General features: G+C 44.8%; 1 protein-coding gene across 1 annotated transcript; it reads right to left on the minus strand.

The window, feature by feature from the left end:
- Nucleotides 1-19,407: 19,407 nt before the first annotated feature.
- Nucleotides 19,408-96,069, minus strand: LOC134934208 (uncharacterized). The gene is made up of 5 exons (XM_063929696.1): nt 96,055-96,069; nt 79,318-79,369; nt 77,465-77,860; nt 59,855-60,187; nt 19,408-19,811 (listed from the first exon to the last, which is right to left on the minus strand). Exons 1-5 carry the CDS (start codon nt 96,067-96,069, stop codon nt 19,408-19,410), a joined length of 1,200 nt encoding a protein of 399 aa, XP_063785766.1.
- Between the last annotated feature and the right edge of the window lie 34,983 nt (nt 96,070-131,052).

The following is a 131,052-nucleotide window of genomic DNA, read 5'->3' on the forward strand; positions in this document are numbered from 1 at the left end:
CGCATGAAATATAGGGGAGGGTTCCCTAAGAGAAATACAAGGTTACTACACTATATGGCGATGATCTTTGTCTCCTAACATATAGGTGGGGAACAGCCACCAAGAATAGAGAGAGACAGACAGGCCTGATCTCAAGAATCCATCCGGTACTTACATTTTATATACGTGTATATAATACTCCGATTTATCTAAAATACTACACCATATGGCGCTTGTTCTTCTCCCCTGCCTCTACATATATATATATATATATATATATATATATATAAAAAGAACACAGCAAAAAATGGATTTGGAGACAAATCCTCTGTATACCACATTCATGCACTCAACCTGAGAACTTGATGACGCTCAGCCACAATACCCCTCATTGAATAACACATTTCAATATACTTCCACGCCCAGGACTCAAACCTGCAACCTGCTACATTGCAGCCAAACACCCCACCCACCGAACCACTTGATCCCACATAAAAATTATGAGATTTCTAACTGTGTGAGGCTACCTGTACCCTTAAAAATATAACCAACAACATAGTTGAGCAGATCCATGCAGTGTGCAGCCACAACTCCAATCCCTTGCAGCCGTACACTACATAGATCTGCCCATCCGTAACACTGATCACCCCTTCACAAAGTACAAGGTGAGCTTCAAATAGTTATAACGCTCCAGCTTGGAATTCTCCAGCTTTCTATGCGAGGGCAGACACAGTAGCTCAATGAATAGATAGTCCGACTGCAATGCCACTGGCAATGGGTTAGAATCCTGAGCATATCAGCAAACCGAAATGTAATATTTGACAGTGCGACTGAATAACAAAGAGCTATCAAGTCAAGTTAATGAATGCTGTATAGGTATTAGCGACAAAAGGGGTGGGGGTAGGAGACCGGGGCGGTCAGGAGATGCTGGGCTTCAAAAAGGGGAGATTCTGCAAGTGAAAGTAATTAGATAATTGATAAATGCTGCCAACAGCGCCCCCTACACTGCAGCATAATGGGGGTTATTCAGAGATGAACGCAGCCAGGTCTCTATGCAATTAAGATTTGTTATATATATTAAGCTTTTTCTGCCCCCGGTGACTTATTGTGTTGGGATTACTATTTGTTGAGAACTCCTGTTCATAATTATTCTTTTTGTTTGTTTGAATCACCACCCCTGGGTTCTGTTGCTGCAGATCAGGTCTCCCTCTTATGACATAGGTTATTATACTCCTACAGTACATATTGATTTTTACATGAATAAACTAATCACTTCCTTGGTAACAAGCAGCTTTCAATATCAAGAATAATTTCACTTCTGAATAATGTGAGAATGAAATCGCTAATTAAATGTTGTGACCGGCCTCATCCAGTGTAGCACAATCTCCGGGACACAGACGGAAGATCCTGCCTGTCAGCTTAGGCTGACTCTGTAGTGTTGGAGGTAATAGGTAAAAGAAAAGAAAATTCCACACATGGGTGAATCAAAGGGGGTACATTTACTAAGGTGTGAGGTTTTTTTAGAACTGGTGATGTTGCCCATAGCAAGCAATCATATTGTATCTATTATTTTCTAGAAGCAGCTAGATACATGTTAAGAATAATATGATTGGTTGCTATGAGCAACATCACCAGATCTAAAATACTCCAATCTTAGTAAATTCACAGCAAGGTCTCCCCCGGTTGTATTAAATAAATAAGGGTCACAGAATTTAATGTGATCATTAAAAAATGCCTTGTTGGGATGTGAAGATTTAAAAAAATATATATTGTCCTTTTCCTGCAATAATGATTTATATATTGATGTTGGAATGTGATGGACACAAAGGAAAAATTGTCTCAGCACAGTGTTGAGGAAACCCTCTGTAGTGAAGGGGTTAATGGAATGTTAGTGAGAATATGATTTCTAGAAAGACGGGCACAAAGTTGGTATCTGATACTTAAAACTCAAAGGTTCTACTGAAACAGATATAAAAACATTCAGCCAGGTAGACGTCACCTCACCTGTTCCCGTTATGTAGATAACCATCACACATATGACGATCAGTTTGAGAGAAGCAGAGACGGACACAGCGATCACCAGATTATATCCTTTCCCAGGTGATTTGTGAGAAGATTCTGCTGAACAGATAAAATACAATGAATAATCTGTGATCACCCCACTAAGGCAAGATACAGAAATACTGCACAGAAACATCACATAACTGTGAGGGCAAAAATATATTGGGGTATATTTACTAAGCTCCCGATTTTGACCGATTTGGTGTATTTTCTTCAAAGTGTCATCTCGGGAATTTACTAAACGCCAATTTTCGGGAGTGATGAGGGCATTCAGATTTTTTGCCAGCCCAAGTTCAGAAATACGAATGAATACGGTCAAACACGGCTGTTTAAATATAGAACTCGGTCCTTTACTATTCATTCTTATTTGTAATTTCCACCGTGAAAGTGCATTTGCAGTCATAAAAATATACAATTCGTAAAAATTCACGAAAAAAAGTAGACCTGCTTTTGAGAAGCGTGTTTACATGTGTTCCAACTTCATCATTAATCACACCTGCATTTTTAGCCCTTTAAAAGGTGAGCCAGCACATTTGTCAAATCAATCACTCTGAAATGGCTGCTGCCGTGTGTAGCAGTGAATTTGGTTTTGCTGTGGGATTCCTGAGACTGCTCCATGAGTCTACAAGAAACCAGGGCCAGGAAACTGAACATGGTCAGCAGGTTGTACAGGTGCCGTGGAGGCTGCACAGGCCTCGTTTTTTTAGGGGGCGTTTAAATGTAAACGCATTGGCCGATGACCAGGTCATACAGATGTTCCGGCTAAATAGGAACAACATTTTCCAACTGTATGACCTAGTCAAACTGGACCTAGACCCTGAGACAGCACGCTCTTGCTCTGTCTCAGGCCTGCACAAACTCCTGGCTGTGTTGCACTTTATGGCTACTGGCAGCTTTCAGGCTGTGACAGGTGATGTAATAGGAATCTCACAGCCCACCTTTTCAAAATATTTAAATCAGGTGAGGCAAACCATACATACTCCTCTATGCCCCATTTTTGTATTGTGTAATGTGAATTTACACAGTATATTTGAACAAAGTGCTTAAGACACTCACCTTATATTTTGGAATGTTCACTCAGGTTTTGGATGCATTGGAACCCCACATAGATGCCTCTATCTGATTCCCTACTCAGGAGTCTCAGTGGCATGGAGTCAGGGTAGCTTTCTATGAGCTTGCTGGCATGCCAAATGTGCTGGGTGCCATAGATTGCACACACGTTGAGCTGAGACCACCTAGGGGCAGGCAATATATTTATATAAATAGACATTTTGGCCAATCCACTAATGTCCAGGTGGTTTGTGATGCTAATCTCAAAATTATGAGTGTTGTTGCGTGTTACCCTGGCGGCTGCCATGACTCCTTCATCCTCAGTCAGTCATTCCTCTTTGAGAAATTTGAGGCTGGAGAAATGCCGGATGGCTGGCTGCTGGGTATGTACCTTTTATTTTAAATAAATGTTGTGTTTACCTCAACCTGCCCATTATGTTAGCACTGTGTTTGTGCCTCAATATTTTTCAATGTTGCCAATCTCTGTTTTTCAGGTGATGGGGGCTGCTACTCTTGGCTTCTGACTCCATTGTCCGTCCCTGATTCCCCTGCTGAACACAATTACAATCATGCACATAAATCTACGCGGAATGTGATAGAACGATGTTTTGGTGTACTGAAATCAAGGTTTCGGTGTCTGGATAAGTCTGCCGGGCTTTTGTTGTATAGTCCCTTAAAGGTGACTATGATTGTGTTCTGCTGCTGTTTTCTTCATAACATGTGTTTGCAGCAACATCTGCCACATGATGATGATGAAGAAAACAGTCAGCAAGCAGAGGAGTTAGAAACATCTGGCGACACTGTGAGTACAGATATAGGGAGGCAGGTAAGGCAAGAACTGATTTTGGCACATTTTAGCGGTAAGTAAATGTGCCTGTGTGCTTTGTATATGATCATTTTAGGCACACCAATGTAATTTCTGTAGTAATGTGGCTCTTGCTCACTCTAGATCTACTCAGCTGAGTGTTAATTATTAGCTTTACATGTTTATGTTTATGTCTAACTGTTGGGTATCAGTTACTTAGCTATTTGTATATAGAGTAATGTTAGTAATTATGTGTTTGTATTTAAAATCTTTGTTTTTCCATTTCTAAGGTAATGTTTGCCACAATACTACATAATAAATTAGTATGCCCTAACAAGCATTATTTTTTGATGGCTATTGTTTGTGTTAGTTTTGTGTATAGTTTATTCTGAAGTTGTGTTTTAAATATGTTACCTCATTACCACAACATAGTGGACATTGAGTAATGCGTGCCAATTAGCCTAACAAACATTGCCTTACAACAACCTTACAAATTTGTTTGTACATAATTATGCCTGTGATGTTGTAAACCTTCATGTTAGTAATGATGCTAGAATAGTGCCAACACATGTGTGTGATAACTCAATGAATTATCCTGTTACACTGACAGTTATTTTCACATAACACATTGCACATCAATCATTTATCACATTTATTACTGTACAACATGTGTTTTATTTTTTAAAAAGTGCTATTTTGAGGGCCTAGGATTGTGAACAATGTGTCTCCAGCAGCAGGGTGGGGTATTTCTTAGGCTGTTCTTTGGTGGCTGACGTGGGTTTGGTTTGGATATTGGAGTGGCTTCGGCTTGATCTTCGAACTGGTGATGAAATTGGGGTCTGGGTAGGTGTGTTGGTCCCTGAGCTGGAACCTTGTTGGTGTTGTGCCAACAAATTAATATTTAACTGAGGTTGGCCAGGGTTGCGGTAAGTTGTGTTGTGGCTGTTGTGTTATTGTCTATGATGCAGGACATGGTTTCTGCTATAATTTGATATTTTGATCCAACTGAATGAGGGCTTGTTGATTGCGGTGTTGCTCATCCATTATGCACTGAAATTAACAATAAGTTGGCTGTTATCTGCTCTCATCTGCTCCATACTGTTTACGACTCTGCATAGCTGGATATTGAGCCTGTTTGTGTTTCTACACACTTTTGGTACATGATGGGGCAGACTGGCTAGGTATTGAGAGTGTGTGCATAGGCAATCAAGATTCTGTGCCTGTTGTTGGTTCCATTTTCCCAAAAATGATGGGTCAGGCTGTGTCTGGGGGGGGGGGGGGGTTGTTTGGCTCAATTGTGGGTGTGGTGACATTTGGGTGGCGGGTAACTTTCCTGAAGCGTGGTAGGTTGGTTAACATCTATTGCTTGCAGGTGGAGGGTGTATGTTTCCTGATTTTCAGATTCCTGCTGGGCTTCCGGAGGCATGATGTCTGGTTCTGTACGGGGTTTAAGGGGACAACATTTGAGGATCTTTTTTACTTATGTTGGTTTGATTATTTACTTAAACTTTCTAGACTTGTTTGTCAAACATTTTTCATTTGTAAATTAGGATGTTCACCAAGACTCATATACACAATCAAAATAGACAATTATGTATGTTTGTATGAAGTCAAAATTTACATACAAACAAAAGTGGACACATGTTTGACAAAGCCCATACTCACGAAACAAACACACAGAGGTACAAAGTTTACCCCATTGAAAAAAGTGATTTAGAATTCATTAGAATATAAAACAGTAAATGACAATATGAATTCTATCACCATTGTGAAAGGGTGTGAATATACCTGAAGCACAGTTTATGCCTATTCAAAAAAAATATTTCAAACACAATACTACTGTAAGGTGCAAGAGACCACTCTAAATTTGCACAACTTGTATAGGGGAGATTGGGTCATTTTTATTTTGCAAGCCATGTGCTTGCTGCTGTTGATAAGTACTAGGATCATATTTTATTTTTGCTGATGTGTATTTTTTGTGCAAAAGCAGTGTGTAAGTATGTTATTTGTAATTTCTGTTTTGTGTTTACTCACCAGACAGCTGAGGGGAATGTGGTTCCGGTGATTGCGGACTCTCCAAAATGTGTTCTGGTGGCTGAGGCAAAACAGTGGAAATACGACATTGGGGTGGGCTTAGTTCTGGTGTTGGCGCGACATCAGGACGATGTCTCTTGGTAGGCCTGCTCGTGTGGCTGCCAGACCCTTGCGAAGGACGTCTTTGTGGACTGTAATGCCATGTTGAAGTTCCTATGGATTAATGCAAACATTAGATTTTTGTCAAATTTTGTGGTGGGCAGATTAAGTGGTGTCATTTTTGCCTTACCTGTATCGCCAGCATCCACAGCTCTTGACAGTGTTGCTTGTGATCTGGAAGTGGTGGCTTGCTTTCATACAGTGTGCACTTTTGTAAGCAGCAACATTTAGTGATGTGGCCATATGATTATCATTATGAGTACACTTTCTAGCAATAAATGTTCAAAAAATGGTTTGCTTAATTGTTTGTGAAAAGGCTAATGAGGTTCCATTTGCAAATTCAAAAACATGCCAAGTAGTGTAATTTTCCATGGCCAACAGCTGAAAATACACCCATGTATTACCATATATTTTTCAGTATTACAAGAATATGAAAATCAGATGTGTCAACTTACATCTTTGTTTTTTTACCAATTTGGCACAACATACAAAACACGGCTAAGCTGTTTTTCACAAGTAGCGAGTGGATGAATTTTAAATCTTTTGTTTGCCACAATAGAATATGTATAAAGTAACATATTAAAGAAGCAAATTAAGAAAAATCACAAGGCATGGCTAAATCTCTGAGTCTATAGCATGCAAAACCGTGCCATATATGGCGGGATATAGCAAAGATGTATGTGGACACGAACTATATGACATTTAAATTTCTAATAAAATACAAAATTTGAAATGTGAATATAAAAAAAAACATACAATACTTAGCCATCTACACTAACATATTGCCCACAAAGACAAGTAAAATACAACATACATTAAACAAAGAAAAAATAAAGCACCAAAAATTACATTCTAAACAACACGTGACTCACACATAACTAATGACCCTTTAAAAATAAAGCCATCAATGCAAGAATTTCCAACTTACAAAATGGAACAAGCCAAAAAATACTATACACAAAACCATAACAACCTAACACCTCACTATACAAACACAAAATCATTGCAAAACAAATAGATATTACATTTGAAACATAAATATATTAACATTACAATAACATTTTAAAAATACTAATTAGGCCCAAACACGTATGCAAATCTAAAAATGAAAAAAAAAAACACTCACCATCATGCCTCGGACGATCCGAATCCTGCACATTAGTCGCACCAACCACTTCATGCGGAATAAGGGTCTGCACAGGTTCCTCCCACTCACGATCAGATGCTATAAAGTGATGGCCAACCCGTTTGCCTGGCTGACTTAACCTCCTTTGCCATCTTTGACTTGACATGGCGCTTGATGTCGTAGAATCTCTTCCGACACGTGTCCTCGGTCCTCTTCACCACACCCTCACTGTTTGCTGCCGCTACTACCTTCCCCCACAGAACAGTTTTCCTGCGCGAAGGCACCTTGGCCGCATCAAGCCTAAACAGCTGGCGATGATGGCGCATCAACTCATGCACCAAAGCCATATTTTCCGCATAGCTAAATTTCACATTTCGGCCCGTCTTGGTAGTGGTGCGTGGCTGCGGAGCAACACCACCATCACTGTCACTATCACTCGAGGCCACAGCAGCAACCTCACCATCCTCCACCTCACTAACCTCCTCCCCCTCACTCACCTCCTCCACCTAACTCACCTTCTCTCTCTCACTCACCTCCTCCCTCTCACTCACCTCTGACTGGGACATAATAATGACAAACAACAAATAACACTAAGAAAATAAAAGAAAAACTCCTCCACTACCACTACACACAACACACCAACCAAACACACACACACACACACACACACACACACACACACTCACACAAACAAATAATGACAATAAACTGTAAATAAAATAAACAAACACTAAAAATGACACAAACTTTAAAGAGACTACACAACAATTAACACAAGACTACTTACACACACAATACAGCACTCAACAATCGCAAAAAACTCAAAAACTGACCAACAAATCACCAACTCCAAAACACCAACTTCCTCTCACCTCTCCACTAGCTAAACCCACGAGGTGCTGCTGGTTGGGGACGTTTTTATACTAATGAGCACAGACACTCCTCCATGAGAAACACAACCAATCATGGGTGAGTGACGAAAACAAAAGTTAGAAAATAACGCGGCCGGGAATGGACAAAAACACTGCCGTGAAAAATCTAAATTACAAATTTCGGAAAATACCACCAAAATACGACCGCAAATACAAGATTCGGCCGCATTCACATTAAAAAATATACGAATGACATCGACATCGAGAAATACGAAAACACAAATACGAAAGCTTAGTAAATGAGTCGGAAAAAAAAAGTTGCACGTTAACACAACCGATGTCAGTCGTGTTTAAACTTCAAACAAATTCAGAACATTACGAATCTTAGTAAATATACCCCATTGTGTGTCCTGTATTCTCAAAATGTAAAAAGCCAACAACAATGGTTTAGAGAAAGAATCAAAAAACAGTAGCAGACACAGGGGTCTATGTACTAAGCCTTGGAGAGAGGTAAATTACCAGCCAATCAGCTCCTGTCATTTTCAAACACAATAAAAGAAAAGGAGAAAAACTGTTGCACTGGAGTTGTTGTGTCTATCTTGTGTACATATCTATAGATCAGTATTGAGAGAAATACCCCAAATCTTAATACTGTATCAATTAATCGTACAGTTTATGGGGGTGCTACCACAGATCATGTAAGAGTACATTTAGGATAGGGGAGGAAAAAAAGAGAGAGGATCTGTTTCTGGTGCACTAACTTTGAATTTAGGTAAAAATTTACTTTTAATTCATTTCTTAAATATATATTTCATGTCTTCTGGAATTTGGTTACAGAGTAATCATTCGTGTCCTGCAGCTAATGTTACACAAATGCATGCCATGTATTTCTACAGTGGGAGGTAATCTATATATATAGATCCTCATTCTCTGATTCCGTTCAATTTAATGAATAGGAGACAAGCAAGCCTTATGATGAGTTAGCTTATATACTTATAAGGGAAAGGGTTATTCGTATCCTCTTAAATAATAAATATAATTGTGTATAATCTGAGACACTGTTCACATGCAGAATCCAGTTATGGAGTGGAAGTACTTAATTATTATAGTATATATTAAATCAGTGGGTCACCTCTCACATATAGTGCCAGGTGTCCTTCACATATATCTCCACAGTATGGATACGTGGATCATCTCTCACTTATTGTGTCAGATGTACCAAATATTAATTAGGTCAGCAAGTCACCTCTCGCATATAGTGTCAGGTGTCATTCACATGTAACTCTATAATATGTGGGTACCCTGATAAAACAAATGCGAAACGTACGTAGGACTTGAGCATCCTACGTATCTGTTTCTTGTGTCCGATTATATTGTATACCCCTATCTATCAAACGTATATATAGCATAGACTGTGCAGCCTTCCATTTACTATATTAAAATCTGGTGGTACAGCGGCATCCAGAGTGATAGGGGTGATTGCGGTCAGCACAGGGGTGACCCTGCACAGTTTGTATCAATTAAGATCTAAGACTGTATACACATGCCTGGATAGCAGACTTATGATTATAAATCAGGGACTTGTTTCACTGTCACTTTTTAAGAGCCGGCACGAATATTTACATAAGTGTCACTAGACATAACGGGAGTTAGACTAATACATTGTGTCCGTGCAGAATGTGCTGTTTACTACAAGAATAGACACGAGGTCCAGACTATACTATATATATGTCATGTGCACAGTTGGACGGCAGCCCACTTAAATAGATGTGTATACCACACACACATATACAATAATTGGGCAACATTTAAACTATATTTCTACCTTATATCTACAGCATATCTAATAATCACATACTCCTCATAGGTTACACTAACAGGGATACGTTTGGACCACGAGTAGGTGCTTAGTAGCATGTCATTTTAAAAGGAGAGATTTCATAGAATTATAATAACACAGAGATATACACACCCCTGAATTATAAAGGTGATTATACTGTGCAAAACACGAATAGGATGAACTCCAAGATACGTTAAACAATTTTCTAATCTGGAATCATATGTGCTTACAATTGTATACACATATAATTATTGTTAACTAATTACTGCCTAGACGAAAGGTCTCAATAGGGAGGTTTAATCATATATAACACACTTTCCGAGTGAATAGGATATAAACAAGGTGAAAGGGAAGATTATATAGTCATCTCCTCTGTTTATTATAATATTGTAAAGTCTGACACTGATGAGTGAGAGACCCAGAGGAATTAAACCTAATACATAATGGAAATATTAGTTGCAGAATCTTTTAAAATTATTTGATGTTAGCCAAGGAACAAAATAATTGGTGACATTATTATTTATTATTTATCCTATGTCAAATTACTCACCAATTTGCAATACCTGACACTATATGTGAGAGGTAGAAGCACTGTGCATCTGACACTATATGTGAGAGGTAGAAGTACTGTGCATCTGACACTATATGTGAGAGGTAGAAGTACTGTGCATATGACACTATATGTGAGAGGTAGAAGTACTGTCCATCTGACACTATAGGTGAGAGGTAGAATTACTGTGCATCTGACACTATATGTGAGAGGTAGAAGTACTGTGCATCTGACACTATATGTGAGAGGTATAAGTACTGTGCATCTGACACTATAGGTGAGAGATGATTAACTGACACGTATTGTGGAATTACATGTGAATGACACCTGACACTATATGCGAGAGGTGACTTGCTGACCTAATTAATATTTGGTACATCTGACACTATACGTGAGAGATGATCCACGTATCCATACTGTGGAGATATATGTGAAGGACACCTGGCACTATATGTGCGAGGTGACCCGCTGATTTAATATATACTATAATAATTAAGTACTTCCACTCCATAACTGGATTCTGCATGTGAACAGTGTCTCAGATTATACACAATTATATTTATTATTTTAGAGGATACGAATAACCCTTTCCCTTATCAGTATATAAGCTAACTCATCATAAGGCTTGCTGGTCTCCTATTCATTAGATTGAACGGAATCAGAGAATAAGGATTTATATATATATAGATTACCTCCCACTGTAGAAATACATGGCATGTATTTGCGTAACATTAGCTGTAGGACACGAATGATTACTCTGTAACCAAATTCCATTTAAGCAGTGTGTCTGGGCAGTGAGCCAAGGACCAAAGAAATCAACAACAAGAGATAGTGTTACAAATTTATGACTGTATCATTCACAGTTGTATCCAGTCTTTCTGCCAGATAATTGATTACAAATCTCTAAAGGAATATACTCAAATAAATGAGTCCTATGAATACCTAGAAAATTCAAAAGAAGTAGATAAGAGGCATAGATGGAGTGTACATAGACATCTCATTTGGAGAACACATACAAAAGAGACGCTCATTAGGTTAAAAAAAATTGTTTATTGCTTTGTATAATTCACAGTATTGTTATGTTGACACAATAAATGTATATGCTTTTAGAATATTTCGCAGAAGTTATCTCAGAAGACATGAAATAGAACATGTCATCATATATTTTTAAGAAATTAATTAAAAGTTAATTTTAACCTAAATTCAAAGTTAGTGCACCAGAAACAGATCCTTTCTCTTTTTTCCTCCCCCATTTTCAAACTCAGCCTGTGACATGTCAGGAGCTGATTGGCTGGTACTTTATCTAGTTCTCCACTTCATCCCTCTCCAAGGCTTACTAAAATAGACCCCATAATACCTACTATAAATATGATATAAAATACTTGTCCATCACATTTTAGGGGGATATCCCCTCTAGTGCAGGGTGGGCACATTGGAAGGTTTAGGTTTTTAGCAACCTGTTCCATAAAGAGAGACACGTTACCCTTAGGTAGAAACACCAGATCACAATGTCAAAATAACATGGCCTGAGGCCTGAGTACATATTATGGGGTCAAAACACCTGTATGAAGTGTCCTAGAACCACAGTGAGGATAATCTATGAGACTTGTGAGAAGTCACCACCTTCCAATCATACACAGACTCTATTGGGTGAATTTATTAAGCTCCCGTGCTTCAGCCGAATGCAACCAAGATCAATATTTGCTGACATCATGTCTAATTTTCATCAAACATACCCGGTAATTTACTAAACTACCGTTTTTCTCTCATTCGTGTTTTCCCATGTTGATGTCATTTGTAATTCTTAACCATGTCTTCTGGCTGCACTTGTTAAAGACTGCCGCACATGGCTGGATTTTACTCAGGTTCATATTTTGTTGGTGCCGGTCACGTATTTACTTAAAAACACTTGTTGAAAGTGTCATAAGTGGGAGGGAGATGTCATAGGCTTATAAATCTGTTCCTTCTGGGTTTAGTTAGAGGAGTGGTGAGAGCTTGTGGTTTCTGGAGTTGGTGAGTTGGTCTGTATTATTTGCGGGGGCCCCTACCGAAAAAATTACATTGTATAATGGCTAATGCTGTATACGGATGTTGCTACGCTCATCGTGGCTACATCTGCACCCTAGCGTGCCAGGGTGAACGAGGGCACATCTTCATCTGTGGCACACACATTATTAATATTTATTTATTAACAGTTGCTTATATAGGGCAACATATTCCGTTGCACTTTAATCATACACGCACATCATAGACGTGCACATGCCCAATTCACATGAATGGGAGCATCTCTGGACGATACCTTGGCACTGCTAGGTGCCGGATCACCGAGCCGTAGCAGCAGTGCACATTTGCAATGTAGCCATGCTCGATGAACGTGGCTACATCTGTATACTTACCACTAAAGTGCTCCTCAATGACTTGCTGCCTTACCTGCATCTCTAATTCTGTACTCAAACTGTCGCCAGATGGTACTAACTCCACTACTTGCTGACTATCTTCTTCATTGTCGTGTGGCAGATGTTGTTGTAAACACATGTTGTGAAGAAAACAGCAGCTGAACACAATTTTAGCCACCTTTAAGGGACTATACAGCAAAAGGCCAGCAGACTTATCCAGACACCAAAACCGAGAATTCAGCAGGATAAAACATCTTTTTATCACAGACCAACTTACTTTATGTGCATGATTGTATTTGTGTTCAGCAGGGGAGTTAGGGACAATGGAGTCAAAAGCCAGGAGAAACAACCATACCCCACATCACCCGAACGACATTGATAAAGCAGAATGATAAAGCAGTTCTGTTTGAACATTTTATTTGTGTTCAAATTCCATTCTTTTGCAGCTGGATTTGAGTAATTTGTGGCCTTCAAATCATATACAAATCCTTGGTAAATCCCCATGTTCTATAAGGTGTATAAGAAAAACCAACTGTGTTTGGCCGATGGCCTCTTTATTCGAACATGTCAGGGCGGCCATGATTTTCAATACGAATTAGTCAAACTCTGCCATGTTTTGTGTTTAGTAAATGCATTTTTGGCCGAATATGGAATCTTGAGTGGATTCTGGTGCTTAGTAAATTTACCCCTAAATTGCCAGTAATCTGCAATTCAAGTTTACCTGCACTCCTGTGCCATTTTTATAGCCCCCAAAAAGCATCATTTGTATTAACTACTACATTCTGTGACTTGTGATTCTGCTATGCTCCAGGGAGTTTCATAACAGTAGTAGGTTGACATGAAAAATGTGCTCTTCTCTGCCTTCTACCCAGCTGGTGGCTGCTATAGTTCAATGGCCCACTGCTTCTATGACCGTGTGAAGTTCCTGTTACTGTGCAAACAGATTACTCTCCTGGGTAGGAACTAGGGAGGGCAATCACAGGATCAGAGTTGGCAGAATATAAGGATTTTGGCTCAAAAATGCCGGGATTTGAATAACGGAATTGGAGCCTTCAATCCTGGGATTTCTGGGATTATGGCGCACATGAGCAGATTTGTTTTCAGCCAGTAAGCACTGAGCACTTGGCTCAGATGCTGCCCCATCCCAGGTTGGCTGTGCAGCTGTGAGTGACTTCAGAGGTCACACTGTGCATCCCCACACCAGCCTTCTCCTTCAAGAGCCACATTTGCATGCTTAAGCAGAGATTTGTATGTCAAGTGAGAGCCACAACCACATGGTGACATTGAGAGACACTTGTGATGATATGGATACCAGCCCACACAGCTCTCTTCACCATGAATTGTCACCACTGATGGCACCGCGTGGTTGCACTTCAGAAATCCAGTTACTGCTCTCTAGCCCTTAACTGTAGATATCCACAGTCAAGCTCACTCTTCCTTTTCAAAGTGTCACATACTGTAATCACACTCCCACAGTGGTAGGCTATACCTGCCTTCTGGGGCTGTTTAAGGTGTGGTGCTCTTTGCTTATTAGAGTTGCATAAATAGTGGTTGGAGATTGAAGACAGGAAGGCCAAGTTCAGTGCAGGTTGCAACCTGCTGATGCCCTGTCTACACATAAACCAGTTTTAATCCTGCACCAGACAAGAAAAAAAAATATTATTTTTTTTTGTACATGAATATAATCTACACATGTCTAGGAGGGGTGTGATACGTGAAACCGGCGTTTGGGATGCCGGCGGTCAAAAGACCGAGACTGGCATCGCAATGCTGATAATCCTTACAGGGGTTTTGTAAGTATACTTACCCTTCACCCTACCACCATAACCCCCCTTCCCGCACCCTATCTTCCCCTCCCCACAGCCTAACCATAACCTTCCCTTCCCCGCAGCCTAATTCTCCCTTCTCCACAGCCTACCCCTAACCCTCCCTTCCCCACAGCCTAACACTAACCCTCCCTTCCCCACAGCTGAACCCTAACGTCCCCAGTAGTGCCTAAACCTAACCTCCCCTCACGGCCTAACCCTAGTATCCCCGGCATACTTATGGTCAGAATGCAAGCTGACAAGCACCAGTATCCTGACCCCATCCCAACTAGGAGACAACAATAGATGTTAAGGAAGTTTCTACAAATCTCAGATTGTGTCCAGTCTCTACCAGAATTACCCCCTTTCATGCCTTTGTGATAGGCAAGGAGTGTCAGCTGCTATTTGTCTGTGAAATCCTCTTTTTTGCAATCATTCCTGGAAACAAATGCACACATTGAACACAGTAAAACCAAATAAATTACATATTTAAAATATAACGGATACAACATAACTATACCATATATAATAATAATAATAATAATAATAATAATACATACCTCCCAAATTTGTGAATGATTGAAGCAGGTATCAGGCGCAGGACGTAAAAAGGGGATGTGACCACATTGAAGGGGGCTTGGTTTAGCGGTAATGCCTCAATCGTGAGCCGCGCCACTATTCTGCCCCCAGTCTATTTCCGGTCCCTGAGAATTGACCTGTGCGCATGCGCACAGCGTCTGTTCACCACTGCTATGCTAAGCAGAGCAGTGAAGGAGAGGAGCCTCCCAACTACCCCCCATCCTCCACTGCGGGACACTGCAGCCCGCAGGTGGGACAGCGGTACAGTCCCTCCTAAAACTGGACTGCTCCGCAAAAAATCGGGACAGTTGGGAGGTATGATAATAACACAATCCAATACAGAATTGTGCAGCTTATACTGTAACTAATATCATCAATTAGTGGAGACCATGGGCAGGACCAGGGCTAGGAAAGTAACTGCATGTCTTTTAACACTGTGACATGAGGTGCAGGCTGAGCAGCGCAAAAGACCTACTTGTGTCATCACATTAACTGTCGCCGTGTCACACTGTCTGAGCAGCGCAGCCAAAGTGGGACTGTTCCTGCTCCCAGTGCTCTGTGAGTGACTTAAGTACTGGGCTGTCCCTGCCTGCACTCCTGCTCCGAGTGCCAAACTGTGTTGTGCTGACTGCTGGGTGGACTGTCAGTGACTGAAGCTACCTGAGGAGGCCTGTGTGTGCTGCAGCAAGGGGAAAGTGCTGTTCTTCAGTACTGCTGGAGTGGATTCTGGCCTGATTCAGGTTGAGTCGTAGAGGTGCGGAAATTGCTATTCGGTGATTTTCACACTTCCGTGCATGCGCGAGGACTTAGATTGTGATCGCAATTTAAATCCCAGTGGGGGGACGGCGTTGCAGCAATTTGGAGGCAGTGATGCAGCGTTTGGTGGGCACGGTCCGGACAACGGAAGCATATCTGGACTGTTTGTGGGTTGGCCCACGGCGGCTGTTTGACATTACACTCAGCCGCTGCGTTCAAAAACAAAGTGGCCTTCGCAGCCGAGCTACGGGCAACATCACAAGTTATAAAAAAACTCCCCCCTTAGTAAATGCCTCCTTTTGGTGTGAAAGATCAAACTACTGCCCAAGTGTCATAATGCTTTTTCTCACACTCCTGGACCTCCTCTGAGTGTCATGTCACCAGAGAACCTACAGTATTAGTCTCACCCTATTATATGCAGTAGTTGTGCAACAGATGAAACTACATTTGGTGTTTGTGCTTTTGTTGCTCCCAGACTTCCTTGAGACTTTCCAAACTGACCCTAGGTTGTCTTCCCTACAAAAGCTCAGACGAAACCCTGTTGCGGCTTGTGGCACTTTCCATACTGTGAACATAAGGAAAGGAAGGAGAGTATCCCAGTCTTTTCTTTTTTGGGGCCTCCACCTGTCTAATCCTTTCAAGTATGGTTAATGTGCTCCACCAGCCCATCCATTTGTGTCTGGTAGACCAAGGTGTGAAGAGACTCTATACCAAGTCATTGACTAAACTCTCTCATCAATGGTGACATGATAGGAGAGCCCTGGACAGTTTAAATTAATTTCATAATCCCCAACTTTATACTGTATAAAGAAATAGTTACTCCTTAGCTAAAGTACTTGACTTGATATTATGCAATGGTATACTGTAGCTTCTGGATAGTGCGCAGCGTAATCAAATATTACCAGAATGCATTTGTGCCCCAAGCTGATTTTTCCAATGGACAAACCAGGTCTATGTCTACTCGCTCAAAGAGAACTTGAGCCAATGGAATAGGAATTAAGGGGACCCTGTAATCAAGTTTTGGAGACAATTTCTGACATATTGGGCAGGACAGACATTAAATGTTTACTGCTATACATGTTCCTGGCCAGTAGAACCTTAGTAACATGCTTTCTAGGGTCTTATTTTCACCCAAATGTCCCCCACAAAGATGTGTTTGTGTAGCTTTTTTAATGTAAATGTATGTGTACATGTAGTACTAACAGTTGATCAACTTTTTTCCCTTGAACAACCCCCGCTCTATACAATAAATCTCCATTAACAAAAAAACAGAAATCAGCTGTGTTCCCATCCATTCTGTACAGGTGACAAATCTGTGTCACCTGTTTGTGTTTCACGCAGCCCTGGAGGCTTTCCACACCCGCCTGTGACGGGACAGAGGGGTAACCCCTGTCAGCTTGTACATGGGTGAGTGGCCGAGAGGTTTTCCCTCTTGGCACGGAATCCCCTGCTTTGCGGGGGATACTCCAGTGGCTGTATGGACACCAGTAATGGGTGATGGACGCTGCTCGTTTCCTTTTTCTTAGCCTTTTCTCTATTCCTATGGTCAGCTAATTATTTGAGAGCATACGGTTTTGTATATGGGGTCGCTTAGCAACTACAAGACTTCCTATTACATCCCCGCTTCATTGGTTCAGCACTTTATGTATAGCCAATTATCTGAGAGTTCATGGTTCATACATCCCCGTCTCATTGGTTAAGCACCCCTGGTCCCGCTCACGTGACCCGGCTGGGTCACGTGAATGCGTTCCACGGAGTCCTCTCTGCAGGCCATGGCCGCCCGATGTGAGATGTACCTTCCACATCGTTCTAATACGGAATGATATACCTCTGTGCCCCGTACCTCTGGCGCACTGCTACACCGTGTTACGTCAGGGGGGGTGGGATTGGTAACACAGGTGATGGATTGGAAAGTCATTCATTACTCCTAGGTGAGTCACGATTGAATTGAACTATGACCCCATATGCTCTCCGTTTTATTTGAATAATCATAATATAAATAAAATGCAATTGCTTGTCATTTTCAATGCAGGTTTGCCTCCTGAGTGTTTTTAAGGGTATGTTTACTACACACAGTGGTTTACTGTATTGTTTTAGTGGATGGACAATTTAATTGATTGCACCATACCTGACGGGCATCAGGTTGTTAAAGGGGTTTAAATAGATCCCTCATGCAGACTGAGCTTTACTTCTGATGAAGCTAGGTGACCGTGCCTAGAGAAACGCGTTAAGTGTTACAAGCTGCCATCACATTGCTCCATCTGAATGAGGATCCAGATATGGACTTTTGACCTTTATACCTTGCCATTGGAATATTCCTTGTGGGTCTGCACCATCTTACAGCATTGATTGGAAGGACCAAGTCACCTCACAAACATCACAGCTTGCTTGCTAAGACTATCTAACCACTTGGAGGTTCCATCACCACGGGTAACACCAGGGAACTTTATTTATTTCAGTCCGGGATCCCATGTGGACATTATCTAGCAGCTACATCATAATTCCACTTCTCAGTTTTTTTTATATGCCCAATTTGCATGTTGTTTTAGTAATAAGTATATGTGGTACATTTGTTTTTTACTAAATAAATTTATAGATGTTTAATTATCCATCCACGTTTATTATTGGAGAAACTCTAATTAGCGCCAGTTTTCTTCTTTTTTACAGGTGTTTGTGTTGCCCACTACTGTCGCTTAGCTTAGTCATCCAGCTACCTCGGTGCAGCCTATTGGCCTAAAAACAATATTGTGAGGTGTTCAGAATAGACTGGAAATTAGTGTAAATGAATTCTATTGAGGTTAATAATACTGTAGGAACAAAAACACCCCCAAATTCTGTTATTTTAGCTGTGTTGATGATTTAAAAAAAACAATTCAGATCCAAAACATGAGGGAGATCTAGATCCAAAACCAAAACCCCCCAAAAATAGGCAGTTGCACACCCTTAGTTAAAAAGTGTTACATTAGTAAAAAGCAGTGCTAAAAATTGTTAGAATAAGTGTTACAATAATGACGACTTGAAGCAGCCCAGCTACACCAACCCAAGGGGACCCATGCCCCGAACTCATCCCCAATACTGACTATATATATAAATATAAGTTGGTGCCTCTTCAAATTCCCCTGAATGCCAGATATAGCGTGTACAGTCTACATTCCTGCTCCTGCTCGGTGCACTATTCACGTCCCTGTATACCTTTATATTTTAGGTATTGTTTTACTGAAAAACTGTTTGAAATAAACAGACAGTCTGCCGATCATGTTTGTATCACCATAATGTAAAATGATGCACGTTCTGTGGAAATGCAGCCTATCAGATCACAGTGTATGCGTTATTTCTCCAAGTTTACACGCTAGTGTCTAGGAGCAATTTTCATTCTGAAAACAAATATTTTTCAATTATATTTTATCATTCATTTTATTGATACCTTTCACGATCAGACTGGTTCCTTCTCCATGTGCAGCCATGCGTCGTGATGTTTCTGTATTTATACACAGCTTGATCACCAGAAAGCAGTGGTAGGTGGCGCTGTCTTCTACCTGCACCCCCCGTATGTGGAGGTTGGCTAATCCTGTTATCTCTGTTCTTCCCTTATACCTGGGATGGACCATTTCCTGGTGGGGGTGGTAGGCGTGAGGACCACTTGTGCTGTTCACTCTCCAGTAAGCAGTGACCCACAGGATATCGCTATCTCTGTAAATACCGTTATGTCTGTATGAGCAGCTGAGAGTCACAGAACCTCCAGTGTCAGCTGTGATATTATTTGGCTGCTTAGCAGTAAAATGTGAGTAGGACGATGTATCTAGAAAGAGAAAATGTGACATAGGATAATTAGAGCTCAACAATTATATACCTCATCCAATGAAAGTAATTCAGAGTTCACTTTTAGTATACAGTATGAAAGAGGCGACTCTTGATCTTCAACTGGTGAAACATTTTCTGAATACGGCATCAACATTTTTGAGAATCTTTACAGAATAAAAGAAACTATCAGAACATAGTTAATCATACCTTGAGGTACATGTATCACAAGCTGAGACTCATGACCAATCACACAGAGGGGTAACAGGGGTGTATTGGCAATATGCCTCACAGGGCTCTTACCCAGTGGGATGGACAGTTTGGCCTAAATCATCCGCATGGAAGTAGAGAGCAGAAGCGGATGCCATTCATCAGCCTTTGGTAAACAGGTACAGGAACCCAGCTGCCAGCCCTTCCTGCTGCCCCGGCTGCTAGACCCTGCTGCATATTTCACAGTCCATCCACCAGCCACTTCTACAGCACTCACTGCTTTTCTGCCAGCCCTTTCTGCAGCCCCACAGCCCATAAGCCAGTCTGCATTCAACAGTAGCCCGGTGCGCGCATGTGCATGGTCTTAATCTGCGTTCTCCTCAGAGCGCAGTCTTAGACCTGGCGGAGGGGCAGTGACAGGTCGATGATGGCGCAGTTTGTGAGGCACCATTTGGGGGGGTGCGGTCCAGACAACTGAGGAGTGTCCGGACCGTGTGTGGGGTGGGCTGTGGCAGTTGTGTGACATCACACCCAGCTGCTGCGAGCATAAACATTGAGGGTAGCTGTCTGCCTTTGCAGATAGGCTGCAAAAGCAGGGGGCTACCCTTATCATGTGAGAACTTTGCTGCTTAGCAAAGCGCTCGCATGTTTGTGGAGGAGAAGAACCCAGCATATGGGGCAGAATTACCCTGTGATGGGCATCCCCCTGCATGCTAGTGAAGTGAGTTGTACTTGTGCAAACAGTAGTACAACTACAACTCATGCTGAATTAGAACCATGGTTAGGTATGAGTTGCTTGATTCCGTGGTGGAGGACACATTTCATTACCTTGTAGAGTTTCTGCATACTCTGTACTAGAGATGTGCACCGACACTTTTCGTGTTTTGTGTTTTTGTTTTTGGATCTGGATCTCCGTTCATGTTTTGGATCTGGATTGGTTTTGCCAAAACCATCCTTTTCGGGTTTGGTTTTGGTTCTGGATGATTTAAAAAAAAAAATAACATAAAAACACCTAAAATAACAGAATTTGGGGGTAATTTTGATCCTACGGTATTATTGACCTCAATAACATTAATTTCCACTAATTTCCAGTCTATTCTGAGCACCTCACACTATTGTTTTTAGGTCAAAAGGTTGCACCGAGGTCGCTGGATGACTAAGTTAAGTGACACAATGTGTATAAGGGGCCACCTGGCCCAATGTATATAAGATGCTCTACCTGGCGCAATGTGTATAAGGGGCCACCTGGCACAATGGGTATAAGAGGCTCTACCTAGCACAATGTGTGTAAGGGGTTCTAACATTGCATAATTTTTATAAGGGATACTACTATGTGGTGTAATGTGACTGACGAACACTATTGTGCGATGTAATGTGAATTGGTACTATTATGTGGCCACGCTCCTTCCCTGTAAAGCCATGCCTTTTACGAACACCAACACGCACTGTCCCTGTTTTCAGTTGGGGTGCCAAAGGAAATATTTGCCCTGGCGCCACAAGGTCGAGAACTAGCAATGCCCGCAAACCCTCTCCCCTAGGGGGCTTTGTGCCTTATTCTGACTCACATGCTACTGCGACCACATTAGTGTCTTTTGCTATAAGCAAGTCTGAAACTTTATTCTATTCTAAGCCCTTGCCCTGGTTTTCAACTGTGCATCTGAATGTGCAAGGACTGAGGCACCCACTTTGACCAGCTGCAGTTGCAACAATCGGTTGTCCCATCGTAACTTACAACAGCCCCATTGTAGGTGCAAAGTCATGCCTCCAATGTAGCTGAGTTTGCAACCGGTGATGCGACAAGACCAGGGCACTACCATATCATGTCCATTGTGCATCTGAATATCAAACTCCCAGTCACTGCCCAGATGCACCCAATACATTCCAGAGTCTGGTCATCTCAGTAAGTATTTGCACTCTTTGTACATTCCTTGGGATGCATTTACCATGCAACTTTTAAGGGATTGTACATAAGTGAATTAGCATTAGAACGTGACTCAGAATCGGGCCCACACTGTATACAGTGATCTTCTCTCTGACTACCATTGGGCCTTGTTAGCGATATTGGATGCAGTGGAGCAAAGTTTTTCATCTATGCATGCATCTGAGTCACTCCGCGCATGCCTCTGACTCACACTGCACATGCCTCTGAGTCACTCTGTACATGCCTCTGACTTACACTGCATTTGCCTCTGAGTCACACAGCACATGCCTCTGAGTCACTCCGCACATGAATCCCAATTTTATTCATACGGAGACGTAGTGCCATACTTGTCTACCCTCCCGCATTCTGCAGGAGACTCCTTGAAATAGTAGCAATCTCCCTGACTCCCTGAATAGACCAGCAATCTCCCTGATTGCACCTTGGGGGTCATTCTGACCTGACCGCTCGCTGCCATTTATTGTAGCGCAGCGATCAGGTCAGAAGTGCATATGCGCCGGCGCTTAGCGATTGCCTCTGCCTGATTGACAGGCAGAGGTGATAGATTTATGCCTAGCCACCATATTGGGTTATAATAATGCAAATGCTTGCTATATAAGATAGAATTGTGTTCAAGCAAGGTTTGGACATATCCCAGACTTTGGTATATGGAATGATGAAACTATAAGTTAAGAAGCCTACACCCTAGTTCTCAGAGGAAATAGCTAGCATCCTGCGTTCTCTACAGGGACAGAAATACATCTGGATGCAGTTTTCAGAGAAAATTGAGAACAATGAATAGGCTATTGTGAAAGAATGTTAGCAGGGCGTAGTGGAACTAGGAATGTATGACATTATAATGCTATGCATTTACTGGAAATTATGTATTGAATGTTGCAAAATGGAAGAAACATAGCTTATGTTGAACTAATGTTTTAGTCTGTGCCCCATCCTTTGGGGAGGAGATGTGGGCTAGCCAACTATGGCTGGATTTGAAATGTATGTCTATAAAAATGCTTGTTTGGCACAGTAAACCTGTGTGTGTTGTCTTTTTCATTGTGTATTCACCCAATGCATTAGTAAATGACATCCAAAGGTGACCTGATAATTGAAGGACGTTCTTAAGTGACCAGACTACATTACCAAAACTAGCGCTATCATTCATGGGGGCTCGTCCGGGATGACTAACTAAAGGAGTGACATCTAATGGTATTTTCTAATCTGGAAGGGAATGACTCTCAGAGACTCTGATAATTCCCGGGTGAGTAACCACTGATTGTTTTCAATCCTCTTTACTCAGTCAGACTCTTTGAGTTTCATTCTAGTGCTTTATAGAAAAAAACATACATTTATGTCCTCTTTTACCATCATCATAGTAGCCCGATTATCTTGTCACACATCCTAACGGAATTATGTTGTATTGATTAGCCTAAGGCAAATAAGGCATATTGCTTGTTGTTATTTACTTGTTTATATGTTCTATTTGTATGAAAGTTGGACCAGCCATTTACGGGGTCTGTTTGCTAACAGGGATCTGAGGTATTGCTACCCAAGACTGTCGCCTCAGTTGAACAGTTTACTGTCTTGTCTGTGTCAAGTGTCCTGTCTGTTAAAGTTTTTAAGTTTAACCAAATAAGTGTAAAGTGTATAAAGGTTTTTACTCCATAAGATCATCAAAGATGGCCCTTGGCACTTGTTATTAGAGACTTGTCCTGTCGCTTATCAATGGAAGCCCCTGGGTCATCTTGTGAGACAGTATCAACCTAGACTTTACGAATGATCAAGTCATAGTTACATGTTGTACAAGTCTAATGTGGTTGAATGACTTATCCAAGTCCTTGCCTACGCCCTATAGGCACGTGTGCACATTGTACAACCAGTATTGTGTTATGGTATGAAGGAGCACCTAGTTTTGATTATTATCCTATTGCAGGAAGGAGCAGAGTGTGAATCTCTAGATTCAAAAGGAGAGAGAAGAGAGACATATAATATCTCTAGCAATGGTACCCAGAACAACCAGGATGTGAATGACCATGTGGACTGTGGGAATGCAGATAGTGATGAAAATAAGAAACTCAACCACTACCTCATGTCACAGACACAGCTCTTCCATATCCCCAGCACAATCTCTATGTGGATGGATCAAGATACTATGATAATGGAACCCCATATACAGGGTATGTGTTAGGCGCGGCGGCTCGCATCAGCACCCGTCCGATGCTAAGCAATAGTCCTGGCGCGTCACGTCCGCCGCGTCTTCTCCTGATCCCCGCTCAGCACCTGGCAATAGCAGGATGCTGAACGCTCTGAGCCGCCGGGTCCTTGGCAATGGGGACGCCACAGGCGGACTGCGTTCCCCGTTGCCAGATAAGTGATTGCACCTGTTAGTGTGTAGTCGTGCAGCAGGGCAGCTGCATGACATTGTCAATTTAAGGTCTCTGCAGCTATTGGTACAGACTCCTGATATATTCTCCCTCAGGGCTTTACACAGATGCCGTGATAGCTTCCTGTGAGCTGTTCCTGCTCCTGAGAATTCCTTGTTCAGTGTGCTGTTATCTGGTCTACCCTGTTTCAAGTGGTCCTGAGTCCTGGTGTTCAGAAGCAGGTCGTGGGAGTCTTTCCAGCCCTCCAGTCAATTGAAACCTGTGCCTGTCATCTCGGAGTTCTCGTGCACTTGTGGTTACTCTCCCGGTGTTGTGAATAGCGGCTTCTGACGCGTCTTGCGGCCTAGGCCGCAGTATTCTTGGATTATACTTGTTGCTGGTGTTTTTGCAGAGGTTTTCCCATTAGCTATCCTCCCCGGTACATGATGGTGCCGAGTAGGGTGTGGACAGTATTTCTTTTGTTGTCCTTTTCTTTTGGTGGCGTGCCGCACATACGTTTAGTTTTTAGTTCTGTAGTAGCCCCTAGCTTGTTTAGTTAGAGGTCCCCTTGTTATCATTCCATCTCAGTTTACGCCTTGTCTCATATTAAGACCGTGGGGCATCAGAGTTGGGCAGAGTTAATCCGCCCTTCAAACGCGGCTGCCGTCGGCCTAAGAACACATAGTCTCGCAGACATAGACTGACCACGCGGGTGGAACAACGGAGGTAGGGTCCTAGGGGTTACTGCTATACCTTGTCCTTATTGCAGCATCACGTTCCTCATGCTTGGGACTTACCCACTCACTAGCTTATGTTCTAAGCACAGAGAACGTAACATTATCACCGGCCCACAAAAAAAAATAATCTGATTATTTTACCAGGGTGGAATTGAAATTCGGTCCTCATGAATCCGGCAGTGCTAGGACAGAATCCCAACCAGCTTTTGGCCAATCAGATTCAGGAACTCACTCAGGACCCTTCGGGTGAGGTCGCAGGAAGATCTTTACGAGCCTCCCCGGGTATGATTCCTGATCCAAAGATGCACCTTCCTGATCGCTTTTAGGGTAACCAAAAAGATTTCTTTAATTTTAAGGAAGCCTCTAAACTTTATTTTCTTTTAAGGCCCTGGTCCTCAGGTACTGAGTCTCAGCAGGTGGGCATTGTGATGTCTCTGCTTCAAGGCGATCCACAAACCTGGACTTTTGGGTTGAAATCCGATTATGCAGCCTTTTTAACAGTAGATGCCTTCTTTAAGTCATTAGGCCATTTGTATGATGTCCCAGATAGGGAAGTGTCGGCTGAGAGCCACCTGCGTGCACTTAAACAGGGTAAAAATCCCACAGAGGCATATTGTACAGAATTTTTCAGTTTGTCGAGCGACTGTGGCTGGAATGATCCTGCCCTGCGCAGTCAGTTTTGCCTCGGTCTGTCTGAAGTAATCAAGAATAGTCTCCTTCAGTATCCAGCTCCGGAGTCTTTAGATAAGCTCATGGAGCTTGCTATTAAGATTGATTGACATCTTTGAGAGCGGAGGGCTGAAAGAGGAGCTGATTTCAGGTCTAGTACGTGTGTGTATGCTTTCCTTGAGGACGCTGAGGAGTCCATGCAAGTGGGTCTCTCCCGGCTGTCTCCAGAGAAAAGAGCCAGAAGGCTAAATTCAGGGCTCCGCTTATATTGTGGTGGCAGGGGACATGTTTTGCGTAACTGGCCAAATAAACAGGGAAACGCTCTGACCAAGTGAATTGTGAGGGGGTTCTCTTGGGTCTGCAGTTAATCTCCTGAAATGATTCCTTGTTAATTCCTGTAAAAATTTATTTTGGTAATCTCAGTTCATTTGTTTCAGCTTTCATTGACAGCGGAGCTGCCGGGAACTTTATGGATCTTGCTTGGGCTCAGGCTTTGGGAGTTCCGCAGCTTCAGTTAGATAAACCTATCACTATGCACGGACTAGACGGTGGTCCACTCTCTAATGGGGTAAACTCATCGGACCCCTCCAGTACAACTGACAGTGGGGGCCTTACATTCCGAAAAAATTGAGTTGTATCTCACTCATTGTCCGGCTGTGCTTGTCATCTTAGGTCACCCCTGGCTTGCCCTTCATAATCCCACCATAGATTGGCGGTCTTGGGAAATTTCCCGGTGGGATTCCTTCTGTGTTAAAGGATGTATTTCTCGTCCAGTCCGGGTCGCAGCTGCTACTCTGGAACTCTTACCTTCAGTATATCAGGATTTTGCTGATGTTTTCTCTAAGGGTATTGCTGATATCCTACAACCCCAACGGTCATTTGACTGCACCATTGACCTTGTCCCTGGTGCCACTCTGCCAAAAAAGGAAACTCTATGCTTTATCTGGTCCCGAGATTAATAAGGCCATGGATGACTATGGTGGTCATTCCGAGTTGTTCGCTCGTTGACGATTTTCGCTATATTGCGATTAGTAGCTTACTGCGCATGCGCAAGGTTCGCAGAGCACACGCGCTTAGTTATTTTACATAAAAGTTAGGTCTTTTACTCACGGCATAACGAGGATTTTTCATCGTTCTGGTGATCGTACTGTGATTGACAGGAAGTGGGTGTTTCTGGGCAGAAACTGGACGTTTTCTGGGTGTGTGCAGAAAAAACGCTGGCGTTTCTGGGAAAAACGCGGAAGTGTCTGAAGAAACGGGGGAGTGTCTGGGCGAACACTGGGTGTGTTTGTGACGTCAAACCAGGAATGACACTGACTGAACTGATTGCAATGGCAGAGTAAGTCTGGAGCTACTCAGAAACTGCTAAGAAATTTCTATTCGCAATTCTGCTAATCTTTCGTTCGCAATTCTGCTAAGCTAAGATACACTCCCAGAGGGCGGTGGCTTAGCGTGTGCAATGCTGCTAAAAGCAGTTAGCGAGCGAACAACTCGGAATGAGGGCCTATGTACAGGAGAGCATGAAGACGGGGTTTATTAGGCCCTCAAAATCTCCGTTTAGCGCAGGGTTTTGGGTTTTTTTTAGAAAAAAGATGGATCTCTAAGACCGTGCATAGACTATCGGGCCTTGAATAAGATTTCTATTAAAAACACCTACCCCTTGCCGTTGATTTCGGTGTTGTTTGATCAGCTCCGCACTGTGGATATTTTCTCCAAAATCGATCTCAGAGGAGCCTACAACCTCATCCGAATAAGATCTGGGGATGAGTGGAAGACGGCTTTCAGTACTCAGTCCGGACATTATGAATATCTTGTGATGCCATTCGGACTATCTAACGCTCATGCGGTATTTCAGGATATTATTAACGACATCCTCCGCGACTTTTTAGGGAAGTTCGTGGTCGTTTATTTGGACGACATTTTAATTTACTCTGAGTCTCCTGAACAGCATGTTGTCCATGTGCGGCAAGTGCTTCAAATGTTGCGGGAGAACCATTTGTACACGAAATTGGAGAAGTGTGATTTCCACATTACTGAGGTATCCTTTTTAGGTTATATTATTTCTCCAAAGGGGTTTTTTATGGAAATTAAGAAACTCCAGGCTATACTAAACTGAACGCAGCCCACCAACTTGAAGGCTGTCCAGCGATTTTTTGGTTTTGCAAATTGTTATGGGCGTTTTATTCATGCCTTTTCAGATTTAGTTGCTCCTATTGTGGCGTTAACAAGAAAAGGAGCTGATCCTTCAATCTGGTCGCTTCAAGCCGAGTCTGCCTTCTGGGCCCTAAAACAAGCCTTTGTCTCAGCTCCAGTTCTCAGCCATCCCAACCCTGATCTTCCCTTTATTGTCGAGGTGGACGCCTCTAAGGTTGGAGTGGGAACCATTCTTTCTCAGGAAGACCTCAAGTCTCTGGTGTTACACCCTTGTGCCTTCATGTCCAGGAAATTCTCCTCTGATGAATCCAACTATAATGTTGGTAATTGAGAGTTGCTGGCAGTCAAATGGGCTTTTGAGGAATGGAGGCACTGGCTTGAAGGAGCGAAGCATACCATTATGGTGTTCACAGACCACAAGAATCTACAGTATATTGAATCAGCAAAATGGCTAAATGCTCGGTAGGCGTGTTGGGCGCTGTTTTTTACATGGTTCAAGGTCATCCCAACCTACAGGCCTGGTTCTAAGATTACTAAGGCCAATACCCAGTCACGTTGATTTCTTCCTGCTCACAATAACCACTCTTCCGCAACTCCCATTGTCTCAACGTCCGTCATCCGGGCCGGCCTCACACAGGATTTGTTCACACAACTCATTCAGGGTCAGCAGCAGGCTCCCAGTGAAACTCCTGTTGGTTGTCTCTTCGTTCCTGAGTGTTTGAGAGGCAGTGTCCTCTGAGAGTTTCATGATAGTAAGGTTGCTTGTCATCCTGGTACTGCTAAAACCTTGGAGTTAATCTCTCGCTTTGTGTGGTGGCCTAATCTTTCCAAGGATGTTAGGGAATTTTTCCTTTCCTGTCAGGATTGTGCTAAGCACAAAGTGTCCCGATCCTTGCCCGTCGGGCAACTCATGCCTCTTGCAATTCCACTCAAGCCATGGTCATACATTTCAATGGATTTCGTGGTGGATCTTCCTCTTTCATCCGGGTTCCGGGTAATTTGGGTAGATGTGGACCGTTTTAGCAAAATGGCCCACTTCATTCCTATACACCAATTACCCTCCGCTCAAGTTCTTGTAGTTCTGTTCCTCTGCCATGTCTTCAGGCTTCATGGTTTACCTATGGATGTAGTCTCTGACCGGGGACCAGTTTATTGCCCTTTTTTGGAGGCGTTTTTGTACATCGTTAAACATGAAACTGTGTTTAACGTCTGGATACCATCCACAGTCTAACGGGCAGACTGAACATGTGAATCAGTCACTAAAACAATATTTACGTCTTTATTCTGCCAAACTTCAGAACGATTGGTCAGATTTTCTTCCTCTGGCCAAGTTCGCCTACAATAACGCTTGCCATTCATCCACCAAGGAGTCTCCATTCTTTTCGGTCCTGGATTTTCACCCTAGAGCCAATTCCTTTACTCCACATTATCCAGCTTCTTCTTTAACCTTAACCTCCCGTCTCAGAGATATTTGGGGAAAAGTACACCTTGCCCTTAAGAAGGCTGCTGTTCGGGAGAATTTTTTTCTGGATAGGTTCCGACGCCCATGCGCATTTAGGGTAGGGGATAAGGTGTGTTTGTCAACCTGCAACATCAAGCTCCGACAACCCTCAGCTAGATTTGGACCCAGACCGTTCCTTATTGTCAAAAAAGTAAATCCAGTGGCTTTTCGGCTACGGGTGCCAAAGTCACTAAAAATCGGCAACAGTTTCCATTGTTCTCTATTGAAGTCATATGTCCTTTCCAGGAGATTTCCTGGGAAAAAAATTCAGTGTAGACCTCCGGTGGATGTTCATGGTCAACAAGAATTCCTAGTGGAAAAGGTCTTAGATTCTAAATTTTCTCGTGGTCGACTATATTTTTTGGTTCATTGGAGGGGACACGGCCCAGAGGAAAGGTCTTGGGTCCTGGATAAGAATTTGCATGCCCCTAGGCTTAAGAGGTTGTTCTTTCAGGAATTTCCTCATAAACCCGATATTAGGGGTTCTTTGACCCCTCCTCAAGGGGGTTACTGTTAGGCACGGCGGCTCACGCCAGCGCCCGACCGTTGCTAAGCTACGGTCCTGGAGCATCACATCCACCGCACATCCTCCTGCTCCCCGCTCAGCGCCTGGCAATGCTAGTACGCTGAGCACTCTGAGCCTGGCAATGCCAGGACGCTGAACGCTCTGATCCGCCGGGTCCTTGGCAAGAGGGACACCACAGGCGGACTGCGTTCCCCGTTGCCAGATAAGTGATTGCACCTGTTAGTCTGTAGTCGAGCAGCAGGGCAGCTGCACGACATTGTCAATTTAAGGTCTCTGCAGCTATTGGTACAGATTCCTGATATATTCTCCCTCAGGGCCTTACACAGATGCCGGTGATAGCTTCCTGTGAGCTGTTCCTGCTCCTGAGAATTCCTTGTTCAGTGTGCTGTTATCTGGTCTACCCTGTTCCAAGTGGTCCTGAGTCCTGGTGTTCAGAAGCCAGTCGTGGGAGTCTTTCCAGCCCTCCAGTCAATTGAAACCTGTGCCTGTCATCTCGGGGTTCTCGTGCACTTGTGGTTACTCTCCCGGTGTTGTGAGTAGCGGCTTCTGGCGCGTCTTGCTGCATAGGCCGCAGTATTCTTGGATTATACTTGTTGCTGGTGTTTTTGCAGAGGTTTCTGCCTTATCTGTCCTCCCCTGTACACGACGGTGCCGTGTAGGGTGTGTACAGTATTACTTTTGTTGTCCTTTTCCTTTGGCGGCGTGCCACACATACGTTTAGTTTTTAGTTCTGTAGTAGCCCCTAGCTCCGAGTTTTGTTTAGTTAGAGGTCCTCTTGTTATTATCCTTTCTCAGTTTACGCCTTGTCCCATATTAAGACCGGGGGCATCGGGGTTGGGCAGACTTAATCTGCCCTTCAAACGCTGCTGCCATGGGCCTGAGAACACATATTCTCGCAGGCGTAGACTGACCACGTTGGTGGAACAACGGAGGTAGGGTCCTAGGGGTTACTGCTATACCTTGTCCTTATTGCAGCATCACGTTCCTGTGCTTGGGACTTACCCACTCACTAGCTTACATTCTAAGCACAGAGAACATAACAGTATGCTGTTACAACAGAGACTGATATCATCGAATCAGGAAGTTTACCAGTACCGTTATCAGCACAAGCTGCAAAACTAATAGCTCTCACCAAGGCTCTGGAGTATGCAGAAAACACCACAGCTAAAATATACACAGATTCCAGATATGCCTTGGGAATTATGCAAGATTACGGACAGATTTGGAAAAGCAGAGAATTCAAGACATTTACAGGAAAACAGATACAACATGCAGATCTGATAAAAAAAACTATTTGAAGCTCTGAACAAGCCAGCGAAAGTGGCCATCATAAAGATCCAAGCACACCCCAAGAACCAAATTAAAGAGACAAGAGGAAGTAATTTGGCAGATGCGAAAGCAAAGAGGGGAGCCAAGAGCCCTGACAAACCAGGAGAACAAGTAATGCTAGCTGAATTTGAAACCCAGAACCCATCACACATGGCTGATCTACAACAACTCATCTTCTTCCAGAATCAAGCAGGTCCCCTAGAAAAAGCCACATGACAAAGGAAGGGAACCATACAAGAACATTATACAGGACTCTGGAAGACAGAAGATAAGACATGTTTGCCAAGAGTACTATACCCAGCTGTGTGCCAAGTAAGCCATGGAATTACTCATGCAGGAAAAGACCAAATGACAAGACAAGTAAACCAAAGATGGATAGCCCCAGGAGTCCAAGGGGCAGCAGGGAAGCATACACAAGCATGTTGGATATGTGGAATCTCACATCCAGGAATTAGAACCAATACTCCAGCAAGAGCCATTCCAAAAGACAATATGCCATTACAGAGACTACAGATAGACTATATTCAGATGCCAACTCTTGGCCCTTTCCAGTATGTACGGGTTTGTGTCAACATCTTCTCAAAATGGGTGGAGACCTGGCCAGTAGCCAAATCCACAGCAAAGAATATAGCAAAGAAAATATTGACTGAAATAGTATGTAGGTATGGAGTACCAGAAGTGATTGAATCAGATAGAGGAAGTCACTTCACAGGAGCAGTCATGACCCATATTATGGAAGACTTGGGCATACAGCAGGCTTTTCACACAGGTTACAGGCCCGAAGCCAGTAGACTAGTGGAAAGAACTAATTATAGCATGAAGGCAAAGATTAAGAAGGCAATGCAAGACACTGGGAAGGGATGGGTTAAATGTTTACCTTTGGCACTGTTTAGTCTTAGAACTGCATCTAACAAAAAGTCAGGATATTCACGATATGAAATCTTGTTTGGTAGTATACCTAAGATAGGATGTTATTATCCACAAGAATTGCAGCATGAACATGGTGATTTAACTGCTTATGTCAAAAGTCTGACTGAGAGACTAACCCATCTTCATGTTGTAGCACATACTTCTCTTCCAGACTCTATGGCAGATCAGAATCCACATCATCTCCAGCCAGGAGATTGGGTGTACCTAAAAAGACACATAAGAAAGTCCCTGGAGCCCAGATATGATGGTCCATTTCAGGTGTTACTAACTACCACAACATCTGTGAAATTGAAGGACAGAGAGGCTTGGGTGCATGTATCTCATTGCAAACTACTAAAAGTTAAGTTTGGATAAGAAACAAGATTGTATAATCTACTAGGCCCCAAGCCAGATAAAGCACTTTGGAGAATAATATTGGGCACCCCACTGGTAGCAGTAGGCATTATCTTCTCCATATACGTCATAGTTGGGGAAAAAGACTATATGTGTAACGGTAAAATGACATGTCAAAACCACGCATATAAGAAAACTATAAGTAATGAAATAGGATGACACAAAAGAGAGTTACATGACATTTTGGCAAGGAGAAGGGACAATAAAGTAATTTTAACACACCAGAAAAGGGAAGTAGTAAACCCTATCCATGAATGCAAAAATCTGTCACTCATCCAGAGATGTATTTGTGAGTACTGTGGACATCCACCAGAGGAAAACTGTACAGAGTGGTGCAATGCCCCTAGTGGAGCAAACCAAAACATGTTGCTACAATTGCATAATTTAGTAGGGAATGCCCTTGATGCCACCTGCTCTCATGGTCCCACCTCAGCAGGAGGGGGAGAGTGGACATTTGTTCCCATCACATTTGAGGAATGTGCAGAATTTATAGAGGACCACACAGATGACGCATTATTTAAGGCAAGATCAGATCGATACATACACAAGAAACCCCCTAAGTTGCAAGCACACCTACTGTAGTTGCCCCAAATGTATCTTTGTGCATTGAGTTTAGCAAAAGAGAAACGGAAGGTCTGGTCGACCTTGAAAACGTTCAACACTATCCCTCAAACACCTATTTGGGAACATTTTACCCTTGTGCTAAGGCTCCTTTCCGAGTGGGTGATGTAAAGGGGAATGTAAAACCAGGAGAGGCTCCATTCCCCATAGCATTGACAAACGATTATGGGACAATAAGTGAAGGAAGAGCAATGATAAACATTGGAGTATGGCCAGTGCCAGGATTCCCTTGCTAGATGAATGAGACAGGAAGCAGCCCTACTCAGTTTGTAGTAGATGGAACTATAGCCGAAAAAGGGCTGAATAACCTAAGAAAAATGTGGGATAATATACCCCCATTTCTTCCAAAATTTGTTTAATTTTGTGTGGAAAATATGCCTATAAGTGGCTCATCTATGGTGACTATGGGAATTGCACCTTAGGACGCATAGTACCAGCAGCGCGAGCAAAAGATCACAAGGAGGTGAAAGAACTGATCAGGGGCCAAAAAGGCCAAGTGGGAAAATACAGTCCTATGCACAGGGCTAAAAGAGAGGTAAAGCAGGCAGAAAGAAATGCAAAGAAACTAATCTATGCACCCTGGCATTAGAGAATGGGATTTTTGGACCTCTTTGGGTCAAACTCATATTATAGAGTGGAATCTCTTGCAGAACTCTTGGATGACATTACTGAAATTTATGATAATACCTTCAGATATGTAGGAAGAGAAATTTAGGAAATAAAAAAAGAAACAGCTACAACACAGGCTCTTGCTCGACTACTTAACAGCACAAACAGGAGGCTATTGTATGACATTGTATACACAGACAGGTAAATTGTGATGTTCATTTATTACTAATGAAACATGTACAGGAGATAGAAGAAGAAAAACTGACTTATGCCAGCAAACATAACACCTCTGACACTCTGGAGGGTGAATGGGGGTGGCTATCATGGCTGAATCCAGATTCATGGTTCAGTGGCATTAAAGGATGGATTGTAGGAATACTAATGTTTCTTTTAAAGGCTATTGGAATTGCAATTATATTATATCTGTGTTTTAAGATACTGCTTTGTTGTTTTTCAGTCTGCAGAAAGAATAAGGAAAGCTTTTGAATCCTCCAAATATAAATCATTGCAAAAGAATCTGGCAAAGAAAGTCCAACAGCAGTCTGCCCTAATGGATATGAGCCAATGGTCTACCAGCCAAAGCCAAGAGAAAGTTACCAACCCTGTAACAGATAGGGTGTAGCTTCCTACCTGTCGGGAGATAGGTAGCCACGAGCACCTTTGGAGTAGACTGTTATTGCAAAGACTTGTTAGGAAAATACCAGATAAACCTGTAATGTTTGTATTATCATAAAAAGGAGGGAAAATTATAGATTTATGCTTAGCCACCATATTGCATATTGGGTTATAATAATGCAAATGCTTTTTATATAAGAAAGAATTGTGATTAAGCAAGGGTGGACATATTCAATTAGGGTGGTCTTCAGTATGCCGACTGACGGGATCCCGGCACACAGTATACCGGCGCCGGAATCCCGACAGCCGGCATACCGACACTAATTCTTCCTCGTGGGGGTCCACGACCCCATTGAAGGGAGAATAAAATAGTGTGGCATACTTAGCCCACCACCGTGCCCATAGCGTGACGAGCGCAGCCCCCGCAAGGGGCTCATTTTCACTTGCCACACTGTAGGTAAGCCGGCGGTCAGGCTCCCGGCCCCGGTATGCTGGTCGCCGGGAGCCTGACCGCCGGCATACCATACTGAACCCATTCAATTATCTATTGAATGTTACAAAATGGAAGGAACGTAGCTTACGTTGAACCAATGTTTTAGTCTGTACCCCCGCCTTTGGGGAGGAGATGTGGGCTGGCCAACTATGGCTGGATGTGAAATGTATGTCTATAAAAATGCTTGTTTGGCACAGTAAAGGCAGTAAACTTGCAGAAACATAACCTGTGTGTGTTGTCTTATTCATTTTGTATTCTCCCAATGCATTGGTAAATGATATCTAAAGTTGACCTGATAATTGAAGGACGCTCTTAAGTGACCAGATTGCGCTATCGAAACTAGCGCTATCAGAGGTGGTCGTTGGGCGGAAGGGGTGGCATGGCGGCATTTGGCCGCTGTTTTGTGGGAGCGGTCTGGTCAATGCAGGCGTGGCTGGACTGTGTGGGGGGCGGGCCGCAGTGTCTGCGTGACATCACACACAGCCGCTGCGAGGCGGGCAGCGACAAGTAGCTTCCGGCCAGCGCACAGGAGCTGCGCTGGCCGGGAGCTACTCCTGAAGTACAAAAACATCGCCGCTGTGCAATGCTTTTGTACTTAAGCGACGGGGCAGGGACTGACATGCGGGGTGGTCTATCCCTGTGCTGGGCGTCCCCCGCATGCCTGTGTTCCTGATCGCAGCTGTGCTAAATTTAGCACAGCTACGCTCAAGTCAGAATCACCCCCCTTATCCACATTATGTAGCTGTTCCATTCTTAGGGGAAAAAAATAAATCAGGGACTTGTACATTGAAATGGGATCATCAGAGCCATTTCCCTGCATTGGTTATAAGGTACAATGATCCCTATGGCTACATGCATTTTAAATAAGGTTTTTCGTGGCTACTTACTGTGTATGGAACCTCTTCTAAAACACAATACACAAACCAATCCTGAAAAATATCAGTGTATTTTCTTCAACAAGTAGATCTTACTAACCTTGGGGCTCATTTACGTTTGGACATAATTCATTTTTATGACACGCCTCTCAGATGCAGCAGTAACACATCTGCGCTGATAGATGTAACGTTCACAATCTCCCTGAAATGCTTTTCAAACGTAGGCAAGTGTGCGCAGTGCAGATTTGGATGATAAATGAAAGGGACGTCCCTGGATGGTGACAGTCAGGTAACAGGGAGATGGCTAAACATAAATATGGAGATGTCACGAATGTGTCGCTGGAAGCAGTTGCACACAAAGACGCTGAACCGCTCACACAGAAGACCATACTCATAGGGAGATACTGCAGCTGTCATAGGGCTGGTGCAAGTCTGGATGGTGCAACTGTTGGTGGTGTCTAAAGACGTCTGCATCTGGATTAATCTCAGAACCAGGCCCATTCTGCTGGTCACATGTCAGACTAGAGTAGTGGTCCTCAAACTCAGGGTCTAATTCAGACGTGATTGCAGAGGGCTGCGATCAGATAAGTCGCCACTCATAGGGAGTGTAAACCCGCCCCATGCAAGTGTGCAAAAATTCCTCCAGACAGCGGACATTTGCAAATTCGTTCGCACCTCACTCACCATGGAATGATTTTTTCCAGTACGTCTGTGCGTAGCCCAGGGCTTACTCCTACAATGTGATAGAATCGGACTGATCGGGGCCGGAGCTGATGTCACACACCCTCCCTGAAAACGCTTGGGAACGCCTGCATCTTCCCTGACACGCCCATAAAATGGTCAGTCACCTCCCACAAACGTCCACTTCTTCTCAATCACCTTGCGACCACCTTGCAATCAAAATTTTCGCACCATCCTGTCGCTGTTTGGCGTCATTCCTGCACCTTGTGGTGCATACGCATGCGCAATCAATCGATAATCGGCCACTGTGAGAATTCACACAACAGTGATCATGTCTGAATCGGGCCCTCAGTCCTCAGGACCTCAAACAAATCCTGTTTTTCAGGTCACTTGTGACTGTGGGTAACACATCTGTGCCCAGCTGGGTAACATGGAAAATGTTAGCCAATAGGGTCCCTGAGGACTGGAGTTGAGAAACACTAAGGGGGACACACGTTGGACAGCAGCAAAGGGCATCGCTGGTCAACGATGGGATAGTGCGAAAAATCTGTTTGCACGGGCATTTGCAAGGTGATTGACAGGAAGAGGCCATTTGTGGGTGGTAACTGACCGTTTATAGGGGGTGTCCAGAAAAATGCAAGCGTGCCCAAGGATTTTCAGGGAGGGTGTCTGACGTCAGCTCCAGGCCCGATCAGCCTGATGTTATTGCACCGTAGGAGTAGGTCCTGGGCAGCGCACACACTGCGCAATGTGGACTTTAGCAGATATGTGTATGTAATACCCCGTAATTTATAACCAGTTTATTTGGTAATTTTGAGGAAATTCTGAATTAACTAGTAAAATATATATATTTGTATAAACAAGTAAGAAAATAAACTTTAATAGCTGATAGTGTATAAGTGGCCCTCACGGAGGGGAGTTAGAGCCGACTGGACTGACAGCGCCATTAAACACAGTGGGCGCACGGCAGGGACGTTCTCGTGCCAGAAGAAAAAAAATCAACTGCATGATAACGTGCCGCTGGCGGGACACATCCGGGGACCCGGAGAGCCGTTGAGGCGGTGGAAGAGAAAAAAGGGCAGCGAGCTGCGCAGTGGACAACGGCGGCGTGCTGATGCGCGGTGAGGCGAAGGTGACTGGGAGAGAGAGAGTGCCTAACCCGGTTCCAGACAGACTCCAGCGGCTACAGAGGACGGAGTGGGAAGCGCTCCGGGCAGCCGAGTGGAACACCGTCAGTGACAAGGACGGCGCAGGACTCTCCTTCCACCAAGGGTGTGTGGTAAGGCAGTAGCTCACTGCTTGTGACAGCCCTTAACAACGGCCGGAGGTGTGGCCCGGCTGGGAGTGACAGCGGCAGGCGGAGATTCTCCGGGGCTGCAGTACAGAGAGAACAGAGAAGGCGGTCCGGGAGGCGGAACCGGAGCTGCCTAATAAGGGGCACTATTGGAAGTAGCCTGTGTAAGTTCCTTCGGAGCAGGTAAAAGTGGCTGCCACAGCACATCACCACGGTGGTCATTCCAAGTTGTTCGCTCGGTAAATATCATCGCATCGCAGCGATTTTCCGCTTAGTACGCATGCGCAATGTTCGCACTGCGACTGCGCCAAGTAAATTTGCTAAGAAGTTAGGTATTTTACTCACGGCTTTTTCATCGCTCAGGCGATCGTAGTGTGATTGACAGGAAATGGGTGTTACTGGGCGGAAACTGGCCGTTTTATGGTTGTGTGCAGAAAAACGCTTCCGTTTCTGGGAAAAACGCGGGAGTGGCTGGAGAAACGGGGGAGTGTCTGGGCGAACGCTGGGTGTGTTTGTGACGTCAAAGCAGGAACGACAAGCACTGAACTGATCGCAGATGCCGAGTAAGTCTGGAGCTACTCAGAAACTGCTAAGAGAGGTGTAATCGCAATATTGCGAAAAAACGTAGTTGGCAATTTTGAAAAACTAAGATTCACTCCCAGTAGGCGGCGGCTTAGCGTGAGTAAATCTGCTAAAAGCAGCTTGCGAGCGAACAACTCGGAATAAGGGCCCACATACATTAAGAGCAACAGGATGCAGATAATTAAACCTATGAGCTCATGCATGCCATTATAGTGACAGTAGTTCTTTATTGAGTTTCATGGCCTGAGCAGGCTTCCCTCATTTGGACATTGCAGCATAACAGATATATGTCCTGTAGGAGCGCAGAATAGACTGTACTAACCCTCAAGCACTCATACACTCTGTTCTCTCCAGCGTCAGGCAGAAATTGGACATTATTAATAATAAATTAACTTTCTCCGCTTTTTGAGCCGCAGGGACAAGCTATAAACTATAAGAGATGCAGTGTGTAGTGTCATTGGCCCTCATTCCGAGTTGTTCGCTCGCTAGCTACTTTTAGCAGCATCACACATGCTAGGCCGCCACCCTCTGGGAGTGTATCTTCGCTAAGCAGAATTGCGAACGAAAGATTAGCAGAATTGCGAATAGAAAATTCTTAGCGGTTTCAGAGTAGCTCCAGACTTACTCCCACACTGCGATCAGCTCAGCCTGTTTCATTCCTGGTTTGACGTCACAAACACGCCCTGCGTTCGGCCAGCCACTCCCCTGTTTCTCCAGACACTCCCACGTTTTATCCTGGCACGCCTGCGTTTTTCTGCACACTCCGTGAAAACGGTCAGTTTCCGCCCAGAAACACCCACTTCCTGTCAATCACACTCCGATCACTTCAAAGATAAAAACTCTTTGTTCGGACGTGAGTAAATCTACTACGTTTTGTGCTAAAATACTTAGCGCATGTGTGCTGCGTAACATGCGCATGCGCATTTTCGCCTTAATCGTTTGGTGCACCCAAGCTTCAGCTAGGAGGTTAGCATTGCTCAACCACTGCTAGTGAAAGGAGATACTCACCAGCTTATCCGTCAGTTAACGGACAATTATTCTACATTTTACCTCAGGTCAGAGTCCTGCCACTAAGAATCTCAGTTTAGGCTCAGTTCTTTCTGAATCTGGCCAGTACCGGTCAGCATTTGTAAAATCCAGCGTTTGATTTTCTTATATTTTGTAGAGAATTCCCCCGAGGACTTACTCAGGATTATCCTTCTCAGTATACTTAGAGTTTAATGCTGACTGTGTATCACATAAATGAACAGAGACTCCATGTGCACCAACATAATGGCCATTTAAAATAAACAAACTGCGCAGTATAAGTAACTAAGAGAGTTTAACAGTATTTGCTATAGCAAATGGTATCGATGCAATTGTATTTACTTGTAAATTTTGTTTCATGTAATATTGTTTCCAGCCCGCATGCTAAATAGTAACTGTTTCCAGCTGGCCTTATTCAGACCTAAGACTATATACAGCTGGAACTGTAAAGAGGTTTTGTTGGTTATGATGTGGCTTGTATTTAAGTTGCTTACAGTAATTGAATCCATTTGGGCTATTCAATGTTGATACTCGTGTGGCCAATAATTTAAACATTCTTCCTGTCTAGGTTGGAGTTCTGCTGAGATCGTCTTTTGCTGTAAAATAAAACGTACCTGTTATGAGCCACGGCTGTGGCTCATTCCTGTTTTGCATTTCGGTTAGGTATTTTATGTTATACTTCTGTTTATGTTCCCCGTGGGTGTCATGGGGTGCTCGGAGCTCTCCCTTAAGGAGAGGATACTGTTATGAACCACAGGTAGTGGTTCATTCCTATTTTATGTTTATAGTTCTCTTGCAGGCCAGGATTTCCCTTTGCTCTGGTTTAGAAGATTATTGTTTGCTGTCAGTGGTGAGTCTGTGTAATTGCAGCCTGTTTCCATGTAGTTGGCCTCACCTGTCTGCTAATTGCATCTTGTCAGTTTGGAGTCATGCAACAGGGCAGCTGCACGACATAATTAATTAGGCCTCTCTGTTATATGCTGGCTCAGTGCAATTCACAGACGCTGGTGATATTTCTAGGTTTCCAGTCTTCCAGAGTGCTTGAGTTCTGAGCTTGTTCCTGCCAGTTTCTGAGCTCTTGTCTAGCAGTGTCTGTCTAGCTTCCTGTGTCAGTTCCTGTGTCGATTCCTGTGTCAGTTCCTGTGTCTGATCCTGTGTCCTGCCGTGAAGCGTTCCTGTCCAGAAGTCCTGTGGCTTTACCTGTGCCTGGTCGAGTTTCTAGCTTCTTGGTGTCCACCGGTCTGCCGTTTGGGATTCTGCCTGTCCTCCAGTTCTGAGAGTCTGTGTCAGCAGCATTGGGGGTTCCTGTCTATTTGTCAGTATTTGTACCGGTTCCGTGAGTAGCGGCTCTGCCGCGTCCGTCAGCCTAGGCCGCTGTATTCCTTGGTTATATCTGTCACTTGTGTTTTGCAGAGGGTTCTGCTTATGCTGTCACCGCCAGTACACAAAAGTATTGTGTCGGCGTGTGGACAGCATTTCCTTTGTTGTTCTTTTCCTTTGGTGGCAAGCCGCACATACATTTAGTTTTAGGCTAGTCAGTATCCCCTGGCTTTGGTTGTTTCAGTTAGAGGGCCCCTTGTTATTACCCTATCTCAGTTCACAATTTGTCTCTCTTTAAGCCCTGAGGGGGCATCGGAGTTGGGCAGACCTAATCCGCCCTTCAAACGTGGCTGCCATGGGCCCAAGAAACCATAGTCATGCAAGCGTGAATTGACAACACGGGTAAAACAACAGAGGTAGGGTGCCAGGGGCTATTCCCGTTCCATTTCCCCAAATCCAGCAATACGTCCTGGTGCTCTGGACTCACTTCATAACATCTCCCTTGTTCTGAGCACCAGGAACCTAACAGTACCTTTATTTTATTTAAGCAATCATTGCTGTGAGGAAAGCTTTGAATTACTTGATTGTAATATTTATATAGTCTAAGGTAAACTATACTGAATGGTATATTTACACTGTTGTCATAAATAAAGTGAAGAGTATTTTTTTTTCGAACTCCCTTACTCCTGTTGGCAGTATATTTATCAACCTCATCTCACTGTGAAAAGCAGAAAGATCCTACAAAGAGGTACGACTGTGAGAGTATGGAATATGTTTACCACTACACTTCTGCAGCAACGTACACCGTCATCAGAACGAGTGTTACATAATTTTTGTCGTCCGCGAACAGGATAGAATGTCGGAATCACAGGATCCTCAGACTCCTGCATCAACATCAATATCTACATGGAGGAGACTGCCCGCGTCACCTGGTTAATCTCCGACAGGGAAGAGCCAAAGGATAACATCACCCAGTATGATGCCATATTACTTTGGCGCTTCTCAGCTTCCTACCTATTCGGGAGACCAGCGTGCTCCAGGAACTAGCCAGCTTAAAGAGTTTAGGATCAAGATACGTTCCATGTACAGGTTGTACCTGCTGAGTGAAGTACAGAAGGTGGAGCTCCTATTGGGACAATTAATAGGTTTTGCGCTGCGGGAGACAGAGGCATGGGCGGAGGAAGAGAAGGATACCGTGGAAGGCATCTTGGAAAAATTGGGGCACATCTTTGCCTTAAAAACTATTTCCAATTTAAAAAGTTGACTATACGCTAGAAAACGAGTTGGCGAAACACAACGGGACTTTGTGTTGGGATTGCAGGAAGCAATGATGGCAGTACAAGCCTTGGACTTGCGCGAAGTACAGCAGGCTGATGAGACATTAATTAACCTCTTCATCGAAGGAGCACAAGGGGGAGTCCTTCAGGTTCAACTGAGAATGTAGCGGTGTCAACAGCCGAAGTGCTCCTTTTCTGAGTTCAAAGAAGAAATTCTTCAAATTCTTGGACAAAATTCCTGTGAGGATCCTGAGTATGAGGTATCAGCTGAGCAAGCGGAGGGGGAAGAGATCAAGGAAATAAAATTGCGCACAAAAATGGAGGTCGCATTGCCTAAGGCAGTCACCCAACAGGCACAAACTCCATCTAGTCAGGATTCAATCGGGACCTTAAACTCTAAACTTATGGAGCTTACCCTACACCTAGCTAGGATGGATCAAAAACTGGAGTAGTTGAGTCAAGGCCAAATCATCGGCCGACGACAAGAATGGCGGCAAGATCGGGGTGTACAGTAACGTTCTCGATGGGATGTACCAAGGGGAACGGGTAGATGTCCTACAGACAAATTTGACGCTCAACGACAGCCCATATGCAGAGGTTGTGGACAAAGCGGTGACATTGAGAGAAATTGCCCCAATGCAGCTTTAAAAGAGGAGACCCCGAGGCAGGGGACCGACCCTCAGGATGAGATGTCCCAATAGGTCCGATGTCGCAGGAGTGGTGGCCCAGGTATGTTGGTGAGTGTCCTCACCTGAAAATTCGGATCAATGGCGTGGAGATGGCTGCTCTCCTTGATACAGGATCTCAAGTTTCGACCATTCATCTTAATGAATTTCTCCAACATTGGGACGAGCAAACCATAGTCTCCCCACCGACTACCTGGTTACATCTACTAGCCAGTAACAGACAACCTATCACCTACCATGGCTACTGGGAAGCCAATATGAAAGTGGGTCGAGCAAACTTAACCAGACAAGGATGTCTCGTGATGATGGTTCCAAATGACTTTCTGCCTCTAGTAATCCTCGGGATGAATGTCCTCAGAAATTGTCCCTATGAATTAGTCGAAGCCCTTCACACGGAATTGAAGACAGCCACCCCATGGGAGCGGAGGACACTCCAATAGACTATTCGGCTACTGGAAGGTCAGAAGAAATTCGCCAATGACGGAGTAGAGGTTGGGAAGGCGCGAATTGCTGATCGGTGGCCCATGATGTTGGTGCCCAACTCGAAGCACATAGTTTGGGGCAAAGTGCGGATTTGCCCTGGCGGACAAGGCTCATAGAATCTTGTGACCCGGACAGACATCAGCCATTTGCAGTGGCCAGGACATTGGCGAAAGTGGAGCAAGGTAAAGTACCTGTTCGCATCTTGAATCCTCAAAACTACCCTGTCCGACTCTTTCGACATTGCATGGTAGCAAGGGTGTCTCAAGTCAATTTCCAGGATGTATTGGGGGAAATTACACCATCTGCGTGTCAAGAAACAATGACAAAGGGTTATCTGCCGCTTAGAGTGAAGATGCCTGGTGGAATGAGATCCAGATTGGGGTCTTGAATACACCAGACAAGCAGCGGGAAGGAGTGTTACAACTGGTCCAAAGGAATTCAGTGTCTTTTAGCCAGAATTCCTCCAACTTTGGAAAGGTTGAAGGCATGTATCATTCTATTCCCACGGGAAGTAATCCTCCCATTAAAGAAAGACACCGACCCCTACCACCTCCAATGTACCAACCCGTGCAAAAAATGATTTCCGATATGAGGGCCGCAGGTGTCATCCGTGAGAGTTACAGCCCATGGGCAGCCCCTTTAGTTATCGTCAAAAAGAAGGACGGAAGTCTCCGGTTTTGCGTGGATTATCACAAACTGAATGCCGTGACACATAAGGATGCCTATCCGCTACCAAGAATAGAAGAGTCATTGACGGCCTTGAAGACAGCTGCCTACTTTTCAACTATAGACCTCATTAGCGGATATTGGCAAATTCTGATGGCACCGGAGGACCGGGAAAAAATTGCCTTCACTACACCGATGGGTTTGTTTGAATTTACTAGAATGCCCTTAGGACTTTGAAACGCTTCAGCTACCTTTCAACTAGAGATGTGCACCGGAAATTTTTCGCGTTTTGGTTTTGGATTCGGTTCCACGACCGTGATTTGGATTCCAATGGCACACCCAGGGGGAGTTTGCGAGCACCCAGAAACCCCCCTCCACTAAAAAAAAATATATATATATATATATTTTTTTTTATGGGAGCATGAGTATTATTAATGGCTGTCTAGCGTCCTCTGCAGCCCGATGTCTTCCTGGTGGCACTCGCAAGTGCTTAATAAAAGTTTACTTTATTTTAGTTATAGAACATATACAGTATATCCATGTGCATACATAGATACACATGTATATACATATATAATGTACATATAAACACACACACACACACACACACACACACACACACAGATATATGTGTATATATACGTGTACTGTATGTATGTATGTATATATATATATGCATGTTTAATATGCTATGTATATGTGTATATGTGTATATACACGGTATGTATATGTATATATATAGTGAAAAGACAATATTCGGCACTCCCATAGATTCAAGTATACAACTTGCCCGGTGCCATCCACAGAACAGGTAATGTAGAGAATGGATGCTGGCGGCACTCACGGTCTTGTATGGACACCAAGAAATGAGCAGACTCAAATCAGTGTAGCTTAACGTTTCGGTCTTTATTCGACCGTCATCAGAAGTCACAATACAAATAATACAAAAGCTTACCTTTATACAAACAGAGTATCACCACACGTGCGGCGTCCCCGGTTCACACGGAGACTTATTTCCGGTTGCGTCATTGCCCATGGACAACCTTGCCCTGCAGGCGTCGCATACCGGTGTGCGCATATCCCATCACCATAGTAACATATACACAGAGGGTTGGCCCCTTGGTCCGGACAATAACACTGTTTAAAGGGAGCAAACACAATGCAAATATAGCAGCTTGGGACATAAAAAAATGTATATCATGAGGCGTGTAGATGCTGCTTGTAAATAACCTGATGTACACCTTAATAATATATGTCAGATGCAGATTATAATAAATGCAGCAAATAAAGAATTACAAAAAACAAGCAAATGAGAGAGTTTCATTCAGCCCGTTAGGTGACACCGTATTTAACCGGTGTATCCAGCGGGCTTCCTTCTGCAAGAGAATTTTATGCCTGTCACCTCCCCGTTTGGAGGATGGAACCTGCTCTAACATTTTATAACGTAAGGTGGCCAAACCATGCTGGTACTGTTTAAAATGTTTGGCCACCGGCTGATCGATATGCTTGCCCTCCAAAATTTGCAATTATAAATGCACAGGTTGCACTACTTGTCTCTATCTGGAGACTGGTGATTACATATTACATCCTCATAATGGTCACAGAATCAAGATTAGACAGGTTTTAACCTGCACCAGTAAATTCGTTATTTATTGCATCCGGTGTCCCTGTGGGCTCCTTTACATAGGCAAAACCACTTGTCAGTTCAAAGAGAGAATGTCACAGCACAGAAGTGCAATCAAGCAAATTTTGGAGGGCAAGCATATCGATCAGCCGGTGGCCAAACATTTTAAACAGTACCAGCATGGTTTGGCCACCTTACGTTATAAAATGTTAGAGCAGGTTCCATCCTCCAAACGGGGAGGTGACAGGCATAAAATTCTCTTGCAGAAGGAAGCCCGCTGGATACACCGGTTAAATACGGTGTCACCTAACGGGCTGAATGAAACTCTCTCATTTGCTTGTTTTTTGTAATTCTTTATTTGCTGCATTTATTATAATCTGCATCTGACATAGATTATTAAGGTGTACATCAGGTTATTTACAAGCAGCATCTACACGCCTCATGATATACATTTTTTTATGTCCCAAGCTGCTATATTTGCATTGTGTTTGCTCCCTTTAAACAGTGTTATTGTCCGGACCAAGGGCCAACCCTCTGTGTATATGTTACTATGGTGATGGGATATGCGCACACCGGTATGCGACGCCTGCAGGGCAAGGTTGTCCATGGGCAATGACGCAACCGGAAGTAAGTCTCCGTGTGAACCGGGGACGCCGCACGTGTGGTGATACTCTGTTTGTATAAAGGTAAGCTTTTGTATTATTTGTATTGTGACTTCTGATGACGGTCGAATAAAGACCGAAACGTTAAGCTACACTGATTTGAGTCTGCTCATTTCTTGGTGTCCATACAAGATCGTGAGTGCCGCCAGCATCCATTCTCTACATTACCTGTTCTGTGGATGGCACCGGGCAAGTTGTATACTTGAATCTATGGGAGTGCCGAATATTGTCTTTTCACTGCATTATTGGACTTGCTCATAGTGGCGCGTCCATACCATTAAGGCACCCATACGCTGATATTCAGATACAGGCGATTGCCGAATCGCCCAGCGCAACACGACGCATATTCAGAATGGAGACGGTACAGGAGGAGGTTTCCGGATTCCGGCAGGCTGCACTGCCACAGGGAGAACTGCTTACGCTTTCGGACCTTGATGCAGAAAGAATATTGGTCAAAGACAGACTATCTTCCAATGTAGCAACAGATACTCATGAGCAATTATATCTACATCTGTTGAAATTAAAGAACCGTGAAACTGATTATTATTTACACGGGGTCTGCCTCTCCGACTATTATAGGGATAAGATGTTGCCTAGAGGATTCCGTATCCGCAACACCCCAACGATAGGAAGACACAACCCGGAATTTTGTCGTAAATGGGCCGCAGTGCTCAATAAGGCATCCTTTGACCTCATCCTCTTGGTGGTCGAGGAGGCTACCAGAGAGCTGGAACTGGTTCGTACAAAGATAAGGGAATTGGAACAAACAATCTTACCTAAGCTTAGTGTGGATGTCAGTTGTGACTGGATTAGCAAACTTGCCACACAAGTCGAGAAATATAAGGCGGACCTTGTAAAATTTAAAACTAAGAAGTTTTCAACGGTGACTAAGGACTATGCAGAAAACAAAGTGTACGTTTGGGCCAGTAGTACTACGTCTAGACCCAATAATTTTCGATCACGTAACTCGAGGAGAGCACAGCGTTTTCCATTGGAAGGTGACACCTCCAGCGGTGCCTCCAACAGTGAATCTGACTTGGGGTCATCAAGACGTCATCGCCCCCCACCACAGCCGGTCCCTTTAGGGGTTCAGACGAGGGCCCAACGAGAAAGCCCTGCCGAAGTAGAACCCGACGTGGCGGCCAGTGCCAAAGGGAAGGGCGCAAAAGGCGCAAAGACAAAGAAGTGATATACAATCTCTCATCCAGATCTCTCACTGATGATGAAATTAGTATACTATCCAAGGGACTTAACTTTGTACCTACAAATCTGCATAATGATTTTGATAGCAGAGTTGATCTCTGCAGATTCAGCAGGACGTTACGTTTGAAGGAGTTTTTTAACTCCAAGGTTATTCCTCAAGATGATGTGGCAGACTGTCCTGTCAAGGCCGCATCTACTTTTGACCCTTATTCTACCAATTCTGCAATTAAAGTGTTTACACGCACTATGTCTCAAAGCATAGATGATTGTAGTAATTCTAGCAGTCCATATGTTTCCAACATTACTAAGGCAGAGCGTTCTGCCTTGCAGAATTTATCAGCTTACACTGACATCACGGTGCGCCCTGCCGACAAGGGGGGAGGCATCGTGATTCAGGATTTGGTGAACTACACAAAAGAGGCATATCGTCAGCTCAATGATCAGACAGTATACACCAAACTAGATGTGGATCCAACTTCTGAATTTTCCGGTGAGTTGAATGTCTTATTACAACAGGCTGAAACTAATGGTATTATTTCTAATACCACTAGAAAGGCGCTGGGAGTTAGGGCACCTAATGTGCCGGTTTTTTACACCATACCCAAGCTGCATAAGGATTCAGCGTGTCCTCCTGGACGACCCATAATAGCAGCCAGGAATTCTTTATATTCCAAAATTGCTCAATATGTAGATTTCTATTTACAACCGGTAATTCAGAACGAGGCCACATATCTTAAGGATACCACTACATTCTTAACAAAACTTAGAGAAGCACAGGTTACCCCGGGTGAATGCTGGTTGTGCACGGCAGATGTGGTTAGCCTGTACACCAGCATCCCCCATGATCGGGGCCTTAAAGCGGTTAGAACGCTGATAGGTGGTAATCCGAAGTATACTGGTCCTGATATTGATTTTTTTATGTCATTGCTTGAATTAACGTTAGTTAGAAATTATTTTCTTTTTAACAATGAATTTTTTAAGCAAGAAAGAGGTTGTGCGATGGGATCTTGCGCCGCACCGGCATATGCTAATGCTTTTATGTTCGGTGTGGAGCATGATCTCTTTTTTTCAGACATTCGATTTAAGACAAATATCGCCATGTATACTCGTTACATCGACGATATCTTCATCCTATGGACAGGTTCCCGAGAGGATTTCGTTGAGATGATGCAAATGGTTAATAGGATGGATAGTGCCATCAAATTTACTTTTGACATTCAGTCATCTAGTATCCATTTTTTGGATGTGGAAATTAGACAGGAGGGGGGTCACTTTAAAACCAGTGTCTACAGAAAACCCACGGATGTTAATAGTTTATTGCTTTCTTCTAGCCATCATCCGAAGGCATTGAAGAATGGTCTGCCATATTCACAGTTCCTGCGGGTGCATCGCATCTGCAGTGACCCTGTGGATGAGAAGGAGCAGATGGATTTGATGACCATTAAATTTCTGGAAAGGGGCTACAGTAATATTCTTTTACAGACGGCTAGAACAAGGGCCACATTAGAACCTAAAATCCCTAGTAAAAAGACCATACATAATAAGGGAGCACAGAATGCAGTTGTATGTGTCACTAGCTTTACCACCGCTAGCCAACGTCTGACAGATACTGCTAAGAGTATCTGGCCCATTATACAGTCAGATCCTGACATGTCTAGCCTCAAGACCAGCAGGTATCTTCCATGTTATAGGAGGGGTAATAGCATTAGGGATAAGGTAGTACACAATGATGTCTCCTCATTCTCTGTCCCCCCTACCGTAACCTTCCTTTCCAAGAAACCTGGCAATTATAAATGCACAGGTTGCACTACTTGTCTCTATCTGGAGACTGGTGATTACATATTACATCCTCATAATGGTCACAGAATCAAGATTAGACAGGTTTTAACCTGCACCAGTAAATTCGTTATTTATTGCATCCGGTGTCCCTGTGGGCTCCTTTACATAGGCAAAACCACTTGTCAGTTCAAAGAGAGAATGTCACAGCACAGAAGTGCAATCAAGCAAATTTTGGAGGGCAAGCATATCGATCAGCCGGTGGCCAAACATTTTAAACAGTACCAGCATGGTTTGGCCACCTTACGTTATAAAATGTTAGAGAAGGTTCCATCCTCCAAACGGGGAGGTGACAGGCATAAAATTCTCTTGCAGAAGGAAGCCCGCTGGATACACCGGTTAAATACGGTGTCACCTAACGGGCTGAATGAAACTCTCTCATTTGCTTGTTTTTTGTAATTCTTTATTTGCTGCATTTATTATAATCTGCATCTGACATAGATTATTAAGGTGTACATCAGGTTATTTACAAGCAGCATCTACACGCCTCATGATATACATTTTTTTATGTCCCAAGCTGCTATATTTGCATTGTGTTTGCTCCCTTTAAACAGTGTTATTGTCCGGACCAAGGGGCCAACCCTCTGTGTATATGTTACTATGGTGATGGGATATGCGCACACCGGTATGCGACGCCAGCAGGGCAAGGTTGTCCATGGGCAATGACGCAACCGGAAGTAAGTCTCCGTGTGAACCGGGGACGCCGCACGTGTGGTGATACTCTGTTTGTATAAAGGTAAGCTTTTGTATTATTTGTATTGTGACTTCTGATGACGGTCGAATAAAGACCGAAACGTTAAGCTACACTGATTTGAGTCTGCTCATTTCTTGGTGTCCATACAAGACCGTGAGTGCCACCAGCATCCATTCTCTACATTATGTATATATATATATATATATATATATATATACATGCAGACACACTAGTTTTACGGACGCAGCATATACTGGTCACCTCAGTCCCAACCCCCATGATTGGCTCCACCCAGTTCTGGAAACCGCCCCATGCAAATCCTGCGTTTACCACTGGATTCAGACGCATTTTGGCAAAACCTCCCTGAAAATTTTCGGGTGTGTTTTGGATTCGGGTGTTTTTTAAAAAAAAAACCCCTCAAAAACTGCCTAAATAATAGAAGTTGGGGGTAATTTTGATCCCATAGTTTTATTAACCTCAATAACCATAATTTCCACTCATTTCCAGTCTATTCTAAACACCTCCAAATATTATTTTTAGTCCTAAAATTTGCACCGAGGTCGCTGGATGACTAAACTAAGAGACCCAAGTGGCCAGCATAAACACCTGGCCCATCTAGGGGTGGCACTTCAGTGTCAGACAGGATGGGACTTAAAAAACTGTCCCCAAACATCACATGATGCAAATATAAATAAATAAAAAAGAGGTGCAAGATGGAACTGTCCTTGGGCCCTCCCACCCTTATGTTGTATAAACAGGACATGCACACTTTAACAAACCCATCATTTCAGCAACAGGGTCTGCCACACGACTGTGGCTGAAATGACTGGTTGGTTTGGGCCCCCACCAAAAAAGAAGCAATCATTCTCTCCTTGCACAAACTGGCTCTACAGAGGCAAGATGTCCACCTCATCATCATCTTCCAATTCCTCACCCCTTTCACTGTATACATCCCCCTCCTCACAGAGTATTAATTTGTCCCCACTGGAATCCACCATCACATGTCCCTGTGTATTTTCTGGAGGCAATTGCTGGTAAATGTCTCCACTGAGGAAGTGATTATAATTCATATTGACGAACATCATCTTCTCCTCCTTTTGTGGAAGTAACCTCATGCGCTGATTGCTGACAAGGTGACCAGCTGCACTAAACACTCTTTCGGAGTACACACTGTAGGGGGGGTAACTTAGGTAAAATAAAGCCAGTTTGTGCAAGGGCCTCCAAATTGCCTCTTTTTCCTGCCAGTATACGTACGGACTGTCTGACGTACCTACGGTGATGTTGTCACTTATATAATCCTCCACCATTCTTTCAATGGTAACAGAATCATATGCAGTGACAGTAGACGACATGTCAGTAATCGTTAGCAGGTCTTTCAGTCCGGACCAGATGTCAGTTTTCGCTCCTGACTGCCCTGATCCTTTTCCTGGCAGCTCCAGTGGTGGTAGAAAATGATGGAGGAGCTGTTGGCGAGTCACGTTCCTCTTGACTTGACAAGTGTCTCACCAGCAGGTCTTTGAACATCTACAGACTTGTGTCTGCCGGAAAGAGAGATACAACGTAGGCTTTAAACCTAGGATCGAGCACGGTAGCTAAATTTAGTCCTCTGATTTCAACAGATTGACCACCCGTGAATCCTGGTTAAGCGAATGAAGGGCTCCATCCACAAGTCCCACATGCCTACCGGAATCGCTCCGTTTTAGCTCCTCCTTCAATCTCTCCAGCTGCTTCTGCTAAAGCCTGATGAGGGGAATGACCTGACTCAGGCTGGCAGTGTTTGAACTGACTTCACGTGTGGCAAGTTCAAAGGGTTGCAGAACCTTGCACAACGTTGAAATCATTCTCCACTGCGCTTGAGTCAGGTGCATTCCCCCTCCTTTGCATATATTGTTGGCAGATATATAGGCATGAATGGCCTTTTGCTACTCCTCCATCCTCTTAAGCATATAGAGGGTTGAATTCCACCTCGTTACCACCTCTTGCTTCAGCTGATGGCGGAGCAGTTTCAGGAGTGTTTGCTGGTGCTACAGTCTTCGGCACGCGGTGGCTGAATGCCGAAAGTGGCCCACAATTCTTCAGGCCACCAACAGCATCTCTTGCATGCCCCTGTTGTTTTAAAAAAAAATTCTGCACCACCAAATTCATTGTATATGCAAAACATGGGACGTGCTGGAATTTGCCCACATGTAATGCACGCACAATATTGGTGGCGTTGTCCGATATCACAAACCCCCAGGAGAGTCCAATTTGGGTAAGCCAATCTGCTATGATGTTCCTCAGTTTCCGTAAGAGGTTATCAGCTGTGTGCCTCTTATGGAAAGCCGTGATACAAAGCGTTGCCTGCCTAGGAACAAGTTGGCGTTTGTGAGATGCTGCTACTGGTGGCGCCGCTGGTGTTGTAGCGGCATGAGGTAATACATCTACCCAGTGGACTGTCACAGTCATATAGTCCTGAGGCTGCCCTGCTCCACTTGTCCATATGTCCATGGTTAAGTGGACATTGGGTACAACTGCATATTTTAGGACACTGGTGACTCTTTTTCTGACGTCTGTGTACATTCTCAGTATCGCCTGCCTAGAGAAAATGGAACCTAGATGGCATTTGGTACCGGGGACACACTACCTCAAGAAATTTTCTAGGTCCCTGTGAACTAACGGTGGATACCGGATGCACGTCTAACACCAACACAGCTGCCAAGGCCTGAGTTATCCGCTTTGCAACAAGATGACTGCTGTGATATTTCATCTTCCTTGCAAAGGACTGTTGGACAGTCAATTGCTTACTGGAAGTAGTACAAGTGGTCTTCCGACTTCCCCTCTGGGATGACGATCGACTCCCAGCAGCAACAACAGCAGCGCCAGAACAGTAGGCATTACACTCAAGGATCCATCGGAGGAATCCCAGTCAGGAGAGGACTCGTCAGACTTGCCAGTGACATGGCCTGCAGGACTAATAGCGTTCCTGTCTAAGGAGGAAATGGACACTGAGGAAGTTGGTGGTGTGGTTTGCCCTGGGAGCTTGGGTTCAAGAGGAAGAAGGCATTTATTTGTCAGTGGATTGCTTCCGCTGTCACCCAAAGATTTTGAACTTGTTAATGACTTCTGATGAATGTGCTCCAGGTGACGTATAAGGGAGGATGTTCCTAGGTGGTTAATGTCCTTACCCCTACTAAAAACAAATTGACAAGGGCAACACACGGCTTGACACCTGTTGTCCGCATTTCTGCTAAAATAATTCCACAGCAAAGAGGTTATTTTTTTTGTATTTTGACCAGGCATATCAATGGCCATATTCATCCCATGGACAACAGGTGTATTCCCGGGTGTCTGACTTAAACAAACCACCTCACCATCAGTATCCTCCTTCTCAATTTCCTCCTCAGCGCCAGCAATACCCATATCCTCATCCTGGTGTACTTCAATAGTGACATCTTCAATTTGACTATCAGGAAATGGACTGTGGGTGCTCCTTCCGGCACTTGCAGGGGGCATGCAAATGGTGGAAGGAGCCACCTCTTCCCGTCCAGTGTTGGGAAGGTCAGGCATTGCAACCGACACAATTGGACTCTCCTTGGGGATTTGTGATTTAGAAGAACGCACAGTTCTTTGCTGTGCTTTTGCCAGCTTAACTCTTTTAATTTTTCTAGCGGGAGGATGAGTGCTTCCATCCTCATGTGAAGCTGAACCACTAGCCATGAACATAGGCCAGGGCCTCAGCCGTTCCTTGCCACTCCGTGTCGTAAATTGCATATTGGCAAGTTTACGCTTCTCCTCAGACGATTTTAATTTAGATTTTTGGGTCATCATTCTACTGAACTTTTGCTTTTTGGATTTTACATGCTCTCTACTATGACATTGGGCATCGGCCTTGGCAGACGACGTTGATGGCATTTCATCGTCTCTGCTATGACTAGTGGCAGCAGCTTCAGCACTAGTTAGAAGTGGATCTTGATCTTTCCCTATTTTACCCTCCACATTTTTGTTCTCCATTTTTTGATGTGTGGAACTATATGCCAGTAATATTATTATTATATCAATAGCAATGGCCTACTGTACTGTACTACTATATACTACTCACAACAATGCAGCACAGATATGGATACTTGTGGGTAAATTTACTAAGATGAAAGTTATTTTTAAGATGGGATGTTGCTCATAGCAACCAATCAGATTCCAGGTATTATCTTCTAGAAGGTGATAGATAAATGAGAAGCAGAATCTGATTGGTTGCTATAGGCAACATCCCATCTTAAATAGAACTCCCATCTTAGTAAATTTACCCCTTGGAGTGACACAGAGCTGCAAGATACAGCAATGGCCTACTGTACTGTACTACTATATATACTGGTGGTCAACAAAATGCTGCACTGCACTACTATATACTACTCACAACAATGCAGCACAGATATGGATACTTGAAGTGACATGGAGCTGCAAGATACAGTAATGGCCTACTGTACTGTTCTACTACAGGTGGTCACCAAAATGCTGCACTGTACTACTATATACTGCTCACAAAAATGCAGCACAGATATGCATACTTGAAGTGACACAGAGCTGCAAGATACAGCAATGGCCTACTGTACTGTACTACTATATACTGGTGGTCACCAAAATGCTGCACTGTACTACTATATACTGCTCACAAGCACAGATAGGGAAAGTTGAAGTAACACAGAGCTGAAAGATGCAGCAATGGCCTACTGTACTACTATATACTGGTGGTCACTAAAATGCTGCACTGTACTACTATATACTGCTCACAACAATGCAGCACAGATATGGATACTTGAAGTGACACAGAGCTGCAAGATACAGCAATGGCCTACTGTACTGTACTACTACTGGTGGTCACCAAAATGCTGCACTATACTACTATATACTACTCACAACAATGCAGCACAGATATGGATACTTAAAGTGACACGGAGCTGCAAGGTACAGCAATGGCCTACTGTAATGTACTACTATATATACTGGTGGTCACCAAAATGCTGCACTGTACTACTATATAGTATATACTGGTCACACAACAATGCTGCAGATATTGATCACTGATCAGGATACTGTCTAGAACGGAGTCTGACACGGAGCTGCAAGATACAGCAATGGCCTTCTGTACTGTACTACTATAATATACTGGTGGTCACCACAATGCAGCACACTGAGCACAGATATTTGCAGCACACTGAGCATAGATATTGAGCTTTTCAGGCAGAGAACATAGCCACATCCTCTCCGATCAATCTCCAATGCACAAGTGAAAATGGCGGCGACGCGCGGCTCTTTATATGGAATACGAATCTCACGAGAATCCGACTGCGGGATGATGACGTTCTGCCTCGTTCGGGTTAACCGAGCAAGGCGGGAAGATCCAAGGCTGCCTCGGACCCATGAAAAACACGTGAAGTTTGGGGGGGTTCGGATCTCGACGAACCGAACACGCTCATCTCTACTTTCAACGTGTAATGGAACATTGGGACATCATAACTTCGAAATGGTCCTGCTGTACTTAGATGACGTTAAAATCTTATCAAAGAATTATGAAGAGCATCTCAGACATCTAGAGAAGGTGTTCAAGCAGCTCATCAAATTGGGGTTAAAACTTAAGCTGGCAAAATGTCATCTACTCAAACCAAAGGTCCAATAATTGGGACATATTGTCAGCGCTGAGGGTGTCAAACCAGACCCAGAGAAGATACGCGTGGTACAAGAATGGCCCATACCAAAGACAGTGAAGGATGTATGGAGTTTTCTGGGTTTCGTGGGCAATTACAGATGGTTCGTGCAAGGTTATGCTAAACTGGACGCTCCATTGCATGAATTACTGCGCAGCACGTCTGGACCGGAAAGGTGGAGTTCGTCTTTAATTCTATGGGGTGAAGATGCCTTTGAACTACTCAAGACATCTCTGGTAACTGCTCCCCTACTCGCCTATCCAGATTATGAGAAGCCTTTCCAAGTCTATACAGATGCAAGCCACTGGGGTTTAGGCGCCATATTATCACAGATGCAAGATGGCCTGGAAAGGGTAATAGCATAAGCCAGTAGAGGCCTTTGTAAAACAGAGTGAAACAGTAAGAACTACAGTACCTTTAAGTTAGAGCTCCTTGCTCTTATATGGGCCATTACAGAGAAGTTCAAGAATTACCTGGCTGCTTCCCTGGTAGTTATCATGACCGACAATAATCCATTGGCTCATCTGTCCAATGCACAATTGGGAGTACTCGAACAATGTTGGGTATCCCGCTTGGCCAACTTTCGATACACAGTCACCTACCGGAGCATAAAGGTGAATGGGAATGCTGACGCCCTATCCCATCTACCCGTCACTGACCTTCCTGAAGTTGAAAAAGATGATGCTGAGGACGTTGAGATCCCGGTGTTCCATCCTGTGAACGGAGGATGGATCATGACATCTGACCCAGTCACTGCTGAAGCCCCTGTACGACCCGAAAGTCCTCCTCCTGCTTTACCCACATTGGAGTGGATAAAAATCCAACGAGAAAGCCCAGTTTTGAACAAGCTTATGGGCCTTACCCAGCAGAAGCACCCACTGAATAAGACGCAGCAGGCTGAAGCTGACCCAGAATTAATCAAATTATTGAGACACCGAGACCGCATCCGGGTAAGGCAAGGGCATATAATCTGTAGCAGCCTTGACCCCAGCACACACCAACCTATTACGCAAGTGGTAGTTCCAAAACGTCAGGCTACCCTTCTGCTTGAGGCCTATCATGATAAGTCTGGACACTTCGGTACCCAGAAAACTGAGACAGTGTTACGAAAAAAGGTACTTTTGGGTTGGAATGAGGGAGAACATTGAGAAATGGTGCCGTGACTGCATACCTTGCAACATCAAAAGGCATCCGGACAACAGCCAAAAAGACCTCTTATATTCCATTAGAAGCTGACGCCCCCTGGAGATCGTCACCCTAGATCACGTAAAAAATTAGAATCCAGTAGTACTGGATATCAGTACGCGCTAACCATGACAGATCATTACAGCAAGTTCCTTGTCGTTGTTCCTACAAGAGACTTAACTGCAAGAACCACGTCCGAGCTTTTCTTGAAACATTTTGTAAGACCCTATGGATACCCTGACCGAATCCTGACCGACCAAGGCCCAGTCTTTGAATCACAGCTGTTTAATGAACTTTGCACTCTATACGGTTGCCTAAAAGTAAGGACAATGGCCTACCACCCACAGGGGAATGGGTTATGTGAAAGAGCAAACCGGACCATCATTGGAATGCTCCGTAGTCTATCTGTGGAGAAACGTACCCAATGGCCTACCCTTCTCCCTGAAGTTAACTACTTATATAATAAAATTGAACACTGTTCAAACTGGTTCACACCCTACAACCTAATGTTCGGCAGGCAGGGTAAGCTGCCTAGAGATTTGGAATTGAACCCCGTTGTGATCGACCTAGTAGATCCCCGAGTTGATTGGGTACGGGAACACCAGTAGTGAATTGAAACAGCTAGACGGATTGTAGAGCAGAGGATGGAGGCAGCCCACCAACGGCAAGGAAGAGCTTATAATGCCAATGCTCGGCCCCTTCCTTTACTTTAAGTTGACAAGGTCTGGTTGAAAAAGAACCATCGCTCTAGCAAACTTGATGCCATGTGGGAGGATGTTCCATACATCGTGGTCAGTGTTCTAGCTGGTAATAACTATACCTATCAGATCCGTCGTGGTCAAGAAGGACCATTTAGAACTGTATCCCACGAGCAACTAAAACCTTGCAATATGGAAGGAGGATTTGGCTTTGGCAGAAGGGCCGGCAACCCCAGGAGATATTCCCTTACACGATCCCATAGAGCTTCTGTTGTTCATGGGCGGTACCGGTCCGCCGAGCTCAATAAGAATCATGGCCCCAGAAGCCATACCCCGGCAAATAGAAGGTCAAAACGAAGCACTAGAGGCATATTACCTCTACGGTTCCATGATTGAGATACTTTCAGATGTACCTGTAATTGCTGTGCTTGTAAATGTACGCCCGAGTGACCCAGATAAAAATTTATAAGATGCATGAGGACACGCATGGTTCAAGGGGGGGGCACATGTAATACGCTGTAATTTATAACCAGTTTATTTGGTAATATTGAGGAAATGCTAAATTAACTAGTAAAATATATATATTTGTATAAATAAGTAAGAAAATAAACTTTAATAGCTGGTAGAGTATAAGTGGCCGTCACGGAGGGGAGTTAGAGCCGACTGGACTGACAGCACCATTGAACACAGTGGGCGCATGGCAGGAATGTTCTCACCCACGTCGTACCCACCGCCGACGGGGCGCCGCTCCTGCCCCTCAGTGTCTACCTTCAATTTAGCACTGGCCCGTGAACCAATCAGAGCTCGCGGACCGGCAGCCAAGGCTCCTGATCGGCACTGAATTGATTGGATTGGCACTGAATTGAAGGTAGACACCTGCACCACCACCGGAGACTGAGGGACAGGAGAGGCGCACGCTGCGCTCTCCTCCCCTCACACACAGGAACAGGACAGCAGCGATGAGCAGCAGGGGAAGGGGGGGCATGTGTACCTTGCACTGGGGGCATATCTGGCACTGTGGAGGCATTTCTGTATCTGGTACTGGGGGCATATCTGGCACTGAGGGGACATGTTTTTCTGACACTGGGTGCATATCTGGCACTGAAGGGACATGTGTATCTGGCACTAAGGGCATATCTGGCACAGGGAGCATATCTGGCACTGTGGAAGCATTTCTGTATCTGGTACTGCGGGCATATCTGGCATGGTGGGGACATGTGTATATGGCACTGAGGCATATCTGGCACTGGGGGGACATGTTTATCTGGCACTGGGGGCATTTCTGTATCTGGTAATGTGTATCTGGCACTGTGGGGCAATTTATAACTGGCACTGAGGGGCAACGTGTATCTGGCACTATTGGGGTCATATGTGTATCAGCCCCTCCCCCATATGAGTATCACGCCCCCATTTCCATTGGCCATGCCCCATGTGACATTTGGCCAAACCCATTTTTTTGTGCACACACACAGTACCTATAAGAATTTTTTTTTCGACTTGCACCACTGGCAGGACTGCAAAATTAGCAGCCCAGCAATCAGATCTGAATGACCCCCCTAAGCTAGAGGAATAGCCACTGGGTTTTTATACCAAATATTGGCCAACTTTCTCCTGAGTGATCTAGTTTTCCCCAATCCCGGGCAGTGCAGTTTTGTACTATGGGGGTCATTCCAAGTTGATTGCTAGCTGATGTTGTTCGCTGCGTAGCGATATTTTTTAAATAATGGCTAAACTGCGCATGCGTATGCTCCGCAAAGCACACGTGCGTCGCACAGGTACGAAGGGCATCATTGCTGTGCAATAGTTTTAGCGACGATTCCATTCGCACAGCTGGTCGCAAGGTGATTGACAGGAAGAGAGCAGTTATAGGTGTCAACTGACCGTTTTCTGGGAGTGTTTGGGGAAATGCAGGAGTGTCCAGGCATTTGCAGGGCGGGTGTCTGACGTTAAATCCGGGACCTTCGTCGCTGGATTCATCGCACAGAATAAGTAATTGCAGGGCTGGTCTTGTTTTGCACAAAATATGTTTGCAGACCTCGGCTACACAGGCGTTCGCACACTTGCAAAGCGATAATACACTCCATCGTGGGCGGGGACTATGCGTATGCACGGCTGCTAAAAGTAGCTAGCGAGCGATCAACTTGGAATGAGGGACTATATTTCCAGTGCCAGAACAATGCTGTACTATGGCCTGTGCTGGCCACGCCCCCAATGCACTTCCAAAATTATGTCATCATGATGTCATGAAGGGGGCGAGGCCACTGGTACAGGTAAGAGCAGCACCACCCAAAGCCTACAGACTGTAGGGTGCCGGCCTGGAGTGTATAAAGGAGATGCTGCTTGCACAGCCCTAGTTTCAGCCCTGCATATCACATCTTGTATATTTGCATTTATCAGGTTAATTATGTATTAAATAATTACAAATGAAGCTTTAATAAATGATACAAAAATCGTATTATCATTGATATCACAGAGTACACACATCTACTGTATATCCTATTTTTACCTGCAATGACCAGCTCTGTGCTTGTTCTGCTTGTGAATGTTCCATTGCTGGTGGTCACCCTGCAGCAGTAATGGGTGTAAGAAGAGCTGTCATATCTATGTATGCGCAGTGAGACATCTGTGGGGAAACTGACCAGTGAGTACCGCTCATCTCTGCGTCGCTGGTCCAAGGTGTAGAGTTCATATGTATTATATAAGCAAAGCTCATTGTCTCCTCTATACCAGGTGACTTTCTGTGCTACCCCTGTGGCCTCCTGCGGGTAATGACAGGGGATGGTGATCTCTTCTCCCGGAACAGCTACCAACTCATCCAGCTGAGATATGGACCTGTCACCTACACAGAGAATACAATGAGTACTGATTAGCAGAGTTTCCACATTTCAGAGATTCCACCTGACAAATGGTTTCATGACCTGATTTCCTCAGAATTAGACAAATGATTATCAACCACCTCTACTGGGAGGCTCATCATCGTCATCATCATCAGAAGCAGTAGAAGATGTCACGTGTCTACAGCTCTCGGCACCTTGGTACTTACTCTTCCTGGACTCTACTTGAGGAAATGTCAATGACTATTAGGGGCAGTATGGTTGGTGTAGTGGTTATTATTACTAACTCACAGCACTGAGTTCTTATTTCAACTCTAACTATATATGTGTGTGTCCATGTGACAAAGGATACAGCTCCTCTGGGGCGGGGACTGATGTGACTGACTGAAGTATTATCTGTAATAACTGGCAGTAATAATAATAATAATAAACAAATATTAACACTTCAATCTCTGAGTATCTGTGTAATAATCTTTGGACTAAACACAGATAATGATCTATGCTCCATGGGGCTAATTCAGACATGATCGTAAAAGCAAATTTGTTAGCAGTTGGGCAAAACCATGTGCACTGCAGGGGGAGTAGATGTAACATGTGCAGAGAGAGTTAGATTTTGGTGGGGTGTGTTCAAACTGAAATCTAAATTGCAGTGTAAAAAGAAAGCAGTCAGTGTTTAACCTGCACAGAGACAATATAATCCACCCAAATCTAACTCTCTCTGCACATGTTACATCTGCCCCCCCTGCAGTGCACATTGTTTTGCCCATTAGCTAACAAATATACTGCTGCGATCAGGTCTGAAATACCCCCCATGTTTGTAATGAGTGAAAGTGACTGACCTCTGTGTCATTGTGGTATAACAGTCTTCCTTTTTCATCAATTACTTGAGTTTATTTTCTCATACATTTGCTTTGTTTTTCCTCTAGTATACAGTAGATAAGGTCTGAATAATTTCCAAATTATAGCCCAGTGATATACTATAGCCATAACCTGGTCTAGCAGTTGATAATCTCATTGCTGAGCCAAGCACTAATAGATCGGATCAGCATGCTTTGCCGATGGACGGGATTCCGGCGGCTAGAATACCGAGAACGGCATCCCTGCCATCACAACCCTCCAGTAAGACCCCTAACCCTCCCCCTACCTTACCCCAACCTTCCCTGTTGGGTGCCTAAACCTAACCCTCCCCTACTGTGTGTCCAACCCTAAACGTCATTTCCCGGTCCTTAACACTAACCTTCCCTGATCTGCAGCCTAACCCTACCCCCGACGGCAGGGCGGCAGTGTGTCCCGCTATCAGGACATACGTGATGCCCGCTGTCGGTAATATGCCGCCAGTATACTGACGCCAGTTTGCATTCACCGGCATTGCATTCTCCTACGGGATCCCTGCTTTGTTATATCGACCGCTGGGATCCCGTATGTCGGTAAGTTACCTGCTACCCTAATAGACCAGATAGAGTATAGCTGCAGATTACAGTTACACAGGTCAGGAATCCAGTTTGGAGACCAGGTGGATCTGCAGGATATGGAGCAAAGTTTCAAGTAAGCTGGTACCAAGAGTGCATCAAGCTTGGGAAGGCGACATGCTTAGAACTCTATTCTGAGTTGGAAACAGATATAATTGAAAAATGTACCTACACTAAGACTTTGCATTTTGCTACCTACAGTATTATAATTTAGCTGCAGATGTGAGATGTGAAGGAAGCAAATGAAGCCCCTTCGCCCTGAAAGTCACAGGAGCAAATGCACAAGGAATACATTACACAAAACACAAGGTTAAGCTGGCCATACACCTTAAGATTTTTTTGTACAACCAACCAACCAACCAACTAATTCGCTGGTTGGAACAAAAATCAGGTAATGGATGAGAGCAAATGACAATGATCATTTGTTCCCAAGCACCAGAAAACAGACAAAAGTGGTCATTCAAATTAGTTAAATCTGTTTTGAACAAACAAACGAGTTTCTGTCTGTCAGATCGATTGTCATTTGCTCTCATTCATTACCAGATTTTTATTCCATCCAGCAGATTGGTTGGTTGGTTGGTTGGTTGGTTGGTTGGTTGGTTGGTTGGATGGTTGGTTGGACAGAATATATTAAGGTGTATGGCCAGCTTTCGGCTTCACTGGGTCCCATTTATCAAAATATTTGTGGCTTATTCTCCAAACACTGGGTTAACTGCAAATATTTAGTATCACCTTAAAGTCTTACTCAGGGTTGCCGACTTTCGGGCTGCCCTCTCTGGTAGAGGGCAGCCAGCTTGGCGCAGCAGGGGGCAGGGAGGGCGGGCATGATGTCACATGGGGGCGGGGCAAGGCTATGTAGCTGAAGCAGCACAGGAGGCATGGAGCCCCAATCTAACAGGCACTGTATAGCAGGGGATACGATGACATGATTCAGCAGGAATTGTGTCATCAGGTCCCTTTGGACTGCCCACTTGTGCTCTGCAAGTGAGCGGCGGAGGGGTGGGTGCGGGGGAGCTGGAGCACTGCGGGAGGGCTGGGAGGGGATCCCAATTTTTGGTGGCCTCCCTGCCATTCCAGGAGGGTAGGCAAATATGGTATTACTGTGGGACAGCAGCAGATATCTCTGCAATTTCTCCATTTTCCTTGGCACCCGCATCACCAATAGGTTTCTATGGGCAATGCGACGCCCGATTTACCAACTTTTAGAATGCAAAGCACTCCGGATCGTGGCCGCCCTGCAGCTACAGATATCTGTAGATGTCAGTAACCTGCTGCAGCCTTTAGGCTACAGATTGCATAATAAGCCAGAATCCTCCCTGGCAATGGCCCCTATTTGGTCAGCGGCAGTGCCGTAACTAGATATTTTGACCCCCCCGACACGATAAAATAGTTGCGAGGATTCATGGGAAGTGGGCAAAAATACCAATATATATCATGCTGCACAGTAGTCTTCATTATTCAAATTACGCCGCACAATAGCACCACATACACACATTACGCCAGGTAGAGTCCCTGTCACACATTACGCCAGGTAGAGTCCCTGTCACACATTAAGCCAGGTAGAGTCCCCTTTTACACATAACGGCAGGTAGAGCCCCCTTTTACACATAATTGCAGGTAGAGTCTCCTTTTACACATAACAGCAGGTAGAATCCCCTTTTGCACATAACGGCAGACAGAGTCCCTTTTTACACATTACATACACCAGATACTCCAATAAACATAAAGGCCCTCATTCCGAGTTGTTCGCTCGTTTTTTTTCATCGCATCGCAGTGAAAATCCGCTTAGTACGCATGCGCAATGTTCGCACTGCGCCTGCGCCAAGTAATTTTACAATGAAGATAGTATTTTTACTCACGGCTTTTTCATCGCTCCGGCGATCGCATTGTGATTGACAGGAAATGGGTGTTACTGGGCGGAAACACAGCGTTTTAGGGGCGTGTGGCTGAAAACGCTACCGTTTCCGGAAAAAACGCAGGAGTGGCCGGAGAAACGGTGGGAGTGCCTGGGCGAACGCTGGGTGTGTTTGTGACGTCAGCCAGGAACGACAAGCACTGAACTGATTGCACAGGCAGAGTAAGTCTGAAGCTACTCTAAAACTGCTACGAGGTTTGTGATCGCAATATTGCGATTACTTCGGTCGCACTTTTAAGAAGCTAAGATACACTCCCAGTAGGCGGCGGCTTAGCGTGTGTAACTCTGCTACATTCGCATTGCGACCGATCAACTCGGAATGAGGGCCAAAGATACACCAATACACATATACTGTAGATGCATCAATACACATAAAGATACTATAGTAAAAAATTACGTTCTAAAACGCCTACTAGTGCAAACGTACAAAGTGCAAAATGTGCTCAGGTGAACAAATATTTTGGGAATAGAGTTAGCGTCTTAGTCAGCATATTTAGTCGTCAGACCAGCATATAATCAAGATGTATATGAAAGAAAAGATAAAATATAGAGACCATCGCCTGTAACGTCTTAACTAAGAGGTCACAAATATAAAGGCATATCTGTCCAAGGTGGCATTCCTGGATACAGCAAGAGTCTCTTTAGAATGTAAGAGGCACTTTAGATCGTCATTTTTTACTATTTTATGCGTGTTTCACAAATACACAGTTTTTTTTAGCAGCCACCAATAGATATTAATGGGGAGTGTTTCTTAATAATTAATTCTATAAATTATCTATGTGTTATTTCTTTGACATTTGTGCGCTTAGTTCCAAATTGTTTCTCTTTACACATACAGATACATCAATACACATACAGATATACCAATACACATACAGATACACCAATACACATACATCAATACACATACAGATATACCAATACACATACAGATACACCAATACACATACATCAATACACATACAGATACACCAATACACATACATCAATACACATACAGATATACCAATACACATACAGATACACCAATACACATACATCAATACACATACAGATACACCAATACACATACATCAATACACCAATACACACACAGATACATCAATACACATACAGATATACCAATACACATACAGATACACCAATACACATACATCAATACACATACAGATACACCAATACACATACATCAATACACATACAGATATACCAATACACATACATCAATACACATACAGATATACCAATACACATACATCAATACACATACATCAATACACATACAGATATACCAATACACATACAGATACACCAATACACATACATCAATACACATACAGATACACCAATACACATACATCAATACACCAATACACACACAGATACATCAATACACATACAGATATACCAATACACATACAGATACACCAATACACATACATCAATACACATACAGATACACCAATACACATACATCAATACACATACAGATATACCAATACACATACAGATACACCAATACACATACATCAATACACATACAGATACACCAATACACATACATCAATACACATACAGATATACCAATACACATACAGATACACCAATACACATACATCAATACACATACAGATACACCAATACACATACATCAATACACCAATACACACACAGATACACCAATACACATACAAAGCTACGACAATAGTCAGGGAGCAGGACAGGATGGAAGAGAGCTGCAGGATGCTGTATAGGACGGACCACCTGCTGCTGCTACCACCGGCTGGACCCTCAGCATCAGAACCACAACCAGACAGCCCCGGGAGCAACTCACCACATTAAGTCCACTGGCCGCCCGCTGCACGTCTTCATCACCCAGAGAGGAGATAGAGTGCCAGAGAGAAGACAGAGCGGACACCCAGAGAGGAGACAGAGTGGACACCCAGAGAGGAGACAGAGTGGACACCCAGAGAGAAGACAGAGTGCCGGAGAGGAGACAGAGCAGTACCCGGAGAGGAGACAGAGCGGACACATAGGCAAGGCAGCACAACACAGTGACCCGCCTTCCACTTTGGCCGCATAGCGGTAAATCCGCTACAGTCAAGGCAGCCGCCACTGTCACACCACCATTATTCCGGCCCTGCCTGTGGGTGTTGCCGGCAGTCCTGCGCCCTCAGTGCACTTGCGCTGTGTGCCAGGCACTGCTTGCACACACTTCGTTACGGCCCTGGTCAGCGGAACCGTGCCACTCAGAAGCCCCGGCCCTGCACAGAGCACATCACATCTGCTCAAGCATTGCCTGGAACCGATGACACACAATGGGAGAGATGGAAATACTATGGTAGGATCCTTGCAAGTTTATCAGAACCATTTATTGTTCATTCTACACCTGGCACTGGGTTGGATTCGGCGGTCGACATCCCCGAGGTCAAAATACAGATGCCGGAATCCCGACTGCCAGATTGCCGACAGGGGGGTGCAACAAATTTCCTTGCGGGCTCGCTGTGCTCGCCACACTTCGAGCTTGGTGGTTCGCTGCGCTTGCCACAGGCTCTATTTCCCCTCCATGGGTGTCGTGGACACCCAGGAGTGGGAATAGCTGTGGTACCACTGCTGGCATTCTGGCAGTCGGGATTCCGGCATTGGTATTTTGACTACCGAGATTTCGACCACCGATTGCAAATGTGAAAATAAGCACTACACAGAAGATAAGACATATGAGAATAAAAGAAACAGTGATTAAGATACTATCGAAGTCGAAAATATTGCAAGCACACTCATCACATACAAACACCACACATATGGCCTCCGTGTGGGTGCTTGTTTCTACCGTGCGTGCGCATACTCGCAAGCTACGTATGATCGCTCCTGCAATCTTGCGTGTTAGCGCGTGGTATGAGTATTTACGGTAGCATATGCATTCACATGGAAAAGCCTCAAAGACATATTCTATATTTAATTGACATAGCACATAATGTACACATAGCCTACATGCACCACACCAGCGAGTTTCATTTATTTCAAAGGTACAACAACAGAGGGATTCGACTTTACAGGATACGAGGGGACAGAGTTAGGTTAGGAGGTGGTGTTTGGTATCCAGCTGTACAGTATATTAAGAGCAATATTCCGGTAGCAGTTTGCAGAAGGTAGCACGCTCCTGCGCATAACTATGCGCAGGAACAGAATATTAATATCTCACTGTATTTACTGTACTCATGATATTTGGCGAGAACACAGTGGAGAACATCTGCAACTCCACCTGGACCAGGCATTGCCCACCTATTCAAACCTACCTATGACCCCTCCTGTACTGTAAATGACCAATCCTTTTACCTATGGGTGAAGAGCTAACAGATTCCTTTGTTTCATGATTTGGACAAATGTATAAAAGCCACGCTACCTGGTTGGTCAGTTACATTCTCTGAGGGTCAACTTTGCAGACTGACTGAGGACCGGATCAAGGTAGCGCTGGTGAACAAACATATGTATCATTGATTGTAGCCTGTTTCTCTTTTTGATTGTATTATTGTTGTTACCCCTTTCTGAGTAAATAACTGTTGGTGGGTTGGATCCCAACATATTTTAAATACAATTGGTGTCGTGTGCCTTTCCGCTAGGGGTTATACAGTGTATTCAGCCTCATGTGTAGCTACTCCGTGCTCACACGTGACGGCGTGCTTACGCAACGTGTACGCATCTGTTAGGGGTTTTACACACACACACGCTTAGCGGTCACTGCAGCCTGAACAAATATATATATATATATATATCAATATCCTGGTAGGTCCTGCACTCACATCTCATTCAATCCAACGTAGCGGGTGCTCCCAATAGACCATAACGATCCACTTGAAATAGTAGGGTTTCCACACTGTGGAGAGTGCACTCATGCAGAAGGACAAATCCATCCAAAAATAAAATGTAGAGTTTTATTGGTCATCACATAGCCTTAGTGTCGACGTTTCGTTTCATAAATGAACCTTTCTCAAGACCGGCAATGTAGAATAATCAGATCAACATCATATAGAAAAAAGGTTGATATAATATCTAAAACAAGAACAAAAAAAACACACTTGAGAACTCCGCCTCTCAGGCCATATAGCAATCTAATCTCAATTGATTATTTATATAAGACAAGGCACCAGTGTATATATACCCACACCACTGCTCATCGCCCACTCTGTAGGAAAAAAAATAGTGCAATGATAGATTACGTAGCATGCAGTACCTCAGTGTCACCATAAGTCCCTCCGTGTGGTCCCACTCACCTGACCTCACTTCCTCCATAGTATATATGGACAGAAGATCGCAAGTATAGATTCCTCAATGCAACAAATCATGTTTTCAAAGAACATATAAATCTGCCTATAGATAATATGCCTATAGATTTATATGTTCTTTGAAAACATGATTTGTAGCATTGAGGAATCTATACCTGCGATCTTCTGTCCATATATACTATGGAAGAAGTGAGGTCAGGTGAGTGGGACCACACGGAGGGACTTATGGTGACACTGAGGTGCTGCATGCTACGTAATCTATCATTGCACAATTTTTTTTCCTATAGAGTGGGCGATGAGCAGTGGTGTGGGTATATATACACTGGTGCCTTGTCTTATATAAATAATCGATTGAGATTAGATTGCTATATGGTCTGGGAGGCGGAGTTCTCAAGTGTGTTTTTTTTGTTCTTGTTTTAGATATTATATCAACCTTTTTTCTATACGATGTTGATCTGATTATTCTACATTGACGGTCTTGAGAAAGGTTCATTTATGAACCGAAATGTCGACACTAAGGCTATGTGATGACCAATAAAACTCTACATTTTATTTTTGGATGGATTTGTCTTTATGCGTGAGTGCACTCTCCACAGTGTGGAAACCCTACTATATATATATCAAGGTATTGCTTTTTCATCCTGTAAGTTAATCAGCATTAACAATACCCATTCCATAGGTAATACATCTTGTCCTTGGTGACACCAGGTGACGCAGCCCTCTAGGTCTTGTTATGTAGTATTACCAAACAAGTGGCCAGTATGTGCAATTCATAAAGATGAACTACGCAGGATGGTAGGGAGTTTTTGATTCGGCAGTGAGAACAAAAAGTATGAGTAGCAAAGGACAGGTCAAAAACCACAGGGTTAAACAGATTCCGAATTAAACAGTAGAGTCCATCAATTAAAGTAGAATCAGACTAGAGTTGTTGTGTACAGGAGCATCTGCAGCCCACACATACTACCAAATGTGGCAGCTGTTGCTAATGTCCCTGCGTAGTTGGGTGGAGGGTATCTGGCAGTAGCTGGAGAGAGCCACAACAAATCAGGAAGGTAGTGTGGTCTTGGAGTAGGGAAGTGGCCGGGTAGGGGAGGGCCCAAGAACAATTCCATCATGCCTCACTTTTCATTATTGGCTTTGCCCCAGCATGGTGTCTAGCAACCACAGTTCAGAAGCCACAATGCCCGTAATGTGCTTAGCAACCACGACGCTGGATGCAGGCAGCGGTTCCAGCTACTACGCAACATAACACAAGCAGCTTCCGGCTCTGTATAGTCTGGATAACTGCATGTAATTAAAGATCACTACTGCCCACTCACTGCCTGCATGCTTATTGGTCAAATGCCTATTATATACCTGGCTGGCCACTCCCTCTGTGCTGGTTATAGTTTACCCTTGCCATGTAATTCACTGGTTCCTTTCATCTACACTGTATCGTTGTACTGAGGATGCTCTGACGGAATCCCTGCCTGTCAGCGTCCAATATCCTGCTCTGCCTGCTGTTACCAAGGCTTGGTGTAGTGTTCTACATCTGCCAACCCTAGATCCCCCAGTTGGGAGCATGCATACGATCTGCAATGTTTACACCTGCCTTGACAGAGGTTAATCCAACAAGTGCCTCATACCTTGGACAGCCATGTACCTCATTTTCATCAGCTACGCAGTGCAACTCAGGGTCCTCAGTCTACTGCGTGAGCTTCTATTGCTGGAGGTATCAAGTATGGGGGGGACCCTAAGTACCGATGTGGGCAACAAGCAATAAGGGAACAGTGGGGGTTGCTATTGGTGAAAACCCTTTTAAGGGCTCTAGGAGTCTCACCCAAATAGTACTGAGTTCCATGCAACATCAAGCAACTCCAAGTTTCTGCTCATCTATCAAGTTCAAGCATTTGCACACTTATTAAGTCCAAGTATATTCATGTTCATCAAGTCCAAGTGTCTCCATGCTCATCAAGTCCCCCCAAAAAAATCTGAATAAGTCCAAGAGTCTCAAGGCCAAACAAGTCTAAGGTTTCTAACAGTATAATCAGCCAGAAATCTGTAGCTGGGAGGTTCTGCTGGTCAGGAAGGTGCTGATGCAGCTGCTCAAATTTTTGCTAATCAGATCAAGGGTCTGACCCAACAGCTACAGGATCTTACCCTCCGTGTTACCTCCCAAGAGGAGGTTAGCATATCCAATGCTTCCCCACAGGCAGTGGTGAAGGAAACTAAAGTGAACCTCCCCAACCGGTTGTCTGGAGACCTAAAGTAGTTTCTGAACTTCCAAAAGAGTTGCCAACTCTATTTTCGGCTCAGACCTCATTCTTCCAGATCCGAGACTCAGCATGTGGGAATTGTTATTTCCCTCCTTCAAGGCAACCCTCAGTCCTGGGGTTTCGGCCTTCCATCTGATCATCCTAGTCTTGGCACCATAGATGCCTTTTTCACAGCCCAGGGAGTGCTTTATGATGGCCCAGATAAGTTCTGGCTAGGCTTCACCGAACAAATAAAGGATCACCAGGTGCAATATCCAACTCCTGGAACACTTGACACCCTCATACAGCTGGCGATCACTATAGACAGACATATCTGGGAGTCCAGTAAGGAGAAGGAGACACCCCTGCCGCCATCCCAGTGGGTTATGGCAGAGTCCTCCAAATACAGTGTGGAGCCAATGCAGATTGGGGTCTTCCACTTGACATCTCAGGATGAGGCCAAGAGACGCAATCTTGGCCTGTGCCTGTATTGCAGGGGCAAAAGACATTTGGCGAGAACCTGTCTGCAGAAGGTGGGAAACGACAAGGCCTGAGTAAAGAAGGTGGAGTTTTCTCAGGTCTTTCGTCCATATCTCCAAATAACTCTCTACTACCTCCCATTAAGATAACAACCAAAGAAGTACCCAAGAAGTGAATTACAGGCCTTTTTGGATTGTGGTGCCACAGGGAACTTCATGCATCTTGAGTTTGCCCATTCCTGTTGTATCTCTAAAGAAGACGTAGAGTCACCAATCTCTGTGTGTGGTCTGGACTGGAATCCGCTCTTTAATGGGCAAGTGACTTTTGGACACCAGTCGCTTATCCATTGGTGCTTGCATTCAAAAAGTATGTCCTTCTTTCTCATTTAGTGTGCACTGATTCCTTTGGTGCTGGGACATCCTTTGCTTATAACGCATAGTCCAGTCTTCAACTAAAGAACCAGTGAATTAGTTCAATGGAGTTCAGCATGTTCCTAGAGATGTCTGACTTTCCCAGCTTGTGTGGTGCAGTGGACATCTTTTCCAAACAGCAGGCCAACTTTTTGCCTCCCCACCATCTTTATGATTGTGCTGTTAACCTTATGCCCGATGCTAAGCACCCAAAGGGTTGGCTCTATGCTCTGTCATTGTCAGAAACCAAGGCTATGGAGGACTATATTCAAGAGAATCTTAAGAAAGGATTAATTCATCCTTCTAAATCACCCATGGTAGCAGAGCTTTTCTATGAGGCAAAAATGGATGGTTCCATTATAGAGTCCTGAATAAATTTACAATCAAGAATTAATATTCGCTACCCCTCATCTCAGTCCTGTTCGATCAGCTAAGGGAGGCTGTGATTTCTTTCCAAAATTGATTTGCATGAAGCATATAATCTCATCAGGATAAAGCAGGGGGACAAATGGAAGACCACCTTCAACACCCATTATGGCCATTATGAACACCTGGTAATGCCATTGTGTCTTTTAAATGCCCCAGCAGTATTCCATTACTTCATTAATGCTCTTCGAGAGTTCTTGGGCAGATTCATTGTCATTTACCTGGATGACATTTTGATTTATTCTAAATCCCTTCAGGAACATCAAGGTCATATCAAGGCAGCCCTCCAAAAGCACAGAGTACATCATCTGTTTGCCAAATTGGAGAAATGCGAATTTGAAGTGGAGAAAATTTCCTTCTTGGGGTATATTATCACTCCTAAATGGTTTTCTATGGACTCCAATAAGCTCCAAGCGGTACTTGATTGGGTCCGTCCCACTAATTTATAGGCTGTACAAAATTTTTTGGGCTTCGCCAACTATTATAGATTTACTCACTCTTTCTCCGCCATCGTGGCACCTATTGTGGAACTGATTAAGAAGGGTGCAAACCCTACTCGTTGGTTTTCGCAGGCTCTACAGGCATTTGAAAATCTTAAGAATGGTTTTGTCTCAGCCCTGTTCCTTTGCCTTACTGATCTGGATCTGCCTTTCATAGTGGAAGCCAATGCTTCTGAGTTCGGAGTAGGAGCTATTCTCTCTCAGGAATATCTGGTTGATTCCAAACTCCATCCTTGTGCCTTTCTATCATGTAAATTTACTCCATTGGAAGCCAATTATGATGTGGGGAATTGTGAACTCTTGGTGGTCAAGTGGGACCTGGAGAAATTGAGATATTGGCTGGAGGGTAGCAGACATGTGGTTATGTTTTTCACTAATCACAAGAACTTGTGGTACATTAAGTCTGCAAAAATATAAAATTCCCGGCAGGCAAGCTGGGTACTTTTCTTTGCCAGGTTTCATTTTGTAATCACTTACAGAGCTAGGTCCAAGAATGTATAGGTGGATACTCTGTCTCGGAGTTTCCTTCCATTTCAAGAGGTCTCTAAATCATTGTTGCCAATCATTTCTCCAAAGAGTGTCATTGCCGGTCTTACTGTAGATCTTGCTTCACGTTTCCAGTCAGTACAAACACAAGCTCCATCAAGGACACCATCTTGACTTCTGTTTGCTTCTGAAAAGATTTGTGGTTTTATCTGAATTCCATTTCAGTAAGACTTCTGTCTAAAGATGTCTAAAACATTGGATCTCCAGTCGCGTTCCATGTGGTGGCTCATCATCAAGAAAGATGTGTGGGAGTTTGTGCAGGTCTGTGCCAAGAACAAGACTCCGCGAGTTTTACCCTCTGGACATTTATTGCCTTCGTCAGTGCCCTGGATTTAATTTTGGATCTTCCGAAATCTTTCAAGACTTCTGTCATCTGGGTGATAGTTATCGCTTCAGTAAAGTGGCTCACTTCATGCATCTGATCAAGCTTCCTACTGCCAAAAATCTTGATACCCTGTTCATTCAGCATATTTTCAGAATTCATGGACATTCAGGACATTGTTTCAGATGTGGGCACTCAATTCATAGTACGCTACAGGGTATATTTTTGTTCTAAATTGGGAATTAATCTTAGTCTTTCATCAGGATATCATCTGCAATACAATGGACAAACGGAACGCGTGAATCAATCCCTTGAACAGTGGGGCTAAATCAGTAAGGAGAGCAAATTCTGCTAATCAGCAGTATTTCCTATCCTTTTCCTAGCATGCTGGGGGCCGCCCATCACTGGGAAAGGGCGCTCAGCATGCTGACCGGCGCCTCCCAGTGGCAAACGCAGGATTTGCATGGGGGGGTTTCAAGATGACATGCAATACGTTTTTTTTTTCGTTCACTGCATGTCATCTTGAAAAAAATGCCCTGCGCGGTGTTGAAATGCAGGATTTGCATGTGGGAATTTCCAGAATTGGGCAGAGCCAAGCACGGGGATGGGGACTGTGGTGACCCAGTATATGCTGGGTCTGTAAACCTAGTGTGTCTGTTTCTATATATATATAGACAAACTGTCCCCAAATATGCAGCAATCAACGATCGGCGGCACTCACAGCTCAAGAAAGAAACACGGGATTCCCCTTAGTTCAGACTGAACTAAGGGGAATCCTGTGTTTCTTTCTTGAGCCGTGAGTGCTGCAGATCGTTGATTGCTATATATATATATATATATATATATATATATATATATATATACATACATACATACACACATAGCTACACATATGTATGCCGTATATACACACACACACACACACACATATATATACATATATATACACACGCACATATACATATACACATAGCATATTAAACATGTATACAAATATATATATATATATATATATCTATGTGGTGCCCCACCGTTATGGGTACCTTGTTAACCCTGTCACCCACTATTGTTTAGCTTATTGAACTGAGGAACCCCATATGGATGCCCGACTGCAGCTTATTCTGCTACTTCAAACTGTGATACGCTGGCGATGGCAGAAGCAAGGCCAGCGCGTGGGGATTACCTTGGACTCCCTCACGCGCCAGTATTAGGGCAGTTGGGACCCCGTGGGGAAGTACCGGGTACCCGACTGAGGGGATAAAGGAAGGCAGGGCACCCTGAATGTTTTTTTAACGGTCTTCTGATGGAGAGAGAAGGTCTGGGCAGAGATGGGATGGTGGCGGCAGAGACTCCGGCACCGGCAGCATCCTTGGTTTTCCACTCACCGGCTCCAACCCGGCTTCCCCAAGGTCAGTGGCGGCTGAGCCATCCCCATCCAGTGGCGGTAGTAGTGAGCGGAAAGCCAGCGGCGGCCAGAAAGGGACGCTGACAGCTAGGAGCGGAGTGAGGAGGCGGCACCCTCCTGGCCATGACCGCCCCCAAGTAGGGGACAGAGACGTAGCCACGACCACCCCAAGCCACAGACAGAGATACTGACAGCCAAGGGCGGAGTGAGGAGGCGGCGCCCTCCCTACCACAGCCTCCCCGAGCAGGAGGAGACCCCTGCAACGAGAGTCAAGGGATGGGATCAATCACCAAAAAGAAAGGTGTGTTGAACAGCGCTTCCGAATGCCTAGAGGAAAAAGGTACAGGGATTTACCGCGCCAATCAGACAGTGCCAACAGGAATCTAGCATCTGACCCCATTAGGGAGTTTGTATGTCCAGCACATCCCAGGAAGCCTCACATCCAGGTCCCATAGGGGGTAGAATACATCTGGCCACGTACCTAGACAAATCTTGAGCGCCAGTTGGTTAGGTGTGCACCTTTGCTACAGTGGACAGACTCAGGGATCGGTATGAAATACCTCCAATCAAAATCCCGACACCAATTGACCGATGGTCAAAATCCCGACAAGGTCAAAATCCCGACATGGACACAATACTGACATTTAAAATACCGACAAGGTCAAAATACCGACATGTAAAATGCCGACAGGTCAAAATACCGACACACGTTTTCTTGTTGTTTTTTTGTGTGTATGTCGACATAAGTCAACATGGACACCATATAAAGTGTACCGCGTCCGCTCGCCATGCTTCGGGCACGGTGCCTCGCTACGCTCGGCACACTATTATATTCCCACTCCAGGTCCACTGGGATGGTAAAGTATGAACAAGTCGGTTCCAATGAAAAAAATCATGAAAAACTCATGTCGGTATTTTGACCTGTCGGCATTTCACATGTCTGTATTTTGACCTTGTCGGTATTTTAAATGTCGGTATTTTGTCCATGTCGGGATTTTGACCTTGTCGAGATTTTGACCATCGGTCAATTGGTGTCGGGATTTTGAACGTCGGGATTTTGATTGGAGGTAAACTGACTGCATCCCGACTGCAGGGAGCCTCAACTTCAGTAGATGACACTGTTAATAATCCACCGAGATGGAGTTTCACCCTTACGATCGTCCAGTTATCCAACTTATTGAGAAGGCTAGTCACTAAAACAGAAAGACATGAGGTTATTCTGGCCAAGAACTAATCAATTTATTGGTACCAATGTATTGGTACCATCGATTCAGTTGTGCACCACCCACAGTGAGCTCAGATAGACTAACGGTATTTACCTTGTGGTAAAATATTAATATATAGTTTAGTTACCTAAATTTGATATATGTAGACAGCGCTTGCTAGTATAAAGGAAACTAGAACGTTAAGTTATACTTTCTATGGTTATAATTGTTGATGTATAATTACCTTACCTTTCCTTGACGTGAACAAGAAGGGAGCCCTCACGTTCCACAATAATAAAAAAGTTGACTATTGTGTTCCTGGTAACGAGCATTATATCATTAGTAGAGTATTTCGTGCTGAAATAAATGTTTTTGCTGTTCATGTGAAATATACTCCCGGAGACGGCTGTAGCAGATCACCAATAAGGTAATAATTAAGTGAAAGCCCGATAGACGGTAGTTATTCCGATATTTCCCTTCAAACCCATAACAATAGTCAGATACCGGGTTACACCATTGGGATACTTACATCGCCTGCGTATCACACATATATATATATATATATATATATATAAACACACACATATCATATATATATATATATATATATCATATGTGCGTGTGTTTATATGTATGTATATATATGTGTATATGTACTATAATTAAAATAAACTTTTATTAAGCACTTAAAAGTGCCACCAAGAAGACAGCAGGCTGCAGAGGACACCAGACAGCCATTAATAATACTCATCTTTAGAGCCACAAAATGCAGCAAAAAAGAAATCCCAAATGATATTATTATTATTTTTTGCTGGAGGGGGGGGGGCACTGCCTCCCCCCAATCAATAAGCAGAAATTGCGAGTAGCAGAAATTCTGGAAGCCACCTGCCTGCCAGATCTAGTAATGTACAGAGCTGAGGGGTGTGGTTCGTTTTATCGACAGTGTCTAGGTCGACAATGTTTAGGTCGACAGTCACTAGGTCGACATGGATGGAAGGTCGACAGGATTTCTAGGTCGACATGTGCTAGGTTGACAGGTCTAAAGGTCGACATGAGGATATTTTTTTTTTGGGTGTCGTTTTCTTCGTAAAGTGCCCGGGATCCCAAATTAGTGCACCGCGTCCCCTCGCATGGCTCGCTTCGCTCGCCATGCTTCGGGCATGGGCCCTCATTCCGAGTTGTTCGCTCGCTAGCTGCTTTTAGCAGCTTTGCACATGCTAAGCCGCCGCCTACTGGGAGTGAATCTTAGCATAGTAAAATTGCGAACGAAAGATTCTCAAAATTGCGACTACACACCTCTTAGCAGTTTCTGAGTAGCTCCAGACTTACTCGGTATCTGCGATCAGTTCAGTGCTTGTCGTTCCTGGTTTGACGTCACAAACACACCCAGCGTTCGTCCAGACACTCCTCCGTTTCTCCAGCCACTCCTGCGTTTTTCCCAGAAACGGTAGCGTTTTTCCGCACACACCCATAAAACGGCCTGTTTCCGCCCAGAAACACCCACTTCCTGTCAATCACACTCCCATCACCAGAACGAAGAAAATACCTCGTAATGCCGTGAGTAAAATACCTAACTTCTTAGCAAATTTACTTGGCGCAGTCACAGTGCGGACATTGCGCATGCGCACTAAGCAGAAAATTGCTGCGATGCGAAGAAATTTACAGAGCGAACAACTCGGAATGACCACCTTGGTGCCTTCGCTCCGCTACCGCTTCGCTCGGCACACTTTACCGTTCCAATCGTAGTCCACGTGGATCGTTAGGTATGAAAAAAAAATGAAATTAAAAACTCATGTCGACCTTTAGACCTGTCGACCTAGCACATGTCGAACTAGAAACCCTGTCGACCTTCCATCCATGTCAACCTAGTGACTGTTGACCTATAGTGGTCGACCTAAACATTGTCGACCTAGACACTGACGATCTTCAGACCGGATCCCGAGCTGAGAATTCTTCATTCTAAATAGTCAGTATCAGGATACTAAAGATATTGTTACTCTTACCTGTTGTATTCAGTAATAAGTACACGTATGGATTTAGCACAGATGTACAATATGTGGAATAGTGTGTTAGAAATAAATCCCTACCTGTGAATTGTAGATAAGTCCCATACACACTTCTCCAGCTAGACTTGTGGTTATTGTAGATATTAATACGAGACACTGTGCAGCAGATGATGGGACCATCCGACCTTCTCAGCCCAGTGATAGTGAGAGATTCTCTCCGCTTGTTATCCGGATCCTGCTCCCTGGAGACTCTCCCCTCATACCGGCCGGTACCATTCCCAGCAGCGTCAGTGATTTCCTCATCGGAAAGCTCACAGAATGGTCCTTCTGTCTTCCTCCAATGTACTCTGTACTGTGTATACTCCACATATTCCTCAATATAGGTGAATGTACAGGGGAGGGTGATGGACCCTTTCTCCGTCACTGTCAGAGCTTTTGGCTGATGAACACAAAAATAGCCTAAAGTAAAGCTGATCCCTGTAACGAGTCACAGACAGAGATTATCACCCATCCAAGATGTTATAAATTATCCAAAATTCTACAATTGTGAATCATCATCATCATCATCATCAGCAGCAGCACTGTGTGTCCGTGTGTGATTTGTAATTGACATAGGGGTAATTCAGACCTGATAGCACGCTAGTTTTTTTCCGCTGTGCTGCGATCAGGTCAGAACTGCGAATGCGTTTGCACCGCAATGTGCAGGCGCGTCGCATGGCTACAAAGCGGATCGTTGCTGTGCAATGGGTTTTATGAAGATTCCTCTCACACAGCTGATTGCAAGGAGACTGACAGGAGGAAGGCGTTTGTGGGTGTCAACTGACTGTTTTCTGGGACTGGTTGTCCAAGTATTTGAAGAGCGTGTGTCTGACGTCAATTCCGATCCCGAACAGGCTAAAGTGATCACAGCGGCTGAGTAAGTCCTGGGCTACTCAGAAACTGCAATATAGACAAAGAGAGAGGGGACAGAGACAGAGAGAGACGGGGGTGACAGAGAGAGGAGGAGACTGAGAAAGAGAGAGGGGGATAGATGGAGAGAGAGAGAGAGAAAGAGAGATGGGTAGACTGAGAGAGGGGGAGATAGAGAGGGGGAGACGGAAGGAGAGAGAGGGGTGAAGAGGAACAAAGAGGTGCAAGGGAACACAGATAGAGAGAGACGGAGGGAGAGAGAGAGAGAGAGAGAGAGAGAGAGAGAGAGGGGGGGCAGAGATGGAGAGAGAGGGGTGGAGACTGGAATGGGAAGACAGAGAGGGACAGAGATGGAGAGACAGAGAGGGGGAAGATGGAGAGTAAAAGACAGAGAAAGAAAGAGGGGTGAATGAAGTGAGAAGAGAGAGGAGATTGTAAGAGAGGGATAGAAAAATTATTATTGGTAGAGAAGAGGAGAGAGAGTGAGGGAAAGGGAAAGAGGGTGGGAGAGAGAGAGGCAGAGAGAGAAGGAGATGGAGAAAGAGGGAAGGAGGGGCAGAAGGTGGGAGAGAGGGAGGGGGAGGTAGAGAAAGAGGGAGACTAAGAAAGTGAGAGAGGGGGAGACAGAGAAAGAGAGAGATTGGGAAATGGGAGAGAGGGGGAAGAAAGAGAGAGAAAAAGAAAAGGGAGAGAAGGAGAAAGATGGGGATGGAGAGAGAGAAGGGAAAAGATGAGGAGAGGGTCAGAAGGAGGAAGATAGGGGGGGAAGGAGGGAGAGGAGGAGGAGAGAGAGACGAGAGAGAGAGAGGGGACCAATGGAGAGAGTGCGCAAGTGAGAGGGCAGAGGGAGAGAGAAGGGGGCCAAGGGGGAGAGAGAAGACAGAGACAAAAAGAGAAAGAAAGAGGCTGAGCAGCACTTGCTACTTGCTGCACTGCAGTAATGGTGACATACACTAACGTTTTACGTGCACCAATGTGCACCAATGAAGGATTGATGCTGCAGTGCGGGCAGTGACATAAAATACCAGTGTGCACCAGAGTTTTATGCTGCCCCTGTATTAGGAACTCTGGGCTGCACTGTGGACAGTGACAAAAAAACAACAATACCAGCAGTGTGCAGTAAGGGTTAATGCCGCAGTTAAGATACAGCACCAGCGTGACACACTTGGCCAAATGCAAGTAATATAGATGTTCCTGCCCTATAAAAATTAAAAAAGAATGTTTTGATAGCTGGCTACATCATAAATATCTTGGCCAGTATTAACACTAAAGGGTCATATTGCTTTGTATTCTGTGAAAGGGTCCTCGTATACTGTATATCCAACTCTTCTGGCGGTCCTGTGTGAAATGGCGCCTGAACCAATGCATGGGGCTTATATTGAATCTAAAACACGTGAGATCCGGTGCCGGGAAGATGACATTTTGCCTCATTTTGGAATACAAGACTAGAGGGAAAACCCAAACCGCGGCTCAGGTGCAATTGGATACCGGAAGTTTGGGAGGGCTCTGTTCTCAGAGAACCAAACCCGCTCATCTATAGTGATGATACTGACAATTAGCATTATCCAGTTAGATACTGTATATAAATAGATGGAATAAGTGAAACATTGAAAAAACTAATAAACAAGTTGTGTCTATACGAGAACGTAAACAGACTTAGGGGCATAATTTGCTGAGTTCATTTATTTCAGGGGATCCCCAGGAAAGGTAAGTACTGTATTACTGGCTGTACAGTAAGATGGAGGGAATGAAGCACATACTGTACCTCTGATATATGCCACAGCCCCCCGTGTGTTGCCCTCGCTCCTTTCTCCCCTAATCTCTCCTTCTCCCATTATCTGCTCCTTTCTCTTCTACTCTGTCACTCTCTCTTTCCCCCTCTTCCCCATTTTTTCCCCCTCATCTCTCTTTCCCACTCCCTCTCCTTTCACATCTCCCTTTCCCCTGTCTCTCTGTCTCCCTTTTACTGTATTTCCCCCCCCCCCTCCCCCCACACACACTCTTTTCTCATTTCTACTGTATTTCTCTATTCTTGCTGCTACACCCAACTACCCTTTCATATCCATCACCCAAACCTCAAGTTACTGGCATATACCATTCTTTACTGTAGCTGTCACGCCAGGCATCACCACTTACATGGCTGTCACATTCATCTCCTATGAATCTCACATACTATACTCCATTCCTGTATTGTCTCATGCTGGGCACAGGCATCCATCTGTCATATACCCCTTCCCATCCTCCAATTACATCCCTGAGTTCCCTCACTAATTACAGTCTATAGTATAAGGCTTCTGCTTCCAGCAGCAGCAAAACTGCTGGGGGTGCAGCTGCTATGGGGCCCTGGCTGCTTAAAGGGCCTGCAGCTCCCCTGCACCCTGTCATGGACTGCCTCCAAGGTCCGCACCCCCTTCACCCCTGCCCACAGGAAAAACGACCCCAGCGATAGCTCCACTTCCCTCCCACTGCTCCCCACCCAGGCTACAGCCACACTGAGGGTGTAGCAAAGGAGGGGGAGCCATACCTGGTCGGTTCCGAGTCTCGATGGTAGAGCAGAGCAGTGCTGCGAGTCGTGGGTATTTAGGGGGCATGGCCTATTGCCGCAAAGTGCCCGACCCCTCTGAGACCTCTGCTGCTGTAGTCAGGCACTGCTCATAAACTGCTTGTTCTTGCTCTCCCTTCTCCCTGACACTCTCTCTCATGCTCCTCTCTCTCTCTCCCTCCCTGTCTTTAATGTCTCGCTTCATGACACTGAGGCTCTCTCCCTGATACTCTCTCTCTTTCTCTCGGACACTGTCTCTCTCTCTCTCTCTTCATGACAGACTCTCTCCCTGACACTCTCTCTGACACTGTCACTTCCTCTCTCTGATAATGTCTCTCTCTCCCTCTCTCTCCCTAACAATGTCTCTCTTTTTCTGACACTCTCTCTCTCTTTGACACTCTCTCTCCATCTCTCACTTCATTAAACTCAGACTCTCTCTATGCCTGACACTCTCTCTCACTCTGACACTCTCTCCCTCTATCTCTGATACTGTCTCTCTCTCTCTTTCCCTTATATTCAGACTCTCTCTACCGGACACAGTGTTTCTCTCTGACAATATATCTCTCTCCCTCCCTGATACTGTCTCCCTCTCTCTACTTGACATGATCTCTTTCTCTCTTTTGCTTTGGCAGTGTCTCTCTCTTTCCCTGACATGGTCTCTCTGCCAGTGTCTCTCTCTCTCCTCATGACACTCTCTCTCTGACACACTATCTCTCTCTTGTTCTCGTTCACCCTCTTTTTCTCCCAGACACTCTCACTCTCTTCTCTGTCTTGTTCCCTCCTCTCTTACACTTTCTCAATCCCACTCACTCCCCTCCCTCTTGCTCCTCCCTCTGTCTCTCTGACACCTTCTTTCTCCCTGACACTGCCTCTCTCTCTCTCTCTCTCTGGCAGTGACTTTCTCTCTCTCTGACACTGTCTCTCTCTCTGGTAGTGTCTGTCTCGCTCTCTCCCCAACACTCTATCTTTTTCTATCTCCCTGACACTCCCCTCTCTTGCTCTATCCCTTCCTCCCGGAAACTATCTAACGCCCGCTCACTCCCCTTGATCTCTTGCTCCTTTCCCCTTTTTCTGACACTCTCTCTATCTGACACTGTCTTTCTCTGCCTTTCCCCTGACCCTGTCTCTTTCTCCTTTTCTCTCTCCCTTCCTCTCTGTCTTGCTCTTCTCTTTCTGCACCTGACACCCTCTTTGTCTCTCTCACTCCACCCACGCTCTCTCTCCTGCTCCCCTATGGGGCATTGTAGTGACAATGGTGTGGGGGGCCCTTTCAAGGGGCCCACACCATGGACTCTCTAATGGTGAGTGTGGCAAATAGGACATTCATTTGTATCCAGCTATATAAGGATTGTATGTAATGTCTACATGTATATTGTGGCTGTTGTATAGCAAACCGAAGACAAATTCCTAGTATACGTAAGTATACCTGGCCAATAAAGCTGATTCTGATTCTGATTCTGGTAATGGAGTCTGTGACACAAAATGGGTTCCAACCTGTCCTTTAAATGAACCCATAGTTACATAGATATGGGAGTAGAGGACACTGATGTGTATAGTGTGGGAGTCAGAGGTTAGTTTATGGCTCTTACCTTATCTAACAAGCTATAAAATGACATTACCCCAAGCCATAGTTGCCTACCCTCCCTCATTCTGCAGGAGACTCCCTGAAATAGCAGCAATCTCCCTCACTCCCTGAAAAGTCCATCAATCTCCCTCATTCTTGGGGGGAAAATAAATCAGAGATACATACATTCAAATGGGATCCTTAGTGCCATTTCCCTGCATTGGGTATAAGGCACAATGGATCCCTATGGCCACTTACAGTATATTGAACCTCTTGTAAGACACAATACACAAACAAATCCTGCAAAATATCAGAGTCTTTTCTTCAACAAGTAAATCTTACTAACTTTGGAGCTCATTTACATTTGGATGTAAGTCATTTTCATGACACGCCTCCCCGATGTAGTAGTACTCGCCCGCGCTGATAGGTGTTAGTTTCACAATCTCCCTGAAATGCTTTTTCAAAAGTAGGCAAGTATGCCCCAAGCCAGGCCAGGCAAAGAAACCTGACCTCTTGAAACTTAAAAGAAAAACAGTTGTTGAAAGTGAAACCAAATGAAGCCTGGTTGTTACTAGAGATGAGCGCCGGAAATTTTTCGGGTTTTGTGTTTTGGTTTTGTGTTCGGTTCCGCGGCCGTGTTTTGGGTTCGACCGCGTTTGGCAAAACCTAACCGAATTTTTTTTGTCGGATTCGGGTGTGTTTTGGATTCGGGTGTTTTTTTCCAAAAAACCTAAAAAACAGCTTAAATCATAGAATTTGGGGGTCATTTTGATCCCAAAGTATTATTAACCTCAAAAACCATCATTTCCACTCATTTTCAGTCTATTCTGAATACCTCACACCTCACAATATTATTTTTAGTCCTAAAATTTGCACCGAGGTCGCTGGATGACTAAGCTAAGCGACCCTAGTGGCCGACACAAACACCTGGCCCATCTAGGAGTGGCATTGCAGTGTCACGCAGGATGTCCCTTCCAAAAAACCCTCCACAAACAACACATGACGCAAAGAAAAAAAGAGGCGCAATGAGGTAGCTGTGTGAGTAAGATAAGCGACCCTAGTGGCCGACACAAACACCGGGCCCATCTAGGAGTGTCACTGCAGTGTCACGCAGGATGTCCCTTCCAAAAAACCCTCCCCAAACAGCACATGATGCAAAGACAAAAAGAGGCGCAATGAGGTAGCTGTGTGAGTAAGATAAGCGACCCTAGTGGCCGACACAAACACCGGGCCCATCTAGGAGTGGCACTGCAGTGTCACGCAGGATGGCCCTTCCAAAAAACACTCCCCAAACAGCACATGACGCAAAGAAAAAAAGAGGCGCAATGAGGTAGCTGTGTGAGTAAGATAAGCGACCCTAGTGGCCGACACAAACACCGGGCCCATCTAGGAGTGGCACTGCAGTGTCACGCAGGATGTCCCTTCCAAAAAACCCTCCCCAAACAGCACATGACGCAAAGAAAAAAAGAGGCGCAATGAGGTAGCTGTGTGAGTAAGATAAGCGACCCTAGTGGCCGACACAAACACCGGGCCCATCTAGGAGTGGCACTGCAGTGTCACGCAGGACGGCCTTTCCAAAAAACACTCCCCAAACAGCACATGACGCAAAGAAAAAAAGAGGCGCAATGAGGTAGCTGTGTGAGTAAGATAAGCGACCCTAGTGACCGACACAAACACCGGGCCCATCTAGGAGTGGCACTGCAGTGTCACGCAGGATGTCCCTTCCAAAAAACCCTCCCCAAACAGCACATGACACAAAGAAAAAAAGAGGCGCAATGAGGTAGCTGTGTGAGTAAGATAAGCGACCCTAGTGGCCGACACAAACACCGGGCCCATCTAGGAGTGGCACTGCAGTGTCACGCAGGATGTCCCTTCCAAAAAACCCTCCCCAAACAGCACATGACGCAAAGAAAAAAAGAGGCGCAATGAGGTAGCTGTGTGAGTAAGATAAGCGACCCTAGTGGTCGACACAAACACCGAGCCCATCTAGGAGTGGCACTGCAGTGTCACGCAGGATGGCCCTTCCAAAAAACACTCCCCAAACAGCACATGACGCAAAGAAAAAAAGAGGCGCAATGAGGTAGCTGTGTGAGTAAGATAAGCGACCCTAGTGGCCGACACAAACACCGGGCCCATCTAGGAGTGGCACTGCAGTGTCACGCAGGATGTCCCTTCCAAAAAACCCTCCCCAAACAGCACATGACGCAAAGAAAAAAAGAGGCGCAATGAGGTAGCTGTGTGAGTAAGATAAGCGACCCTAGTGGCCGACACAAACACCGGGCCCATCTAGGAGTGGCACTGCAGTGTCACGCAGGATGGCCCTTCCAAAAAACACTCCCCAAACAGCACATGACGCAAAGAAAAATTAAAGAAAAAAGAGGTGCAAGATGGAATTGTCCTTGGGCCCTCCCACCCACCCTTATGTTGTATAAACAGGACATGCACACTTTAACCAACCCATCATTTCAGTGACAGGGTCTGCCACACGACTGTGACTGATATGACGGGTTGGTTTGGACCCCCACCAAAAAAGAAGCAATTAATCTCTCCTTGCACAAACTTGCTCTACAGAGGCAAGATGTCCACCTCATCATCATCCTCCGATATATCACTGTGTACATCCACCTCCTCACAGATTATCAATTCGTCCCCACTGGAATCCACCATCTCAGCTCCCTGTGTACTTTGTGGAGGCAATTGCTGCTGGTCAATGTCTCCGCGGAGGAATTGATTATAATTCATTTTAATGAACATCATCTTCTCCACATTTTCTGGATGTAACCTCGTACGCCGATTGCTGACAAGGTGAGCGGCGGCACTAAACACTCTTTCGGAGTACACACTTGTGGGAGGGCAACTTAGGTAGAATAAAGCCAGTTTGTGCAAGGGCCTCCAAATTGCCTCTTTTTCCTGCCAGTATAAGTACGGACTGTGTCACGTGCCTACTTGGATGCGGTCACTCATATAATCCTCCACCATTCTTTCAATGTTGAGAGAATCATATGCAGTGACAGTAGACGACATGTCCGTAATCGTTGTCAGATCCTTCAGTCCGGACCAGATGTCAGCATCAGCAGTCGCTCCAGACTGCCCTGCATCACCGCCAGCAGGTGGGCTCGGAATTCTGAGCCTTTTCCTCGCACCCCCAGTTGCGGGAGAATGTGAAGGAGGAGATGTTGACAGGTCGCGTTCCGCTTGACTTGACAATTTTCTCACCAGCAGGTCTTTCAACCCCAGCAGACTTGTGTCTGCCAGAAAGAGAGATCCAAGGTAGGCTTTAAATCTAGGATCGAGCACGGTGGCCAAAATGTAGTGCTCTGATCTTAACAGATTGACCACCCGTGAATCCTTGTTAAGCGAATTAAGGGCTCCATCCACAAGTCCCACATGCCTAGCGGAATCGCTCCGTGTTAGCTCCTCCTTCAATGTCTCCAGCTTCTTCTGCAAAAGCCTGATGAGGGGAATGACCTGACTCAGGCTGGCAGTGTCTGAACTGACTTCACGTGTGGCAAGTTCAAAGGGCATCAGAACCTTGCACAACGTTGAAATCATTCTCCATTGCGCTTGAGACAGGTGCGTTCCACCTCCTATATCGTGCTCAATTGTATAGGCTTGAATGGCCTTTTGCTGCTCCTCCAACCTCTGAAGCCTATAGAGGGTTGAATTCCACCTCGTTACCACTTCTTGCTTCAGATGATGACAGGGCAGGTTCAGTAGTTTTTGGTGGTGCTCCAGTCTTCTGTACGTGGTGCCTGTACGCCGAAAGTGTCCCGCAATTCTTCTGGCCACCGACAGCATCTCTTGCACGCCCCTGTCGTTTTTAAAAAAATTCTGCACCACCAAATTCAAGGTATGTGCAAAACATGGGACGTGCTGGAATTTGCCCATATTTAATGCACACACAATATTGCTGGCGTTGTCCGATGCCACAAATCCACAGGAGAGTCCAATTGGGGTAAGCCATTCCGCGATGATCTTCCTCAGTTGCCGTAAGAGGTTTTCAGCTGTGTGCGTATTCTGGAAAGCGGTGATACAAAGCGTAGCCTGCCTAGGAAAGAGTTGGCGTTTGCGAGATGCTGCTACTGGTGCCGCCGCTGCTGTTCTTGCGGCGGGAGTCCATACATCTACCCAGTGGGCTGTCACAGTCATATAGTCCTGACCCTGCCCTGCTCCACTTGTCCACATGTCCGTGGTTAAGTGGACATTGGGTACAACTGCATTTTTTAGGACACTGGTGAGTCTTTTTCTGACGTCCGTGTACATTCTCGGTATCGCCTGCCTAGAGAAGTGGAACCTTACTGGTATTTGGTAACGGGGGCACACTACCTCAAGAAATTGTCTAGTTCCCTGTGAACTAACGGCGGATACCGGACGCACGTCTAACACCAACATAGTTGTCAAGGCCTCAGTTATCCGCTTTGCAGCAGGATGACTGCTGTGATATTTCATCTTCCTCGCAAAGGACTGTTGGACAGTCAATTGCTTACTGGAAGTAGTACAAGTGGGCTTACGACTTCCCCTCTGGGATGACCATCGACTCCCAGCAGCAACAACAGCAGCGCCAGCAGCAGTAGGCATTACACTCAAGGATGCATCGGAGGAATCCCAGGCAGGAGAGGACTCGTCAGAATTGCCAGTGACATGGCCTGCAGGACTATTGGCATTCCTGGGGAAGGAGGAAATTGACACTGAGGGAGTTGGTGGGGTGGTTTGCGTGAGCTTAGTTACAAGAGGAAGGGATTTACTGGTCAGTGGACTGCTTCCGCTGTCGCCCAAAGTTTTTGAACTTGTCACTGACTTATTATGAATGCGCTGCAGGTGACGTATAAGGGAGGATGTTCCGAGGTGGTTAACGTCCTTACCCCTACTTATTACAGCTTGACAAAGGCAACACACGGCTTGACACCTGTTGTCCGCATTTCTGTTGAAATACTTCCACACCGAAGAGCTGATTTTTTTGGTATTTTCACCAGGCATGTCAGTGGCCATATTCCTCCCACGGACAACAGGTGTCTCCCCGGGTGCCTGACTTAAACAAACCACCTCACCATCAGAATCCTCCTGGTCAATTTCCTCCCCAGCGCCAGCAACACCCATATCCTCCTCATCCTGGTGTACTTCAACACTGACATCTTCAATCTGACTATCAGGAACTGGACTGCGGGTGCTCCTTCCAGCACTTGCAGGGGGCGTGCAAATGGTGGCAGGCGCATGCTCTTCACGTCCAGTGTTGGGAAGGTCAGGCATCGCAACCGACACAATTGGACTCTCCTTGTGGATTTGGGATTTCGAAGAACGCACAGTTCTTTGCTGTGCTACTGCTTTTGCCAGCTTGAGTCTTTTCATTTTTCTAGCGAAAGGCTGAGTGCTTCCATCCTCATGTGAAGCTGAACCACTAGCCATGAACATAGGCCAGGGCCTCAGCCGTTCCTTGCCACTCCGTGTGGTAAATGGCATATTGGCAAGTTTACGCTTCTCCTCCGACAATTTTATTTTAGGTTTTGGAGTCCTTTTTTTACTGATATTTGGTGTTTTGGATTTGACATGCTCTGTACTATGACATTGGGCATCGGCCTTGGCAGACGACGTTGCTGGCATTTCATCGTCTCGGCCATGACTAGTGGCAGCAGCTTCAGCACGAGGTGGAAGTGGATCTTGATCTTTCCCTAGTTTTGGAACCTCAACATTTTTGTTCTCCATATTTTAATAGGCACAACTAAAAGGCACCTCAGGTAAACAATGGAGATGGATGGATACTAGTATACAATTATGGATGGACTGCCGAGTGCCGACACAGAGGTAGCTACAGCCGTGGACTACCGTACCGTACTGTGTCTGCTGCTAATATAGACTGGATGATAATGAGATGTAGTATGTATAAAGAAGAAAGAAAAAAAAAACCACGGGTAGGTGGTATACAATTATGGATGGACTGCCGAGTGCCGACACAGAGGTAGCTACAGCCATGGACTACCGTACTGTACTGTGTCTGCTGCTAATATAGACTGGATGATAATGAGATGTAGTATGTATAAAGAAGAAAGAAAAAAAAAACACGGGTAGGTGGTATACAATTATGGATGGACTGCCGAGTGCCGACACAGAGGTAGCTACAGCCGTGGACTACCGTACTGTGTCTGCTGCTAATATAGACTGGATGATAATGAGATGTAGTATGTATAAAGAAGAAAGAAAAAAAAAAACACGGGTAGGTGGTATACAATTATGGATGGACTGCCGAGTGCCGACACAGAGGTAGCTACAGCCGTGGACTACCGTACTGTACTGTGTTTGCTGCTAATATAGACTGGATGATAATGAGATGTAGTATGTATAAAGAAGAAAGAAAAAAAAACCACGGTTAGGTGGTATACAATTATGGATGGACTGCCGAGTGCCGACACAGAGGTAGCTACAGCCGTGGACTACCGTACTGTGTCTGCTGCTAATATAGACTGGATGATAATGAGATGTAGTATGTATAAAGAAGAAAGAAAAAAAAACCACGGGTAGGTGGTATACAATTATGGATGGACTGCCGAGTGCCGACACAGAGGTAGCTACAGCCGTGGACTACCATACTGTACTGTGTCTGCTGCTAATATAGACTGGATGATAATGAGATGTAGTATGTATAAAGAAGAAAGAAAAAAAAAACCACGGGTAGGTGGTATACAATTATGGATGGACTGCCGAGTGCCGACACAGAGGTAGCTACAGCCGTGGACTACCGTACTGTACTGTGTCTGCTGCTTATATAGACTGGATGATAATGAGATGTAGTATGTATAAAGAAGAAAGAAAAAAAACCACGGGTAGGTGGTATACAATTATGGATGGACTGCCGAGTGCCGACACAGAGGTAGCTACAGCCGTGGACTACCGTACTGTGTCTGCTGCTAATATAGACTGGATGATAATGAGATGTAGTATGTATAAAGAAGAAAGAAAAAAAAAACACGGGTAGGTGGTATACAATTATGGATGGACTGCCGAGTGCCGACACAGAGGTAGCTACAGCCGTGGACTACCGTACTGTGTCTGCTGCTAATATAGACTGGATGATAATGAGATGTAGTATGTATAAAGAAGAAAGAAAAAAAAAACCACGGGTAGGTGGTATACAATTATGGATGGACTGCCGAGTGCCGACACAGAGGTAGCTACAGCCGTGGACTACCGTGCTGTGTCTGCTGCTAATATAGACTGGATGATAATGAGATGTAGTATGTATAAAGAAGAAAGAAAAAAAAAACACGGGTAGGTGGTATACAATTATGGATGGACTGCCGAGTGCCGACACAGAGGTAGCTACAGCCGTGGACTACCGTACTGTGTCTGCTGCTAATATAGACTGGATGATAAATGAGATGTAGTATGTATAAAGAAGAAAGAAAAAAAAAACACGGGTAGGTGGTATACAATTATGGATGGACTGCCGAGTGCCGACACAGAGGTAGCTACAGCCGTGAACTACCGTACTGTGTCTGCTGCTAGTATAGACTGGATGATAAATAATGATATAAAAAATATATATATATCACTACTGCAGCCGGACAGGTATATATTATATAATGACGGACCTGCTGGACACTGTCTGTCAGCAGAATGAGTTTTTTATAGACTAAAAAAACACCACACAAGTCACACGACGAGTGTTTAACTTTTTCAGGCAGACAATCACAATATACTGGTGGTCAGTGTGGTCACTGGTCAGTCACACTGACAGTGGCACTCTGGCTGCAAAAGTGTGCACTGTTTAATATGTACTCCTGGCTCCTGCTATAACCTATAACTGCTCCCCAGTCTCCCCCACAATTAAGCTGTGTAAGCACAGTCAGATATTATACATAGATGATGCAGCACACTGGGCTGAGCACAGATATGGTATGTGACTGAGTCACTGTGTATCGTTTTTTTTCAGGCAGAGAACGGATTATATTAAATAATAATAAAACTGCACTGGTGGTCACTGGTCAGTCACTAGTATAACTAACTACTATCAGCAAAATTCTGCACTCTCTGAGTACTCCTCCTAAGCTCCAGTAAATGAAGTGTCTCACTCTCACTATCCTATCTATTTCTAAACGGAGAGGACGCCAGCCACGTCCTCTCCCTATCAATCTCAATGCACGTGTGAAAATGGCGGCGACGCGCGGCTCCTTATATAGAATCCGAGTCTCGCAATAGAATCCGAGCCTCGCGAGAATCCGACAGCGTGATGATGACGTTCGGGCGCGCTCGGGTTAACCGAGCAAGACGGGAAGATCCGAGTTGCTCGGACCCGTGTAAAAAAACATGAAGTTCGGGCGGGTTCGGATTCAGAGGAACCGAACCCGCTCATCTCTTGTTGTTACTGCCCAGGTACACAGCATTGAGAGAGTTAAAGAAAGGGTGGGGGGCCTGCAGCTATGAGGGGGCTATATCTGCCCCTCACACACACACTGTTTTGTTCATTCTCTGAGGGAAGCAGCCAGGAGCTGGGAATGCACCATATATCTTCCATTGTGAGATCCCTCCACACAGAAAGCTAACTGAGGTTGAGTAAGTTAGGCTTCTGAAATTTTTCTCTCTTTGTTTATTGAGACTGCTAGTAACCTGTATATCTTTTCTAAACTCCTTATATTCTTTGTAATCTTTTTACCATTGTAAACCCGAAGATATTTCTTGATTATAATAAACATATAATTAGATCTGACTGCTGTGTTCTTGAACCCAAGTCAAGCCAAGTGAAGTACGTTACCTATGGTTTTCATGAGATATTGAGATTGGTGATCACAGGTGAAGCTAAAGACACCTGCAACGTCCGCAATACGTTGAAAAGTCTATGCTGGTGGCAGCGGAGATTCGCACGGCGCTGGCGCAACTCTTGGATTGGTGTATCCGGAGAGTGAGGCGGCCGGGGTCCGTGACAGTGAGGTAAACCAATGTGGCGGCTGACTACAGCCCTAAACATGGGCCCCTACCACTGCATTTCCCCAGTGGGCCCTTCATGCCCTAATCCGACACTGATGTATGTATCAAGTTTTACCTGTCTATATTCCAGTATTATAATGTACTATATATAGTATAATGAAATACAGATGCCGGAATCCCGACACTGCTCAGCATGCCGACACCCCGAATGAGATCACAATGCCGGCGCCGGCATCTCAACAGCCGGGATCCCTATCGGGTAACTGCCGGGCCAATGGAAAGGTAAGCAGCAGGGTTAGGTTTAGGCTGCATGGGTAGGGGTTAGGCTTCCGGGCAGGGGGTCATGTTTAGGCTGTGGTGGTGGTGGTGGGGGGGAGGGGGGGTTAGGGTTAGGCACCACAGGGGAGGGTTAGGATGCAGGGGGAGGGGGGCATAGAAGGTTTAGGCTGCAGTAAGGGGAGGTTAGGAGGTTAGGGGGACAGGGGTAGCATGCTTGTCCAACCCCTGTCGGGATTCTAAATGTCATGGACGGTATTACGACTGCCGGCATTTCAGCCCCAACCCCTTATTTTATCCATTACTGGAATAATTTCACTGATTTCTTTATGTTTGTGTAACTAATTCTAAGAATGGAAAAATGACACTAAAGATTTAATAATAACCATAATACTACTATTACTATTAGTACTACTACTACTAATAATAATAATAAAAGTAATAATAATAATAATAATAGTAATAATAATAATAATAATACAGGTTGAGTATCCCTTATCCAAAATGCTTGGGACCAGAAGTATTTTGGATATTGGAATTTTCCGTATTTTGTAATAATTGCATACCATAATGAGATATCATGGTGTTGGGACCTACAGTAAGTCTAAGCACACAATACATATATGTGTCATATACACCTTATACACACAGCCTGAAGGTCATTTAATACAATATTTTTAATAAATTTGTGTATTAAACATAGTTTGTGTACATTGAGCCATCAAAAAACAAAGGTTTCACTATCTCACTCTCACTAAAAAAAAGTCAGTATTTCAGAATATTTGGATATGGGATATTCAACCTGTAATAATAATAATAATAATAATAATAAAAAGTGTATTTCTTACCTTGGAAGCAATATATCAGCACTATAGCGAGCTGCATGTCTCTTTGTAGACAGAGATAGAAAATTATTATTTAAAGGAAGTTCTTACAATGTTAGAATTAAAAAAAAATTGAGACTGATTTCAGCACAGAGGAAGTAGGAGGAGAAACACATAAGTAATTAGGGAGAAAGAGAAGTAACAACAAATAGCTGATGAGACTAAAGATGATAAATATAGATTTTCTCAGAAGAACATTAGATGGAAGTTTGAGATAAAGTTGTTCAGACAATTTAAGTAATCTAATAGATTGAAAAAGTTATTAAAGAGATTTTTGTGTTTTGGAAATAAAATTTTTTGCAACCCCCACAAAAGACATTAAGGTTTGTCCCTCCTGGAGTGGGTCATGTTGGAATGTATGGATTTTGTGTATTAAATTTAGCCAAATGGTGTATATTAGATTTATACTAAACAACTAATTGAAAGACAACTATTTTATAAATTGTTCTTGTAGTGGAACAAAGACAACTTAAACGATCAAAAAATACACATATAAAATAAAATCTATAATTTATCTTGTCACATGCAAGAATAGCAACAGCCTCTGTACTACTTACACACTGGGACAAGACTCAGGAGGACTGTGTGTGTGTGTGTGTGTGTGTGTGTGTGTGTGTGTGTGTGTGTGTGTGTGTGTGTCTCTCTAGACCCTCATTAGATAATAAGTTACACAGGACTCAGACACCCAGGTGTGGAGAGAGCTGTAAGTGTTATGCACACCAGTGCCTGCAGGAATGTACTGGTGTCTGAACTGTTATGCACACCAGTGCCTGCAGGAATGTACTGGTGTTTGAACTGTTATGCACACCAGTGCCTGCAGGAATGTACTGGTGTCTGAACGGATAGGGATGCAAAACAAATGAATTCACAGACAGACTGGGGAATATGACATTACGTACACAGAAGGTAATAGGGTAACAAAATAAACACAAATTGAACAGAGAAGCCCAGAGGCTAAGCAACTGGGTGTCTCCCTAGTATTAGTAATGCTCAGATGGAAAAAGCAAGATGTTGTGTTTTAATACGTAGAGAACCCGAAATGCTGTTGCTAAGGGCAACAGCAAAACCCTAAAGGGTTACCAACGGGTGTGGCAGTAAACTCCTTGGTCAGAGATGGAATGATAGACACAAGGAGAGTCTCCACAATCCTAATCCTCACTTGCAGTGCACAGGTTCAGCTTACTGCCACTTAAAACTGACACCTGAACACCTTGCACAGTGAGACAGGATTTAGGCAGGCAAGTCTGAGAATACAGCCGCAAACTTGCTAAGTTCACAGAGTAGCAAAAGAACCCCAGCAAGTTAAACGACTGACTCCAGTCTTACTGCTAGGTCTGGATTGGCAGAGTGTAGTACCAAATCCCCAGGCTTATTTGCAGTAAGCAACAACAAATACAAAGCTACACAGTACTGGCTAACTTTCAGGAACTAACTAACCAACAAAGATTCAGCAGCATCTGCTTAACCTGAGAAGAGGGTTTATATAGCAGGTGCTGTCCACGCCCCACTCAGACCTCACAGACTGTGAGCACAAAAACCAGCACCGGATCCCCTGCCGTGCACAGAGCTTGTAACCACTGCACAGCAAAAGACCCGAACCGGAGTATCAGCTGCGCTCAGGTTACTCCGCTAGCACTTGTCTCCCGGTTGCCATGATGACGTGGCAGCACAGGGCAGGAGACCCTAACAGTAAGTGACACATGGATCCCACTCTGTGTCACTTATAGCTCTCTCCACCCTCCTATCTCTCCTCTGGTTGGGAAGCTCCATCGATAGTTAATTAATTCTGATACTTCTGTGTCTCTGCCTGTACTGCATACTGTCCTGCTCGCATTCTGGCTGTCTCTTTCTGCTGCTGCATGAGAGGGAAAGCTAGTGATGTCAGTGTGGTCTGGCTGGGGGGCACCCTGGCAGAGGGGGGTCCAGGGCACAGTATGCCCTGCATCCCCCTTAATCTGTCTTTGCCTCCAGTTCCCATTATGCCGTACAAGAACTCCAGTTCATATAATGCCACAGTGCCTCCACTCTGTGATGTGGGCATTTGTGAGGGCCGCTCTGTATGTGTGGGTCCCTGAGCAACCGCCTAGGCCTACCTATTGTAATTTGGCACTGGATGTTGGGATCAGAGATTGTAGTCCCTGTGTCATGGAGGCTGGTGGGAGAGACAGGAGGATATATAACATAGGGGCCTCTTTATCAGTTAATATTTGAGGGTCGTCTCCATAAAACATCTGCTTTCAGCTGAAACAGCAAATATTAAGTATCCCCTGGATGTATGTACAGAGAGGATGGGATCTAGTAACTGGCGTTTGGGATCCCGCTGGTCACCATAAGGATGCCGGGATCCTGGGCTCAAGGTTGCCGGCAAGAAGGGGGGTAAGTGTAAGGAATGCTCGGTGGCTCGCTGCGCTTGACACAGGTTCTATTCCCACTCTGTGGGTGTCATGGACAAGGGAATAGTCCCTGTTAGTCGTCATGCCGACTGTCGGGCTCTCCAGTGCTTGGGATTCTGGCATCAGCACATAGCGTCTGGCGGTCACATGACTACCTCCCGTACAGAGAACTACAGACGATATCTACTGCACTTTAATGAAGAGGCAGCCCTTATAGGGTTCTATGGCGGCTGCTTTATTGACGAATTTATGAAGCTTGGCTCCTGTAGCTAACACTGTCTTTAGATGGCATTAGCCATTGTAGCCTATGGGCTACTTTCTGGGAGAGGGGTCTGTAATAATCCCTCTCTGGCAATCGCCCTCTGCACTGATGTGCCCAGCAGACCATCATGTATAGTAGCGCTGCCGGCTCCCACAGAACAAGTGTAGTGGTTACTTTACCTCTAACACATGGCAGGGATGGGATCCTTTCGGAGTCGCTGTCCCTGCAGGTGTATAAGGATAAATTGGGGGAAATCCATAACTTCATATTGCTGCAATATGTGTCAATGAAAAATTATTAATATCAGGTCTAGAAACTGATATTTAATAAATATGCCCTTTAGTCTCATAGGAAATGTGGTCCTGCCTCAGAGTTGCAAATTTTGGAGGTTTACCACAATACACATGGATGCTATTAGCATTTAAAAGGCGTACGCAACCAATGAGGCTATGGTGCCAAGTATACGTATAGGGGGCCATCCAAATGCAGGGAAGCGTACAACTCTATACTGTATGGGTAAATATACAGTATGTTGCAAAGAAAGGGGGCGGTAGTAAGCACAAGTTTTGTTTATTATATAGTAGTAAGTTGTACTGGTGTGTGCCCGGATATGTTATCTTATTAGAGTCTCTCAAATTGTTAATTACACTTAGAGAACGTTTTTGTTTTTATTGTGTTGTTCGGGCAGTGTCCCCCATGAGTCAGAGAAATGCGTATTTAGATAGGGAAGAGAGAGAAGACTTGTGTATGTAAATATACATAACACTTAACTTTTATTGTCTATCTCATAAATAATCCAGTTTCTGTAACAAACACGCAGTCAATAAAAATGGATTAAATCATTGGAAGAATATTCCCTTCTCCTTTCATCTCAGCAGGGATCAACATTAGGTGGTTTACCCTGAATCAATTTATAAACACTTACCTGGATACTCTGCATGTCCTCGTAGTAAAAGGTGACACCGTTAACAGCAAACAAGAGTGACAGCAAAAAATGACATGACAACTTCAGACTTCAAACTCCGAACCGGAGATTATCCCACTCAATACATCACAGAGTATTGTACAGTATGTCATGTGCAGGCGTCACATTGCGCTGGTATAGGAGTCAATCTCTGAGTGATCTGAATGGAGATCGTCAGTTCACACAATCTCTTGTAGCAAAAACCTATTTCAGGTCTGTCAATTATATATCAGAACATCGGAGTTTATACTAGTATCCACAGTGTAACCCTTGTGTCAGCATGCTAGTGTCAGGGCTACTCGGCCTCCCTGTGTGTGCGTGTGCAGGAGGTACATGAAATGAGGTTATATGGAGGCAAAAGGAATGTATAAAGATTTATAAATGCACAATAACAGGATCCATAGGTATAAACTGTATTATCATCAGCATATAAGAGACCAGGTATGTAAGCAATTAGCTGGGTAAATGCAGGATACCAGAGTGCTGCGAGAATGCAGGCCAGTTATGCAGGATACCTGAGTGCTGGGAGAATGCAGGCCAGCTACTCAGTAGTCCATTAGCGATGAGCTGGGAGAATGCAGGGCCAAAGCCGGCGGAACCCGCTCAACGAAGGGATGCAGTGCAGGTAGGCGCCAGGCAGGAGAGGCGCTCTAACTGCTCTGCATCCCTTCACTATGCGCTGTTGTTGCCGGCTGCCGCTGCACCTATCACTGTACAAGCCGCGGCAGCCTTGATCGCGGATCTTCTATTTCCCCCACTCCAGCCCTGCCGCTGATGTCACCTCCTCCCGTCCTGTGTCAGCGCTGTAACGCTAGTAAGGGGAGGTATGGGGGTGGGACCAGCAAAGGACAGCTTCGGGAGCAGAGAGCAGCAGTCACTGCTGACTGCATTACTGCCAGTAGCCACTAGATGCCCCCATCTCTATGGCTGGAGCCATCTCATCACCTGACAGGACTCAGGAACAAAAGAGAGACTGCCCGGGACCAGTACAGAGGAACTAAAGTGAGTTTTCTTTTTATGTGTGATTATCTGTCTGTCTATCATCTGTCTATGTGTCTGTCTATTATCTATATATCTAATGTTTAAAAGGGGGACGCTGTCTGCCATATTGTGTAAATAGGGGACGCTGTCTGCCGTAATGTGTAAAAAGGGGATGCGGTCTACCTAATGTGTAAAAAAGGGATGCTGTCTGCCGTAATGTGTAAAAAGGGGACGCTGTCTGCTGTAATGTGTAAAAAGGGGACGCTGTCTGCTGTAATGTGTAAAAAGGGGGACGCTGTCTGCCGTAATGTGTAAAAAGGGGATGCGGTCTACCTAATGTGTATAAAAGGGACTCTGTCTGCCGTAATGTGTAAAAAGGGGATGCTGTCTGCCGTAATGTGTAAAAAAGGGGACACTGTCTGCCGTAATGTGTAAAAAGGGGACACTGAATGCCGTAATGTATTAAAAGGGGACGCTGTCTGCTGTAATGTGTTAAAAGGGGACGTTGTCTGCTGTAATGTGTAAAATGGGGATGCGGTCTACCTAATGTGTAAAAAGGGGACACTGTCTGCCATAATATGTAGAAAGGGGGGCTCTACCTGGTTTAGTGGCGCTACTGTGTGGCGTAATTTGAATAATGGAGACTACCGTAATATGAATTGGTATTATTTTGTGACCACACCCCTTCCCTGTGAAGCCACGCCCCTGTATTTTTTCTTGTTCTGTGTGATTGTCTGTCTATCTGTCTATGTGTCTGCCTATTATCTATCTATCTCATATCTATGGGGGAGTGTATTTTAGCATAGCAGGGCTGCGATCACTTGTGCAGCCCTGCTATGCTAAAAAAGTTTAAAGCAAAACAAGACCAGCCCTGCAGCTACTCACCAGTGTGATGGATCCAGCGATGATGTTCCCAGCTGTGACGTCAGACATCCACCCTCCAAACGCTTGGGTCCGCCTGCGTTGGACCCACCACGCGTGGAAAACGGTGAGTATCTTGCCCCGAATGCCTCCAGCCTGTCCGTCTTCTTGCAATCGCAGATGCAATCACCTTTCTCGCTGGCAGCGTCGCTTCCCAGTGATGGCATGCGCAAAGCATCCGGCGTGCATGTGCAGTTCCGACCCGTTCGCACCGCAGCGAAGAACCACTGCGTGCGAACAGGTCGTAATGACCCCCAATGTGCTGTGTAATGTGAACAAGATTGTGCTACTTTGTGGAGTAATCTGAATTGGTACTATTGTGTGGCCACACCCCACCCGCTTCTTGCAGCGTGCGACTTCGGTGCGCACTTTCCCTTTATGAAGTATGGGAGGGAGGGTGCAAATTTATAGTTTGCAGGGAGGCACCGAACACCCTTGCACCGGCCCTGTACAGGCCAGCTATGCTGGATAGCAGAGTACTGGGAGAATACAGGCCAGTTACCCAGTAGTCCATTAGCGATGAGCTGGGAGAATTCAGGCCAGCTATGCAAGATAGCAGAGCACTGGGAGAATGCAGTTCAGCTATGCAGGATACCTGAGTACTGAGAGAATGCAGGCCAGCTACTCAGTAGACCATTAGCGAAGAACTGGGAGAATGCAGGCCAGCTACTCAGTAGACTATTAGCAAACTGGGACAATGCAGGCCAGCTATGCAGAGAAGCGAATACTGGGAGAATGCAGGCCAGCTACTAAGAAGACCATTAGCGAAGAACTGGGACAATGCAGGCCAGCTATGCAGAACAGCAAAGTACTGGGAGAATGCAGGCCTGCTACTCAGTAGTCCATTAGCGATGAGCTGGGAGAATTCAGGCCAGCTATACAGGATGGCAGAGTACTGGGAGAATGCAGGTCAGCTATGCAGGATACCAGAGTACTGGGAGAATGCAGGCCAGATACGCAGTAGACCATTAGCGAAGAACTGGGAGAATGCAGGCCAGCTACTCAGTAGACTATTAGCAAACTGGGACAATGCAGGCCAGCTATGCAGAGAGCCGAATACTGGGAGAATGCAGGCCAGCTACTAAGTAGACCATTAGCGAAGAACTGGGACAATGCAGGATAGCAAAGTACTGGGAGAATGCAGGCCAGCTACTCAGTAGTCCATTAGCGATGAGCTGGGACAATGCAGTCCAACTGTGCAGGATACCTGAGTACTGGGAGAATGCAGGCCAGATACTCAGTAGTCCATTAGCGATAAGCTGGGAGAATGCAGACCAGCTATGCAGGACAGCAGAGTACTGGGAGAATGCAGGCCAGCTACTCAGTAGTCAGTTAGCAATGAGCTGGTAGAATGCAGGCCAGCTATGCAGGATAGCAGAGTACTGGGAGAATGCAGGTCTGCTATGCAGGATACCTGAGTACTGGGAGAATGCAGGCCAGCTACTCAGTAGTCCATTAGCGATGAGCTGGGAGAATGCAGGCCTGCTACTCAGTAGACCATTAGCGAAGAACTGGGAGAATGCAGGCCAGATATGCAGGATACCTGAGTACTGGGAGAATGCAGGCCAGATACACAGTAGACCATTAGCGAAGAACTGGGAGAATGCAGGCCAGCTACTCAGTAGACTATTAGCAAACTGGGACAATGCAGGCCAGCTATGCAGAGAGCCGAATACTGGGAGAATGCAGGCCAGCTACTAAGTAGACCATTAGCGAAGAACTGGGACAATGCAGGATAGCAAAGTACTGGGAGAATGCAGGCCAGCTACTCAGTAGTCCATTAGCGATGAGCTGGGACAATGCAGTCCAACTGTGCAGGATACCTGAGTACTGGGAGAATGCAGGCCAGATACTAAGTAGTCCATTAGCGATAAGCTGGGAGAATGCAGACCAGCTATGCAGGACAGCAGAGTACTGGGAGAATGCAGGCCAGCTACTCAGTAGTCAGTTAGCAATGAGCTGGTAGAATGCAGGCCAGCTATGCAGGATAGCAGAGTACTGGGAGAATGCAGGTCTGCTATGCAGGATACCTGAGTACTGGGAGAATGCAGGCCAGCCACTCAGTAGTCCATTAGCGATGAGTTGGGAGAATGCAGGCCAGCTATGCAGGATACCTGAGTACTGGGAGAATGCAGGCCAGCTACTCAGTAGACCATTAGCGAAGAACTGGGAGAATGCAGGCCAGATATGCAGGGTAGCAGAATATTGGGAGAATGCAGGTTAGCTATGCAGGATACTTGAGTACTGGGAGAATGCAGGCAAGCTACTCAGTAGACCATTACAATTAGCTGGGACAATGCAGGCCAGCCATGCAGGGGAGCAGAATACTGGGAGAATGCAGGCCAGCTACTCAGTAGTCCATAAGCAATGAGCTGGGAGAATGCAGGTCAGCTATGCAGGATACCTGAGTACTGGGAGAATGCAGGCCAGCTACTCAGTAGACCATTAGCAAAGAGCTAAGACAATGCAGGCCAGCTATGCAGGATGATAAAATGGGGTGTGCTCTCTCTACAATGGCGCTGGTCTCTCATACGGTCACCTATGTATGTGGATAATACCCAGGTGTGAAAGTGTATGTTGAAACACACTGCTATGGTAAATGAAATGGAATTTAATACAATACTAACATGCAATGTCTAAAAACAAGCAACACATAAAAAAACACAAGTGGACTGGGAACAGGCCATGGGGGGAATGTGATCCTACCGATGCAGGTGGAGGAGCCACAGGTGTCAAATAGAGGCAGGGTACCCCGGGAAATACCCTGCTGGTGGCTCCTCTGATCGAATACCATTCCAGGCAATCAGGAAAACAGTCTGCCAAACGTCCAGGGGGTGGGCAACGCCACAAGGTATTTCCAATGCGTTTCGGGACAGCCTGGTCCCTTCTTCGAGGCAAGATACCTTTGTGGCTTGATAAGGATCTTTTTACATGTCTTTTAGCCAGTGAAAAATGGCCGAAAATGGCGGTAAAATTTCACTTCCTGTCCAAACCGGAAGTGACATTTGCGGTCCATTCAAAGGATGTTTTGACCAAAAATGACATAAGAAATGCATTCCACAGTGTCCATTGCTATCTCCTGAGAAAATATCAGCTTCTATGAGTGGGAAAAGCGGAGGACAATCGTTCTTGATGGTCATTAGATAGCATTTTGATTGTTTCCAATACAAATAAACAGAAATTATAACCGGAATTAATATTCAAATATGTCCCATTATGTCCTTTATTAGCTTGAAGGAGAGGTAAACTTATACAGACATCCGGTGAAGAGGATGGATCACAGTTCTTTCGTAGTGGTCGTTGAATGGCATTCTCATGTAGAAACAATGTAGTTCCCCACTGACATGAAAAAAGGAAATACAACAATAAATAAATAATAGGAATAAATTATTCTAAGTAAGGTATACACCTGAAAAAGGAGGGCCGTTAAGCATGACTAAGTGGTGATGGATAGAAGATGTGGCTGGTATGATGTTAAAGAAACCATTTCATTTCAAAGTCTTGATAAAGACCATTGGGGGAAAGTGTTTGTAAATTGAATATCATCCTCATTTTTGCTTTTGCTAGGTTGGCTTTTAGATTCCTATCTTTCCATGTGGACCTGATATTCCGGAGACCTACAAAGTAGGCAATTGAATTGGTGGAACACTGATGTTCCTTCTGGAAGTGGTCTGAGAGGTGGTGGGTGGCAAGGCCTTTACGGATGTTGCACAAATGTTCCCCTATGCATGTTTTCAAGGCCCTTAAAGTTCTACCCACATAGGATTTACCTCATTTGCACATGATGAGGAAGATGACACTGGAAGTATTGCATGTGATGAAGTCTTGAATCTTCAATTTATTACCATTAATGATGACTTCTGTGTATTTGGTTTTCTCTGTTTTGATGCTTCTGCACCCCACACATAGACAGCATCTGTGAAAGCCAGCAGTTCTTATCGGATTGGTGTTTTTTACAGGTAGGGCACTTTGTACCAGTTTGCTCTTTATATTGGCCACCTTACGGTATATGAACTTAGGTTTGCTGGGAAGAATGTTTCTTAATATCGGGTCTCCTTGGAGGATGTGCCAATGTTTGTGAATGATTCTTTCAAAATATTTGTTATCTGAGTTGAAGCCTGTGAGAAAGGCCCATTGACTTTCTGATGTGGATTCCATTTTGGTCTTCTTCTGGTCTTGAATGAGCGGTTCTCTTTCACTGAATTTTATATCCTTTCTTCAGGGGCAAGGCGAGTACTCATGGCTGTACCTTTGCGTTATTTTCTAATGATGAATCAACAGAAAAGAAAAGGACCGTATTCAACCTCAGCGACAGAGACTTGACAGATACAGAAATCAGAGTTTTGGAGAAAGGGCTCAAATATGCACCATCAACCACGGCCGATGCATTTGAACAATACATAGATCTCCAGAAATTCACCAGAAAAATGACATTGAAAAAATGCTTGGCGATACAGGAGGCCAATTCAGAGAATATGGAGAACACATCTGAAGAGACCGATACTAACCGTACATTCAAAAAGAAATCACAATTTTATCCAGCTCATAATAAGGGAAACTTTTTTGAGACTTTTCAAAAATTGATCACTGAGGACTTCAGAAAGAAGAAAATCTAGCACACCAAGATATGCCACAATCTATTGCAAAAGAACGTCAAGCCATCACCGATTTAAGTAAGGATTAGAGAAACACCATTAAGCCCTGTGACAAGGGAGGAGGAGTTGCTATAATTAATACAGATGACTATATTCTGGAAATCATGGGACAGCTAACAGATGTTAACACCTATCAAAAGTTAAAAACTGATCCGTCATCACGCATCAAGAACCTCTATGAAATATTCCTAGAGAAACATTTAGCATCAGGCGGAATAACAGAAAGTGTACATGGACACCTCACCTACGACAATCAAGTGACTTCTACTATTTACATCCTGCCAAAAGTGCATAAAAGTCTAACTGCCCCCCAGGTCGTCCAATCATCACTGGAACTGGCAGTTTGACTGCCAATTTGTCAGCTATGATTGATCATTTCTTACAACCCATAGTAAGAAAAACACCATAATTCCTGAAGGACACCAGGGATGCGATTAGAAGGATACAGGAGATGAAATGGGAATCCAACTGTTATCTCTTCACTGCCGATGTATCATCGCTCTACACAGTGATCGATCACACTGATGGTATCAAAGCTGTTTCGTGGTTCTTAGATCAGACTGAGGAAAGCCAAGTAAGGAAATCCTTCATCCTAGAAGCCATTGAATTTATTCTTAACAACAACTTATTTTTCTTTAATGGCGAATATTACCTGCAACGCAAAGGTACAGCCATGGGTACTCGCTTTGCCCCAAGTTATGCCAATTTGTTCATGGCCTATTGGGAATCCTCTACCATCTATTCCAGCATAACTTGGGGCACAAAACTACGACATTGGAGTTGCTACATTGACGACATCCTGTTCTTTTGGAATGGAAGTAAAGACAATTTAGAGACTTTTTGCCAAAATCTTAATGAGAATTCAGTTAATCTCAACTTTGTCTTTGCTATAAATCAGAATGAAGTGAATTTCCTAGATCTTTCCATATATATTAAAGATGGAATCATTCATACCAAAGCTTTCCATAAACCTATGGACACACAAAATTATATTTCTACAGACAGTGAACACCATCAGAACTGGCTTCAAGGGATACCAAAGAGTCAATTTATCCATATAAGAAGGAATTGCAGTGAACAAATGGAATGTGAAACACAAATTGATCATCTGAAGAACATCTTCCTGAATAAAGGATACCATTCTGAAAAGATTGAAAAAACGGCTCAAGAAATCAAATCCAGTGAAAGAGAACTGCTCATTCAAAATATGAATGCCAAATTGATTTCTCACAAATATTTAAAATGCCAGCTCTAATACTGTACATATTGCAGGCGCCAGGCACATCTTATTACCATATACGATAAAAGTGCGCTGTACATCGCAAACGCTGTATCCCTTAAGAGAAAACAATACACCCACACATTATCTGAGTCCCAAAGCTCATTGATGTATACATTTGTTATTAAAAATGATATGCAGGAATGAAAGATATATCTTACACACCCTTAGATACACTTTAAACCTTCGCCGTAATGCAATGCAATGATATTACACCTTAAACCTTACGCAGCAATGCAATGCAGCGATGTTACACCTTAAACCTTATGCAGCGCTGACTGTACAAAGTACCAGCAGCGCGTACACACCTTATCAATACACTTTTAAACCTTATACAGTTAGGTAATGTAATATGCTCTAAACCCTAGCAGAGAAAAGAGGACACAACACAGATTTGTAGTTAAAACTGGGTTCCGACACCACAGAGTATATATCTGGAAGGGGGTTAACAATACAATTCATACACTACAATACAACAGAGTAAATGGCTACAGTCAATGTACATACGTGAGAATATTCGCTTGCGCAACCCGGCCCGGTCCTCCGCTATCAGGTTGATTGTGTTGAGAGTCTTGTGTGACCAAGCCTGCTGGCTGCAGGCTCTCTTTATTCACTTGTCAAAGTCAGAAAAATATCTCTATGCACACTGCCATATTTGCACCTCACACTGATCCGCGCTGCGCATGCGTGCGCTCTCCCGTGAAAGCGCATACCCGCTGTTGCGTGCACCCGCTGGTGCACGGTATGCGTATTTACGGTAAAGTTTGTGTAGTCGTAGCGTGCGACTCAATCGTTACACATTTTCACAATTAATGTAGTTTATAGATCATGGTCCCTTTGATAGATTCTGAAAGTTTGGTTAACATAGCATGTTCCTGAACAGAGAGATTCCTCTTTGTATTGTACGAAGGGTCTAACAGGGGTCATACAGTAGTGTTTGGTACCCATCGGAAGAGTATTTAAATAGCAAAATTCCGGTGTTGGTTTGGAGCGGATTAATCGCTCGTGCGAATAGTTATGGACATAAGAAGTTTATGTCCATTTACTATTATTTGTTCTTACTTAATCATGCGGCGGGAAAACCAGTATCCCACCCACCTGAGCAGTTGGAAGCAGTCACAGCCCACCTGTATGAATCAACCTATGACCTTTTGTTATAATGCGAAGCCGAATTCCTGTGTCCAATGGACAATGAGATTGTAGGGACCATTGAATTGTATTGTGTGTGGGGCATAAATAGGCAGGCCGACCATATCCAACTTCACTCTCTCATCAACGGTTCTCATTGCTGATAACCGGGAGCTGGATATCGAAGCGCATGCGATCGTTTCCCCTTGTGCGTAAGTTCTCTCCGTAATCATATTGTCTTACTGTGAGCCATTTCTCTCATCTCTTTCTCTCTACTCTTTCTCTCGTATTTTTCCCTTTATAGTATTGTATTGTATTTCCTGCATAGTTATCTGGTTAGTTGGTTTATGTTATATTGTAGTGTATCATTTGTACTGTGATTCTTTTTGCAAGTATAATAGTCTTAATACATATAATAGGTTTCGGACCCTAAGCCCAGGTATCTGTGTATTCTTTATAGTGTTAAGTGTTCCCTGAGCGCCGGTGACGCTCAAACAGCTTTGTAGTTAATCAGGTTACACAAGGTTGCACTTACGCTTTGTCTCTACACTAAGGTTTACTGTGTATTTCATTGTTAAAGGTATAGATATAAAGGTTTAACGTTGTGAGCGTCTGCATCGCTGGTGATCTCCTCGTGGTCCCGAGCGTCCGCTACGCTATAGCATATCAGTACGTTAGTCAACTGCCAATAGCGTGCTTGCCTGTGATCACTTGGCCGTGGATGAACGTGACGCTTGAGCGTCTCGATCACGGCTCAGCGATTGATACGCAACTAGCGTACCCTTACGGTACTTCTTACGTAGATAGCGTACACTGTTCTTAGACCTCTTAAAGTGTTTTATATACGATAAATATTCAGCTTTATCAATTGGCGGCTCGTCCTGTCCTTCACATATCTGCACTAGGTAGATCAGCAGACATTATCCCTCAGCAAAGGGCGGGAGGTTGTCTCGTAGTGCTGACGGGATAAGCGTCTGCTTCGCTTAGATAAAAGAGTGCTGAAGGAATCCGGGAACCGGAGGTAAGAACAAAACGCTAGTGTCTTTTAAAACTGTTTATTTTTCTGTCTTGCGTACACACGCACGCACACATATATATCTGCATTTCTTTTTCATTTTCGTATATCACTCTCCTGTCTGCCAGTTTTATAGTTGATAAAAGTGCTAAAAGAGATTTGCTGTTATTTCATAAGTTTAAGAATAGAGGTGATATAGTTAAAGTATAGACAAACACACAGGTTTGCCTGGGAGATAAGGCAAAATCAGTGTGGTGTGTGGTAGATGATCAGGGATCATCTACATTGATAAAAGTATAAATTGTGTTACGGTGGATCTTTGCTTTGCGTACACGTGTCCCTAACAAAAGACTTGTGTACGCAATCCAAAGGCAGACGCACGCAGCGTACATTACGCAACGGAGCGTCCGGTTACGCCCACGTAGCTCAAGTCACGATAAGTTGAAGTAACGCAAAGGCGATAAATAGCGCAACAGGCGATAAATAACGCAAGTCTATTTTTGGAAATCCGAAATTTAAATTAACAGATCCTGCTCCTAATTGGTAACACAGCTGGGCTAAAGAAAAATTTCTGCGCAGAAATAGAAACGAAAGTGTACATGTGGTGAGTGAGTGTGTTTTTATTATTACATAAGTTTATACAATTTTAGAGGTTGAACCAAAAAGAAATCGGGTACTCGTGAGGAACATACGTGTAAGTGACATATACGGTGGCTAGGGAGGCATCCTTGGTTAAATAATATAGGAGCATTAGAGTATAGCGGACCATAAGGTAACAGACCAGGAGGTCATAAGGCAACAAGTACAATAGACAAGGAAGTCCGCTATAGAGGTAAGAGGCACAACCCCGGGGGTTGGTGCAGAACCCATATAGGCCATACAAGCTCTTGCTGAAGGAATTCGCAGCCGAAATTTTCGATTCCATTGATCTCTCTGTACATAAGAAGTAGTTGCTTATGTACTGAACGATTGTACCGCACGTAATTGTGTGCATTAGTAAACCTGACCGGTATCATTTGCGTACAAAGGTCATAAACGCTATTTGTACATTCTGACGTGATTTGTGTAATTTTTTATTTTTACGAAGGGAAGTTCGCTGGTCACTCAGGAACTATCTAACAACCCCACCTTTACTGGAGAGAGTAAGTGTTCTGCGGATAACCCTCGCATGTTCCAGTAAACAGAAGGTTTATAGGGGCCCTGTGTCGAGTGCGCCAGCACCATATCGGTGTGATCAGGTCGCATTGGTCGGCGTGGGCGAGTGAGTGGGGTACTCGGTAAACCGCCACCGTCGGCCTATCGTGAATAATCTGGTTTTTTGTAAGGGTTCGCTGAAGACCTTGATATAGAGATCAGAGGAGTAGTAAGCAACACCTGCAGAAAATGGGGGCCAGTTGTTCAGGTAGGGGGCGATCAACCTCGGTTCGGGTTGATCCTGTAAACCGTCCAGTAGGATCGGCCAGGTACATAATGTGTGAGAAATATGGAAGTCACACAGAGGTTTTATGTGATGAATGGGAGAGAATGACGGTACAAGACAGGGAGAAATTCCCAAGAATAGGTAGCTTCAGCCCAGAGGGGTTACAAAATTTAAGGAGGAGGATATGTCTCATAAAATCAACAAAGAGACGAGTTCAGCATTATGATTATTTACAGTTGTGGCAACAGGAAGGTGAGATACAGAGAGGTTTGGCTCAGGCGGCAGGATCTGGCTCTAACAGAAAACTGATTGCCACGGCCCCGCCGCCACCATATATAGCAGGAGAGAAGTTGATTGCGGAGAAAGACGCATTGGGGTGTAAAACACAATCACTTAGTAACTGTGTAAATGTTAATGATAATGTTAACCCATTAACCCATGCAAGTATTAACCCGTGCAAGTTGTACCCTGTTTTGAACTTTCCTCAGGAGTGTGATCAAGAGGACGAAGCGGCAACAATTTCAGCGCTCTCTCTAGCAGCCACCATAGCAGAGACCACAGTAGGCACAGCAACACCCACGAGATTAGTGAAGGCCCCTAGCGGAGGGATAGGTGAGGTCGTATCAACTGGTAAGTACGGCACCATGCATTATGCTGAAACAATTTCACCACAAGCTGTAGAATCTACACAGAATGAGGTTGTTAGAATTACTCCTGTTAGGGTAATAGCAGTTCCCAATGGGAAAACAGATGTATCAGGAGCCACTCCCATAAGGAACATTGCCATGTACAGCCCATTTTCCCGAATGGAATTAAGGACCATAGTGTCCGAATTCCCTGACCCTAGAAAAGAATTAGTTGCCAGCCAAAAATACATCAGGGATCTAGGAAACACTTTAGAGCCCAATAATAAAGATTGGCAGATATTGCTAAGAGCTTGTTTACCCTCCAATGTCGACTCAGCTCAATTCTTAGCTGATTGTGGACTAGATCAGGATGTACCTCTTACAGATGTGTACAACAAAGATAACGTAAAAAGGATAAACTTACAGTTAAAGGAGTATTTCCCAGCCGTTGTTAAATGGAACAAAATATTCTCCATTAAACAAAAGGAGTCTGAAACGGCAGCAGAATATTTTCACCAGGCACTATTAGAAATGGCAAAGTACACTGGTATAGAGGACATTAGGACCAACCCAAACCATCAAGAAGTAGCAGTATCTGTACTAATGGATGGTTTGAAGGAAACATTAAAGGCAAGGGTACAGACCACGCAACCATGTTGGCGAGGTCTGTCAGTATCCACTTTGAGAGAGGCTGCTATTGATCACGACAGAAACATCACCAGACACAGAGAGTCGCAAAGTGATAAGTTAATGTCAGTAAGTATACAGGCGCTGACCACAAAACAGCCTGCGTATGTACCATCAAATCCTGTAAGTAAGTCAACTTTGGTAACATGTTATTCTTGTAACAGACAGGGACACTTTGCACGAGACTGTAGAGTAAGAAATGTACAGAAATCATACCAACCCCCTAGACAACGACACGACACACGACATTGGGATCAGGGTCCACAGAGACGGAGTTATGAGCCACATACAGGGGAAACAAAAAGATATCCCCCGAACAGAGACTGGCATGCCTCTGGTAGTTCCCAGCTAACTCCCTCACAAGTAGTTGCTGCCAGCGGGATTCAGGGAGGTCACCATACCCAATAGGGGTGTGGCCATACCTGTAATCTGCAGCCAGTAAAATTGATTGCCAATCTAGGAAGTGAACCCGAGATCGCAATTAATGTAGCTGGTAAAACTTTAAACTTTCTTGTAGACACAGGGGCGGCCAAGTCAGTGATAAATTCGACAGTGGGCATGAGAACCACTGGTAGGACAGTTCCAGCCATGGGAGTAACAGGAGTAGTCCAGCACTACCCTGTTAGCAAACCAGCCGAGATTACAATAGGGCCTTTGCATACCAAGCATTCCTTTTTGCTGGCTGCATCGGCACCAACCAATCTCCTGGGAAGAGACTTACTGTGTAAAATGGGGTGCGTCATTTATTGTACTTCTGAAGGTGTATTCTTGGACATACCTGAGAATCACGCTCAGGAAGTGTGAGACATGTTAGACTCCCCATCAAAATTAATGTCACATACCATTATGACAAATAGGAATCCATCCCAAATAGAAGAGATGACATCTCAGATACCAGAGTCACTTTGGACAAAAGACGGACAGGACACTGGATTAATGGCAAACGTAGCTCCAGTAGTTGTACAAGTAAAAGATGGTAGGATAGCTCCAAAAATCCCACAGTATCCTCTGAAGCCAGAGGTGGAACTAGGAGTTTTCCCAGTGATAGAGCGCTTGCTACAACAGGGCATTCTGGTAAGAACGTCCAGCACAGCCAATAGTCCCATCTTCCCTGTTAAAAAGAGTGGGGGGAGGGGTTACAGGCTAGTGCAGGATCTAAGGGGGATTAACAAAATAGTTGAGAGTCAGTTCCCCGTAGTGCCAAATCCAGCTGTCATCCTAATGCAAATTCCTCCCACTGCCAAATTTTTCACTGTTATTGACCTCTGCTCCGCTTTCTTTTCGGTACCTCTGCACCCTGACAGCCAATATTTGTTTGCATTCACATACAGAGGAGTCCAATACACGTGGACTCGATTACCCCAAGGTTTCATAGATAGTCCAAGTATATTTTCTCAGGCTTTGCATGATTGTTTACAGTCTTTCCAACCAGAGAGTGGATCAGTATTGATACAGTATGTGGATGATTTACTGCTGTGTTCAGATTCACTGGAAGCATCCCTGAAGGATACGAAACAGCTCCTGTTTCATCTTTCAGACACAGGACACAAGGTTTCCAAAGACAAGTTGCAATTATGCCAAACTAAGGTAAAATATTTGGGACACTGTCTAACACAAGGACTGAGACACCTGACCGCTGATAGAATCCAAGCAATTAGAGACATGACTCTGCCACAAACCCAGCAACAGATCAGAACGTTTTTAGGAATGTGTGGGTATTGCCGTAATTGGATCCCAGGGTATTCCATTTTGGCGTTGCCTTTGCAGGAAATGGTCTCCTCAAACAAACCTGATCGGATTTCGCATACAGACGAGTCCGAAACAGCATTTGAGAGACTCAAACAGTGCCTAACGCAGGCACCAGCACTAGGTATGCCAGACTATGGGAAACCCTTTGAACTATACGGAACAGAAAGTGCTGGTTGCGCGGCAGGTGTACTAACCCAAAAGCACGGTGATGCCAGCAGGCCAGTTGCATACTACAGCGCTCAGCTAGACACGGTAGCGCGATCCCTCCCCACATGTTTGCGAAGCGTTGCTGCGATAGCATTGCTAGTGACAAAAAGCGAAGATGTCGTGCTAGGCCACAACCTCACAATCCATACGCCACATGCAGTATCAGCCTTATTGAATTCTGCCCAAACCAGACACGTCTCATCAGCGAGGTTTACAAGATGGGAATTGGCACTAATGGCCCCCGTAAACATCACCATAAGGAGATGCAGTGCATTAAATCCTGCGACGTATCTCCCAGGTGTGCCTGGTCAGGCACAAAGGGTGGAAGGTGAGAGTGATGGGGAAGGAGGATTTAATACAAAGGAAGATACACATGATTGTATGGAATATTTGACCCAAAATGTTACCGCAAGGCCTGACATCAGTGACAACCCACTGGAAGATGCAGAACTCACGTTCTACACGGACGGTAGTTGTCACAGACAGTCAGACTCGGGAGACTTGTGTACTGGATACGCAGTCGTAGATGACCAAGACACCATAGAAGCGGAACCGCTAGGCCCACCTCACTCAGCCCAGGTTGCTGAACTGGTCGCCCTAACCAGAGCATGTGAATTGGCTAAGGGTAAATCAGCCAATATCTACACCGATTCTAGATACGCATTCGGGGTAGTCCATGATTTCGGAGCCCTATGGCGCCTCAGAAATTTCATGACGGCAGCTGGTACACCGATAGCGCATGCAGCTCACATAAAAAGGCTTCTAACAGCGATACAGGAACCCGACAGAGTGGCTGTTATCAAATGTAAAGCACATACATATAGCCAAGACCCGGTATCACTTGGTAACAGCCGAGCAGACGAAGCTGCTAAGCTAGCAGCTGCTACCCCCATACAGACAGACACCACACAACTGATGGTATTTAATACCATCAACACACAGAAGTTGTGTGAAATGCAGAATTTGTGTTCCACACAGGAAAAGGCAGTCTGGAAGGCAAAGGGATATGGCCAGGAGTCCTCAGGGCTCTGGACGGATGGACATGGTAAACCAGTGGCCCCCAGGGCATATCTTCCATGTCTGGCTGAAGCAGCTCACGGGCTGACTCATCTAGGCAGGGAGGGGATGTGCAAATTGGTAAGAGCATACTGGTGCGCCCCAGGATTCTCCTCTCATGCGAGTAAAAGAGCAATGTCATGCCTTACCTGTCTGAGAAAGAATATTGGAAAGGCAATACCTACAGAACCATCCCATATCCCACCTGCCGGCGGCCCTTTCCAGGTAATACAGATTGACTTCATACAATTACCCCCTTGTCGGAATTTGAAATATGTACTTGTTTGTATAGATGTCTTCTCGAATTGGGTCGAAGCATTTCCGGCGGCTACAAATACCGCTATGTTTACAGCTAAGAAAATTGTGCAGGAATTTGTATGTAGATATGGTATCCCTAGAATAATCGAAAGTGATAGGGGTACCCATTTTACAGGTGATGTCTTTCAAGGAATGTGTAAGTTGATGGGAATTGATAGCAAGCTGCACACTCCGTACCGTCCACAGGCGAGTGCGAAGGTCGAAAGAGTGAACAGCACTATTAAAAATAAATTGAGTAAAGTGATGGCAGAGACAGGATTGACATGGCCAGAAGCTTTACCCATTGTTTTGTATAGCATCAGAACCACTCCCAGGTCCCCTCTTAATCTGTCCCCCTTTGAAATCTTGTTTGGTCGACAACCGCATGTCATGATTAACCCTCAGGATGATTTGAAATGTAACAATGAAGTAACTGTAAAGTACTTGATTAACATGAGTAAACAGTTGAGGAATCAAAATGATAATCTGAAGTTGGTGATTCCTGATCTACCTGATAGTAATTGTCATGACATTGAACCTGGGGATTATGTAATGATACGAAATTTTCTACGCTCAGGTTGCCTTATTGACAGATGGGAAGGACCATACCAGGTCTTACTGACTAGCACTACAGCATTGAAGGTTGCTGAGAGAGAGACTTGGGTCCATTCATCCCACTGCAAGAAGGTTGCTGATCCAGAGAAGTCCCGTGATAAGGAACAGACGGTAGAGGTTGTATCACTGGAGTGTCTGTTCCAGGAGGACTGAGGCGGCACCAGAGCCTTGAAGACCGAAAGCAGTTGTCGACTCCCCACTCCCTTTTATTGTTTTTCTCCACTTCCCATCCCCTCTCCCTTGAAATTTCTTTTTCCCCCTTCTCATTCTTCTCCATTTCCTCCTCAAAGATGGACTTGCCCCAAGAGACTGTGATCCGGATTTTCCTGTTAACCATGATGTTGACCAGAGCAGTCTGTTCCGGCGAGAGTACCATGGAGGTCGAGAGAGGTTCTGGAATGGGTTCTGATGACAAAGATGGAGGCGTAGTTTTCCAAGATCAACCTAACCAACAAGCAAAGGCGAGTATCAGAAAATGATCCAATAGCATTGATCATAGAAGAAATTGTGACGGATTGTTAGCTGAAGAAAACTGTATCTGTAGGCTTTGTAACAATGTCATTGAGGATGGGTGCATAAAGAAATGCCAATCCAGTTTTAATATCCATATGGACCGGCATCCATTGAGTGACTATCACTCCTTAGTGGGTAATGTGTTAAACAAAACAGATTGTTGGGTATGCTCTCAAGTACCTCAGGGTCATAGCAAATCAGGGCTAGTACCATTTCCTTTAACGATAGGGGAGGTACTTGAGCTAAATGGTGGGAGACCGGTGGACCGGAGGTTTAATTTCTCCAGCCCTCCTAGTTTGAAGCTCCACCAATACCACGTGGATAGGTCCTTATTATGTTTTAACATCTCCAATCCCAGAAAGCCGGGAAATTGGGAAGTGTCATGGAGTAACCACACCATGACCTTTTCACATAGAGCAGATAGAATGCCTACAGATACAGAGCTTGTACGCCACATAGCCAGTAGAGGAAAATCTTTCCGGTATAGGTACACCTTAGGAAATAGGATTACTAGAGTTGGAGAAGTATCACCAGGATACTGTGCACATATCGTACAACCTGATACGTGCATTAAGCAGATGGAAGAATTAGGATCAGGAGATTTCACATGGAAGGTGTGTAATATGGTAATGTCCTTCTCCGTCCCATATGTTCTCCCCGATGATGCATATTTCATATGCGGGAGAAAGGCGTACAAGTGGCTTGCCCCAAACTCTGAAGGATTGTGTTATATTGGAAAAGTATTGCCTGAAGTAATGACTGTATGTTAGGGTCTCCTGCCCTGTGCTGCCACGTCGTCATGGCAACCGGGAGACAAGTGCTAGTGGAGTAACCTGAGCGCAGCTGATACTCCGGTTCGGGTCTTTTGCTGTGCAGTGGTTATAGGCTCTGTGCACGGCAGGGGATCCGGTGCTGGTTTTTGTGCTCACAGTCTGTGAGGTCTGAGTGGGGCGTGGACAGCACCTGCTTTATAAGGCCTCTTTTCAGGGTAAGCAGGTGCTGCTGAATCTTTGTTGGTTAGTCAGTTTATGAAAGTTAGCCAGTACTGTGTAGCTTTGTATTTGTTTGTTGCTTACTGCAAATAGGCCTGGGGATTTGGTATTACACTCTGCCAATCCAGACCTAGCAGTAAGACTGGAGTCAGTCGTTTAGCTTGCTGGGGTTCTGTTACTACTCTGTGAACCTAGCAAGTTTGCGGCTGTATTCTAAGACTTGCCTGTCTAATCCTGTCTCACTGTGCTAGGTGTCAGGGGTCAGTTTAGTGGCAGTAAGCTAAAACCTGTGCACTGCAAGTGAGAAATAGGATTGTGGAGACTCTCCTTGTGTCTATCATTCCATCTCTGACCAAGGAGTTTACTGCCACACCCGTTGGTAACCCTTTAGGGTTTTGCTGTTGCCCTTAGCAACAGCATTTCAGGTTCTCTACGTATTAAAACACAACATCTTGCTTTTTACATCTGAGCAGTTCTAATACAAGGGAGATACCCAGTTCCTTAGCCTCTGGGCTTCTCTGTTCACTTTGTGTGTATTTTGTTACCCTATCACCTTCTGTGTACGTTATGTCATTTTCCCCAGTTTGTCTGTGAGTCCATTTGTTTTGCATAACAGTTCAAACACCAGTACATTCCTGCAGACACTGGAGTGCATAACAGTTCTGACACCAGTACTTCCCTGCAGGCACTGGTGTGCATAACATATTCAGCAGCCTAATACTCCTGTTGAAATTTTGTGGGAATATGGAGCATACCCCTCAACATACGTTGCAACAGGTGGTCGATCAGGTGCAGGTCCTGACTCGACAATTTAATGATTTGTCCATTAAAATGCACACCTCCCAGGCTGCTGGCGGATCTCCCGCAGCAGCAGCACCTGCAGGGGTTAAGGAGCCGAAAGTAAATCTCCCGGATCGTTTTTCTGGAGATCGCTCGCAGTTCTTTTGTTTCAAGGAGAGCTGCAAGCTATACTTCCGGCTTAGGCCTCAGTCTTCTGGGTCGGAGATTCAGCGGGTGGGCATAGTGATTTCCTTGCTACAAGGAGACCCACAGGTCTGGGCATATGGGTTGCAGCCTGACTGTCCGTCGCTTAAAAGTGTTGATGCTTTTTTTACGGCACTGGGCATGTTGTATGATGACCCTGACAAGACGGCCTCAGCCGAGGCTCAGATTTCGATCCTTAAGCAAGGGCGAAGGCCAGTTGAGGTTTACTGTACGGAGTTTCGGAGGTTGGCCCATGATACCCAGTGGAATGACCCAGCCCTGAGACACCAGTACCGAAGAGGTCTTTCTAACCAGATAAAGGACCAACTGGTACAATATCCCTTGCCTGATAGCTTGGATCAGCTCATGCAGTTATCCATCCGGGTGGATAGACGGCTGAGAGAGCGTAGGCTTGAAAGGGAGACTGAGATTTCCTTCCTTCCCAAGGGAACCTCAGACTCTGAGGAATTTTCTGAGGAGCCTATGCAGATTGGGGCTACCCGCCTCTCTTCGCGTGAAAAGACGCGGAGGAGACAGCAGGGGTTGTGTTTGTACTGTGGGAATAAAGGTCATGTGGTAGTATCATGCCCAGAAAAGCCGGAAAACTTCAGGGCCTGAGGGTGATGGGAAATATCCTGTCAGGCCAGAAGTCAGAATTTCCCAAGAAGACTTTTATCATTCCGGTGACCTTGAAGATCCTCGGTCAAACTGTAAAGACTGAGGCCTTTGTGGACAGTGGGGCCGACGGGGTTTTTATGGACCGCCAATTCGCCCTGAAACACTCTGTTCCCTTAGTACCCTTGGCATCGGAAATTGAGATTTGTGGGTTAAACGGGGAACCATTATCCCAGGGTAAAATTACCTCTTGCACTAGCCAGATTTCTTTGTTTATTGGAGCCACACACTCTGAAAAATTGTCCTTTTATGTGACTGTCTGTACTTTTGCCCCATTGGTGTTGGGGTTACCCTGGTTAAGGGCCCACAATCCTCAATTTGACTGGGTCTCTGGGGAGATTCTTAGTTGGGGTACTGATTGTTTCAGGAGTTGCTTGAGCCTTCCAGTCAGGCTTTCGCAGCTAAGTTTGCCAGGATTGCCAGGGTGTTATGCAGATTTTGCGGACGTGTTCTCCAAAAAAGTTGCAGAGGTACTACCTCCCCATCGCCCCTATGACTGTGCCATTGATTTGTTGCCAAATGCTAAGCTTCCCAAGAGCAGGTTGTACTCCCTGTCACGTCCTGAGACTCAGGCTATGGCAGAGTACATTCAGGAGAACTTGGCTAAGGGATTTATCAGACCTTCACAGTCTCCAGTTGGGTCGGGGTTCTTCTTCGTGGGTAAAAAGGATGGTTCATTGCGACCCTGCATCGACTTCAGGGAATTGAACCGTATCACGATTAAAAACTCATACCCACTGCCTCTCATTTCGGTCTTGTTTGACCAGCTTCGTACTGCCACCATTTTTTCTAAGATTGACCTACGCGGTGCGTACAATCTAATCCGAATAAGAGAGGGGGATGAATGGAAGACTGCCTTTAATACCCACTCAGGGCATTATGAATATTTGGTGATGCCTTTTGGGCTCTGTAATGTCCCGGCAGTCTTCCAGGATTTCATGAATGATGTGCTCAGGGAATATTTGGATAGATTCTTAGTTGTATACTTAGATGACATCCTAATCTTCTCCCATTCCCTGGAGGAACATCGGAAGCATGTACGCTTAGTCCTCCAGAAACTCAGAGACCACCGGCTTGGGGCGAAGCTGGAGAAGTGCGAATTTGAAGTTCAGCAAATCGCATTTCTAGGATATATTATCTCCCCAGAAGGTTTCCAAATGGAGGGTTCCAAGGTACAGGCAGTCCTGGATTGGGTGCAGCCCACTAGTTTGAAGGCGCTTCAGCGTTTCCTGGGCTTTGCGAATTTTTATAGACGATTTATCGCTGGATTTTCGTCTATAGTGGCGCCCTTGGTGGCACTCACTAAGAAAGGGGCGGATGTTGCTCACTGGTCTTGTGAGGCTAAAGCGGCTTTTGCCCGTCTCAAAAGGGCATTTGTTTCGGCCAAGGTGCTGCGACACCCAGATCCAGAGCGTCCTTTTGTGGAGGAGGTGGATGCCTCTGAGATGGGTATTGGGGCAGTGCTTTCTCAGATGGGAGTGTCTGATAATCGCCTTCATCCCTGTGCTTACTTTTCCCGTAAATTTTCGCCTGCCGAGATGAATTATGACGTGGGTAACCGGGAATTGTTGGCTATTAAGGATGCACTGGAGGAGTGGAGACACTGGCTTGAGGGGGCTAAGTTTGTGGTCTCAATTCTCACTGACCATAAGAATCTGGCATATTTAGAGTCAGCGAAGCGTCTCAATGCCAGGCAGGCACGATGGGCTTTGTTTTTTGCTCGCTTTAATTTTTTGATAACATATCACCCTGGGTCAAAAAACATCAAGGCTGATGCGCTCTCGCGGAGTTTTGCTCCAATCCAGGAGACCACCGAGGAGCCGTTGCCCATTGTTTCCCCATCATGTATTAAAGTGGGCATTACCCAGGACCTCTTATCATTAGTCCTTAGAGCACAGGAGCAGGCTCCTCCAGACCTTCCGGTAGGTCTTTTGTTTGTGCCTCCTAGGTTAAGACAGCGAGTGTTCCTGGAATTCCATGCCAAGAAGTCGGCAGGTCACCCGGGTATTGCCAGAACTCGGGAGTTGCTATCTAGGGCGGTGTGGTGGCCCTCGGTGGCTAAGGATGTGGATCAGTGGGTTCGGGCATGTGACATCTGTGCCCGAAATAAGACTCCTAGAGGGGTTCCTGTTGGCCCATTACATCCACTCTCTATCCCATCTAAGCCATGGACCCACATTTCAATGGATTTTGTGGTGGACTTGCCCAAATCCTCGGGGATGACAGCCATCTGGGTTGTCGTTGACAGGTTTTCGAAGATGGCGCACTTCGTTCCACTGGTTGGGCTGCCATCAGCCAGACGCCTGTCTGAATTATTTATGCTGCATGTTGTGCGTCTCCACGGGTTGCCACTTGATGTGGTCTCTGACCGCGGATCCCAGTTTGTGGCCAAATTCTGGAGGGCATTTTGTTCCGATCTCCAGATTTCTGTCAGCTTGTCGTCAGGCTACCATCCACAGTCTAATGGGCAGACTGAAAGGGTGAACCAGTCCTTGGAGCAGTTCCTCAGGTGTTATGTCTCCAAGTGTCAGACTGACTGGGTTGCTCATCTGTCCATGGCGGAGTTTGCCTATAACAACGCGGCTCACTCTGCTACAGGGATCTCTCCCTTCCTTTGTGTGTATGGGCATCATCCTAAGGCCAATTCTTTTGACCCCCTGGACTCCACGCCTGGTGGTTCCTCTGTGGTTTCGGTCCTTAGAGGTATTTGGCGGAAAGTGAAGAAAGCCCTTGTGTCTGTGTCATTAGTGACCAAAAGGGTTTTTGAAAAGCGGAAAAGACCCTGCAGCTTCAAATTAGGAGACTTCGTCTGGTTGTCTACCAAGAATTTGAAGTTGAGACAGCCATCTCATAAGTTAGGGCCCCGGTTCATCGGCCCTTATAAGATCACCAGGGTTATCAATCCGGTGGCATTTCAGTTAGATCTGCCCCGTTCTTTGGGTATCAATAAAACATTTCATTGTTCCCTTTTAAAACGGGCGATTAGTAATCCTTCTTCCAGTGGAAGACCTTCCCCTCTTCTGATACGTGGCCAGAGGGAGTTTGTTGTTGAAAGGATTCTTGACTCCAAGGTGGTTCGGGGTCGGCTGTCATTTTTGGTGCACTGGAAGGGGTATGGCCCGGAGGAGCGGTCGTGGGTGCGCAGTTGTGATCTTCATGCCCCCAGACTGATACGCTCTTTCTTCTCGCAGTTCCCCGATAAACCCAGTGGTAGGGGTTCTTTGACCCCTCGTCAGAGGGGGGGTACTGTTAGGGTCTCCTGCCCTGTGCTGCCACGTCGTCATGGCAACCGGGAGACAAGTGCTAGTGGAGTAACCTGAGCGCAGCTGATACTCCGGTTCGGGTCTTTTGCTGTGCAGTGGTTATAGGCTCTGTGCACGGCAGGGGATCCGGTGCTGGTTTTTGTGCTCACAGTCTGTGAGGTCTGAGTGGGGCGTGGACAGCACCTGCTTTATAAGGCCTCTTTTCAGAGTAAGCAGATGCTGCTGAATCTTTGTTGGTTAGTCAGTTTATGAAAGTTAGCCAGTACTGTGTAGCTTTGTATTTGTTTGTTGCTTACTGCAAATAGGCCTGGGGATTTGGTATTACACTCTGCCAATCCAGACCTAGCAGTATGACTGGAGTCAGTCGTTTAGCTTGCTGGGGTTCTGTTACTACTCTGTGAACCTAGCAAGTTTGCGGCTGTATTCTAAGACTTGCCTGTCTAATCCTGTCTCACTGTGCTAGGTGTCAGGGGTCAGTTTAGTGGCAGTAAGCTAAAACCTGTGCACTGCAAGTGAGAAATAGGATTGTGGAGACTCTCCTTGTGTCTATCATTCCATCTCTGACCAAGGAGTTTACTGCCACACCCGTTGGTAACCCTTTAGGGTTTTGCTGTTGCCCTTAGCAACAGCATTTCAGGTTCTCTACGTATTAAAACACAACATCTTGCTTTTTACATCTGAGCAGTTCTAATACAAGGGAGATACCCAGTTCCTTAGCCTCTGGGCTTCTCTGTTCACTTTGTGTGTATTTTGTTACCCTATCACCTTCTGTGTACGTTATGTCATTTTCCCCAGTTTGTCTGTGAGTCCATTTGTTTTGCATAACAGTTCAAACACCAGTACATTCCTGCAGACACTGGAGTGCATAACAGTTCTGACACCAGTACTTTCCTGCAGGCACTGGTGTGCATAACACTGTAACACATGATAAAATGAAAGACATACACCGTGGTGCCCAAGCTCCTTATACTCACACTCATTACGAGCACCGGGTTAAAAGACAACTGTCAGAAAGGTTAGAGCATCCGGCCTCTGATCTGATCCATGAATCCACCGGGATTCAGGTTCTGGTGGCGTTAGATTTCACTCGCACCGCTCGAGGAGTGATGAATTATAGATACATTTCCGCATTCGCCAATTTGTTAGATAATATCACTGAAATGTATGATGTCACGTTTAGATACACTGGAAGAGAACTTCAAGCTTATAAAACAGAACTGGTACAGCATAGAATGGTTCTTAATTACCTCACAGCAGTGACAGGCGGATATTGTGTTACATTGGCAACACAGTACGGCGTGAAGTGTTGCACGTATATCACGAATAGCACCGAGGATCCGGTAGAGGTCATAGACCAAAAGATGGACGATATTCTCCAATTAAAGTGGGAATTTTGCCGAAAACACAATCTCACTCTTGCTGCTGTAGGTAATGAGCTGACTGGTTGGGTGTCATGGTTGAACCCGCGAAATTGGTTCTCCGGTTTGGGAGACTGGGCTCAAGGAGTCATAATGGATGTTGGGAAGTTTCTACTATGTATCTTGGGTGTCGTTATATCGATTGGGTTGATATTTAGATGCGGGCAGGCTTTAATGAGGTGCAAACAAAGTACAAGAGTGATGAGTTTGAGGAGTGAGGAAACTGTAATTAACCTGGATTTGATTTACGACCCAACGATAGAAACAATGATGTGATGAAAATGCGATTATACGGTCCGTTTCTTTCACCTGTTTTTCTGCTTTTCTCCAAGATAAAAAGACCCCCTTGGACGAGGAAGTTGACGAGACGCTATACAGACAACAGATGTACCAAAGAAGGAGTTTTGACCACTTGAGATATGGACATTTGATGAACTTTGCCATGGATCCCCAGTTTCCCTAGTATTCTTAAACTTACGCTAGCCCAACATTTTTTGTAAATCTAATGGCATTGACAAAGCTTATTGCTCACGCCTAATGAGCAAAACAGCGCAAAGAAGACGACTTTCAACTGATACCGAACAAAACTTCAACCGACAGATGTACATTAACCTGACATAGAATACCACTGCATTATCCATAAGTGTTCTTTATCTTCATCTCTATAACCCTCAGGTAATGACACACATAGTCGATAGGGAATACAAGCACAGATATCAGCAACCACATACTTCCCCCATCCATGTATCATCAACTAAAATGTGCTTCCCCATTTTGTTACAACTGAAAGCCGAAATGAGCTCGGTAGAGTTTGACAGCCCATCCACAGACCCTTAATACGGGATAAGAATGAATTCAAATGTATACTTCGCAATACCTCGAAGCTGGATTTACAACACGTACGGCACGATGATACATGACCCCCCAAACATGGACTCATACACACATGCTTCTGCTATCTCACTAGGTCATACCCTCTTCACACCTACTCCTCTCTCCTCCCCTACCCAACCCAACCATGGAAATGAATTAACCCCTGACATATATTTTTCTCCTTTTGAAATGTTTTAGAAGGTGGCAGTTATTATTGACTGCCAAAGGGTGGACTGTCAAAGTCAGAAAAATATCTCTATGCACACTGCCATATTTGCACCTCACACTGATCCGCGCTGCGCATGCGTGCGCTCTCCCGTGAAAGCGCATACCCGCTGTTGCGTGCACCCGCTGGTGCACGGTATGCGTATTTACGGTAAAGTTTGTGTAGTCGTAGCGTGCGACTCAATCGTTACACATTTTCACAATTAATGTAGTTTATAGATCATGGTCCCTTTGATAGATTCTGAAAGTTTGGTTAACATAGCATGTTCCTGAACAGAGAGATTCCTCTTTGTATTGTACGAAGGGTCTAACAGGGGTCATACAGTAGTGTTTGGTACCCATCGGAAGAGTATTTAAATAGCAAAATTCCGGTGTTGGTTTGGAGCGGATTAATCGCTCGTGCGAATAGTTATGGACATAAGAAGTTTATGTCCATTTACTATTATTTGTTCTTACTTAATCATGCGGCGGGAAAACCAGTATCCCACCCACCTGAGCAGTTGGAAGCAGTCACAGCCCACCTGTATGAATCAACCTATGACCTTTTGTTATAATGCGAAGCCGAATTCCTGTGTCCAATGGACAATGAGATTGTAGGGACCATTGAATTGTATTGTGTGTGGGGCATAAATAGGCAGGCCGACCATATCCAACTTCACTCTCTCATCAACGGTTCTCATTGCTGATAACCGGGAGCTGGATATCGAGGCGCATGCGATCGTTTCCCCTTGTGCGTAAGTTCTCTCCGTAATCATATTGTCTTACTGTGAGCCATTTCTCTCATCTCTTTCTCTCTTCTCTTTCTCTCGTATTTTTCCCTTTATAGTATTGTATTGTATTTCCTGCATAGTTATCTGGTTAGTTGGTTTATGTTATATTGTAGTGTATCATTTGTACTGTGATTCTTTTTGCAAGTATAATAGTCTTAATACATATAATAGGTTTCGGACCCTAAGCCCAGGTATCTGTGTATTCTTTATAGTGTTAAGTGTTCCCTGAGCGTCGGTGACGCTCAAACAGCTTTGTAGTTAATCAGGTTACACAAGGTTGCACTTACGCTTTGTCTCTACACTAAGGTTTACTGTGTATTTCATTGTTAAAGGTATAGATATAAAGGTTTAACGTTGTGAGCGTCTGCATCGCTGGTGATCTCCTCGTGGTCCCGAGCGTCCGCTACGCTATAGCATATCAGTACGTTAGTCAACTGCCAATAGCGTGCTTGCCTGTGATCACTTGGCCGTGGATGAACGTGACGCTTGAGCGTCTCGATCACGGCTCAGCGATTGATACGCAACTAGCGTACCCTTACGGTACTTCTTACGTAGATAGCGTACAGTGTTCTTAGACCTCTTAAAGTGTTTTATATACGATAAATATTCAGCTTTATCACACTTCATCCAAAACATAACAAAATGGATACTGTAATCTCTTTGTCCATTGGATACAGGGATGGTCATTTACAGTACAGGAGATGTCATAGGTCTGTTTGAATAGATGGGCGATGTCTTTCTTAACTGCTCTTGTGGGTGGTCTCCTCTGGATTCCCCCTGCATACATAATATACAGTAAATACAGTTTATATCTATATTCTATTTCTGCACATAACTATCAGCAGGAAAATGCGATCTTTTGCAGACCAACACCGGAATGTTTCCCTTAAAATACCCTACAGCTGGATACCAAACCTCACCTTATAACCTTAGTCTGTCCCCTCTTGTCCTGCAAAGGTGAATCCCTTTGTTCTGCAACCATTTAAACAGCTATAACTTTCTGATGTGGTGTAAGGAGACTATGTGTACATTGTGCACTATTTGGATTAAATATGTAATGTGTTTTGATAGCTCTCCATGCGTTCACAAACTCCTTCGTAAATACCCATACCACGCGCAGGACCGCGGGAGCGACCATATGCAAATTGCGAGTATGTGCATGCACGGGAGAACAAGTACATGCGCAGAGGCCATCTGTGTGTGGTTTGTACTAGAGATGTGCACTTGAAATTTTTCGGGTTTTGTGTTTTGGTTTTGGGTTCGGTTCCGCGGCCGTGTTTTGGGTTCGACCGCGTTTTGGCAAAACCTCACCGAATTTTTTTTGTCGGATTCGGGTGTGTTTTGGATTCGGGTGTTTTTTTCAAAAAACACTAAAAAACAGCTTAAATCATAGAATTTGGGGGTCATTTTGATCCCAAAGTATTATTAACCTCAAAAACCATAATTTCCACTAATTTTCAGTCTATTCTGAATACCTCACACTTCACAATATTATTTTTAGTCCTAAAATTTGCACCGAGGATGATTAAGCTAAGCGACCCTAGTGGCCGACACAAACACCTGGCCCATCTAGGAGTGGCACTGCAGTGTCACGCAGGATGGCCCTTCCAAAAAACACTCCCCAAACAGCACATGATGCAAAGAAAAAAAGAGGCGCAATGAGGTAGCTGTGTGAGTAAGATAAGCGACCCTAGTGGCCGACACAAACACCTGGCCCATCTAGGAGTGGCACTGCAGTGTCACGCAGGATGGCCCTTCCAAATAACACTCCCCAAACAGCACATGACGCAAATAAAAATGAAAGAAAAAAGAGGTGCAAGATGTAATTGTCCTTGGGCCCTCCCACCCACCCTTATGTTGTATAAACAGGACATGCACACTTTAACCAACCCATCATTTCAGTGACAGGGTCTGCCACACGACTGTGACTGAAATGACGGGTTGGTTTGGACCCCCACCGAAGAAGAAGCAATTAATCTCTCCTTGCACAAACTGGCTCTACAGAGGCAAGATGTCCACCTCATCATCATCCTCCGATATATCACCGTGTACATCCCGCTCCTCACAGATTATCCATTCATCCCCACTGGAATCCACCATCTCAGCTCCCTGTGTACTTTGTGGAGGCAATTGCTGCTGGTCAATGTCTCCACGGAGGAATTGATTATAATTCATTTTAATGAACATCATCTTCTCCACATTTTCTGGAAGTAACCTCGTACGCCGATTGCTGACAAGGTGAGCGGCGGCACTAAACACTCTTTCGGAGTACACACTTGTGGGAGGGCAACTTAGGTAGAATAAAGCCAGTTTGTGCAAGGGCCTCCAAATTGCCTCTTTTTCCTGCCAGTATAAGTACGGACTGTCTGACGTGCCTACTTGGATGCGGTCACTCATATAATCCTCCACCATTCTTTCAATGGTGAGAGAATCATATGCAGTGACAGTAGACGACATGTCCGTAATCATTGTCAGGTCCTTCAGTCCGGACCAGATGTCAGCATCAGCAGTCGCTCCAGACTGCCCTGCATCACCGCCAGCGGGTGGGCTCGGAATTCTGAGCCTTTTCCTCGCACCCCCAGTTGCGGGAGAATGTGAAGGAGGAGATGTTGACAGGTCGCGTTCCGCTTGACTTGACAATTTTGTCACCAGCAGGTCTTTGAACCCCAGCAGACTTGTGTGTGCCGGAAAGAGAGATCCAAGGTAGGTTTTAAATCTAGGATCGAGCATGGTGGCCAAAATGTAGTGCTCTGATTTCAACAGATTGACCACCCGTGAATCCTTGTTAAGCGAATTAAGGGCTCCATCCACAAGTCCCACATGCCTAGCGGAATCGCTCCCTTTTAGCTCCTCCTTCAATGCCTCCAGCTTCTTCTGCAAAAGCCTGATGAGGGGAATGACCTGACTCAGGCTGGCAGTGTCTGAACTGACTTCACGTGTGGCAAGTTCAAAAGGTTGCAGAACCTTGCACAACGTTGAAATCATTCTCCACTGCGCTTGAGACAGGTACATTCCACCTCCTATATCGTGCTCAATTGTATAGGCTTGAATGGCCTTTTGCTGCTCCTCCAACCTCTGAAGCATATATAGGGTTGAATTCCACCTCGTTACCACTTCTTGCTTCAGATGATGGCAGGGCAGGTTCAGGCGTTTTTGGTGGTGCTCCAGTCTTCTGTACGTGGTGCCTGTTCGCCGAAAGTGTCCCGCAATTCTTCTGGCCACCGACAGCATCTCTTGCACGCCCCTCTCGTTTTTAAAATAATTTTGCACCACCAAATTCAAGGTATGTGCAAAACATGGGACGTGCTGGAATTTGCCCATATTTAATGCACACACAATATTGCTGGCGTTGTCCGATGCCACAAATCCACAGGAGAGTCCAATTGGGGTAAGCCATTCCGCGATGATCTTCCTCAGTTGCCGTAAGAGGTTTTCAGCTGTGTGCGTATTCTGGAAACCGGTGATACAAAGCGTAGCCTGCCTAGGAAAGAGTTGGCGTTTGCGAGATGCTGCTACTGGTGCCGCCGCTGCTGTTCTTGCGGCGGGAGTCCATACATCTACCCAGTGGGCTGTCACAGTCATATAGTCCTGACCCTGCCCTGCTCCACTTGTCCACATGTCCGTGGTTAAGTGGACATTGGGTACAACTGCATTTTTTAGGACACTGGTGAGTCTTTTTCTGACGTCCGTGTACATTCTCGGTATCGCCTGCCTAGAGAAGTGGAACCTAGATGGTATTTGGTAACGGGGGCACACTACCTCAAGAAATTGTCTAGTTCCCTGTGAACTAACGGCGGATACCGGACGCACGTCTAACATCAACATAGTTGTCAAGGCCTGAGTTATCCGCTTTGCAACAGGATGACTGCTGTGATATTTCATCTTCCTCGCAAGGGACTGTTGGACAGTCAATTGCTTGGTGGAAGTAGTAAAAGTGGGCTTACGACTTTCCCTCTGGGATGACCATCGACTCCCAGCAGCAACAACAGCAGCAGTAGGTGTTACACGCAAGGATGCATCGGAGGAATCCCAGGCAGGAGAGGACTCGTCAGAATTGCCAGTGACATGGCCTGCAGGACTATTGGCATTCCTGGGGAAGGACGAAATTGACACTGAGGGAGTTGGTGGGGTGGTTTGCGTGAGCTTGGTTACAAGAGGAAGGGATTTACTGGTCAGTGGACTGCTTCCGCTGTCGCCCAAAGTTTTTGAACTTGTCACTGACTTATTATGAATGCGCTGCAGGTGACGTATAAGGGAGGATGTTCCGAGGTGGTTAACGTCCTTACCCCTACTTATTACAGCTTGACAAAGGCAACACACGGCTTGACAAATGTTGTCCGCATTTCTGGTGAAATACTTCCACACCGAAGAGCTGATTTTTTTGGTATTTTCACCAGGCATGTCAATGGCCATATTCCTCCCACAGACAACAGGTGTCTCCCCGGGTGCCTGACTTAAACAAACCACCTCACCATCAGAATCCTCCTTGTCAATTTCCTCCCCAGCGCCAGCAACACCCATATCCTCCTCATCCTGGTGTACTTCAACACTGACATCTTCAATCTGACTATCAGGAACTGGACTGCGGGTGCTCCTTCCAGCACTTGCAGGGGGCGTGCAAATGGTGGAAGGCGCATGCTCTTCACATCCAGTGTTGGGAAGGTCAGGCATCGCAACCGACACAATTGGACTCTCCTTGTGGATTTGGGATTTCGAAGAACGCACAGTTCTTTGCGGTGCTTTTGCCAGCTTGAGTCTTTTCATTTTTCTAGCAAGAGGCTGAGTGCTTCCATCCTCATGTGAAGCTGAACCACTAGCCATGAACATAGGCCAGGGCCTCAGCCGTTCCTTGCCACTCCGTGTGGTAAATGGCATATTGGCAAGTTTACGCTTCTCCTCCGACAATTTTATTTTAGATTTTGGAGTCCTTTTTTTACTGATATTTGGTGTTTTTGATTTTACATGCTCTGTACTATGACATTAGGCATCGGCCTTGGCAGACGACGTTGCTGGCATTTCATCGTCTCGGCCATGACTAGTGGCAGCAGCTTCAGCACGAGGTGGAAGTGAATCTTGATCTTTCCCTAATTTTGGAACCTCAACATTTTTGTTCTCCATATTTTAATAGGCACAACTAAAAGGCACCTCAGGTAAACAATGGAGATGGATGGATACTAGTATACTTATGGATGGACGAGCGACTGCCGACACAGAGGTAGCTACAGCCGTGGACTACCGTACTGTGTCTGCTGCTAATATAGACTGGATGATAATGAGATGAAATTAATATATATATTATATATATAATATCACTAGTACTGCAGCCGGACAGGTATATATATTTATTATGTAATGACTGATGACGGACCTGCTGGACACTGTCAGCTCAGCAGCACCGCAGACTGCTACAGTAAGCTACTATAGTAGTATGTATCAAGAAGAAAGAGAAAAAAAAAACACGGGTAGGTGGTATACAATTATGGATGGACCAGCGACTGCCGACACAGAGGTAGCTACAGCCGTGGACTACCGTACTGTGCCTGCTGCTAATATAGACTGGATGATAATGAGATGAAATTAATATATATATTATATATATAATATCACTAGTACTGCAGCCGGACAGGTGTATATATTTATTATGTAATGACTGATGACGGACCTGCTGGACACTGTCAGCAAAGCAGCACCACAGACTGCTACAGTAAGCTACTATAGTAGTATGTATCAAGAAGAAAGAGAAAAAAAAAACACGGGTAGGTGGTATACAATTATATATATATTATATACAATTATATATATATATATATATATATATATTAAACTGGTGGTGATTAATTAAACTGGTGGTCACTGGTCAGGTCACTGGTCACACTATCAGCAACTTGCAAGTAGTACTCCTAAGCAGACAATCACAATATATACTGGTGGTCAGTGTGGTCACAATGGCAGTGTGGCACTCTGGCAGCAAAAGTGTGCACTGTACGTTAAAATATGTACTCCTGCTCTCAGACTCTAACTGCTCCCCACTGTCTCCCCCACAAGTCAGATATACACAGTCACACTATAACTTCAGCAAGTAGTAGTACTCCTCCTAATGCTCCCCAAAATTACTAAAATACTGTGTCTCTCTCTACTCTAGTCTCACTCTCTATAAACGGAGAGGACGCCAGCCACGTCCTCTCCCTATCAATCTCAATGCACGTGTGAAAATGGCGGCGACGCGCGGCTCCTTATATAGAATCCGAGTCTCGCGATAGAATCCGAGCCTCGCGAGAATCCGACAGCGGGATGATGACGTTCGGGCGCGCTCGGGTTAACCGAGCAAGGCGGGAAGATCCGAGTAGCTCGGACCCGTGTAATAAAAGCTGAAGTTCGGGCGGGTTCGGATTCCGAGGAACCGAACCCGCTCATCTCTAGTTTGTACGTGATGTGTGATCTGCAATATTTTTCGACTTTGACAAAGACCAGAAGAAGACCAAAAAGGAATCCACATCAGAGAGTCAATGGGCCTTTCTCACAGGCTTCAACTCAGATTACAAATATTTTGAAAGAATCATTCACAAACATTGGCACATCCTCCAAGGAGACCCGATATTAAGAAACATTCTTTCCAGCAAACCTAAGTTCATATACGTAAGGCGGCCAATCTAAAGAGCAAACTGGTACGAAGTGCCTAACCTGTGAAAAACACCAATCCGATAAGAACTGCTGGCTTTCACAGATGCGGTCTGTGTGTGGGGTGCAGAAGCATCAAAACTGAGAAAACCAAATACACAGAAGTCATCATTAATGGTAATTGAAGATTCAAGACTTCATCACATGCAACACTTCCAGTGTCATCTACCTCATCATGTGCAAATGAGGTAAATCCTATGTGGGTAGAACTTCAAGGGCATTAAAAACACGCATAGGGGAACATTTGCGCAACATCCGTAAAGGCCTTGCCACCCACCACCTTTCAGACCGCTTCCGGAAGGAACATCAGTATTCCTCCAATTCAATTGCCACCTTTGTAGGTCTCTGGAATATCAGGTCCACATAGAAAGATAGGAATCTAGAAGACAACCTAGCAAAAGCAGAAATGAGGATGATATTCAATATACAAACACTTTCCCCAATGGTCTGAATCAAGACTTTGAAATCAAATGGTTTCTTTAACTTTATACCAGCCACATCTTCTATCCATCACCACTTAGTCATGCTTAATGGCCTTCCTTTTTCAGGGGTGATATTCATGTGACCGGCGGTTGGGAGACCGTCAGTTTCATGACCTCCTCCACCATCCCGACCGCTCACTATCCCGATAGTCGGCATGCCGACCAACAGGGACTATTTCCACTCATGGGTGTTCACGACATCCATAGAGTGGGAATAGAACCCGTGGCAACCGCAGGATGCCACCGAGCCCGCAGCGTGGCGAGTGCAGCGAGCCTGCAAGGGGCTTGCTGCACTCGCCTCTCCCCGCTGTGATCCCAGCGTTGGTATGCTGCCGGGAGTCTCCTGACGTCCGGTCAGCTGTACTACTCCCCGTTTTCAGGTGTATACCTTACTTAGAATCATTTATTCCTATTATTTATTTATTGTTGTATTTCCTTTTTTCATGTCAATGGGGAACTACATTGTTTCTACATGAGAATGCCATTCAACGACCACTACGAAAGAACTGTGATCCATTCTCTTCACCGGATATCTACATAAGTTTACCTCTCCTTCAAGCTAATAAAGCACATCATGGGACATATTTGAATATTAATTCCGGTTATAATTCTGTTTATTTGTACTGGAAACAATCAAAATGCTGTCTAATGACCATCAAGAACAATTGTCCACTGCTTTTCCCACTCATAGAAGCTGATATCTTCATAGGAGAGAGAAATGGACACTCTGGAACGCATTTCTTATGTCATTTCCGGTCAAAACATCCTTTGAATGGACCGCAAACGTCACTTTCGATCTGGAGAGGAAGTGACCTTTTCTCACCATTTTTGGCCATTTTTCACTGGCTGAAAGACATTTTTAAGGATCCCCATCAAGCCACAAAGGTATCTTGCCTTGAAGAAGGGACCAGGCTGTCCCAAAACGCGTTGGAAATACCTTGTGGCGCTGCCCACCCCCTGGATGTTTGGCGGACTGTTTTCCTGATTGCCTTAAAGGGAATTCAATCAGAGGAGCCACCAGCAGGGTATTTCCCGGGGTACCCTGCCTTTATTTGACACCTGATTTTCTAGTGAAGGGGAATCTAGATGGGATTTAGTAGCGGGGACACGGGATCTCAATTAACTGTCTAAAACCCACTGCATTAATGGCGTATACTGGAAGAATAGCTGTTATGGCATCAGTAATCCGCTGTGCAACTGGGTGACTGCTGTCATACTTGCTCCCCCTTGCAGAGGATTGTATGACAGTTAATTGTTTTGTTAAACTACTATTAGTCGTCTTCTTGGTCCCCTTCATGCATGAAGATCCACTCATAGCAGCAGAAGGCGTAGCACTCAAGGATCCTTCTGAGGATGCCCAGATAGGAGAGGAGTCAGTCATGCTTATGACATTGGATGCAGGACTACTTCTGATCATGATTGAGGATAATGACAAGGAAGGTGTTGGTGG

This window comes from Pseudophryne corroboree, chromosome 6, assembly GCF_028390025.1.
Source record: "Pseudophryne corroboree isolate aPseCor3 chromosome 6, aPseCor3.hap2, whole genome shotgun sequence".
In the NCBI taxonomy this organism is placed as follows: domain Eukaryota; kingdom Metazoa; phylum Chordata; class Amphibia; order Anura; family Myobatrachidae; genus Pseudophryne; species Pseudophryne corroboree.

Excerpts from the sequence above, each read along its gene's own strand:
- LOC134934208 (XM_063929696.1), bottom strand. Across the intron at positions 77,861-79,317 it reads TAAAACTCTGGTGCACACTG|GGATCAGCTTTACTTTAGGC; the intron begins GTATTTTATGTC and ends GACTCGTTACAG. Across the intron at positions 19,812-59,854 it reads CACAGAGCTGGTCATTGCAG|ATACATCGTCCTACTCACAT; the intron begins GTAAAAATAGGA and ends TTCTCTTTCTAG.